The 112569-nt window shown below is 44.3% G+C and overlaps 1 protein-coding gene and 1 long non-coding RNA gene across 3 annotated transcripts; both read right to left on the bottom strand.

The window, feature by feature from the left end:
* Nucleotides 1-20810: 20810 nt before the first annotated feature.
* On the bottom strand, nt 20811-59015 carry adprs (ADP-ribosylserine hydrolase). Its single transcript, XM_070899104.1, has 6 exons — nt 58826-59015; nt 51157-51253; nt 39361-39568; nt 31054-31238; nt 24904-24998; nt 20811-23902 (listed from the first exon to the last, which is right to left on the bottom strand). Exons 1-6 carry the CDS (start codon nt 58998-59000, stop codon nt 23589-23591), a joined length of 1074 nt encoding a protein of 357 aa, XP_070755205.1. The 5' UTR covers nt 59001-59015; the 3' UTR covers nt 20811-23588.
* Nucleotides 59016-80070: 21055 nt separating this feature from the next.
* LOC139279843 (uncharacterized) lies at nt 80071-86042 on the bottom strand. 2 transcript variants are annotated; one of them, XR_011596534.1, is made up of 4 exons: nt 84851-86042; nt 84310-84466; nt 81083-81240; nt 80071-80802 (listed from the first exon to the last, which is right to left on the bottom strand). It is a non-coding gene; the product is annotated as an uncharacterized lncRNA (long non-coding RNA). The 2 variants fall into 2 exon arrangements; XR_011596533.1 differs by having other exon boundaries at nt 84310-86042.
* Between the last annotated feature and the right edge of the window lie 26527 nt (nt 86043-112569).

Below are 112569 nucleotides of genomic sequence, written 5' to 3' on the forward strand. Positions count from 1 at the left end.
GTACTTTAAAAAAATGTTAGAGAGAGTGAAAGAAAGATTGGGACATACACCGGGGGTTAAGGTAGAAGCTGAAATAGCATGAACAAACTTTACATTTTTTTTTTGCAATTGCAATTTTTAGCACAATGGAAAAGTTTGACACTCCACAAATATAAAAGAGTCTCTCATGGCCAATAGAGTTGTTTAACAGTCAATACGCTATTAAAACCCCAGTTACACTATTCCAACAAGGCTTAACATTTAATGGGGTGTTTACCAGTGATATTAGTGCGGAAAAATTTCATCAGTTCCACTGATTTCCGGCTATGTTGGGGGAAGGGGCTCCACAGCACAGCTGTGTTGGAGCAGTGAATGGATGACCGCAACTTCAGGATTTCCGCTTTTAGATGTTTAGATGCACGTGCATTAATTCCTGAAGTTGCAGTCAGTTTCAGAGGGGTAATGACGGCAAAGAGTTTGTTGTCATTAACCACTGCAATGTCCTGGGCACTGTTATTGATTCACTGCTATCTGGCTCACTAACTTGGAAGGTCAGGCCTGTCACCAGGGGCAGGAATTCTTCCGATTTGGCTTCAGGCCAAAGCTGGTTAAACTCCAAAAATCCTCCTGCACATATTGTGCATGCCTAAGCCCTGGATCTACTAACCTTAGATCAGTGAGAGATGTCCCTCCCACTGGGGAAAAGTGTGTGCACCCTGTAATGGGCAAACAGAAAACCTACGTGGGTGAAGATTTCTCAATGGCTTGAATTGTAGACTCTTAAACATGGTTTGTGGTATTTGCTCATTACAAACCATCAGCTGACCGAAAAAGATTAAACAGCCTGTCAGTATTCACTGTGTAAGCCAACATGTGAAGAATGGGTTCTTGGGCAAGGTGAGAGGGCAGTCAGTGCCCATGGAATCAAATCTTTCAACAGTTGAATCTTTCAGAAGCAGAAGGAATAATTCACACACTGAAAAATCTAATATCGCTCCCCTCGTGGGACACTCGGACCCAACTGATGGCACCTTATGTCAAAGCATCATTGGATTATCTACCTCCTGCTCCAGAATGATTACACATTTCTTTGACAATCAATTGTACAGTTATATATTCGGTGCCAGGAAACATTGGATCACATAAATGCCCTACTAATTGCAGTTACCTGCAGTTCAGTCACTGCCTTGCTGTATGCTATTTGGCACATTGAAATAACCATACTGAGAGTGTTTTTTCACCTCATTAAAAGCTGGCAGAACCTGTCCCACTGTTAGAATGAGTGTCCTCTGCTGGCTGAGCACTGATAGTGGCAATGGAGACCATGGGGTGGGAATTTTAACCCCCAAAAATGGGTGTATCCCGACCAGACCCCGCCTCCAACCCGCCCACTTGCGGTTTTAATTGAGGCTGGGCGGGTAGCTAACTGCCCCCAGGAGGCGGGTCGATCATTAACATATTATAATGAAGCTGGCATTGCTCAGATTTAACCTATATTTTAAATTTAACTATAGAGGGTCGGGTTTTACAGGCCTCGTGAAACCCGCTAGCTAAAGTAAGATGGGGACTGCTGGATCCAAGAGGTAAGTGCTTTTACAGTTACCTCCTGGATCCAGCATCCTTACCTAACCCACCCCCTGCAATCAAAGGCCCCCCCCCTCCCCTCCACAAGGCCCCCAGTACCCCCACATGCTGCTCTGGCCCTCCGATGTCACCTCACTGCCTAGCTCCTCCTCCCCCTCCAATGATGCTCCGAACTTCTGCTGCCCCCGCTCCTCCGACCCCCGATCTGCTGCTCCGGACTCACCCCTTCACCTACAGCCCCCGATGTTCTCTCCCGCCCCCGAAGCTCAATCCTCCTCCGGCCCCTAATGTCCTCTCCCCCGCTGCTCGAGTCCAGCCCTCGAAAGGGTTGTCTTATGAAGAACAGTTGAGCAGGTTGGGCCTATACTCATTAGAGTTTAGAAGAATAGAGGTGATCTTATTGAAACATATAAGATTCTGAGGCGGCTTGACAGGGTAGATGCAGAGAGGATGTTTCCCCTCGTGGGAGAATCTAGAACTAGGGGGCATAGTTTCCGAATAAGGGGTTGCCCATTTAAAATGGAAATGAAGAGGAATTTCTTCTCCCTGAATATTTGGACTTCTCTACCCCAGTGAGCTGTGGAGGCTGGGCCCTTGAATATATTTAAGGTGGTGATATACAGATTTTTGAATGATAATTGAGTCGAGGGTTATGGGGACTGGGCAGGGAAGTGGAATTGAGGCCAAGATCAGATCAGCCATGACCTTATTGAATGGAGGAGCAGGCTCAAGGGGCCAAATTTCTTATAATCTTATGTTCGATCACCTCCCAGCCCCCACCGGAACCCTCCCTCCCTCCCCTCTGCGGCCAACCTCTCCATCTGGCTGGCTGTGTGTGGGGAACAGAGGTTTTAAATGCAAATCAGGCCCTGCCGTTAAACTCAACATTGGCCTGTGGGGAACCCGTTCCCCAGGGTTTCGAGCCTCCTGGCTGCACCCCTCGCCCCCGCTCCCAACCCGCCTTCCGATTAAAATTCTGGCCAGAATATTTGTTCCCTCTCATGGACGCTAAGCTCAGTCAGGTCACAATAACCCAGATATCAATGTATTACAAAATGTTTAAACTGTTCCATTTGCCAATTAGTAACGTTTACAGCTCACACAGTGCTGAGTCACAATGACATTCAAGGACTCAAACATTTCATTTTTTCCTGAGTGTCCTTGTCACTAGCAGGAAATTAAAGATCCAATCTCTCTGTCTTGTACCCCCATCAGTGCGAAAGGCAAAAAGAGTCAATGCACGACAGTTGAGGCATATCCAATCCCGAGGTAATACAGTCAAATCTGTCATTCTGAGCTGCTTTATTGAGTGATTTAAAAAAAAATGTCACCAACGGTAAATATATAAATGGTGAAAATATTTTTAATATCCTTTTGTTTCATGTCCTGTCCATTTCTATTGATTTTTATAAATAGTTTAAACAGTGAATGCAGCTAACACTTCAAATATGAAGAAGTTCCTGATTTTGACAGCATGAGCTGAACTATCAATAAACACACAATAAACAGAGCAATTCATGTTCTTCCAATTTCAACTATTGAGTTCCTTCATATTATTCAGTTACAGCCTATTCTTCAGAATAAAAGGTGTTAAACATCTTATTTCATTAAACTCTGATATTTCAAAGAGCTACAGTGAAACGCTCTTTGACGAACAACAACAACTTGTCTTTATATAGCGCCTTTAACGTAGTAAAACGTCCCAAGGCACTTCACAGGAGTGTTATAAGACAGCAAATTTGACACCGAGCCACATAAGGAGAAATTAGGGCACGTGACCAAAAGCTTGGTCAAAGAGCTAGATTTTAAGGAGCATCTTAAAGGAAGAAAGAGAGGTAGAGAGGCGGAGAGGTTTAGGCAGGGAATCACAGAGCTTAGGGCCTAGGCAACAAAAGGCACGGCCACCAATGGTTGAGTGATTATAATCAGATAAAGTGCATCTATTTGTTGCCACCCTCAACGAGAAAAAGTTTAGCTTATCAACTGATTGGAACCTGCATCTTGACTTGTCATTTCTCTACAGTGATGATTAAGGTTGTAAAAAAAACACTGTTGTGGTCACGTATAGACAATAAATGTTTGTTTCTCTAATTGGACAATCAGATTTAATACTTCACTCATTTTTGATCCAATTTAATATTGGATTGGGAATTCTTACAGTTCTAGTGTGCTTGAGACTTTACACACTGCATTTATTTATTTTTGCCGTTCATAAAATGTTAAATAATTCTGTCATTATGTTGTGGAATTGTTGTTTACTAACCTCTAATGCTACGTATTCAGAAGCAAAACTAATGAAATAGGGAGACAGAAGAAGCTCTGAAGAAACTTCAAAATGTAACTTTTATGTTATACACAAAGTGAAATCATCTTGTAAGCAATAGACCAGAAAGAGCACATAAGCTACTGATAAATGTCACGGAATCTGTTCTTAAAATATATTTCAGTCGGAAACATATGGCATGTTTATGCCACTTGCAAACATTTCTAAAGCATTACTGTGCCCTTTTACTTGCTGGCCTGGGTTTAGATCTTTCCCCGCTTGCTGCCATTTATTGATTTGTTTTTGTCAAGGTAGCTTTGGAAAGTAAATTCCAATAATGCTTTTCCCCTAATTCACCACCGACTTAAAATAAAACACTTCCAGGTATCTGCAGCCTGCTTTCAGCCAGATGGCAGCAGGTGGATATTTTTGTTTCCTCATATAGTTTTGTCTCCTTCAATCTGCAGCCATTGTTAATTTTCTAATTAATTTTGCATGCAACATAGATTGATAACATTGAAAGAAAAACATCTGGTGCTTGCCAACAATTTGCTTACATCAAGAATGTTTCTTATCAGGATTGCACTAAAGGTGAATTAATTGTGTGTTTCAGTAGTTTACGGTCCCAATTAATTTGGCAAAAGTCTCATCTAAATTTAACAGATGGTCAAAAGGCTATAAAGTACTGATATAAATACCAAATGGTCCTCATAATGACAATGCGCTGGCTTTGGCCCAACAACATTCTCAGCCGAAACCAACAGCTGCTTTCAGAAACTGTGCCAATAACTGAAGTTCCGAGACTTGCAGGTCAGTGGCAGGCAGTTTTCAAACTTCAAGGGTTCAGCCACTTGAAGTCGAGCTGCCCATTTCCCCAATGGCTTTAGGAGCGCCTAATGTGACTGAATCATAGTATGAGTGATTCAGATCCCAAATCCCACCACTTGACTTAGCCGATGGATTAAAAGTGATGTTCAGCCGAGAGTTTGATCATACAATTGAAACTGCAATGATGGGTAGCAATCTTACTGCAGCTAGACGAGTTAAATATTATCAATATCCCAGTAGAAAGAGAAACAATAGTGTATGACATAGATATGCCCCAATAGGATTACTGGAATGCTTACCGTTAGCATTACCTGTGGCAGGTTGCGCTTCTTTATCTAGGTTATAATTTTCTATATAAAAATATAATTGATTGCAGTGCCATACACACAATGTAGAGCTTTTCCCCATTGAGAAGGATCACATCAGCATGGAAATCAGATAAATAGATGTGATCATTTCACTGCTCCCGTAAAACTAATTATGTTTTCTACTAGCTATACTTTCAGATTCTGCTGTTCTCTTCATTTAGAAACTGGAGTCACAGCACTGTCCACCAGTCATCAAGATCCACGGTGCGGCCCTGGACAACGTGGACCACTTCCCATATCTCAGGAGCCTCCTATCAACAAGAGCAGGCATCGACAACGAGTTCCAACAACGCCTTCAGTGCGCCAGTGCAGCCTTCGGCTGCCTGAGGAAAAGAATGTTGAAGACCAGGCCCTCAAAACTGCCACCAAGCTCATGGTCTTCAGGGCTGTAGTAATTCCTGCCCTCCTGTATGGCTCAGAAACATGGACCTTGTACAGTAGACACCTCAAGTCGCTGGAGAAACACCCCTAACGATTTCTCCGCAAGATCTTACAAATCCCCCTGGGAGTACAGACACGCCAACATTAGCATCCTCGACCAGGTCAACATCCCCAGCATCGAAGCACTGACCACACTTGATCAGCTCCGCTGGGCAGGCCACATTGTCCGCATGCCAGACACGAGACTCCAAAAGCAAGCGCTCTACTCGGAACTCCTTCACGGCAAATGAGCCAAAGGTGGGCGGCAAAAACGCCAAAGACCGCCCTAAGTGGAGGAAGCGCATCCGGGAGGGCGCTGAGCACCTCGAGTCTCGTCGCTGAGAGCATGCATAAATCAAGCGCAGGCGACGGAAAGAGCGTGCGACAAACCAGTGCCACCCACCCCTTCCTTCAACGACTATCTATCCCAACTGTGACAGAGACTGTGGTTCTCGTATTGGACTGTTCAGCCACCCAAGAACTCATGTTAAGAGTGGAAGCAAGTCTTCCTCGATTCCAAGGGACTGCCTATGATGATGGATGATAGGTAAAACTTCAGAGTGAAACCTTACTTCCAAGCCACTCAAAAAGCAATACTGTGGTGGTGACAGCAATCACCAGTGGGAACTCTAGTTTTTTCCCTCTCAAAACACTAAAGCCAAAAGTTGCGGTTCTAATAATGCTCTGGCTGAATGAGCAAGTTCAGCACACCTCAGGTATCAAATCCTGGGCCTTCCTGGTCTGTGTAAATGGTTCTTCAAAATACCATATGGTGCATTTAGCAACTAAGCCCAGCACCATTGTTTTCTCGCTAGAGAAAGGGTTGTAGAAGACATTTTACAATATATAAATGAGGGCTAAAACAATCACTGGCCTTACTTATCCTTCAATTTTTGGCTTGGAGCAAGCTGATGTCTCATTCCCGCATCATCTCGCAATATATTTTGCATTGGAAGACCTTGTCTGATTGTATCACGCAAGCATTGGTTGAAGAATAATTTGTCCTTGCATATTAAGAATTCATTCAACAAGGTTGAGTTGTGCTCCTGTTGAAAGATATTGTTGCAATGATGCAGCAAGAGCGTGCATTGCACATGGATATGAGTCAGAACACTTAGTGCTGTCTCGCTGTAAAATGAAAAAAAATGCCATTTGCCAACTTAGTTCTTCCTCATACTGTTTTTAAAATAAGTTTAATCTCAATCCCAAAACTAGCCTGCAAGCGGTTTTACTTTATAATACATCATATTTACCTTTCTCCTATCAGATATGATGCCACATCCATACTGCACTCTTAGCACCCGCAGGAGAGCACCAAGTAGAAACATCATGTTGATAAATAAACCGAGGATTAGTTCTAAAAGCAAATCTACATTAGCGTACCTGTGTTTAGTAGTATTCGGATTAATATTGGGATGTGTTCTTTGTACCTCAGCAAAATATTCATCCAAAGCAGAATGCTGTGACTGACGTATCACCCCCATAATGTACACATTACACGGGGAGAAAATATTCTCCAGTCGCTGTGTATTAGCCTCATCGTAAACAAAGGAAGATTTTTTTTTTAAATCTCAGATACAATGAAAAGAAATCTTCTCACAATGTCGCTCGGGTCTAAATTCTTTCAATTAATCTAGAATGGGACTTCAAATATTTGATTTTATAAAAACATTTCCAAAGGCTTCATTAATAAGACATGGTTTATATTAAAACAGCAACAGAGAGGGCTAGAAGTGAGCTGAGGTAACCTAGTGAGCCAAAGTTTCATTATTGTAAGACAATTGATAGCAGATAGTCAGTAGAAATTTAAACTTTGGTGTTGAGAGTAGCTGGAGTATTGGCCAGGATCATGTCTTGCTGTACTGCTGCATTACCTTTCCAGCTCTGGTGGGCTACAGCTAATCCCAGCATTCAAATTTCTGCCATCTTAAAAAGCACAATTTAAGCAGAATTTTTAAAACCCCCAGTCGCCTCATTGAGAGATTTTTTGCAAGCAAAGGTGTACATCATTCCATACAATTTTTCGAACTTGAACTGCAATTGCTCCATGATTTTTGAGCAAACTTTTTTTGATTAATTACTCACTTTAGGAGAGAGATGGATAGAAAGAAAGCAGGGAGAAAATGCTGAAGAAAAACATTGCTATTTAGAAGGAAAGTGGCGAGTACTATTATTGGAGGAAACGCCCATCAGTGGTAAAATGCAGAGAAAGATAAGCTGAAGGAATTAATCATTTGAGGCAAAATATTGCAAACACCAAGTACAGAAAAGTGCCTCAGGAATTAACAGCCTCGTAGGAAAAATACTGGTGAGCACATACCTGTGCATCATTCAAATCTGTTGAATCTATCTTTTGACTGCATTCTTCTGAGGCAGAAATTTGGCAAGGGGAAAATATAGGTAGTTTGGTTCGTGAGTAAGAAATGTTCAAAATAAAATGCAAAGTTGTGCTCGTCAAGGGTTAATTTTTGTTTTGTATCTTCTTCAAACACAAGGCTAGGAGAGCTGGCACCTACTCATTAAATAAGTCAAATGGAGTCCAAGGTCTTTTAAGAAAGGTTGTGAAGCTCCAGGAAGAGACATAATGAACATCATGTCCTCAGTGAAACAGATTCAAGCTGTTCCTAGCTACAGAGTAACAATTATGAATGGAGCCAGCCCCTCCACTTCGGAGATCATTTTTAACCACAAACTTATTTTGCAACAACTTTAAACTGAACTAGAAATGCAGTTCAGTGCTCTAATAACCTTCAATTAAAACCATTGTATTTAATGTTAATGACCTCAGATTACTGGATTAATTTTGTATTTTCTTGTTGACTGCCACAATTTTAGTTGCTTTTGCAATCCCATACAATCTCTCATTTTCTCACTACTCCCTTAGTAAGTTTACATTTTCAATTAACTATGACTCTAGGAAAGAACATTATCTCATCAAAATCAAATGAAGCTTGGATGGCCTGAAGGGTTTGAAAATACTTTGAGCCCTTAATATGATATTTTTCCCTGCAGATCTCCACTAATTGTACCACAGTATAACATGGCTAATCTGGTCATTATTACACAGGATTATATAGGATATACAGCACAGGAACGGGCCATTAGGCCCAACCATTCTCTGTCGGCGGTTATACTCCACTCGCAATTCCTTCCGCCTTTCCTCATCTAACCCTACAGCATAACCCTTTATTTCCCCCCTCCCTCATATGCTTGTCTAGTCTCCCCTTAATTGCATCTATAATATTCACTTCAACCACTCCCTATGGTAGTGAGTTCCACATTCTCACCACTCTCTGGGTAAAGAAGTTTCTTCTAAATTCCCTATTTGATTTCTTGGTGACAATCTTATATTGATGGCCTCTAGTTATGCTCTTCACCACAAGTGGAAACAATTTCTCTCTGTCTAGTCGATCAAAACCTTTCATAATTTTAAGAAAGGTTGTAAAGCTCCAGGAAGAGACATAATGAACATCATGTCCTCAGTGAAACAGATTCAAGCTGTTCCTAGCTACAGAGTAACAATTATGAATGGAGCCAGCCCCTCAGCCTTCTCTTTTCATGAGGAAAGAGACCCAGCCTGTTCATCCTTTCCTGATGCTATAACCTCGCATTTCTGGTATTATCCTTGCAAATCTTTTTTGCACCTTCTCCAGTGCCTCTATATCCTTTTTATAATATAGCAATCAGAATTGTGCATAGTACAGGTTGAACCTCTCTTATCCAGAACTACCCCTCGTCCAGAACCAATCCTGGCCACCGGGTGACGCATGCGCAGAACTCCGACATAAACAAATTGAAGTCCTTCCTCGCTGCTAACTCTCGCAAACGCCGCCTCCCCCCCCCCACCCCCCCCATGATATCTCTGCCACACTCCAAGCCCCAAGCTAGCCAGCCCCGCTAACCCCTTGCTCAGTATCTGTACTATCTAATTTAACATGACCACCCCTTGTCTGGAAAAATCCCTTATCCAGAACAGGCCAGGTCCCAAGGGTTCCGGTTAAGGGAGGGTCAACCTGTACTCCAAGTTTGGTCTAACCAAGATTCGATACATGTTTAGCATTGTGTACAGTTTTGGTCTCCTACTCTGAGGAAGGACATTCTTGCTATTGAGGGAGTGCAGCGAAGGTTCACCAGACTGATTCCTGGGATGACAGGACTGACATATGAAGAAAGACTGGATCGACTGGGCTTTTATTACTGGAATTTAGAAGAATGAGAGGGGATCTCATAGAAACATATAAAATTCTGAAGGGATTGGACAGGTTAACTGCAGGAAGAATGTTCCCGATGTTGGAGAAGTCCAAAACCAGGGGTCACAGTCCAACGATAAAGGGTAAGCCATTTAGGACCGAGATGAGGAGAAACTTCTTCACTCAGAGAATTGTGAACCTGTGGAATTCTCTACCACAGAATGTTGTTGAGGCCAGTTCATTAGAAATATTCAAAAGGGAGTTAGATGTGGCCCTTACGGCTAAAGGGATCAAGGGGTATGGAGAGAAAGCAGGAAAGCAGGGGTACTGAAGTTGCATGATCAGCCATGATCATATTGAATGGTGGTACAGGCTCGAAGGGCCGAATGGCCTACTCCTGCACCTATTTTCTATGTTTCTAACCTCTCTACTTTTCAATTCAATCCCTCTAGAAATAAATCCCAGTGCTTGGTTTTCTTTTTGTATGGCTTTATTAACCTGCGTTGCTATTTTGAGAGATTTGTGTATTTGCACTCAGAGATCCCTTTGCTCTTCTACCCCGTTTGGATTCTTATTTTCCAAAAAATGTGACCTTATTTTACTTTCCAAAATGTAATCCTTCACATTTATCTGTATTGAAATTCATTTGCCAATTATAAGCCCATTCTGCACATTTATGAATGCCTTGTAACTTGTTGCAGTCCTCCTCAGTATTGACTATATTGTGTCATCTGCAAATTTAGAAATTGGGTTTTTGTTTCCTCGAGTCTAAATCTTTAATATAAATTGTGAACAACGTTGGTCCCAGCACTGATCCTTGTGGGACCCCACGTTTCACTTTCTGCCACTCTGAATAGCTACCCTTTACCCTACTCTACTTGAAGCAAGCTAGCTGTCCATTTTGCTACTTGCATGGAAAATGGGCACTAAGGAGAGGCTCTCAGTACCCATGAAACTGTAACTCAGCCAGGAAGCAGCCACTTCAGAAGAGGACAAGGACGAAAAATTGAGAAAGATCATCACAATATATCACTCCCCACCCCATTCGTTAACATTTTTTGTGGTGGAGGGTCAGAGTGACCTCTCCATGTCGAGTACTGTTAGCAGAGCAATACAAGTACTCATAGGCCAAATGCAGCATGGGTTCGATACAGGGTCAAGGTCAGAGGCGTGAATGACATTGATCTGGGTTTCAAAATTGTAAATTCACTTTGTATGCATTTACACAACACACGCAGTCACATTGACTACTGTAGTTGTAAGTTACCTTCTGTTTTTTGAAAGCTGATGTAAAAAGCTTGCATTTATATAGCGCCTTTCATGACCACCGGACATCTCAAAGCGCTTTACAGCCACTGAAGTACTGTTGGAATGCAGTCACAGTTGTAATGTAGGAAATGCGGCAGCCAATTTGTGCAACGCAAGCTCCTCAAACAGCAATGTGATAATGACCAGATAATGTGTTTTTGTTATGTTGATTGAAGGGTAAATATTGGCCAGGACACCGAGGATAATGGCCAATATCTTCACCACAGTATGTTCACTCGAGAGAGCAGACGGAGCCTCGGTTTAATGTCTCATCTGAAAGACAGCACTTCCAACAGTGCAGCAGTCCCTCAGCACTGCACTGGAGCATCATCCTAGATTTATGTACTCAAGTCCCTGGAGTGGGATTTGAACCCACAACCTTCTAACTCCGAGGCGCGTGTGCTACGTACTGAGCCACAGCTAACATTTGTAGAAGTGGATAGTGATAGATCTGGGCCCAAGGACAAGGTTATCACTTGAGGCCGCTAGCAACAGTAGATAACAGTTTAGCTACTCACTTCCAAGCTACAAAAGAATCGTGAACACCTTCTGGAAGAGCAGTTCTTCCAACAACAGCTTTTGAAAAGCATAGACAGCAGAAGATAACAAAACTTCGTAGAAGTCTTGTGCCGGTGGTTTTTAAGTACCGCGGGGGGGAGGGGGGGGGGGTGCGGACCACCAGCATGCAAGACTCGAAATAGCACTTTCGCCTAAAATTTGGCTCGCAGCGCACCCATACATAGGACGGAAAAAAAAACCTGGGAAAAACCTGCGTTGCAGCCCTTGGAACAGCGGTAGGTATGAAGACCTGTAAAAGAGGGAAGTTAGTTTTAATTTTTTTAATTCTTTTGCAGCGATTCGATAGTTAAGTGTCTTGTGAATGTTTTGTGATTTTATGATGTTTTGTTCTTTGCTATTTTTTTTTGTGTTTCCCCCCTCCCTAGGCCCATCTCGCAGCAGTAATCGGCCTCGAAGAAAAGTTGCAGAAAATCCGCAGTTTGTGCCATAATTCCTTGTGCAACGGCAATTTTTACCGCTAGGCGCATTTTATCCCGACTGTTAGGCCTCGGAATCATAGCGGTATATTTCTGCCAAATACCGCTATGACCAAAAATGGTATTTCTAGTCTTTGTCTCTCCGCTAGCTGCTAAAGGTTCCAAGAAGCAAGTTTCGACAATCTTAATACAGGGTTCGAGTCTACAGCACAAAACGGCTCCCAAATAATCCGAAGAATTAGTTGGCAATTTTCTCTTGATTCCAATTGTTCACCTATCTGACAAAATTTATTGATTACATTTTTGAAATTGATAAATTAACCTTTGGAGACAGAGGACTGCAGTTTTCTATCGGTATAAACCACTATTTAATGCACACATTTAGCACATTGAAAAGCATTTTAATAATGAAATATATTTTTAGGATATGCTGAAATAAAAAAAAAGACTAGTGATTTGTACAAGGAAATATCAAGTTTCTTGACTGTACAGTGAAGCAGATGAGCTGGTCCAATGATGCAGCCCACAAGTGTACCAATACACTAGAGATAGATGGATAGATAGATAACCGACGTTGTGGAGCCTTTTTCATTTCTCGAATGATGGGCATCGTTCATAGATCATAGCAACTTGATATTTTTTCTATGGAAATCACATCCTGAAGCATGCCCCGAAACTTTGCCATAAGGTTGTGTGACTTTAAGCCCCTGCATTGTAAATCCTGCGCAGTAGCAGCAGTTCTACATTTGACTGGAACTAACTTCTGTTGAATTCATTATAATATCCATGACCAAATCAAACATTAACAAGCAAGACCCAAAGGGATTGATGGGAATATAAGAAATAGGAGCAAGAGTAGGCCATTTGGCCCCTCGAGCTTGCTCCGTCATTCAACAAGATCATGGCCTCAACTCCATTTCCCTACCTGCTCCCGATAACCCTCGACTCCCTTATCATTCAAAAATCTGTCTATCTCCATATTAAATATATTCAATGACCCAGCCTCCACAGTTCTCTGGGGTAGAAAATTCCAAAGATTCATGACCCTCAGAAGAAATTCCTCCTCATTTCCGTTTTAAATGGGCAACCCCTTATTCTGAAACTGTGCCCCCAGTTCTAGATTCCCCCATGAGGGGAAACATCCTCTCTGCATCTACCCTGTCAAGTCCCCTCGGTATCTTATATGTTTCAATATCATCTCTCATTCTTCTGTACTCCGAGTATAGGCCCAACTTGCTCAACCTTTCTTCATAAGGCAGCCCCTCCATCTCAGGCATCAACCTCATGAACCTTTTCTGAACTGCCTCCAATTCAAGTATATCCTTCCTTAAATAAGGAGACCAAAACTGTATGCAGTACTCCTGGTGCGGTCTCACCAACTCCCTGTACAGGACTTCCCTATACTCCATCCTCCTTGCAATAAAGGCCAACATTCCATTTGCCTTCCTAATTACTTACTGTACCTACATTCTAACTTTTTGTGTTTCATGTACAAGAATACCCAGATCCCTCTGTACTTCAGCATTTCGTAATATCTCCCCTGCTAAGAAAGCCCTCTTCAGCCAGCGCCTCACAACCAACCTGACGACTTCCAGTGATCCAGAAACAGTGTCCACAGTGCATGGTCTGCCCTCAACGCCTCCATAATTAGTGCCTGTGAAGAGACACCTGGTCACTCAACTAGGAAACATCAAGACTGGTTAGACGGGAACAACCAGGAGATCCAGGAGTTAATAAGCCGCAAGAGCAAGGCATTCTTGAACAGCAACACAACCAGAGAGCAAGAAAGCAGCTCTATCGACTTCTGAAGGCAGAGGTCCAACATAAAACTCGTGACCTAAAGAACAGATAGTGGGTGGAGAAAGCGCAGGAGATCCAGCAATTATCCGCCAACCACAAAGTGCATGGATTCTTTAGCACAGTTAAGACCACCTACGGCTCAAGCACCCAAGGTCCTATCGCACTGAGGGCCAAGAACGGAGAGGTACTCATCAAGGACAGAGAGGCAGTCAGTGCCCGCTGGAAAGAGTACTTCGAAGGTCTCCTTAACCGAGAGACTGTCTTTGACGTGAGCATCCTCGACTCCATCCCGCAGCATGCTACCCACCACCACCTCAGCATAAGCCCAGCCTGGCACAAAGTTGAAAAGGCCATCCAACAACTGAACAACAACAAGGTCACAGGAGTAGATGGAATACCTGCCGAAGCACTAAAACATGGCAGAAAAGCACTATTGGCATGAATCCATGATCGAATTTCTCATATTTGGAAGGAGGAGAGCATGCCAGGGGATCTCGGAGATGCTGTAATCATGAAAGATAGCAAGTCCGATTGCGGTAATTAGAGGAGTTTCCCTGTTGTCTGCCACAGGGAAAGTCATCACATGAATCCTCCACAATCGCCGTCTCCCAGTGGCTGAAGAGCTCCTCCCACAGTTGCAATGCGCATCCCGCCCACTTAGGGGCACAATGGACACTATCTTTATCGCGCATCAAATTCAAGAGAAATGCAGGGTGCAGCACCAACCTCTGTGCATGGCCGCCTTTGACCTCACAAAAGGCCTTCGACATTGTTAACCATGAGGGATTATGGCGAGTCTTCCTCAAATTCAGCTGCCCTCAAAAGCTTGTCACCATCCTCCGCCTGCTTCACGATGATACACAAGCAGTGATCCTGACCAACGGATCCACCAGACCCAATACACATTCGGACGGGATCAAGCAAGGCTGTCTCATCGCACCAACACTTTTCTCAATCTTCCTTGCTCCTTCTCACCCTCAATAAGCAACCCGCTGGAGTGGAGCTAATCTACAGAACAAATGGGAAATTGTTCAACCCGTCGCCTCCAGTGCAGATCCAAGATCGTCCCATCCTCCGTCATTGAATTACAGTATGCAGACGACGCTTGCGTTTGCGCACACTTGGGAGGTCGAACTCCAAAACCATCGTCAACACCTTCACAGAAGCGTACGAGAGTATGGGCCTTATACAAAATATCCGTAAGACAAAGATCCTTTACCAACCTGCCCCCGCCACACAGTACTGCCCCCACCGATTATCAAGATCCATGACGAGGCCTTGGAGAAGGTGGACCATTTTCCATACCTCAGGAGCCTACTGTCAACAAGGGCAGACGTCGATGACGGAAGTTCAACACCGCCTTCAGTGTGCTAGTGCAGCCTTCGGAAGAGTGTGTTTGAAGACCAGGACCTCAAACCTGGCACCAAGCTCATTGTCTACAGAGCAGTGGTGACACCCGCCCTCCTAAATGCTTCAGAGACATGATCTATGTACTGCAGGCACCTCAAAGCACTGGGGAAGTACCACTAACTCTGCCTCCGCAAGATCCTGCAAAGCCATTGGCAGGATAGGTACACCAACATCAGTATTCTCGCTCAAGACAACATCCTCAGCATTGAAGCATAGATCATGCTCGATCAGCTCCGATGGGCGGGCCACATCGTCCACATGCCCGATACTGGACTCCCAAAACAAGCGCTCTGCTCAGAGCTCTGACATGGCAAGCAAGTCCCAGGTGGGCAGAAGAAACACTTCAAGGACACTCTCAAAGCCTCCTTGAAAAAGTGCAACATTCCCACCGACACCTGGGAATCCCTGGCCCAAGATTGCTCAAAGTTGAGAAGCACCCGGGAAGGCGCCGAACAGAGTCTCTTCGCCAGGAGCAAGTGGAAGCTAAGTGTAAACAGTGGAAGGAGCACACAACAACCCAAGCACCCCACCCACCCATCCCTTCATTCACCATCTGCCCCACCTGGATACAGTAGGTCCCACATTGGACTCAGTCACCTGAGAACTCATTATTGTGGAAGCAAGTCATCCTTGACTCCAAGGGGCTACCTATGAAGATGAAGAATCACTCATTTAAATAATAACTTCTTTTTTTAAATTTTTCCTACTAAAGTGGATAACCTCACATTTTCCCACATTATAATCCATCTGCCAAATTTTTTCCCACTCAGTTTATCTATATCCTTTGTAGATTATTTGTATCCTCCTCACAACTTACAAAGATAGGTGAGAAAGTATCAGCAGCAAATTTGGCTACATTACACTCGGTCCCTTCATCCAAATCATTGATATAGATTGTAAAAATAGTTGAGGCCCCAGCACTGATACCTGTGGCATCCCTGTTCCAACCTGCAAATGATCCATTTATCCCGACTCTGTTTTCTGTTAGTTAGCCAATCCTTTGTCCATGCTAATATATTACCCCCAACCCCGTGAGCTCTTATCTTGTGCAGTAACCTTTTATGTTGTACCTTCTCGAATGCCTTCTGGAAATCCAAATACACCACATCTACTAATTCCCTTTTAGCCACCCTGCTTGTTACATCCTCAAATCCAGCAAATTTGTCAAACATGGTTTTCCCTTTCATGTTGACTCTGTTTGACTGCATTATGATTTTCTAAATGTCCTGCTACTACTTCCTTAATAATGGACTCCAGCATTTTCCCAATGAGATGTTAGGCTAACTGGTCTATAGTTTCCAGCTTTCGGTCCTCCTACCTTAAATAGGGGCATTACATTTGTGGTTTTCAATTCGCTGGGACCTCTCCAGAATCCAGGGAATTTTGGTAGATTACAACCAATGTGGAATCTATATGGGTAGAGCTGCAGAACACTAAAGGGCAAAAATCGTTAGTGGGAGTTGTGTACAGACCTCCAAACAGTAGTAGTGATGTTGGGGAGGGCATCAAACAGGAAATTAGGAGTGCATGCAATAAAGGTGCAGCAGTTATAATGGGTGACTTTAATATGCACATAGATTGGGCTAGCCAAACTGGAAGCAATACGGTGGAGGAGGATTTCCTGGAATGCATAAGGGATGGTTTTCTAGACCAATATGTCGAGGAACCAACTAGGGGGGAGGCCATCTTAGACTGGGTGTTGTGTAATGAGAGAGGATTAATTAGCAATCTCATTGTGCGAGGCCCCTTGGGGAAGAGTGACCATAATATGGTGGAATTCTGCATTAGGATGGAGAATGAAACAGTTAATTCAGAGACCATGGTCCAGAACTTAAAGAAGGGTAACTTTGAAGGTATGAGGCATGAATTGGCTAAGATAGATTGGCTAATGATACTTAAGGGGTTGACTGTGGATGGGCAATGGCAGACATTTACAGACCGCATGGATGAATTACAACAATTGTACATTCCTGTCTGGCGTAAAAATAAAAAAGGGAAGGTGGCTCAACCGTGGCTATCTAGGGAAATCAGCGATAGTATTAAAGCCAAGGAAATGGCATACAAATTGGCCAGAAATAGCAGCGAACCTGGGGACTGGGAGAAATTTAGAACTCAGCAGAGGAGTACAAAGGGTTTGATTAGGGCAGGGAAAATGGAGTACGAGAAGAAGCTTGCAGGGAACATTAAGGCGGATTGCAAAAGTTTCTATAGGTATGTAAAGAGAAAAAGGTTAGTAAAGACAAACGTAGGTCCCCTGCAGTCAGAATCAGGGGAAGTCATAACGGGGAACAAAGAAATGGCAGACCAATTGAACAAGTACTTTGGTTCGGTATTCACTAAGGAGGACACAAACAACCTTCCGGATATAAAAGTGGTCAGAGGGTCTATTAAGGAGGAGGAACTGAGGGAAATCTTTATTAGTCGGGAAATTGTGTTGGGGAAATTGATGGGATTGAAGGCCGATAAATCCCCAGGGCCTGATGGACTGCATCCCAGAGTACTTAAGGAGGTGGCCTTGGAAATAGCGGATGCATTGACAGTCATTTTCCAACATTCCATTGACTCTGGATCAGTTCCTATGGAGTGGAGGGTAGCCAATGTAACCCCACTTTTTAAAAAAGGAGGGAGAGAGAAAGCAGGGAATTATAGACCGGTCAGCCTGACCTCAGTAGTGGGTAAAATGATGGAATCAATTATTAAGGATGTCATAGCAGCGCATTTGGAAAATGGTGACATGATAGGTCCAAGTCAGCATGGATTTGTGAAAGGGAGATCATGCTTGACAAATCTTCTGGAATTTTTTGAGGATGTTTCCAATAAAGTGGACAAAGGAGTACCAGTTGATGTGGTATATTTGGACTTTCAGAAGGCTTTCGACAAGGTCCCACACAGGAGATTAATGTGCAAAGTTAAAGCACATGGGATTGGGGGTAGTGTGCTGACGTGGATTGAGAACTGGTTGTCAGACAGGAAGCAAAGAGTAGGAGTAAATGGGTACTTTTCGGAATGGCAGGCAGTGACTAGTGGGGTACCGCAGGGTTCTGTGCTGGGGCCCCAGCTGTTTACATTGTACATTAATGATTTAGACGAGGGGATTAAATGTAGTATCTCCAAATTTGCGGATGACACTAAGTTGGGTGGCAGTGTGAGCTGCGAGGAGGATGCTATGAGGCTACAGAGTGACTTGGATAGGTTAGGTGAGTGGGCAAATGCGTGGCAGATGAAGTATAATGTGGATAAATGTGAGGTTATCAACTTTGGTGGTAAAAACAGAGAGACAGACTATTATCTGAATGGTGACAGATTAGGAAAAGGGAAGGTGCAACGAGACCTGGGTGTCATGGTACATCAGTCATTGAAGGTTGGCATGCAGGTACAGCAGGCGGTTAAGAAAGCAAATGGCATGTTGGCCTTCATAGCGAGGGGATTTGAGTACAGGGGCAGGGAGGTGTTGCTACAGTTGTACAGGGCCTTGGTGAGGCCACACCTGGAGTATTGTGTACAGTTTTGGTCTCCTAACTTGAGGAAGGACATTCTTGCTATTGAGGGAGTGCAGCGAAGATTCACCAGACTGATTCCCGGGATGGTGGGACTGACCTATCAAGAAAGACTTGACCAACTGGGCTTGTATTCACTGGAGTTCAGAAGAGTGAGAGGGGACCTCATAGAAACGTTTAAAATTCTGACGGGTTTGGACAGGTTGGATGCAGGAAGAATGTTCCCAATGTTGGGGAAGTCCAGAACCAGGGGTCACAGTCTAAGGATAAGGGGTAAGCCATTTAGGACCGAGATAAGGAGAAACTTCTTCACCCAGAGAGTGGTGAACCTGTGGAATTCTCTACCACAGAAAGTAGTTGAGGCCAATTCACTAAATATATTCAAAAGGGAGTTAGATGAAGTCCTTACTACTTGGGGGATCAAGGGGTATGGCGTGAAAGCAGGAAGTGGGTACTGAAGTTTCATGTTCAGCCATGAACTCATTGAATGGCGGTGCAGGCTAGAAGGGCTGAATGGCCTGCTCCTGCACCTATTTTCTATGTTTCTAACCACTATCTCTGCAGCTACTTCTTTTAAGACCCTAGGATGCAGGCCAGCAGATCCAGGAGACTTGTCCACCTTTAGTCCCATTAATTTGCCTAGTACTTTTTCCCTTTAGTGATGTTGATTGTTTTAAGTTCCCCCCTCCCAATAGAATGGGAAGGATTGAGTTGTATGAAAAACACCAATCATTAAAATAATGAATGCCCTACAAGATGAGTGGAAATCAGCCCTCCCATCTAGTTGAACCAGATTAGTCAAGGGGAACTTGTTGGGGAACTGGCGGAGTAGATTTAACCGAAGGGCAGTCATGAACATCCAGACATTTGAAAAAAAAAATACATAATTACTACCATCAGTCCATGTAGCCATGAATAAGTCTGCAGCATGATACACTATCCCTGTATCATGGGAGATATTAAATATATGAAATCACTGAGAACTGTGAATGTGTCCAAGGGAAAGAAAACACTCTTCCAGACTGTGCAAAACTCTGCCCCCAGAAATACAAGGTTCTGTGTGAGATCATAATCGACTCCAAAAATCAATTGCTGGAAACTCTGACCAGTAGCTTAGCTATTGGTACATAATGATGGGACATTCGCACAAACATTGTTCACTGAACATCTGAACTTGCTGGAAGCCCAAGACAACCCAAACACATCCCCCAGAAATGGAGCTCGATAAACTTTCAATCGCACAAATACCTATAGGAACATGAGCATCTTGTGGCTATTAATCAACTCTGCAGCACACTGCATGAATGATGAGAAGGTGTGGGGGGGGGACATACTTGAACATTTTCTGCTTAAGAATTGGTTTAGCATTTGGACATTCAAAATGGGGCAGTTCTCAATTTCTTTTGGCACAAAAAAACAATAATTAAACATTAGAACAGCTAAGGCACTAAAAATCAGTAAGTCACAAACTATTGTTTCTTTAAAAATGCTGAAACTACAGGAAATTACATTGCTAGAAGCAGAGAGCTTCTTGGAAGCTGCTGAAAAAACTGGAGCTATTGCACAAGTTCAGGAGTCTTGTATAAACATAGAAATGTGGGTCATACAATTAAGTCATGACATACATTTTAGGGGAAAGCTTCAGCACATGATTTCCTTAAAACCATATAACCTTGGACAGTGGTGGGGGGGCAGGGAAGAGAGAATGCCAGAATGGAGGACGACAGTATCCAGCTCCTCTTCTAAGACTTTCCAGTTAAGTCAACTGCATATTTATTAGACGAGTAAAGGCAAGTTTAAATAAATCATACATCTTGTTACTCTATTAGCTTTGGTTACAGTTTTAGCTGATATTAAGGCTGAGTCTGTGAAGAACAATACTTTATTCAAAGCACTTAATTTTATCTGGGCTCATTTTTGTTCAACTGCTTATTCTTTTTGAAAATTCTCAAATCTCCTTTAAAAAAAACTCTTGTATCGTCAAAAATCCAAGTGTCAGTGGGCAGCGGGCACTAAGTAATTATAGGTAACTTTGTATCAGTGCTTCATTCAGTCAAAGCTGGGCGTGGTGGAAGAGTAAAGCTCATGAATACTAAATTTTGGTTTGAACGGCAACTCTTACAATACATGGGAGGAGCACATTTAAAAAAACACTTTTATTAGCTCGAAAGACTTCAAAGATAAACCAACATTCTCCTGGCATGGGGCTAATTATATACATTTACCATGAAATATATCTTCTAGACACTAGTAAATACAAATGATCTTCATATACATTATTAATGCATTGTTAATATGAAATGCATTTCCTGGTTTTCCAGTTAGTCGACTAGAGATGTGCTTTCCTACAATTGTTACATTTCTATTCCTCTCTAGAATTTAACACTAAGGTAGACAATGGCATACCCTACTATTCTTAACTTTACACAGAAACAATTTAAGACCATCAAGCCAGCTTCGGGCAAGCATCAAACTTTCTTTTGAAGTATTTACAATCAAGAAAAAAAATTTGCATTCTATAGCGCCTTTCATGACCCCAGGATGTCCCAAAGCACTTTACAGCCAATGAAGTACTTTTGAAGCATAGTCACTGTTGTAATGAAGGAAACGTGGCCGCCAAATTATACACGGCAAGATCCCACAAACACCAATGAGATAATGACCAGATTATCTGTTTTAGTGGTGCTGGTTGGGAGATAACTAATAGGCCAGGTCACCAGAAAGAACTCTTCAAATAGTGCAATGGGATCTTTTCCGTCCATCCGAGAGGGTAGACGGGGCCTCGGTTTAATGTCTCATCTGAAAGACAGCACCTCCAATAGTGTAGCATTCCCTCAATACTGCACTGGAGTGTCAGCCGAGATTTTGTGTTCAAGTTCAGTTCAATGGACAAAAATTAATGCTTACAATCATGAGCTCATTAGTCTAAAGCATACCTATACAGATATTGAATATTGGGAAATCACAATACTACCTCCCATTCTTTTAATAAATAAGTTTATTTTGTTCTATTAGTGTGAATAATTTCATTATATTTGTTATATAATGGGAAATAGGCTCAATGATCTAAATTATATTCTATATTTATATTCACCTAATGACAATAAATAGCTGAAATATTTTAATACGCAAGGTAAAGCCAGTGATGACCAAACACTTTAGAATTGAGGCCAAGCTGATAAAGATATTAAGAACATACGAGATCCTAGGGTTTATAAAAAAGGTGTTTAAAGAGTGCAAAAGCAAAGCGGTAATGCTAAATCTGTACAAATCTTGGTTAGGCTGCAGTTAAATATTTTGTTCAGCTTTGGGTATGCTATTTTGTGGTGACAGTATAAAAGCCATTTACTAAGATGATGACAAGGATGAGCGGCTTTAGTTACAAGGCAAGTCAAAAGAAACTGGGATTATTTTCACCAGGACAGAGAAAGTGAAGAGATGATCTGATATAATTTGGAACATGTCTTTCGGGTTTTTAATATGATAAATCAGGGAAAAATATTTCTGCTGGTTGGCGAGTGTCAGTAAGATTAATCAGAACAAAAGGGAGCGGTCAGGAGAATTGTTTTTTCATGCAGAAGGTTTAGGACATGAATGCCCCACCAGAAACAGCAATCAAAGCAGAATCTATAATGGTTTTAAAAAGGAAACTGAGAAAAGAGAGAAAATCGTTTAAAAGGTATGGTAAAATGGACAGCTCTGGAGAGCCAGAAAAGGCAAGAAAGGCCTTCTCTGGGCTGTGAAACGGATTCTCTGGCAATTTGTATAAAAAGTCACCTAAATGATAAAAATTAAGTCTCTGGTGATGTTAAACCTGATCTGTATTGTGGGATATTTGTGAATTTTGTTTAGATGAGAGCCAGAAAAAGATTACCAATTACACTACAGTTGTCCTCCACTCCAGGCAACCAGACAGAACTTCAACGAGATCTTAGATGGAGCCTCCAATAACCCTACACCTCATAACACTGCATTAGGATATACATATTAGATATGAGCTCAAGCAACATGGGCCTTTAAGCTACAACCTTCCACTCCAAAGACAATACCACTGCTTACGAGGATGGTCAATTTTTTTTTTTAAAAACCTTCACAGAAATGGCCAAGCACCAAATCCATACCGCAATACTTCTCATCGGATTTAGTAATACAATTTTTCAGACTGCAGATGTATTAACAAAAAAATAGCAAGCTCCAAATTTACCCTGTTGGTTGAAAAGAAAACCCGTTGTCATGCCATGTGGTATGGGTGGTGTGAAGCAATGCTACAAAATGCTGGCCTTGGGAATTACCTCACGTCAGCTAATTCAGCTGGAAGCAAATGCATCCCCCATCTTGGAAGTGTTCAGGTAACCCCTAGCCCCAGAATAGTGACATAAAACTGAAAAACAACCGGCAACATTTGGGCAAGGTAATACAATGTCCAGTCTCAGCAGTGGGGGGCCCATCATTGCCTTTGTTAAGCAACAAAACTGATGACAAGGACTTTAAACAGAACACTTAAGCAATGATGGATTCACAAATGTGCTATCCTGGCAAATGCAACAGCTGCATGACGAAAGACCAAATAAAGTCAAGCCACCAATATTCCAGCACATCCTTAATTTGGCAAAGCAGTATAACAAACTCCATTTAAATAAGAAAAAAAACTGTACTATTCATATAACGCCTTACTAGTGTTTGTGGTTGAATCCAGTAGGACATTAAACAATTACAATTGAGGCTTCTTTGAATCAGCTCATTTGTTAAATGATTTTAAGTTAGAAATAAAATTGATAATTTGAAACTGTCAAAGAATTTTGATTATTCAAATGAAATAAGAACAGAAAAGGAGAAAAGTAAGTTTAGACTGGATTCAGAAATGACCCGTTTTGTCATGACCACCATATTTTTCATGAGATTTCATTATTTATATTATCACTGACAACATTTCGGATCAGTTTATTTTATGCTGTTTTTAGAGAGGAGGCTAGGTGATTGGAGTACAGTTCACAGAGTTTCTCCCCAAAATAATCTGCATCTTTATAAGCTTCACAGCTCTTCTGCCAAGACTGTTGTACTTGATCTTTTCCATAATAAGCCCCAGCAATTGCTCCTGCCATGGTGGCAATGGTATCAGTGTCTCCACCCAGTGAAATGCTGTAGATTATTGTCCTTTCGAGCCCATTGTACTTTTCTGGAATTTCTGGATCAGGATCGATGCACCTCAGGAAGGAATAAATTGCAGTTGGCACAGATTCAAATGCTGCAATTCCATTCCCTAAAGAAAAGAAAAATCATACAACCTTTACGAGCTCAGAAGATACAGATGACATTTTTAAGACTACAAACACAAAGCACTGTACAGAGTATACCCAAGTGGAGCAGTGCCTTGAAATCTAGTGCACAAACAGACTGTGCTGAAATACTTGGTTATGTGCCTGTGCTTTCAGGCAAGGCAAAAAATGACCTCATATGGCATGAGGATGAATATCATTGTGTATGGACAGCAACATTCTTACATTTATTTATGCCAATTCATTTTGAAGATGCCAACAGAATTAGACAGAAAACGAAGAACTTTATGCCACAGCTTAAAGATTAAAGTGACATTTTTGTCTAAACACTATTCTTGTTAGAGCACGACCCTTGGGAGCAAAGTGAATGTCCCAGCACACATTACAATGTGGAAAAAGGTGGCAACCAGGGTCAATTAGCCTCATATAAAAGAAAATACATTGTAAATAATAGCCTTATGAAGAGGAGTGATATATTTATTGTATGGTTTGTACTTGCATGAATATTTCTGGCTCTGAAACTGAATATCAGAATATTGTAATATTCTTTGCTCTTTCCGATAATCATAAACCAATATAATTACTTTAGACTAGAGCAACTGTTGCTGTTCAGATAAGGATTTTGTAAACCTCAAACATGCTGTTGCCAGGAATGAACTGGATTGATTGCAAACTATGTCATGATATTTATTTTTTAAAAATAAATGCGTCTAACAGAATATAAAAATCTACAATAAAATGAGACATTAAGAAATAGGTAAAACAGTCAAATAGGGCGTTAAAACATTGCTGTTAAATGCAGAAAATGGAGATTGGCAGGAAACAGCTGCTATCTTGACCTCCTGCAACTAATTATTTTCCTTCCAGCTGGCACAATTCTCTTTCCTCTCCCTCAATTCTACTAAAGTTAATACACTGTTAAAAAGAAATAAAACTAGGGCTTAGTACATCACAGTTTCTAGGAAATCGAAGCAGCAACACTTACCCAATTCATTAACCACCTCTTCCTTTGCAACATCCGTTCGGGATAAAAATGCTTTCATTTTCTTCAGTCTATTGCAGTAGGGAAACTCATGAAAGCTGAAAAAGGAAGAGAATAAAGCAATTATTGAGGAATCCAAGTATGGAAGAGTCAATTGCTCAGTTGGAATTTGTCCAGCGTGACTATTGTGTACAAGTGCTGCACTGTACTTTGTACCCTTCACAAATATTTAGATTCTCCACAGAAGATGCCTCGAGTAAGTGAAGAAATAAAAAAAGAGTTAAATACACCAAAGCCAGCCCATTATAAAGGGGACCATTTTTTTTTTTAATTTAAAAAAAATGTGAATGATTACTATCCTACATTATGAAACCTCTCGGTTGTCTCTTCATTGTTACAACTTCATACCTTAAAATTCCAGCTAAATGGAATCAGTGATTGTTTGTAAAACTCCCCAATATTAATATCATGAAAGGGGGGCATCCTGCTTGTGACCAATACTCCCTATTCAGCACTATACTGGAACACACCTTTAATGTCAAAGCAAAGGAAGAAAGGTGCACTGCAAATTATAAAACAATTTAAAACACACAGTAGCAAGGGGACAAGAGGCCCCAGCAGCCATGCAGATATCACTCTTTATGGTAATTCAGCTGAACAGTACTGCTTTAAGCAAAATGCTTTAAAAAAAAGATGCGTCTATTTGTACTGCCAAAATGGCTGCCTTGTCTTGGATTAGCTCTCCAATTTTACTATTGCTGATTAGTCTTCTTTGGAGGATAAGACACACCCTGAATTTTCTGTGGAGTGTGTAATAGGAACCGCCCGGCCCAAGTTCTGACTGACTTCGCAAATTGTAACTCAATCCATTTTGATTTCAGAAGTGACAAAGGATAAATCTCCCAAAAAGCCACCAAGTGCCAGCCGAAATCCCTTGCCCCATTGTAAGCGCATCCCTCCCCCAGCCGACGTTCGTTGCTTTTCGAAAGCTAACCCATCAGCCCTAGTAGCTGCCAATAGCCACTGATCCACATGACATGGAATATTGACAATAAAAGACAAACAAGTTGCATTGCACAAAACTCTCCAAATAGGTCATAGGCTCAGAGGCTCAGTAGGTCGGATTCTCATTTATCCGGGAATGGTTCCGGAGGAGGTGTGGTGCCGGATAAGAGAGGTTCAACTTGTACTAGTATAATGTGAGGTGCTTTTTGGAGATAGGTTGCAACAATGTAGAGTGGTTTCACGTGGTATCTGCATATGATTTATTAGACCTGGGAGTACATGTGCAGAACACGACCCATCAAAATCCTACTCATCAATATAATCTTTCTCCTTGATCGGCTGCCTCCTCCTAGTCACCCTGCAGTCCCAGTCCTTTGGTCAGCCGCGCCTCCCAACAGCAGGGTAGGTTGGGCCGGCTCTTCGCAGCCGACGGACTGACGATCCAGCCAATCAGCGCACACACACACACTTACCCCAGCAACAGCACTTAAAGGCGCAGTCCACCCAAACACATGACCTCTCCTCATCCAGCAAAATCCCTCATTCGGGACAGGCCAGGTCCCAAGGGTGCCGGATAAGAGAGGGTTAACCTGTAGGACAGTTTCATTTCTTACACTTGCTTCTCCATGTGAAATTACAACTTCAGTATCAAATAGTGGATGATTTCTATACTGCCTAAAATTGCAGAATTGCTCGCACCCAATAGCAATTGGATCAATAACTGTTCAAACTCATTTTATTTATGACTAGTAATACCAATCAACAAATTAATTTGAAAAAAAGCACAGCCTCAACAGAAACAGTAAACTCCACTTTTAGGAGATAACGCTCGTTAATTCAATTAGTTGGGCTGCAATAATCTGATATCAACAAAAGCAGCTTGAGCTGATGCTTGCACCACAGCAAGAGCTCAGAAGGAGGGAAATGGTGGAAAAACAATCTCAATAGTACAAGAAACTGGAATCTGCCCAACAGCATTGCAATACAACCCAACCTTGAGCTTTTTGGTACTACATTTTATCATAAAACATTTTTTTTTCCATTGAAGGGGTTCCTAGGAAAATATTTTACTGGAAAAAGGAATTAGAATACAAAACAAATTGCTTATCATGCAATGATCAATGTTTAGGATCTTTCTCTGTAAACTGTTCATCCCTCTCCCCCCCCACCCCATCCACCACATGTTCAACAATAGCAATAAAGTTAAGCAAAAATAGTTGATTGTTTAAAAGCATTTTTAGGACGTCATGGAAAATTAATCATGAAACAGAAATTTTTACCAAACCATTTCTTCAAGGCTCTTTCAGAACCTCAACCCTGGAATCTTTGAAAACAGTACATGCTATTCCAAACATTGCTTGGTTCTTTCAAGGCTGACTCCTCACGATTCGTAGTTTGAACAGTTTTGTTTTAAATTCTTTAAAAGTTTTATCTTGCTTAAGAATTTCTGAAGACCTTTAACTGTTCAAAATAAATCTCAACAAATCAAGATTGAAAATGAACATGAATTCTGCATCCTGAGAAGAGTCATTTTCTCCTCTTCCAGGCCACACACCATCCCTGCTCGAGAGGAAGGGTTGGAGATTGTTGCTAACGTCACTGTATTCTGCAGTGAGTGTGTCCCCCCTCCTGCAGATGTAAATAGCATTACTGTATATTCAAGAAAGAACAGCTCGCTTTGGAACTAATCACTGATATAAATTCACGTCGTACCCCTCAAACATGCCAGTGTTTTTTTTTAAATGAAGGGACGCTGACCGCAGTGCACAGAAACTGATCTTCTCGCTGCAAAATAAATATTTGTGCACAAGAATCATCAGTACATACTGCGATTTTCTTTTGCGCTGATGATGAGGATGGTCCATGGTATTGATTGAAACTAAAATGTTGCATGCATTGCTCAAGGACCAAGTCAAAAACCCAGAATTGGATTAATCTCACACAGAATCAAGAACTCTCTTTCAGCATATTTGGGGATTTTTGGGCTTAATTTTGCACAAAATCATGCAGCTGAGGACACTACAGCAATGCTTAGGGTAGAAGCAAAATGAGCTTGCTCCATTTTCCAGGAAGTCAGACTAGAATTTCTTTTATTTAAAATTCAGACTCTCAGCTTATGCAATGGAAAAAAATAAAAGCAGGCTCATTATAAATTGTGACGTTTTTGAAAATACTTGAAGTTACGCACAGATTTTGAATTTGGGGACAAAAAAAAGGAAAGTGAATTAGAATATTTCTTAAACATTTATTTTTCACAATGTTCATTATTTGCATTTGATGACAAAGACAATGAAAAGAACTGTACGTGCAGCCAAATATAAAAATATATATTTTTGCAAGACTTGCTGAATTCAAGGACTTCTTTTTCCTTGTTGTCTCTCCATACTCATTCCCAATACTAGATTATATGAAAAGTTTTCACTCACTCAGTTTGCCTGGGCAACTTTCCAAATGAAAAAGTTATCGGGAGAAAAACAATACTATTCTCACTCAGTTCTTAGCAGATGGTCTTAAAAGAAATCACACGATTGTAAAAACCTCCTCAGATTTTGCAGCAAAATTCACAACACTAGAGATAGAGATAGAGAATGATAATCCCTAGGTTACATATTTAATGCTAAATCAGCAAAATTAATAGTGGCTGAATCCACTGAGTGCAAGAAAGCTGAGCAGTCAGATGCACTGCAGACAAGATTTAATCCAGCAAACTCAGCAAAATCAAGCACTCCATTCTGCGGCAGACACCAACCTAAAGAAGCAACCTCAAAACATACGTTCAGAAAAAAAAAAGTTACATTCTTTTAGCACTAGTCTGCCACGCGCAATCTTCTTTACACTGGATGAGCAGCAACTCAGTTGGTTTCAGCAGAAAAGTGGGAAAAGCAATTAAGATATGAAAAAGATTAAATTAGGTAACATTGTGGCTTATGAAGTTACCAAAAAGATCAGAACATTTTCCTTAAAATGTACCCCCTCCATCATCTAGAGAATCAGCAATACTGTACAGCCTTTTCAATCTGAGCAAAACAGCACTTATATCAGCAGACAACTAATTAAAAGTTACTGAAAGAGGAAGTTCAACAGTTGAACTTGAATTTACTGCATCAACAGCAATTCAAAAGTGTCTGAAGAACAGCCTCTTCGCAACAAAAATTATATTCTTGTTTTCACATTGGTATAATGGTGGTATATATTCATAATGTAGCATTTACATTGACATCATAATTGTATCTTTTGTACAGCAGTTCAACATGCTTCTGGACCAAGGGAGGGCGCCACAGCCAGGGTGCACAGGGACCACTCCAAATTTACTATGGAAGCTTATGGTTGCTCACTTCTATACAACTGGGGATGAATGGCGGTGCCTTCTCTTTAGTATTAACAAATCCTCCCCTCTGCAGGGATATGTCATGCAACTTGAGGAAATTTACCAGTCTCCAAGCAGGGGATCCAGAGTACTTGATACTTTCCCAGTTCTACGTATGTTTCCCAGTTCTACGTATGACCAGACAGGCATATATCCCACAGGCATTTAATCCACGTGCATAGTGGAGGAATTTTGACAAAGTGGAGATATTTCTTGCCACAAGCAGTTAAGTGTTCGGTTGGTCCATTCCTAACTAGGAGAAAGACTAAGGACAGTAGTGCACTGAAAGTCTCCAGAATCATTCAGTGCACTGCTGTCCTTGGTCCATTCCTAACTAGGAGAAAGGCTAACATTTGCTGTTGGATAAAGAGCATAGTTGTCACAGAAGTACCTAGCTGATTTGGGTATTATTTTTTTAAAATCCAATTGCACAGCCTTTGTTTTTGATCCAAAATTCGGGTCCAGGGATGCATGTGCATCGCATCAGTACTATCAGCATGGTACATCTAGCACGTAATGTATATGCTATTGTCCCGGATGCAATTTGTGCACATTTCCAGACCTAATGTTTCCTCTAATTCAAGAAGAAATTCCAATTGGAGTGCTTAATGTCAGCATAGTGACTGTCTTTAATTATAATCTCTTAAGAGCATGAGTGAGATCTAGTTCAACAAATAAAAAGTGGAAGAAAACATAACCTCACAATCACCACTTGCAGTAATTCGCTCTGGTGACTGCTCGGTCTAGGTATCTGCAAGATGCACAGACGAACCGAACACTTAACTGCTTGTGGCAAGACCGCAAGATTGCAACAGTTGGCCTACGCATAATCTCCAACAATTCTTAATATCACGCCCAAGTGGCATGTAACTGGCTTGAGCAACAATAAACACAAGTTTCTCAAATTTACTTTTAACTTAAAAAAAATCTATCGATTAAATGGGTCTGATAAGACCCATAAAAAGCAGTACCTGTGAACTGTCTAAATAAATGTGGGTTGTCATTTAGATTTTTATTGAAACCTATTGATTAAGTTTTAGCAATTTTTATTGACATTTTCTGAATTTACATGAATTTTTGGGGTCCAAATTTTCTCTACTGATTTTCTACCATTTTAACACTTTAAAAAAAAGGGGGGGGATAACACTGACTTTATAAAGTCCTCATCAGTATAGTGGAGTACATACATTAGCAGTCCCACGTTTAATTTCCAGTCCATGCAGAGTCAGGTGAACTCAGGCAGAGTGACAAGATGGACTGCTTCAATTGGCCTCAAGTTCTTCTGGGATAGAGGGCAAAAAATCAGTAAGATCTCCTGAACATTATATTAGTAAATTCTGTTGGGACACACACACACATGCTTCCCTCTGAATTCCAATAGCTTGACAACATTCACTGTCTGAGCTTATACATGGAAGAATTCTTCACTTGAGTGAGGTACAGGAATGGGAAGAAAGAAGCAGAGAGAATACACTTACTAAAAAATAATACTATCAGAGGTCAGATCTGCACTTGTGATTCTTTCTGAAGATCTAAATCTGTCAGTTGACAGAACACTGAAAATTAACTTTAGATTATAATATCCAATTTCAGCCACTTGATCTTACAGCCTTTAGTGGCAGAACACAGTATCTTAGATCTAAAATATTCAATGCTATTCAGCTATGATCTATTTCCAAGGTTAACCCTGGTCTGTTCACAAGACCACAAGAATTTCATGTCAATTTATCCAGAGAAATGACACTGTTAGCCACAAGAGGCCACCCTAGACCTATACTTACTCTTTCGCATCTGAGAGAGATTTTTCATCATTTTCAATCAACTGCATTTCCCCAATGAGGTGATCCAAGTACTTGTCCTTCTTCAACTCCCCCTGCAAAGCATGATGAACAGCGAGGGCTTGCAGGATTGCTCCGTTGTAACCCAGTGAGGAAGCATGCGTCACTTCAGCATTTTTCTTTGCAAACTGTCGCATAACAAAACAATCAAGTCAAAGTCAGCATCGGGAGATTCATATATATCTGATGAGGACTAAATCTTCAGAATTTTATTTTTAATGAAAAGATTGAGCTGGACTTGAGCCAGTTTGCCACTGGTTTAAAAAAAAAGTTGTAAGCTTCCCTTTCGATAGCTAAAAGCTGGTATTTGCTCCCAGCATTTTAACTTTCACCACCTCTTCAAGTGAGCAGCAAAAGGATGAAAAAAAATAATCTTCCACATCTACCATAACCTTTCGAACACCACATAGGTGACTTTTCAGAGTGCATTACTGCAGGCGGTGCCAATGAAGACTTGTGTTATAGCACTTTAAGTTTGGCACTTGAAAAACATTGCTACATCTATGACACAAATAAGTTAGTCTCTCACAAACATTAAGAGATTATTTTAGGTTAGGGTACATTATTCAAAAGTAGACTTCAAATAATGAAATGAATGACACTGAATATGCGAAGAAAAAACAAGACAGTGCGATTAGATTTTTAGCATTAAATTTAATAACATAGGAATATTAGTGTAACAAAATTACAAAGGAACATAAGAAATAGAAGCAGGAGTAGGCCACCTGGCCCCTCGAGCCTACTCCGCCATTTAATAAGATCATGGCTGATCTGATCATGGACTCAGCTCCACGTCCCTGCCCGCTCCCAATACCCTTTACTTCCTTATCGCTCAAAAATATGTCTATCTCCACCTTAAATATATTCAATGACCCAGCCTCCACAGCTCTCTGGGGCAGAGAATACCATAGATTTACAACCTTCAAAGAAGAAATTCTTCCTCATCTCAGTTTTAAACAGCCGGCCCTTTATTCTGAGATTATGTCCCCGAGTTTTAGTTTCCCCTATGAATGGAAATATCCCCTCTGCATCCACCTTGTCGAGCCCCCTCATTACCTTATATGTTTCGATAAGATCACCTCTCATTCTTCTGAACTCCAGTGAGTATAGGCCCAACCTATCTTCATAAGTCAACCCCCTCATCTCCGGAATCAACCTAGTGAACCTTCTCTGAACAGCCTCCAATGCAGCCTCCTTAAATACAGAGACCAAAACTGTACACAAACTGTATACTCTATCCCCCTTCAATAAAAGGCCAACATTCCATTCGCCTTCCTGATTACTTGCTGTACCTGCATACTAACTTTTTGTGTTTCATGCACAAGGATCCCCAGGTCCCTCTGTACTGCAGCACTTTGCAATTTTTCTCCATTTAAATTATAATTTGCTTTTCTATTTTTTCTGCCAAAGTGGATAACCTCATAGTTTCCCACATTATACTCCATCTGCCAAATTTTTGCCCACATAGCCTGTCTATATCTCTTTGCAGATTTTGTGTCCCCCTCCACACAATTTGCTTTCCCATCCATCTTTGTATCATCAGCAAACTTGGCTACATTACACTCGGTTCCTTCATCCAAGTCATTAATATAGATTGCAAATAGTTGAGGACCCAGCACCGAGCCCTGCGGCACCCTACTAGTCAATGTTTGCCAATTGGAAAATGACCCATTTACCCCAACTCTCTGTTTTCTGTTAGTCAATCCTCTATCCATGCTAATATATTACCCCCAACCCAGTGAGCTTTTATCTTGTGCAATAACCTTTTACGTGGCATCTTATCGAATGCCTTCTGGAAATCCAAATACACCACATCCACTGGTTCCCCCTTATCCACCCTGCTCGTTACATCCTCAAAAGAACTCCAGTAAATTTGTCAAACATGATTTCCCTTTCATAAAACCATGCTGACTCTGTTTGATTGAATTATGTTTTTCTAAATGAAGCTACTGCTTCTTTAATAATGGACTCCAGCATTTTCCCAACAACAGATGTTAGGTTAACTGGTCTATAGTTTCTTGCTTTTTGTCTGCCTCCTTTTTTTAAAATAGGGGCGCTGCATTTGTGATTTTCCAATCCGCTGGGACCGCTCCAGAATCCAGGGAATTTTGGTAGAGTACAACCAATGCATCCACTATCTATATAGCCACCTCTCTCAATACGGCAGGGGGATGGGAACCAATGCAGGGAGACAGAGGGAAACAAAAAGGAGACAAGCAAAAGACATAAAGGAGATGAGGAAAAGTGGAGGGCGAAGAAACCCAAGGCAAAGAACAAAAAGGGTCACTGTACAGCAAAATTCTAAAAGGACAAAGGGTGTTAAAAAAACAAGCCTGAAGGCTTTGTGTCTTAATGCAAGGAGTATCCGTAATAAGATGGATGAATTAACTGTGCAAATAGATGTTAACAAATATGATGTGATTGGGATTACAGAGATGTGGCTCCAGGATGATCAGGGCTGGGAACTCAACATCCAGGGGTATTCAACATTCAGGAAGGATAGAATAAAAGGAAAAGGAGGTGAGGTAGCATTGCTGGTTAAAGAGGAGATTAATGCAATAGTTAGGAAGGACATTAGCTTGGATGATGTGGAATCTATATGGGTAGAGCTGCAGAACATCAAAGGGCAAAAAACGTTAGTGGGAGTTGTGTACAGACCTCCAAACAGTAGTAGTGATGTTGGGGAGGGCATCAAACAGGAAATTAGGGGTGCATGCAATAAAGGTGCAGCAGTTATCATGGGTGACTTTAATATGCATATAGATTGGGCTAACCAAACTGGAAGCAATACAGTGGAGGAGGATTTCCTGGAGTGCATAAGGGATGGTTTTCTAGACCAATATGTCGAGGAACCAACTAGGGGGGAGACCATCTTAGACTGGGTGTTGTGTAATGTGAGAGGATTAATTAGCAATCTCATTGTGCGAGGCCCCTTGGTGAAGAATGACCATAATATGGTGGAATTCTGCATTAGGATGGAGAATGAAACAGTTAATTCAGAGACCATGGTCCAGAACTTAAAGAAGGGTAACTTTGAAGGTATGAGGCGTGAATTGGCTAGGATAGATTGGCGAATGATACTTAAGGGGTTGACTGTGGATGGGCAATGGCAGACATTTAGAGACTGCATGGATGAACTACAACAATTGTACATTTCTGTCTGGCGTAAAAATAAAAAAGGGAAGGTGGCTCAACCGTGGCTATCAAGGGAAATCAGGGATAGTATTAAAGCCAAGGAAGTGGCATACAAATTGGCCAGAAATAGCAGCGAACCCGGGGACTGGGAAAAATTTAGAACTCAGCAGAGGAGGACAAAGGGTTTGATTAGGGCAGGGAAAATGGAGTACGAGAAGAAGCTTGCAGGGAATATTAAGACGGAATATTCGATATGTAAAGAGAAAAAGATTAGTAAAGACAAACATAGGTCCCCTGCAGTCAGAATCAGGGGAAGTCATAACGGGGAACAAAGAAATGGCAGACCAATTGAACAAGTACTTTGGTTCGGTATTCACTAAGGAGGACACAATCTTCCGGATATAAAAGGGGTCAGAGGGTCGAGTAAGGAGGAGGAACTGAGGGAAATCCTTATTAGTCGGGAAATTGTGTTGGGGAAATTGATGGGATTGAAGGCTGATAAATCCCCAGGGCCTGATGGACTGCATCCCAGAGTACTTAAGGTGGTGGCCTTGGAAATAGCGGATGCATTGACAGTCATTTTCCAACATTCCATTGACTCTTGATCAGTTCCTATCGAGTGGAAGGTAGCCAATGTAACCCCATTTTTTAAAAAAGGAGGGAGAGAGAAAACAGGGAATTATAGACCGGTCAGCCTGACATCGGTAGTGGGTAAAATGATGGAATCAATTATTAAGGATGTCATAGCAGCGCATTTGGAAAGAGGTGACATGATAGGTCCAAGTCAGCATGGATTTGTGAAAAGGAAATCATGCTTGACAAATCTTCTGGAATTTTTTGAGGACGTTTCCAGTAGAGTGGACAAGGGAGAACCAGTTGATGTGGTATACTTGGACTTTCAGAAGACTTTCGACAAGGTCCCACACAAGAGATTAATGTGCAAAGTTAAAGCACATGGGATTGGGGGTAGTGTGCTGACATGGATTGAGAACTGATTGTCAGACAGGAAGCAAAGAGTAGGAGTAAATAGGTACTTTTCAGAATGGCAGGCAGTGACTAGTGGGGTATCGCAAGGTTCTGTGCTGGGGCCCCAGCTGTTTACACTGTACATTAATGATTTAGACAAGGGGATTAAATGTAGTATCTCCAAATTTGCAGATGACACTAAGTTGGGTGGCAGTGTGAGCTGCGAGGAGGATGCTATGAGGCTGCAGAGCGACTTGAATAGGTTAGGTGAGTGGGCAAATGCATGGCAGATGAAGTATAATGTGGATAAATGTGAGGTTATCCACTTTGGTGGTAAAAACAGAGAGACAGACTATTATCTGAATGGTGACAGATTAGGAAAAGGGGAGGTGCAACGAGACCTGGGTGTCATGGTACATCAGTCATTGAAGGTTGGCATGCAGGTACAGCAGACGGTTAAGAAAGCAAATGGCATGTTGGCCTTCATAGCGAGGGGATTTGAGTACAGGGGCCGGGAGGTGTTGCTACAGTTGTACAGGGCCTTGGTGAGGCCACACCTGGAGTATTGTGTACAGTTTTGGTCTCCTAACCTAAGGAAGGACAGTCTTGCTATTGAGGGAGTGCAGCGAAGGTTCACCAGACCGATTCCCGGGATGGCGGGACTGACCTGTCAAGAAAGACTGGATCAACTGGGCTTGTATTCACTGGAGTTCAGAAGAATGTGAGGGGACCTCATAGAAACGTTTAGAAAATTCTGATGGGTTTAGATAGGTTAGATGCAGGAAGAATGTTCCCAATGTTGGGGAAGTCTAGAACCAGGGGTCACAGTCTAAGGATAAGGGGTAAGCCATTTAGGATCGAGATGAGGAGAAACTTCTTCACCCAGTGAGTGGTGAACCTGTGGAATTCTCTACCACAGAAAGTTGTTGAGGCCAATTCACTAAATATATTCAAAAAGGAGTTAGATGAAGTCCTTACTACTCGGGGGATCAAGGGGTATGGCGAGAAAGCAGGAATGGGGTACTGAAGTTGCATGTTCAGCCATGAACTCATTGAATGGCGGTGCAGGCTAGAAGGGCCGAATGGCCTACTCCTGCACCTATTTTCTATGTTTCTATGTTTCTAATACTCTCAGATGTAAGCCATCAGGTCCAGGGGACTTGTCCACCTTTAGTCCCATTATTTTACCAAGTACTATTTCATAAGTGACATCTGAACAACATTAGGTATTGTTTCAGTGCCACTGCCCATGAACTGAAAGTACTAAAATAAAAGGGAGCCAATAACTCCTTGGAGCTGCAAAAACTACTATACTTGCAAACTCAAAACCAAAGTGAGATAACGTCTGGAAGAGTACTCATACCTTCTAACTTTAGCATGCTTGGTAATATTCTGCCGTCACTTTCGCATTTGCACACCCAAAATTGCCATGGAAAGGTGGCAATATAATTGCAACCCAAGGGTTAATCTCAAGGGAGTTACTTTTACCTGATCTATATGTTGAGACACTGCCAAACCCGTACCCTAATTTTAAAATCTTTTTCTAGGATTACCACTCCAATGATAATCCAGCAAAAAAAGTGTTAAAGTAAAGAACTAGTAGATCTTCCAGGGAGTTGTTTATGGCATGTCAGAGAACAGGAGTATTATACCATGTAATGCACATTATTCAACTGCTAAGAGTTATATTGCTTAAAGGCAGATCTAATTCATAAATTCAATTAGATTAATTGTTCAAAGATCATCAGGTCAATTAGGCAATTACACTTTCTGGGGAAGTTTCTTTGTAGTTTGGAAATGGCTAGCTTTCTCTTTCTAATGATTTTTAAGTGCAACACAAAGATTTGCATGTGTAATATAGTGGGTGTAGCACATGCATTGTGCGCACACACTGGGTCCATGCAGCAGAACTGGTCTCCAGTCGTCTTGGTTAATCCTTGCCACTGGACCAAGACCTCGCTCTGTCAAGCCTGTGGTGGCTGGTGTGCAACAGGCACCACACGTTAAAAAAAATTCCACGCACAGGCATCTTCCACCCTTCAAGATTTAGTTCGGGACCTGGAATATTAGGTCCTTCATTGACCACCTGTGAACTTTTTGGCATGGAAGCAAGTCATCCTCGATTCGAGGGACTGCCTATGATGATGATGATGATGATGATGATGAGCACATGCAGCTCAATACTTGTATATCTGATGGTATTATGGATGTCCAAGACACTGCCTGCAGGCAATATGTGGCCAATGAGCTTGCATTACTCAGCCCTTGAAGTTTTGACTTGCATGTTTTCTGTCTTACAAGTTTCTTCCAGCCATTAACATTGGGAGCTTAATAAGGGTGGCAAAGAGTAATTACCATTTTCGCATTTTTTTTTTAATAAGAATCTGTGCATTCACTTCTGACCAGTTGTGAATTTCAATCCTATTCAGTTGACTCCTGCGCTATAAACCTCTGCGAATTTCTGCCACCTACTGCAGGACCAGGGACAAGGCAGCATTGCAAGCTTTCCGGGGTGGGTTCTATTCTTTTACCTTGGTCATCTATGGCCAGATAGGTTGATCCTCATTATGGTTCCTACATTACAACAGTGACCACAGTATTTTTGAAAAAATGTAAAGTAATTCATTGACCTCAGGACACTTTGGGACACCCAAGTCTTTCTTCCCTTGGCTTGTGTCGGTAGCTCTGTTGGACTCTCATGAATCTTTCTTCCATTGTTTGGAGCCTACAGATGTGCAGATAGATTCAGCGGGTAAAACATGGGAGGTGATATGCTGCCTTTATTGTTCAGTTCTGAATGGTTTATAACTTATTAATCTGCAGCTGACTTGCTGCGCACCAAACTGGTGGCCAGATTCCAGGATTGGACAGATGTAGGCTTTGTACAGTCTGACAAAGGTTCATGGTCTGACTCCATGATTCTTCTGCAGAGAACTTCCAGTTATCCCAGCCTGGCTGATGCCCTAGCAGTGGTGTTGAAGTGTTTAAGGCATGTTGATGTGGAAACCCCCATTTTTTTAATAAAATAACTGATTTCTTTGTTTTATGAAACAAAGATGGGTTCAGCATCAACGCCAAATTTATTAGGTTAATTTTCTCGGAAAACAAACTAGATTATTATATACAAGAACTTCTTGCAACATGTTACGTGTGACAATTTCAAAGTAGAAACATGATATTTTATGTTGTATTTTATATTTTTGTAGTAGTTCCAGGTTATCGGTTTATATTGGTCAAAAACAATAACTAATTGAAGAAACCACTATTTTTATTTTGTTTTTTTAGGAACCAATGGCAGTGGGGAGATCTACAAACTTTCTGGACTCTTAACTGAAGGGGTTCTTCACCTCCCCACACCCTCTGCCCATGGGAACAGCGCAACTTCTAACTCACTATGAGCAATGACACAAAATCCGCTATTATATAATTAAAATATTGATTGGCTCACATCTGTCACATTAAGATGTCACAATTCGTTACAGATGCAAACCAGCTATCAATGTAAATAAAGCCATTGACTTGGAACATGAAAGTTCAAAATACCTTCCAATCTGCAATTAGGCGATTTGAAGAGGTTTCTCACTTTCAAGTTTTAGGGTAGTGTTTACTTAACAGCGATTAGACTTATGATCTGAAAGCTCCATCTTACATTAGTACTTTGGGCATCACATGAAATAATGTTCCTGTCCTCAAAAGAGAGTGCCATCTAACTTACCATAAGCAATGCCCCAGGAGATCCACTAGTATAGATCAACTCTGGCAGGTGAACAAAAACATAAATGTACAATTAGTACAAGATGAATTATAAAGGCCAGCCAAAGGAGCTTCATTCCTTTCTTGCATAACTTCCATAATTTTCTCATTCCCATTACATATTATGGGTTGATTGGTAAACTTCTAATCTAGTCAATGGTAAGCTAAGACAAAAGCATAGTGCTAAAGTAAGCACACACGGCTTCGTTTTCTGAGGGGTTGGGGAAGTGTGTCCATTGGCGATAGAGGAACAATGATCATAAAAAAGTTTCTACGATTAATTATTCTGCCCAAGGAGGATGGACAGAAGGAACAGAAGAGGAGAAAGAAAGCAAAAACAATAATAAAACCATATTCCTTGCACAAGAGTAAATTACACAATCTCCATAATCTGACCTTTTTAACATCCTGAATATCTGGATACGCCAGTGCAATAGGGGCGATTCTCATGGCACCTCCATTTCCATAGGAGCCCTTTCCCTTAAACTGTTCCCTTGCTGGTTTAAACACATCAGTACAGTTTGGGTTTAGAAGTTTCTTAAATACACGAATGACACCACTTCCATACCCACGGTTCGGATGTTCTTTGTATTCCTCAGCAAACCTAAGAAATTAAAAAAAAATCATACCATTTTTGTTCGTTCCGAAAACTTAGAGAGTCAGACACAGATTACTAAAATTATTACACTCAGCAGAAACAAAACAGGAGCTTTTTTTCCATCTCATCCAGCAGAGGGATATCAGCCCTGGGAATGGAACACTTTTCTCAGTTTCATCACCAGATCATCTTACCCTGTACCCAAATGAACAGTAATGCTCCCTCTAACGTTGTAGTCCGAAAGTGTCATTTATCTAATAAGGTTACCTCGGACAGTAGGAATGCCAAAGGTGGATTTTAACTAATTTGTCAGTAGAAACCAACTTTTCTTGGGGTAGTTTGCCCCAGGTACGGGATTGAACCACAATGAGACTGAACGGTTAATCCATCCACACAGACCAGAAAGTCACTTTTGTTATTTGCTGACTTATGTGGAATATACCCCACCACTGGGGAGGTTTGTAGCCATAATGACAAATTAGTATGTGATCTCCATACTAACTGTACATGTGCCAGAGTTACACACATGCAGCTACTCTGAAGTCATTCCTGGCTTCTGAGCAACTATTAGAACACAGAAACAGGAAGAAACAGCCAAGTCGGCATTTACCTGAGGAAATAGTTTGAATATTTACCTGCCTTGTTCCAAAATACCTTCATCCATCCACCTAATCTAATCTTGAAGAGTCAGTTTTTGCCTCAACTACTAACTCTGAAAAATGATTTCCACAGCATCCTTATGTAAATAAATTTATCTTGCTCTATCTTCCAAATCTCTTGCATTTAATCTTGTATTGTTCTAGAGCTGAGCAGAGCAATAGTTTTTTAGTTTTTTTCCCGTGTCTAACTGCATGCGCACTTTGGCTGCCGCTTCTGACCCGAGCCTTTAACCTCTTTTTATACTTCTTCCTCACGCTTTTTCTCTCTTTCCCTCAATGGTCAATATTTAACGTGTGGTAAAATTGTTGTGAAGCGCCTTGGGATGTTTTATTACATTAAAAGCATTATATAAATAAAAGTTATTATCTCTCAAGTATTGGAAACAGTGTGCTTCTATCTACCCTATCCCATTTTTTCATAACTTCAAACACTTTTATCATATCATCCTATAATCAGCATATTCTAACCAAAAAAGCCCCAATTTTTCAAATCTGTCTTCATATTTATATAACCTATAATCAAGTGAATCTGCACTGTACTATCTAACGCCTCGGTATCCTTCCTATAGTGTGGAGCCCAATATTGCACACTGCACTCTGACATCTTAAGGTTTTATACAAGCTTATCATTCATTGCCTCCTGGCTTTTATATTCTATATCTAGTGATAAAATCTAGATTTCCATTTGTATATATATATTTTTTTTTAAAAACAGTCATCAACCTGAATTTTAATCTGCTCTTCCACAATACCAAGCCTAATTCAATTCAGAGCATAACTGCTGCTGTTATTTTTCTTAACCAAAATATATCCACTCACATTTACTAACGCCAAATTCTATTTTAGTCCATTCCTCTATCTCATCAATAATCCTCTGCAGTTTCCTTTGATCTTCTTCTAAAGAATTAGCTAAACCTCCTATATTGCTATCAATTTTGACATCCCTCCCTCTAGGCCTCCATCCAAATCATGGATATACACAGTCCAGAGGTGGCCCCAGAACTGAACCCCGAAGGACACCACTATCAATTTCCAACCATTCTGAAAAATTGAATTTACCGGTAACTCTTACTCTGTTTTCTCCTTTCTAACCCATTTTTAATCCCACCCAATTCCATACCCCTTAACCTTCTCTCATAATCTATTGGGTCATACCTTATAAAAAGGCTTTCTTAAAGTCCATGTACAATACATTCACTGCATGTCCCCTATTTAAAACATCTATTACTTCCTCAAAATATTTCTGTGAGGTTTTCCAAGCAGGATTATCCCTTTTGACTCTTAACTATTTCTTCATCTATCTAGATGTATGCTAATTTCATCCTTAAATAGATACTCTAAAATCCTGCCCATCACTGATGTTAAAAACTAACTGGCTGGTAATTACCCAGATTAACTCGGTCTCCCTTTTCGAAAATGTGTGCTACATCGACCACACTTCAGCCCTCTGGCACACATCCACACGCACAGGCCCGAAATACAATTTCCTCCCTCATCTCCCTCAGAATCCTAGGATGTATCCTGCTGGGCCCTGGTGCCATATCTTCCTCTAGACTAACTAACTGATCTAAAAGTTTACTTTCGTCCACGATAATTTCATTCATCTCGCTCTGAACCACTTGAGGATTCAACTCCCCTCCAATATCTTTCTCTTTTAATGATTAATGCAAAGTATTAATATTTCTGATCTACAAATTGAAAATCTTCCCTTCAGGAGTCCCACCTCACTTGTGATAATTCTCTTTTTAATTATATACTCGCGGAATACTTTTCTGTTCCTTTTATTGTTTTCTGAATTTTTTCTCTTATTTTCACACATAGCTTTATTTATTTTCTTTCTATTTTCTGCTTTAGTTTTTTCATTATTGTTATAGTCCTTATAGACTCGCCTCTTCAATATTAATTGGTTTCTAACCATTGCATCGTAGTTTTCATTCTTTTAAAAGAGAATTTTAATTTTATTTTCAAATTCTGTACCTCTGCAATTAATTTTTTTAATTTAAATACCCCACTGTGGCTCTATAGTCCTGGTGCCAATTTTACCTTCCACCTCGACCGAGTTCACTCCTCATCTTTCGAACATCTGCCCCAATACAACTGCTGTTGGGAGTTTTTGTACTGATTTCTAGATAGACTTAAACATCATAACATGGTCACTCTCCAAAAGGTGCTCACCCAAATTTAGCTTGTCTTCCAAATCCATATCCCCATTTTTAAATCGTTTTCTGCATGAATCTGTTATAGATAATTATTATCAATATATTCTCGATAATCCTCATCTATTTCTCACTTCAGTCTTAACTGATGGTGGGTGTCCAGTTCCCCACCTTTCCTAGTTGAAACCCTCATCACTTTCCTATGTAACTGTGCTAGTGGTACATTAGCACCCTGCTCAGATGTAACCCAGAATAGCTCCCATCTGTCCCAGAACCAGTACCGTCACCCAAAGTGCAGTCCCATTTCCTGACACCAGACTATTAGCTATGCACAGAGTTCCTTAATCTTCCCAACCTTCCCTATCCTGGCTGGGTGAGAAATCCTGAGATTACCACCTGTGAAATCCTGCTCCTGAGCTACTTTCCCAGTCTCCTAAATTCATTTGGTAGGACTTATTTGATGGCCCTGCCTAGAATCATCATAGAAAGCAACAGCTTCAAATCTTTTGAGCGCCTCGGTTGCTCTAGGCATTCCTGTTCTAACTTTTCCTTCCTGTCTTTCCCTACCCCAAAATAGTCACCCATTTTCTCTCCCCCTCTCTCATGGTTGCGTCTACCCTCACAAACTCACATTCCAAAAACAGCTCTCCATGTCTGGTGTCAGACGTTCTCCATCTCCTTCTCAAATTCTAAGATTTTGAGCCTGAGCAACGAGAGTTAATGAAACTTCCTATGGACATGTTTGCCCAAGTCAACACCCAGCGTTAAAAACTCCCACACCTTGCAGGAAGGACACCAGTATCCCTTCCTGTACTGACAGTTTTAGGTTTAGTTTGTTCTACTTTAGCCTATAAGTTTACTTATCACATCCTTCCACCTCAAGACCCAATTTCTACTCCCCAATTTCCCATTCTGGAAGATCCTACTTTTAGTCTGTTCTCACCTCATCGCATTACCAGCTCACTCCATAACATGCTCTCAGTTCGAGCTCAGCAACAAGACAACCAGTTCAGATTATGGAAAGCAGTCCCATAATATAAATGGAGTACGTGTCTATTTGTGCCTAATTAAATAGCGTTGTTTTATATTGTAGAAACTGGGTTAACCCTGCAGAAATTAATTTCCCATGGGACCTTTATAGTTTTCAGAGATTTTCATCTCATCACTCCAGAAATCTCTGGACTCTATGGGCCCAAGTTTCCACCCTCTAAAAACGGCATACCTCCATAAGGTGCGCTGACTTTGAAATAAAAAGGGCGCCGAAAACTTATCTTGTGATTCTCCTGTCTCCTCAGGACGTCTTTGTGCCTGGCGTGGCGCAGCACAAGGATTCGGGGGCGGAGCCAGGTCCTGGCGCTGAAAACAGTGCTGGGACCTCTGCATGTGTGCTAGAGCGTGCGCGCATGTGCAGTAGCTCCTCGCCCCCCAGGCTGCGTGGGAGGGGCCTGAAGCACGCAGGCCTTAGCCCTGGCTGAATGGGCTCCCCGGGAGAAGATCGGGACTTGCTCCCGTTCAGCTCCCCCACCCCACTCCCTCACTCCTGTTCAGCCTCTCCCCCTCCGCCGCCCCCCCAGGTTCAGCCTCTTTCTTCTCTCTCCTCCTCCCCCCCTCCCCGGGTTCAGCCTCTTTCCCTTTCTTTCCCCCCCTACCCCTCCCTCCACGTCAGCGGCGGGGTCCGCCCGCTCGGCATCTCGCTGGGGGCGGGCCCCGCACGAAGTGTCGACGGCAGCCCGGTTTCTTCTTCGTTGTCGGGGCCCGTTCAGCAACCCCCACCCCCGCACTCCCTCCTCTCCCACCTCTCTACCCCCCCCTCCTCCTCCTCTCCCCAACCCCCCGCCTCTCCTCTCCCCCCTCCTCCTCTCCGCCCCCCTCCTCCCTCTCCTCTCCCCCCTCCCCTCCCAGTCAGAAACACAGAGAGAGAGAGAGAGGGGGAGTGTTTGCTAGTGCTGTTGGTGAGGAGTTAAACCAATATGGCAGGGGGATGGGAACCAATACAGGGAGACAGAGGGAAACAAAAAGGAGACAAAAACAAAAGACAGAAAAGAGATGAGTAAAAGTGGAGGGCAAAGAAACCAAAGGCAAGAAACAAAAAGGGCCACTGAATATAAAAGGGCTGCAGGAGGGGTAAAAACTAAAAATCATGGTTTAAAAACTAGGATGAAAACACTCTACCTAAATGCACGCAGCATTAGAAATAAAGTAAATGAGTTGACGGCACAAATCATTACAAATGGGTATGATTTGGTGGCCATTACAGAGACATGGTTGCAAGGTGGCCAGGACTGGGAATTAAACACAGGGGTATCTGACGATTTGGAAAGATAGGCAGGAAGGGAAGGGAGGTGGGGTAGCTCTGTTAATAAGGGATGATATCAGGGCAGTTGTGAGGGATGATATTGGCTCCAATGAACAAAATGTTGAATCATTGTGGGTGGAGATTAGAGATAGTAAGGGGAAAAAGTCACTGGTCGGCATAGTTTATAGGCCCCCAAATAATAACTTCATGGTGGGGCGGGCAATAATCAAGGGAATAATGGAGGCATGTGAAAAAGGAACGGCAGTAGTTATGGGGGATTTTAACCTACATATCGATTGGTCAAATCAAATCGCAGGGGGTAGCCTGGAGGAGGAATTCATAGAATGCATACGGGATTGTTTCTTAGAACAGTATGTAACAAAGCCTACAAGGGAGCAAGCCATTTTGGATCTGGTCCTGTGTAACGAGACAGGAAAAATAAACGATCTCCTCGTAAAAGATCCTCTCGGAATGAGTGATCACAATATGGTTGAATTTGTAATACAGATTGAGGATGAGGAATTTGTGTCAGAAACGAGCGTACTATGCTTAAACAAAGGGGACTACAGTGGGATGAGGCAGAGTTGGCTGAAGTAGACTGGAAACAAGGACTAAATGGTGGCACAATTGAGGAACAGTGGAGGACTTTTAAGGAGCTCTTTCAAAATGCACAACAAAAATATATTCCAGTGAAAAAGAAGGGCGGCAAAAGAGATAACCAGCCGTGGATAACCAAGGAAATAAAGGAAAGTATCAAATCAAAGACCAATGCGTATAAGGTGGCCAAGGTTAGTGGGAAACTAGAGGATTGGGAAGATTTTAAGCAACAGCAAAGAATGACTAAAAAAGCAATAAAGGGAAGATAGATTACGAAGGTAAACTTGCGTAAAACATAAAAACAGATAGTAAAAGCTTTTACAGATATATAAAACGGAAAAGAGTAACTAAAGTAAATGTTGGTCCCTTAGAAGATGAAAAGGGGGATTTAATAATGGGAAATGTGGAAATGGCTGAGACCTTAAACAATTATTTTGCTTCCGTCTTCACAGTGGAAGACACAAAAACCATGCCAGAAATTGCTGGTATAGGAATATGGGAAGGGAGGACCTTGAGATGATCACTATCACTGGGGAGGTAGTGCTGGACAAACTAATGGGATTGAAGGTAGACAAGTCCCCTGGTCCTGATGAAATGCATCCCAGGGTATTAAAAGAGATGGCGGAAGTTATAGCAGATGCATTTGTTATAATCTACCAAAATTCTCTGGACTCTGGGGAGGTACCAACGGATTGGAGAGCAGCTAATGTAACGCCTCTGTTTAAAAAAAGGGGGCAGGCAAAAGGCAGGTAACTATAGGCCGGTTAGTTTAACATCTGTAGTGGGGAAAATGCTTGAAACTATCATTAAGGAAGAAATAGCGGGACATCTGGATAGGAATAGTGCAATCAAGCAGACGCAGCATGGATTCATGAAAGAGAAATCATGTTTAACTAACTTACTGGAATTCTTTGAGGATATAACGAGCATGGTGGATAGAGGTGTACCGATGGATGTGGTGTATTTAGATTTCGAAAAGGCATTCGATAAGGTGCCACACAAAAGGTTACTGCAGAAGATAAAGGTACGCGGAGTCAGAGGAAATGTATTAGCATGGATAGAGAATTGGCTGGCGAACAGAAAGCAGAGAATCGGGATAAATGGGTCCTTTTCCGGTTGGAAATCAGTGGTTAGTGGTGTGCCACAGGGATCAGTGCTGGGGCCACAACTGTTTACAATATACATAGATGACCTAGAGAAGGGGACAGAGTGTAGTGCAACAAAATTTGCAGATGACACTAAGATTATTGGGAAAGCGGGTTGTGTAGAGGACTCAGAGAGGCTACAAGGAGATTTGGATAGGTTAAGCGAATGGGCTAAGGTTTGGCAGATGGAATACAATGTCGGAAAGTGTGAGGTCATCCACCTTGGGGAAAAAAAAAAACAGTAAAAGGGAATATTATTTGAATGGGGAGAAATTACAACATGCTGTGGTGCAGAGGGACCTGGGGGTCCTTGTGCATGAATCCCAAAAAGTTAGTTTGCAGGTGCAGCAGGTAATCAGGAAGGCAAATGGAATGTTGGCCTTCATTGCAAAAGGGATGGAGTACAAAAGCAGGGAGGTGTTGCTGCAACTGTATAATGCATTGGTAAGGCCGCACCTGGAGTACTGCGTGCAGTTTTGGTCACCTTACTTAAGGAAGGATATACTAGCTTTGGAAGGGGTACAGAGACGATTCACTAGGCGGATTCCAGAAATGAGGGGGTTACCTTATGATGATAGATTGAGTAGACTGGGTCTTTACTCCTTGGAGTTCAGAAGGATGAGGGGTGATCTTATAGAAACATTTAAAATCATGAAAGGGATAGACAAGATAGAGGCAGAGAGGTTGTTTCCATTGGTGGGGGAGACTAGAACTAGGGGGCACAGCCTCAAAATACGGAGGAGCCAATTTAAAACCAAGTTGAGAAAGAATTTCTTCTCCCAGAGGGTTGTGAATCTGTGGAATTCTCTGCCCAAGGAAGCAGTTGAGGCTAGCTCATTGAATGTTTTCAAGTCAAAGATAGATAGATTTTTAAGCAATAAGGGAATTAAGGGTTATGGGGAGAGGGCGGGTAAGTGGAGCTGAGTCCACGACCAGATCAGCCATGATCTTATTGAATGGCGGAGCAGGCTCGAGGGGCTAGATGGCCTACTCCTGTTCCTAATTCCTATGTTCCTATGACACTGACAGAGACAGAGAGAGACAGTGACAAAGACAGAGACACTGGTGGGGCCCCGTCCCAGCACGCTGTTGAAGGGCTCCCGGTGCTGCAGTCGGTGAGCAGAAACGTAATTTTTTATTTATTGCTTTATTATTTTTTTTATTTTTAATTTTTTAATTTTTTTTGATTGATTTATTGGTTGATTTATCTATCATTTATTATTGATGATGGCTCTTTATTTGTAAAAGTGAAGTGTTTAATGTTTGTAAACTCCCCCATCTCTTGTACAAAAATCTATACTTACTCCATTCTAAGTTAGTTTGGAGTTAGTTTTCGCTGCCTAAACTTGCAAAACAGGCATAAGTAGCTGGACACGCCCTCTTTTGAAAAAATATAACCTGTTCTAAAATGAAACTATTCTAACTCACTAGAACTGAATGCCGAGAATTGCAATTTCTAAGATGCTCCATTCTAAACTAGTTGCTCCAAAAAAAATAGGAGCAACTCAGGCTGAAACTTGAGCCCTATAATTTGCAGTTCCACGGAGTTCCCTATAAATAGTACTAACTAATTACCTCTCTCTAGGTAGCCTCACATCAGCTCTCTACTTTTGTCCAGGTTATTCACTCAAATGTGGTGACAATGCGAGATATACTGCTGTAATCAAACACTGCAGCTAACTACTCTATGTCAAAGCACATTTTAAAATAAGCAGTCCTTCTTCTCTGGCCCCATGAACGTGATTTAGTAGAAATCAGGCAGTGTGAATCAACCTCAATAAAAGTCACTCAAACTGCATAAGGGAGCAACTGACATCACCGAGCTCAAGGCAAATCTGAATCGGTAACAACCATAAAGAGGAAGCCAGCGGTAGTTGGAAAGGACAGATGGGTCCAGGGTAAGTTCTTTTGGAGCGGGGGTGGGGGGGGGGGGGGGTGATGGTGGCAGTTTTGATAGGGAGGTGGCCAGTGCCTGTGGAAAGGGAACAATTGAAGATGTCAGCCAACATAGGGACCAGGAATGGGTGTTGAGTGGGGTGGGAATTGAGGAAGCAAGAATTGGTCAAGAGCCTGGGGTTGTCTCTATTCTCCAAGATGATCCTGGAATAATCGGTAATTTTGGCCGAGAACAACAAACTCAGAAATGCTAGATTTAATGACTGCTTGAATAAGCTACATACTCAGACTTTAATGAATGACTATGGGAATTTTGCCAGGGGGCAGTGACTAACTGGGTCTTTAAGACAGAGACAAAAGGACCAGGTACAGCAGAGGTGGTTTGATGTGCAGAAAGGCCAAAAGTGTGGGAGTTGGGAATTTGAGAGTGAGTTGGTGAGGAAAAAAAAAAGACGCATTTATATAGCATCTTTCACAACTTCAAGAGGTCCCAAAGCGCTTTACAGCCAATGAAGTACCTTTGAAAAAGTGTAGTCACTGTTGTAATGTAATGTAGGAAAGTCGAGGGAGCGTTTTAACCACAGCTGTATGGTGAGAAAAGTGTGACTGCAGGAGGCCTGGATAATGTTGTGGCAATGGAGAAAAAGAAGTGAGCTGTAGTTCATTATCAGTGCTCAGACCTTAATGTTCATGAGAGGTATTAGTGAGGGAGTTTATGTGCAGAATGAGTTTAACTGAAGACAGGAAGGCAGTAAGATCAGAGAGTTCCTAGATGAGAAATCATAGTGCAGAGACTGAGGGAAGAGAGAAAGGAAGGCATTTCAGTGAAGAAGTCAACTTAGATCTTGGGGAGGAGGCAATAAACCATGAGTATTTCAACAGAAATAAGAGGGGAATGGAAGACTACATAAATCATTTCCGGGTGTTATTTCAGTAAAACTATAAGTAATATTTTTAAAAGATTGCTACCAAATGTAGTAGCAACAGAATACTGTACAGAAGACAGTTGATGGCTTTGCATTGCACTCATCAGAATGACCTGTATAAGTCAGTTACTAGGTTACCCTTGCTTATGTGGTATAAATCACCAACTGTCTCCCATACAATATGCTCCATGTACAGTACTTAATCATTGCCTAAAGAAGAACACTAGAACCTAGTTCTTAGTCATACAAAAAGTAGGCTATAGAGTGGGGTCTTTTATAGAAAGAGTATTTTATATGGTTTCTCTATGACAGGGAGCCAGACTCAAAATCCAGTTTTGTTTTTATATCCTGGTGGATTTGTATTCTAAATGCAAACGCAAATAAAGGGGAAAAAAAATCACTGAATCCACTCCCCAATTTGCCTCCAGGCAAAAGATTGAGAAATATTGTATTTAAAAATGTACTTATTCACTAAATGTTTTACAGGTTAACATTTAATACTTGTTTTACATTATTTTTAAATCTTTTTAAAAATTAGGGAAGGATTGAGAGAGAGATTACGAAGGATACAGCTGCAGCTCAGTGGGTAGCACTCTCGCCTGAGTCAGAAAGTCACGGGTTCAAGTCCCACTCCAAAGACTGGAGCACAAAAATCTAGGCCGACACTCTAATGCAGTACTGAATGGTTACAGTACTGAGGGAGTGCTGCACTTTTGGAAGTGCCGTCTTTCAGATGAGACATTAAACCAAGACCCCATCTGCTCTCAGGTGGATGGAAAAGACCCCACGGTACTATTTCGAAGAGCAGGGGAATTATCCCTGGTTTCATCCCAATATTTATTCCTGAATCAACATCACTAAGAAAAAACAGATTATCTGATTATCACATTGCTGTTTGTGGGAGCTTGCAGTGCACAAATTGGCTGCTGTGTTTCCGACATTACAACAGTGACTACACTTCAAAAAGAACTTCATTGGCTGTAAAGCGCTTTGGGACGTCCCGAGATTGTGAAAGGCACTAAATGCAAGTCTTTTTTTTTTTAAATATACTGGGAGATACAGTGACTGCTATCATACCTCAAGTCTGTGGGTGTTAACTAAAATGGCAACTTTCAATCAATACCTTCAGTGGGATGCTGTTTTATGTTTCCAAACCTCCAAATACTTAGCCATGCAAAATCCTTATTCTGTCATTCTTCCCTAACTAATACTGCTCAGCATCCTCTTCCCTTCCCTGTGCACTCCTCCCTCCTCCACTCTAAACTGCAAGTTATTGTGGCGTCGTAGTGTGCTTTGGGAAGAGAAAACTGAAGGAGCCAATCCAGACTGTTCATGCGCAGCTTACTGTGAAGTACTTTCAGAGCAGCTTTCAGAGATCTAGTTGCAGGTTGCCCATTCTTGTCCAGCAACTTAGGAAATCCAAGAAAGGATAAGACCAGAAAATGCCTCCGAGAGAGTCTCACCCTCCAAAAAGTGTAACAAAGTAACTTCAGTCTATTACAGGTATTGTAAAGTAAAAATATTAATATCTGCCTTTGACGGTGATAAAAGAAGAAAGGATCTGGTCATAGTACTAACTTTGTAACATCGACACAATATAGAGAATTGTACTTGACTGTACAACATGGAAGCACACTTAGAGCAAATAAAGACAAAAATTACTTTCCAAGACAAAATGTCTTTCCCTCAAGTCATTTTCAGCTCCATTCCCGATAAGAGAACATAAACTTCAAATATCACATTGTCACAGCAACTGCAACAGATCGATATGCAATACATTTCACAAAACACTGATAGGGACGTCAGCTAAGAGTTTATAATGACTTTTGGGCTTTAAGACAGAACACTGTGCCACAATACAACTTAACAAGATCTCCGCAGTACAGGATTTTATTCCTTTAGATGCAGTTGCACGTTACCTCCTAGCCATATCCACTTCGTCAAAGTCTTGTTTTGTTATCAGTGACTGTGCCACACATCTGGTCATTGCTGTATCATCCGAATACACTAATGAACCTGAAAAATAAATTCATTGTGTGAAGAAGGAACCAGCTGTGATAAACCAAAAGACACAGAAAATAACATGGATATAACACAGCGTACAGCAGCAGTTGATATATGGCTAGGAGCCAGAATGCCCACTACATCCATAAAACGGCATCCAAACAAATAGCAAGTAGGACCTGAAGCATCCATTCAAGTTAGAATTGTCTAACTACTGGTCAACATGGCTGCTAAGGTTACAAATCTAATGGCGAGAAGCCAACCCATTATTTACTATATTATATTATTCTCTCCTCCCCTACACACTAGTATTGAAGACAGAACATTGGAGATGAGGACACTTGCACAGAGCAAGCAGAAAGGTCATCGATATGAAACAGTAACTTTGCTTCTCTCTCCATAAATGCTGCCTGACCTGCCGAGTGTTTCCAGTATTTTCCGTTTTAATTTTAGAACTTGACGAGTCTGCTCTATACGTATAACAGGGATGCATGACGGTGACAGTCCACACAGTAGAAAAACACCAAAGCTGTCCGGATTGATTATTGGGGTCAACAACAGAAGGGAGCTAAGCAGCGGAGTCTGGATTGGGTGGAGGTGGGCCAATGGAAAGGAAATGGAAGACGCACCGAATAGCAGAGCAAAATGAAAAAAAACAGAAGAGGAGCAAAACAACTGCAGCCCAGGAGAGCAGAGGTCTGATCAATTGAATGTGACAAGGGATTTAAATAAATTAATCTGGCAAAGCTTTACAGGAATCAGGAGTTTGTGGATATGAACAAAGGAAGATGGGAGATCAGGAACCAAGTCAGAAGTCAGAGGGTCTACACCTGAAACATTAACTGTTCTGTTCTCTCCACAGATGCTGAGCATTTCCAACATTTCCTGTTTTTGAAACTCTCGCAATGCACAACTAATTTGCCTACAGCTCAAAGTTCTCAGCACTCAAGCCCAGGTGAAACACCCAACTCAGGTCCCTGAAAGAAGGGCAAACCTGTCCAAGAACAATTTTGGATATTAAATAACCAATGCCATGGGCAAATCTAATGATTGAATTGTGTAATTGTTTTTAGAAAGATATTTTATGTTATGTCTAAATCTATACACTTACCCAAGTGAAGAAAAATGGCAGAAAGTGTGAATTTTTAAAAATTCATTCTCGCGCTGAGGGGTGCCTGCAAGGTGGCCTCTTATTGTCCATCCCTAGTTGCTGAGGTGGTGGTGAGCTACCTTCTAGAGCTGCTGTAGTCCCTGTGGTGAGCATTTTGATACAACCGAGCGCCTCGCTAGGCCACTTCAAAGAGCAGTTAAGTATCAACTACGTTGGTGTGGGACTGAAGTCACATAAAGGCCAGATCGGGCAAGGACAGCAGGTTTTCTTCCATAAAAGGGACATCAGTGAACCAGTTGGGTTTTTACCGACAATCTGACAGCTTCATGGTCACTTTTACTGATACAAGCTTATTAAAATGATTTGATTAATCTGATTGCTTGATTTCTGATACATGTTAGCTAGTGAATCACAGTTTTGGAAAAGATTAAGGGATTTGAGTGTTCAATTTAGTATGGGTTACTCATTAATTAATACTTTTTGAATCATTTATTATTTAGTTATAAATTTGACTGTAGTAACTATTTTACCCACTCCTTTTTGTCCTTGGACATATGCAATCGAGGTATGAGGTGACTAAAGTATGTTAGGTACAAGACATTTAACTATATAGATATATGTGCTGTCTTTGTATAATGGTAAGACATGTCTCGAGAATTTTTTGTAACCCACAATACATAAATTAATTCAACCGTTCTGCAACATTATTCTGGTCATTTGGTCCTTGCCCTTCTGACTTCAATTATGATGTTTTTAAAAATGAATTAATTCTCAGGATGTGAGTGTCACAAGCAAGGCTAGCATTTATTGCCCTGGAGAAGGTGGTGGTGAGCTGCCTTATTGAACCGCTACAGTCCATGCGGTGAAGATACTCCCACAGTGCTGATTGGTAGCGAGTTCCAGGATTTTGAACAGCGACGATAAAGGAACAGCAATTTATTTCCAAATCAGTAGGATCTGTTACTTGGAAGGGAATTTGGAGCTGGTGTTCCCATGCGCCTGCAGCCCTTGTCCTTAGAGGTGGTGGAGGTCACAAGTTTGGGAAGTGCTGTCGAAGAAGCCTTGGAGAATTGCTGTAGTGCAGCTTGTACACACTGCAGCTACGGTGGTGGAGGGATTTCTGGGATGATTGGCCTCCAACAACCACCTTCCTTCTTAGGTATGACTCCAGCAAGTGGTGAATTTTCCCCCCCATCCCCATTGACTTCTATTTTACTCGGGTTCCTTGGTGCCACACTCTGTCAAATGCTGCCCTGATGCCAAAGGCAGTAATGCGTTCTGGAGCAGAGAGGTCCTGACAAGTCTTTAGCACTGCAGCATGGATGTTGTCAGGGCTCATAGCCTTTGCTGTAGCCAGTGCACTCAGTCGTTTCCTTATATCACATGGAATGAATTGAATTGACTGAAGACAGGCATCTGTGATGATGGGGAACACAAGAAATAGGAGCGAGAGTAGGCCATTTGACCCCTCGAGCCTGCTCCGCCATTTAGTAAGATCATGACTGATCTGATCATGGACTCAGTTCCACTTCCCTGCTCGCTCCCCATAACCCTTTATTCCCTTATCACTCAAAAATCTGTCTATCTCCGCCTTAAATATATTTAATGACCCAACCTCCACAGCTCTCTGGGGCGGAGAATTCCACAGACTTACAACCCTCTGAAGAAATTCCTCATCTCAGTTTTAAATGGGTGGCCCTTTATTGAGACTATGCCCCCTAGTTTTAGTTTCCCCTGAGTGGAAATATTCTCTCTGCATCCAACTTATCCAGTTATCAAGAGGGAGTTAGATATGGCCCTTATGACTAAAGGGATCAAGGGGTATGGAGAGAAAGCAGGAAAGGGATACTGAGGGAATGATCAGCCATGGTCTTATTGAATGGTGGTGCAGGCTCGAAGGGCCTATTTTCTATGTTTCGATAAGATCACCTCTCATTCTTCTGAACTCCAGTAAGTATAGACCCAACCTATCTTCGTAAGTCAACCCCCTCATCTCTAGAATCAACCTAGTGAACCTTCTCTGAACAGCCTCAAATGTCAGTATATCCTTCCTTAAATACAGAGACCAAAACTGCACGCAGTACTCTAGGTGTGGCCTCACCAATACCCTGCACAGTTGTAGCAGGACTTCTCTGCTTTTATACTCTATCCCCTTGCAATAAAGGGCAACATTCCATTTGCCTTCCTGATTACTTGCTGCACCTGTATACTAACTTTTTGTGTTTCATGCACAAGGACCCCCAGGTCCCTTTGTACTGAAGCCCTTTGCAATTTTTCTCCATTTAAATTATAATCTGCTTTTCTATTTTTTCTGCCAAAGTGGATAACCTCACATTTTCCCACATTATACTCCATCTGCCCACTCACTCAGCCTCAGAAGGAGGCTGAGAAAAATCATTCACTCAGCATTTCTGGTTGAAGATGGTTGCGAATGCTTGAGCCTTGCCTTTTGCACTCATGTGCTGAGCTCTGCCATCATTGAGGATGGGGATGTTCATGCAGCCTCCTCCTCCGGTTAGTTGTTTAATTGTTCATCATCATTCACAACTGATGTGACAGATCTGCAGAGCTTTCACCTGATCCTTTTTTTGTGGGCTCACTTACCTCTGTATAGAACATTCTGCTTTCGCTGTTTAGCATGCATGGAGTCCTCTGTTGGCACCTCATTTTTAGGTACACCTGGTACTGCTCCTGTCTGCTCTTCTACAGTCCTCATTGAGTCAGGGTTGGTCACCTGGCTTGATGGTAATGGTACAGTGAGGGATATGCCGGGCCAGGCGGTTAGATTGTGGTGGAATACAATTGCTGCTGCTAATGACCCACAGTGTCTCATGGATGCCCAGTTTTGAGCTACTATATCTGTTCTGAATCTATCCCATTTAGCACGTTAGTTGTGTCACATAATACAATGGAGGGTATCCTCAGTGTGAAGGAAGGACTTTGTCTCCACAAGGACTCCTACCAACACTGTCATGGACAGAAGCATCTGTAACAGGTACATTGGTGAGATGAAGTCAAGTTGTTTTTTTTCCTCATGTTGCTTCTCTCACCACCTGCTGCAAGACCAGCCAGCTAGGTCAGCAGTGGTGCTACCGAGCCAGTCTTGGTGATGGACATTGAAGTCCCCCACCCAGAGTACATTCTGTGCCCTGCTACCCTCAGTGCTTAAGTGACTAATGGAGTACCGCAGGCATTGGTGCTCGGTCCTCAACTATTTACAATCTATATTAATGACTTGGGTGAAGGGACCAAGTGTAATGCAGCCAAGTTTGCTGATGATACAAAGATGGGTGGGAAAGCAAATTGTAAGGAGGACACAAAAAATCTTCAAAGGAATATAGACAGGCTAAGTGAGTGGGCAAAAATTTGGCAGATGGAGCATAGGCCCCAAATTTCCCCAGCCGCTTAGAGCGGCGTATCTCGATGTGGTGCGCCGACTTTCTGGAGGGGAAAAAAGCGCCAAAAATCCACCTTGTAATTTGGCCGCTCCCTCGTCGTCGCGCACCAACTGACACCCCTGGAACAGAGGGCTGCTGCCTTGCTAACTCGCGCCGGCAGAAAAAGAATAAGCTCTGCACAAGCTGGACCCACACGCGAGGGGGAGGGCGAGTCATTAAAATGCATAGTGGCCCTTCAAAATCAACCTGCTGACTGGCCTGCTACACGTGAGACTATTCATGCCACCCATCCTGCTCCCTCCTGTGCTGCTAACCATTTGACTGTTGTGTTGCCTTTTGCAGAAGATGACACTCCTCAAGATCCTGAGGATCCAGATGTGTGTGCTCCAGACCAAGACGGGTAGGGGGAGGAGGGGTCCATGGAAATGTGTGCTCAGGAGAATGCTGACCGCGATATGGATCAGGACATATCACAGGGCATCACGCAGCCAGAACCCTCCATTAGCTTCTCGGCAATCTTCCATGGGTTCACACTTTCCGAGCTCGCGGGTCCGAGTGGCGGTCGGGAAATGCATCTTGGGACACCCAGTGCCCCACCGTCCCAGCCTGTGCCTCGCACTGGAGGGGTGCCACTAGGTAGACCCACAGCGAGGGGAAAGAGAAGCCGACCAGTCTCTCCTGAGAAGCAGCCCTCAGCAGAGGTAAATCAGTTTTTCATTGGGTGAGGAGACCAATGCCCTCACAAGATCACTCGTGGCGGCCGTCAGTGGGGTGCGTGATGAGGCCGCCACACTATCGGGTGAAATCTCTACACTAAGACGGGAAGTCAGGGCGGGCATTTCAGAGGGTGTGCAGACAATGACAGATATCATGAGGGAGCTGGCTTCTGCAATAAGGGCACAAAGGCCGGAGACTCAAATTTCACTTCCACTTCACTCCACGCACCAGCCACCGGTCAGACCCAAGCCGGGCCCCCAAAACCCCCCACCACCATCACCGATCCTATAAGGAAGGGCACTTTCCCCGAGATGTGGATGAGTGCAGACTTTCTTTCCTGCTGTGGCTGTTGTTGTTGTTTGTATCGTTGAAGTGCACTGCAAAATTCACAATAAAAGGGTTTTTTGCATCAAAACTGAATCATCTTCCATTAGGATTACGCAACATTTAGGGTTAACTGTAAAAAGTAAAAATCCCTCACTCCTACAGTCATGCGTGCCTGCCGCCCCTAGCCCTGGCAGGAGGGCTAGCTGGTGCGTTCTGCAGTCGGCAAGGTAGGACTGCTCTATTTTCTGTAGCTGATTTATCTTTCATTTATTTGTGGTGATGTTGTGCAGTTGGTGTGCTGAAGATGTTGTAATGTTGTGCTGATGTTGTGAAGGTCTTTAGTGCTTTGGAATCCTCTAACTCACCTCGCCCACCCCCCTACCCCCCCTTCATGAAGCAGTTTGTGCCCCACTAGCCAGTCTGGGTCAGCACACTGCACATTATCAAGCCTGAAATTAGATAAGTAGGGCCTCAAGCACATGTAACCTGACATCTTCAAATGAGCAATGATTTTGCCAAACAGTGCACCACAGGTAACTCTCGATTATCCGGGTCCCTAAGGGATTGGGCTACTCTGGAGAAACGATTTTGCTGCGAGGGCGAGTGCACATCTAGGAGCTGAAATTTGACGGTGATAGAACCTACCACGAAGACTTAGTTTGTGTTATCATAGCGTGAACGTAATAAAATTCATGACAAAGGATTCACCTGCTTCAATTTATGTGTGCTTGCTAGTTGGTGATCGAGATTTTCACATGTGACAGTTATTTATTTAATGCCTGTGTCAGTTGCGATGTGAGAAAGGAGTGCACGCCTGAGTCAATATGTGTGTGATTGACACTTGGTGACAGAGATATTCACATGTGCGACGTCTTTATAGTGGGTTCTCCATTCGATCCGTGTATGGATAATCGAAAGTTGCCTGTATTTGCTTTTGTTACACCTGTAATGTGGGAAAGCCATTAAAATGAGTTAATGCTGCCCCTTCATTAGAGATTATAAGCTATTGACATATATAATAACTGCACTTCTGTCAACATGCCAAAACATCAGATGCACAGAATATTCATTCACATTTACTCAGCTTAAGGCTGCTACATTTTCCAAGTCATAAAAAGAGAAAGAGCAGAATAGGTGCTGGGTAGAAAATGGACTATAGCTTGAATTCTAATTCTTACATTTCTGATGAAAATTCAGTTGATGCCATTTGTCACAGAAGTAAAACAGAAAAAAAGGATTTCCTAAAAGAGTTGTAACCAAGTTTCCGTTTTAAAAATTCTCCACGCACACCATTCAAAAATTGGACCGTTCAGTCCAAAACTAAAGACTGATAATCCAAATTAAACTTCACACAAAACCTTACATCTGCCAATCTCTGCACATTAAATGGAGTGACAGCCAATGAGAAAAACATTGGAGAAAAAAAGGGAAAAAACTTGCATTTATATAGCACCGTACATGACCACTGGACGTCCCAAAGCACTTTACAGCAAATGAAGAACTCTTTGAAGTGTGATCACTGTTGTAATGTTAGAAGCACGGCCGCCAATTTGCGCAAGCAAGTTCCCACAAACAACAATGTGATACTGACCCAGATAATCTGTTTTTGTGTGGTGGTGTTTGAGGGATAAATATTGGCCAGGACACTGGGGATAACTCCCCTGCTTTTCTCATAAATAGTGCCATGGGATCTGTTACATCCACCTGACAGCAGACATTTAACGTTTAACGTCTCATCTGTAAGACGGCACCTGTGGCAGTGCAGCATTGCCCTGGAGTGTCAGCCTAGATTTTTGTGCTCAAGAGTAGGACTTGAACCCACGAATGGAGTGACAAGCCAATGAGAAAAAACAGGGGGGGGGGGCGTAAATGAAGATCGCAATGAGCCAATTTTTCAAAAGTAGTACAGAGATTTTTTTTTAAAAGATTGGGTGTGCTTCGAAGGTGAGTTTTAGCATCAGGATCCTGTTACGTGCTGACGTGTGTCGGTGTCCCATCAATGCTCGGCGGTGCGGGCGCTCCCGGCATTACCTTCCTCTTGCCTCCCCTCCTCCAGGGCGCGAACCGCTTCCAACACGTCCTGCATCCTCACCAGCTCTTTCCCCTCGAACTCCCCGCCAATGCAGTCCCCCAGCAGCGCCCCGGCCATGGCCCCGCAAAACCGCGACCGGCTAGGCGGAATCAAGAGCTTGCTCGCCGCCGACATCTTGGCTCGAGAGTGAGCCGGCCGACGGAGGGGGGCGGGGCGGGGCGCTGATTGACGGCGGACCCGTCCAATCACAAAGCTGCTGCGTGCCGGAGCGACGGACCAGCAACCAATCGGAGGGTGAGTGGCGAGAGGAGCGGCAGGTAATCGAGATATTATCCAATCGGATCGATCCGAAAGGCGGAGAAGAAAACTGGCCAATTAGCGTCTGAGGCCTGGCGGAGGTGTGGAGCGAGACGTAAACGTTTGCAGCGATTTGAATAAAATTACGTCAAGTTCTCGAGGAGCAGCGAGATCATCTCCCTCATATTCAACAATGGGATGCCTGCCAAACCAACACTTTCGCCTGTGGGTCAGAAGGTTGTGGGTACACGGCCCACTCTAGAGACTTGAGCACAGAAATCTAGGCTGACACTCCAGTGCAGTGCTGAGGGAGTGCTGCACTGTCGAATATGCTGTCTTTCAGATGAGATGTTAAACCAAGGCACTAGTTTAAGACATAGTTTATGGGGTCAAAATTCAGTTGATAACACCGGTGTTAACTGGGAGATAGGCGTCTGGGAGTGGCGTCGGTGCTGTTCACGTCTGATGCAAAATTTGCGTGAAGTTTTTTTAGGGGCGTAAACATTTAACGTACCGGGGGATTTAATAATGGGAGATGTGGAAATGGCTGAGACCTTAAACAATTATTTTGCTTTGGTCTTCACAGTGGACGACACAAAACCATGCCAAAATTGCTGATCACAGGAATGTGGGAAGGGAGGACCTTGAGACAATCACTATCACTAGGGGGGTAGTGCTGGACAGGCTAATGGGACTCAAGGTCGACAAGTCCCCTGGTCCTGATGAAATGCATCCCAGTGTATTAAAAGAGATGGCGGAAGTTATAGCAGATGCATTTGTTATAATCTACCAAAATTCTCTCGACTCTGGGGAGGTACCAGCGGATTGGAAAGCAGCTAATGTAACGCCTCTGTTTAAAAAAGGGGGCAGACAAAAGGCAGATAACTATAGGCCGGTTAGTTTAACATCTGTAGTGGGGAAAATGCTTGAAACTATCATTAAGGAAGAAATAGCGGGACATCTAGATAGGAATAGTGCAATCAAGCAGACGCAGTATGGATTCGTGAAGGGGAAATCATGTTTAACTAATTTACTGGAATTCTTTGAGGATATAATGAGCATGGTGGATAGAGGTGTACCGATGGATGTGGTGTATTTAGATTTTCAAAAGGCATTCGATAAGGTACCACACAAAAGGTTACTGCAGAAGATAAATGTACGCGGAGTCAGAGGAAATGTATTAGCATGGATAGAGAATTGGCTGGCTAACAGAAAGCAGAGAGTCGGGATAAATGGGTCCTTTTCGGGTTGGAAATCGGTGGTTCGTGGTGTGCCACAGGGATCGGTGCTGGGACCACAACTGTTTACAATATAAATAGATGACCTGGAAGAGGGGACAGAGTGTAGTGCAACAAAATTTGCAGATGGCATAAAGATTAGTGGGAAAGCGGGTTGTGTAGAGGACACAGAGAGGCTACAAAGAGATTTAGATAGGTTAAGCGAATGGGCTAAGGTTTGGCAGATGGAAAGTGTGAGGTCATCCACCTTGGAAAAAAACACAGTAAAAGGGAATATTATTTGAATGAGGAGAAATTACAACATGCTGTGGTGCAGAGGGACGTGGGGGTCCGAATCCCAAGAGTTAGTTTGCAGGTGCAACAGGTAATCAGGAAGGCGAATGAAATGTTGGCCTTCATTGCGAGAGGGATGGAGTACAAAAGCAGGGAGGTCCTTCTGCAACTGTATAGGGTATTGGTGAGGCCGTACCTGGAGTACTGCGTGCAGTTTTGGTCATCTTACTTAAGGAAGGATATACTAGCTTTGGAGATGATTCACTAGGCTGATTCCGGAGATGAGGGGGTTACCTTATGATGATAGATTGAGTAGACTGGGTCTTTACTCGTTGGAGTTCAGAAGGATGAAGGGTGATCTTATAGAAACATTTAAAATAATGAAAGGGATAGAGAAGACAGAGGCAGAGAGGTTGTTTCCACTGGTCGGGGAGACTAGAACTAGGGGGCACAGCCTCAAAATACGGGGGAGCCAATTTAAAACCGAGTTGAGAAGGAATTTCTTCTCCCAGAGGGTTGTGAATCTGTGGAATTCTCTGCCCAAGGAAGCAGTTGAGGCTAGCTCATTGAATGTATTCAAGTCACAGATAGATAGATTTTTAACCAATAAGGGAATTAAGGGTTATAGGGAGCGGGCGGGTAAGTGGAGCTGAGTCCACGGCCAGATCAGCCATGATCTTGTTGAATGGCAGAGCAGGCTTGAGGGGCTAGATGGCCTACTCCTGTTCCTAATTCTTATGTTTTTATGTACAGCCAGCTAACGCCATGGAAATCATGACGTCAGTATGCGTGCAACGCCTCCATGGCGCCCTTCTTACCACATTCACTTTTGCCACCTCACGTAACGGCTGGCGTCCATGACGCCTGAAAAGTTAGACTGCACACGGCGGAGAAAATAATCCGGTGCGTTATTTAAAAGGAGTTGCAGCCGAGACTCAGAGGTTTCGGTCAGTGCTGCGTTTGATGCTCGCACAAATAGTAGGGTGCTGCCGCTGCACTGCTGTTAACTCGTCAGATTGATTATTAATATCTCATAGACACAGTTACACAAAAGCAAAATACTGCGGATGCTGGAATCTGGAATAACAACAGAAAATGCTGGAAATCTCAGCAGGTCAAGCAGCATCTGTGGAGAGAAAAACAAAGTTAACGTTTCGGGTCGACGACCCTTCGTCAGAACGGCCGAATGTTCGAAAAGAGCACATTCTTAAGAACTGAAGGGGGGGAGGGGAAGAAAGAACAAAAGGGAAGATCTGTGATAGGGTGGAAGGCAGGAGAGATTAGAGAGACAAAAGGGATGATGGGCCAAATTGAAATAGTAATGCCAGGATTTAGAAAAATATTAGTCAAGATAAGGTGGGAATGGTGGGATAATGACCAGCTGCCATTAGAGACAAGGTGAAAAAAAGAAACAGGCTCGGGGGTGGGGGCGGGAAGGGAGTCAAAGATTGGCAGCAATTACGCTCTGAAATTATTGAACTCGATGCTGAGTCCAGAAGGCTGTAAAGTGCCTAAACAAAAGATGAAGTGCTGTTCCTTAAGCTTGCGTTGAGCTTCGTTGGAACAATGTAGGAGACCGAGGATGGAGTGGGAGTGGAGTGGAGAATTAAAGTGACAGGCGACCAGAAGCTCAGAGTCACACTTGCGGACTGAATGGAGGTCCTCCGCAAAGCGGTCACCCGATCTATACTTGGTCTCCCCAATGTAGAGGAGGCCACATCGTGAGCAGCGAATACAGTATACTAAATTGAAAGAAGTACAAGTAAATCGCAGTTTCACCTGGAAGAAGTATTTGGGGCTCTGGATAGTGGGAAGGGAGGAGGTAAAAGGGCAGGTGTTGCATCTGCTGCGCTTGCACAGAAAGGTGCCGTGGGAGGGGGTGCTAGGGGTGACTGCAGAATGGACCAGGGTATCACGGAGGGAGCTGTGAGGGAAGGGGAAGATGTGATTGGTGGTAGGATCATGCTGGAGGTGGAGAAAATGGCGGAGGATGATCCGTTGAACATAGAGGTTGGCGGGGTGAAAGGTGAGAACAAAGGGAACCCTGTCATGGTTCTGAGAGGGAAGGGATGGGGTGAGAGCAGAGGTGGTGGAAATAGAACGGACACGGTCGATAGCCATGTTAACCACGGCGGAGGGGCATTCTCTGTTGAGGAAAAAGGAAGACATGTCAGAGGCACTAGTGTGAAAGATGGCGTCGTCAGAGCAGATGCGATGGAGATGGAGAACCTGGGAGAATGGAATGGAGTCCTTACAAGATGTGGTGTGGGAGGAAGTGTAGTCCAGGTGGGAGTCAGTGGGCTTATAGTGAATGCTGGTCGAAAGTCTATCCCCAGAGATGGAGATGGAGAAGTCGAGGAAGGGAAGGGAAAAGTCGGCAATGGACCATGTGAAAGTGAGGGAAGGGTGAAAATTGGATGCAAAGTGAATGAAATTTTCAAGTTCAGGGCGAGAGCAGGAAACAGCACCGATACTGTCATCAATGTACCGGAAAAAGATGTGAGAGAGGGGACCAGAGTACTGCGGATGCTGGAATCTGGAATAAAAACACAAAATGCTGGAAATCTCAGCGGGTCAGGCAGCATCTATGCAAAGTTAACGTTTCGGGTCAACGACCCTTCGTCAGAACTGGAGAGTGTACAGAAAGAACACATTCTTAACAAGCACTAAAAGGGGGAGGGGAAGAAAGAACAAAAGGAAAGGTCTGTGATAAGGTGGAAGGCAGGAGAGACTAGAGAGACAAAATGGATGATGGGCCGAATTGAAATGGTAATGCCAGGAGTTAGAAAAACATTAGTCAAGATAGGTGTTGAATGGCAGGATAATGACCAGCTGCCATTAGAAACAAGGAGATGTCTGTTCAGTCCACAAGTGTGACCCTATGCTTCCGGTCGCCTGTCACTTTAATTTTCTACTCCACTCCCACTCTGTCCTCTCCATCCTCAGTCTCCTACACTGTTCCAACGAAGCTCAACTCAAGCTCGAGGAACACCATCTCATCTTTCGTTTAGGCACTTTACAGCCTTCTGGATTCAACATCGAGTTCAACAATTTCAGAGTGTAACCGCTGCCAATCTTTGACTCCCTTTACCCCCTCTCCCGCCCCCACACCTGAGCCTGTTTCTTTTTTTCACCTTGTCCCTAATGGCAGCTGATCATTATCCCACCATTCACACCCTATCTTGACTAATGTTTTTCTAACCCTGGCATTACATTTCAATTTGGTCCATCATCCCTTTTGTCTCTCTAATCTCTCCTGCCTTCCACCCTATCACAGACCTTCCCTTTTGTTCTTTCTTCCCCTCCCCCTTTCAGTGCTTGTTAAGAAACTGTTCTTTCCGAACACTCTCCAGTTCTGATGAAGGGTTGTCAACCCGAAACTTTAACTCTGCTTTCTCTCCACAGATGCTGCCTGACTCGTTGAGATTTCCAGTATTTTCTGTTTTTATCTCAGACATATTGCTGGGTTCGATCTTGAAGAAAAGTGAATGTTGGATTTCGCTGTGACTTCTGCAAAGTTATGGGGGCAGTGATCGTACACCATGTCGTCCTATGGAGACGACTTGAAAGGCGACGGCTGCAGAGACAGCGTAGGACAAGTGTGAATCCTCCCTGGAGGAGACACCTCAGATGGCGGGGCAGGAGACTGTAGAGACGCAGGCTTTACCATGCGCATTACTCTTATCTTGAGATGTCCGAGGAGCACTGCTTAAGAAGGCTGAGGTCCCTCAAGGTGGCGGTCACAGAGCTTTTCAACCTTCTGCAGACATACCTGCCGGATGACATCGGCACCAGGACCTCGCTGTCAGTGGCAGTGAAAGTGATGGCAGCACTCAGCTCCTATGGTACCGTCTCCTTCCGGTCTTGTATGTGCAATATATGCAACATCTCGCAGTTTGCAGTACATTGCTGTATTTGCCAGGTTACCGACGCTCTCTACAGCAAACAAAAACACTAGATCAAGTTCAGCATGTCCAGGGAAGACATGGATGAGTGCATCCATGGCTTTGCCATGATAGCGGCCTTCCCCAGGGTTCAGGGAGCCATCGATTGCACTCATCTGGCATTGCGGGCCCAGCCTCACCTGGCCAGCCTCGTCATCTGGCCATCTGCTGAAGACATCGCGCCTCACCCTTGAGGCCTCCTTGCATACAAATGCAACACAAGATTGTGACAAATGGAACAAATTTTTATTGACACAAAACAACATACTGTGCTGTAAAGGACGCCATCATCCACAGTAAGCAATAAATGAAACTTGTCCCCTTGAAACATTATCACCCACATGCGCATGCAACTATTCACATTACTTCATCATGGAACAAGGAGAGCATCACTGGACAGCATCACACAATTCTTTATTGGATCATCCAAATTTGCTGATGACACTAAACTGGGTGGCGGTGTGAGCTGTGAGGAGGACGCTAAGAGGCTGCAGGGTGACTTGGACAGGTTAGGCGAGTGGGCAAATACATAGCAGATGCAGTATAATGTGGATAAATGTGAGGTTATCCACTTTGGGGGCAGATTAGGAAAAGGGGAGGTGCAACGAGACCTGGGTGTCATGGTTCATCAGTCATTGAAAGTGGGCATGCAGGTACAGCATGCGGTGAAGAAGGCAAATGGTATGTTGGCCTTCATAGCTAGGGGATTTGAATACAGGAGCAGGGAGGTCTTACTGCAGTTGTACAGGGCCTTAGTGAGGCCTCACCTGGAATATTGTGTTCAGTTTTGGTCTCCTAATCTGAGGAAGGACATTCTTGCTATTGAGGGAGTGCAGCGAAGGTTCACCAGACTGATTCCAGGCATGGCTGGACTGTCATATGAGGAGAAACTGGGTCAACTGGGCCTTTATACACTGGAGTTTAGAAGGATGAGAGGGGATCTCATAGAAACATATAGGATTCTGACGGGACTGGACAGGTTCGATGTGGGAAGAATATTCCCGATGTTGGGGAAGTCCAGAACCAGACGACATAGTCTTAGGTTAAGGGGTAAGCCATTTAGGACTGAGATGAGGAGAAACTTCTTCACTCAGAGGGTTGTTAACCTATGGAATTCCCTGCCGCAGAGAGTTGTTGATGCCAGTTCATTGGATATATTCAAGAGGGAGTTAGATATGGCCCTTACGGCTAAGGGGATCAAGGGGTATGGAGAGAAAGCATGAAAGGGGTACTGAGGGAATGATCAGCCATGATCTTATTGAATGGCGGTGCAGGCTTGAAGGGCCGAATAGCCTATTCCTGCACCTATTTTCTATGTTTCTATGTTTCTAAATCCAACTTTGACATTACTTCACATTAGAGCAAGGTGACCATTTCTGGCCACTAGCGCACACATCTTTACTGGCTCTTTCTCAGTGCTTTCCCATCTCTTCCTTCTCTCCCCTCCCAGGCCTACTGCTCCTCCTTAATGGGGTGTCAGTGCCTGCAGCAAGGCTCGTAGAAGGTCGCTGTGTTGGCGCCACTGCCATAGCTGATGGCCTAGCCGCACGTTTCGCACCACCTCGGTCCCTGGAAAGGCTGGCTGCGGACTGCAGCACTCTGTGGTGGATGGGTTGCAGAGAGCGGCAGGGGAAAGGGCGGAATGGTGTCGTCCTGAGAGAGGACATCACATTCCAACAGGCCCGCCACACTTCTACTCCCCCGGGGCAGAGCTGTAGCATCTGCAGCTTTCTCGCTGAGCACAGATTGCTGCTGTGCTTCACCAACATTAGTTCCCCGTGCAACTGATGGGGCCCCAGACACGATGGCAGCAGTCAGTGCCTGCATGGATTCAAGTTGGCTCTGCATCAGGGCAGACTGCGACTGCAGCACACCACGGAGCTGATTGATGCCACCACGCACTGACAACATGACAGTCTGCAGGTCTAACATAGCGTCGGCCTGGTGCTCAATGGCTACTGCCACATCAGCCAGAGCCCGTGGCACCATGTCTGGGACCCCATGGTCAGTTGAAGCATCCAACATCCATTGATATCTATCAAGGATCGGTTCGATGAGACACAAATGCAATAGTTGAGGGCGGCCTCCATCACACTCAAAGCAAGTGCATCGACACTCTCGGGGACGCTTGACAAAACACCCAGCAGATCACTGCATCTGCATTGACTGGCAAGATCTTCGAAGTGGGCCTCATCATCAGAGTGTTGCTGAGCATCACTCAGGCACGGACTCACTCTCCAGGGAGCTGTCACCCTGATCTCCCCTCCCCCGTGGCATTGCTGCAGGTCACTGGGTCCCAGAGCATCAACCACCTGCATCTCCCCGACCACGCCTTCCGACAAAAAGCTGCTGGCCCTACTCCGTGAGGACGCTAGATCCTCTGTCATGTCCAGAGAGGTGTCCTCCGCCTCTTCGTCCTCTCCACCGTCACCCGCAGTGGAAGGCTGACATGCAGGACCTGGCCGTCTGAGGCATTATCTGAAAGCACAAAGCCAGAGAAGAGTGGTTAGCTGCAGGGGAGGGTGCCAGGAACTGTAAACACATTTGAGAATGCCAGTCTCATGGAAAGAGCTGAAGGATTGTGGTGTCAGGCTTAAGTGTCCTGGCGGAGGCTGCAAAGGAACTCAACATACCGTCACTGTCCCCAGAGGGGGGAAGCCTCACCCACTGCCATGGCACCAACTTGAACGGCCATCAGGGCCGAGACGCGTTCCTCGAACAGAGTCAGGTCCTGCGGGTCAGAGTCCACTCCTCCGGTCCGTATCTGCACCCTGCGGTTGTGGTCGAGCTTGTTCTGTGAGATTAAAGAGAACGTCGGAGTTGGAGCCCTTCTATCATTGTGTCCCAAGTGCCTTACATAGCTTAGTACATGTAACTGTATGAGAGTCTTCACAGTTCGATGTAACTTCCATGTGCTGCGTGGCAATGCTTGACTTCAGGAGCCAGGACCTAACAGTAACATGGAGACTACCGTCTTTGAGACGCATATAAAGACTGAGGAGTCACCAATATCAGGGATGGATCTGCAGAACCGAGTAGCAAGGTTAACAGCACAGTTCAAGCTTTACAGTGGGTGAGGCTTCAAATGGGAACCTTCTGTTATGTCTTCAGATGCTCTAATAATGATTCCACGAGACAGTGCTGTGCTTGAACTGTAGTGACCTTAATCCATTTAATGTAACTCACGAGTGAGGATCACACATGGTGGCCTGCCTTTTATACTAGGCCTGGCACACCTGTACAGATAATCTACAAGTTGCGGTGCCCTCTTGTAGCACACCTTATAATAGTACAAGCAGTAACCATGTAGGATACATGACATCACTCTCCCCCAAGTCTTTAGTGCAAATCGCCTTTGCATTGACTGTGCTCTGGGCTTAGCTCTATCTGGTTGACCCTTGGAGGATCGTTTCCATCTTGGATGAGTAGGTGGTGTTTCGTTGGCAGTAGGGTTGCTGGTGGTTTCTGTTTGTGTGTCCATGACCGCTCCATTCTCTCCCCACCCTCCCCCTGCCCCTCCCACCACATACAGATTGTTCCATTGGCTCATTACATTCATATACATTCAAGTCCAAACAAAAATTAGCACTTACAGTATTGCATTCGTGGTACCGTGGTGAGGTAAGTACATTTGAATGGTGAGGTACATGCTTGGAATATACTCGGAATTGGTGCTGGGGTCAGCACCGGTGCGTGAGGACAAATTATTGCCAGAACTGCTGGATGGTGTCTAGGCAGTCTGGTGGCGGCGCGATGCCCAGTGCTGGCAGTGGGAACCCGGTTGGCTCAAGTTGCCTGCTCTCGGGGTTTTTGCCATTGCTTCTAACATCAGGCAGGTTCACAGATGCCTGTGACCTCCCTGTCCTCTCCTTGCGCCCCAGGTCACTGCTGCTCCCTGAGGGGCAGTCGTCTAGCAGTGCACAGGGAACTGCTGACTCGCTTGCCTGTGCGTTATTTGGTTTGGGATCCTGACTGGTCCCAGTCCCATTTGGGAGACCCGTTGCGGGTGCCCCTTTGTTCCCAGGTGTAGCCTTGGTGGCGATAGGGTCTGGTGCCTGCACCTTAGCGCAGTTTGCTCTTTCAGGCTCGTGGCGGTTGGTGCCATCAGGTGCCTGAAAGGTGGAGCCGATCGGGGGCAGGGTATCAATACCGTTGCCATTGCCCTCCTGAGATCGCTTGCTCTGCAGCTTGTATATATTCGCTGCTTGTGGCCACACTCAGTAGTGCATCATTCTGGTCCCAGGGATGCAGGCTACAGCATTGGGTAGCTCGCTGGACCTGTGTGCTCCCGATGGATGTTTGCCCGCTGCATTGACTGTATGCAGTTGAAATTCTACATCGCACGTTTCATTACTTATTGTACATAACCTGTAGCTCCGATCGCAATCGCGCGACTTTATCTTGCTTAATGCATGTACACAACTCCGATCATCAATTACACATTTTACATGATCGCAATCGTGTGGCTTTTCCTTGCTTATTGCATGTATACAACTCTGATCATCAATTATACATTTTACATCTAACTCACAGTTGCTGTTACATTGATTGAGAGTGTGGAACTGTCCCTTTAAGCGTGGTGAGTTGCAGGCCTCCTTTAAGAGAGTCATGCTATCTTTACCCCAATCCTCTTCTTTGCTTGGTGCCACGTGTTGCTCCATCAGCGCTGCACCTCATGGTCCAGCCGCCGCCACATTTTTCTTCAGTGCCTCACCTCGTGGTTTGGGAGCCATCTTTTTTTTATCCACGATGTTGACTGCTGTGATCCCCTTCTCCCTGGATTCCTCCACCGAAGCTGGGAAGTCACCTCTGGGTCCGATTCTTCCTCCGGAGTTCTGCCACTGGAGCCTGGAAGGTGTGTTCAGGTCATCTCAGCTGGATCATCTTCACGCAGTCGTGCTGAGTGGTCTGTGCCTCGGGTGCTGTGCTGGTCTGCTCTCTGGTGCCGGATCCAACCTCAGGTGGAGGTTTGCTTTGCCTCTGAGCGCGGGGGACGTCGATCGCTGGAAGGATGAAATCTTCCCAGCTCCAATGGATCTTCTCCATCCACCTTCTTCCGAGTAGCGTTGGTCCATCACCTGCAACAATCCATAGGGGTAACTTATGCACCGTGCGATCATGGAGTACCTTTACATCCGCACTACCAACAACTGGGATAAGTTCATTGGTGTAGGTGCGCAGCTTTGCCTGAACCGGGACCAACTTGGCTCATTCAGCCTGATTGAGAGGCGATGGGACAAAGACTTCTTGATTCATTACTGACTGGCTCACCCCCGTGGCTACTTCCATGAAGACTGGCACGCCATTTATCTCGACTTCCATCCTCAACGGAGAACATTCGGTGGTGCAGGTAAACATGCTATATACCTCATCATGGGGCTGAGCTGCCTCTCTGCCTATCACTTCATAATTCACGCTGCATTCATGGCCATCTGCAGACTCTTCATCAACACAGTGAGTCATATTTCTCTTACACATTCGCTGGAGGTGGCCCATTGTGCTACAGCCTTTGCATAAATAGTCTTTAAAATGGCACTGGTGAGTCCTGTGATTCCCTCCGCAATGCCAGCATGGTGCTACTCGATTAGCCCCCCTCGGCGAACTCTGAGTCAAGGGACTCGGGGGCCTGTTCTCTCTCCCCTGAGAAGATTCATGTTCTACAGTCCAGCCTCTAAAAGGCGCCGCTCTGTGCACAGTACTTGCCGGGTTTGATCCTGAGGGTGAGTCATCCGCCTAGAGCTACAGGTCAAGGTCATGAATGCATGGCTCACGGAGATGGCCTTCTGCAGTGTGACTGTGGTATCCGCAGATAGTCGTTTATGAAGAAGGCCTTCATTCTGATTCCGACGACAATGATATCCCGCAGCGCTTCGTTGAGGTGGTTGCTGAAATCACATGGTGCCGCCAACCTCCTGAGGTCTGCAGCATATTTCGCGATCTCCTGGCCTTCGCGCTGTCGGTGTGTATAAAACCAGTGTCTGCTTGTGAGGATGTTCTCTTTGGGCTCGAGTTGTTCTTGGATCAGCGTTACAAGCTCCTCTTATGTCTTGGTCATTGTCTTCGTTAGTGCCAGCAAGTCCCTGACGAGGGCATAGATGGTGGGCCCACAACTGGTTAGCAGAATAGCTCTGCGCTTATCAGCCAGTGTGGCCGGATTGTCACCTGCCAGGTTGTTTGCTGTGAAGAAATGGTCGAGCCTCTTCATAAAGGCTTACAAATCATCACCATCGGCGAACTGCTGCAACGTACCAAAGTTAGCCACTATCGCGTGAAGGTCCGTAATCTCGTCGCCAATTGCTCTAATAATGACTCTACGAGACAGTGTTGTGCTTGAACTGTAGTGATCTTAGTCCATTTAATGTAACTCCAGAGTGAGGATCATACATAGTGGCCTGCCTTTTATATTAGGCCTGGCACACCTGTACAGGTAACCTACATGTCTCCCACTGCGGTGCCCTCGGGTGGCACATCTTGTAATACTACAAGCAATAACCATGTAGGATACATGACACCTTCCATCTGGCCTCACCCGATAGAGCATGGATTCCCAAATACTACATTGAGAGAGTGCACAGTGAGATCAGAGCTTAGCATCTTGACTGTTCAAATGTAAGAAACTCACCCTCACCAGCCGAATCATGTCCTTCCACTTTTGTCATCATCATAGGCAGTCCCTCGGAATTGAGGAAGACTTGCTTCCACTCTAAAAATGAGTTCTTAGGTAGATGAACAGTCCAATACGAGAGTCACAGTCCCTGTCACAGGTGGGACAGATAGTCATTGTGGGAAAGGGTGGGTGGGACTGGTTTGCTGCACGCTCTTTCCGCTGCCTGCGCTTGATTTCTGCAAGCTCTTGGCGCATTCATTGGCTGCCGTGACCACCGTGTCAATCGCAGAAACCTCTTGTGCAATTTGCCTTCATAGACCTCCATAGGTAGCTGGCGCCTCTCCATGGCATCAAGGAGTGTATCCAGGGCAGTGTCCAAGAACCGATGGGCACGCTGAGGAGCTGCTGCTGCTGGGTCTGCAATGCTCACTTCTGAGTGAGTGCATAGTTAAGTGTTGAGCCGGACAATTAAACCAGGTGGCACCACTATCTCTGCGGCTCAGCTCCAAATGATGCCTAACTCCTGGATGTTGAGCCCATGCTTAACGGTCCACTTAGCGCAGTGTAGCGCATCCAGGTAAGTGTGCTATGCAATGATTTTACACTGCTATCAATTCTTTAGACGTCAACGCTGAATTTCGCATTTGGGGAGTGCGCCTGAAGCGAGGCATTAAAATTTTCTCTCATGCTGTGACACCGCATCAAAAATGGCGGTACCAAATTTCGACCCCTATGTCTTTCTTTCAATTCCCTACGTTTGAACAGGGCTTGGACCATAGCTTGAATTACACTGCTTTTCTGATTAAATTTGCTGCCCCCGAAATTCAGTGGGGCCATTTATACCAGTGTTGCCGCTCTTGCGACTGCTGGTGCTGTACCTTGCCACAATTTGCATGCCCAACTCATTTGGGAACGTCTTCTGGTGCTTCATTAGAGCAAATTCTGTGTAACCTGGGAGTACTGTATTGTGCTGGAGGAGTTTGGAAGCAAAGTGACTATTGGAACCACAGACGTGTATTGCAAGGAAGCACCCCGAGGATGAGAGGGCTGTCCTATGAGGAGAGATTGAGTAAATTGGGCTAATACTCTTTGGAGTTTAGAAGAATGAGAGGTGATCTCATTGAAAAATATAAGATTGTGAGAGAGATTGATGGGGTAGATGCTGAGAGGTTGTTTCCCCTGGCTGGGGAGTCTAGAACTAGGGGACATAGTCCCAGGATAAAGGTTGGCCATTTAAGACTGAGATGAGGAGGAATTTCTTCACTCAGAGGGTTGTGAATCTATGGAATTTTCTACCTGAAAGGGCTGCGGATGCTGAGTCGCTGAGTATATTCAAGGCTGAGATAAATAGATTTTGGACTTCAGGTAGATCAAACAATTGTGGAAATCGGGCAGGAAAGCGGAGTTGAGGTCGAAGATCAGCCATGATCTTATTGAATGGCGGAGCAAGCTCCTGCTCCTAATTCTTATGTTCATATGTAACAAGAAGGGATCGACATTTTTCAAGGGCAGCCAACAAACCCTCCTGAATGAGATTCAGCTTAGGAGATAAAGATTGCTGAGTGGCAAGCTGGTATGACAACCAGATATAATTGATATACAGTGTTCATTTAGTGCATATGCATGTTATCAGGGGAAAAGGCACATCTAAAATAATTCAGAAGAACTCCAAGAATGCAAGCGGTAATTAGGTAATAAATAGAAATACATACAAATAGAGTAAATTCAGAATCTATATATGGTAAAAAGCCAAGAATCCACTTTAATAATTCAAAGGCATATGCAACATGTAGCTGTAAATAATTAATCTAATAAAAAGTTAATTGATTGAGTATTTAATTAGTTGGATTGATTCCTGATTATTTTGGTAGTGAAGGGATGCTGACTCAGGAAGGAAAATGATGAAAACAGGAGCGACTGGGTCCCAAAATAGGATCTGAGTCACACGGTGAGTTGTTGGCATTTTTGAACCAGTCTAAAACATTTACTTCACTGTTTCTGAGTATATCTTTCATAAACTTTACAATTCTTTCAGCAGCCAAGAAATTGCTGCTTTTAGGAGAAAATTATGATTAAAAAATGTAAAGTTAACGGGCCCAAAATTGAAGAACTTACCGCCGACTGCCGCCGACATTCCTCTGCTCGAAACGGCCAGTGCCTCTTTTGATGTGATCTGAAGCGGGCGGGAGGGGAGAGCCGCCGGGAAGCGCCCGCCGACGTCAGCGGACGGCCGATGCGAGTAAGTAGATTCCCGCCCGCCGAAATACCATATTCATGCAGGCAGGAGTCGGCTGGATTGCTGCGTGGAGGCTGTTCTGTCCTCAATGGTATGTGTGAAGATGGGGGACATTTTTAAAATGTATTTCTTTACAGGGACTTACCTGGATGGGGTCCCCTGAAAGTCGTCAGATGTTTTTTTTAAATGCGTTTTATTTTTAGGTATTCGACCCTCTATGAGCCCGACTCCATCCTCGGCGGCACTTGGGCGGCAAGCGCATTTGCCGCCGAGATTGGGAGCTCCTGCCGACTCCCGCCCAGAATGGCAGCACAAGTCGCTGCTTTGCCACTCGCCGCCCTTCGAGGGACCTGGGTGATGAAAACCACGCCCAAAGAACCGTCAGGGTCCTCAGCGGCCATCGCCGGTCCTTTGGACGGCACGTGGGTGGGTGGGGGCCTTCACCAAATTCGGGCCCATGGTTTTGTAGTTAGCTGTAGAGTTACAGGAGGCGAATTTAACCTAATCCGCCCATCGGGACACTAACTAAATCACGTGCAATGCTAGTTTTACACTGAATGAGGTCACTGGAGAGTAATATTGGGCAGGGTGTAAGACTGGTGATCCACCTGATCCTGTGGGCGCCTGCCCGACAAGCTAAGTTAAAATTATCTTCAAAAGATCACTAAGTTTCTTAGCAATACGCAATATTATCAAATCTACTGTCAATGATGTGAAACAAAGGCATTTTATTCCTTTGAAATAAGCTTACTCTTTAGAAGCTTATAGCAAAAGCTTTATTGTAAAAACAAAATCACCTACACTTGTTTACATGCCGTTGCTGTACTAACCCGTGGTAATATAGCCACTAGTTTCCTAAACACAGATAAAGGGGAGACATATTCCCACCTGGAATCTTAGATATCAGACATGTTAAATAATTACTGGTTGTTGCTCCTCTCCCCAAGGAAATATCCTCCACCCCACAAGCTCTGGCCCTGGTTTTATACAGTTGCCATATTAATCCTCCTCCTCACACTCACGGAAGATGTCAAATGATAATATATCTGATAGATTAATTCCGTCACATAATTTGTGTTGAAAGTTGCCATATCACAGGAGTTGTACTAAAATAGGTAGTAGGATATTATTAGCCATGATTTATTGTGTAAACTTACAGTGATGGACATAAATTCACAAAGAAGCTATGAATATAAATATAAATCCTATCCCATTTTATGATCCATCTGTTCATGCTGTGAGTGAAACAGATAACTGGCACATAGCTCTCCTACAAGGTGTTTGCACACTACAGTATTCCAATACTAACTCAACATTATATTTGTGACAGGCTGGTGACAGGAACATGGACAAAGTTTTTTCTTAAAATGCTGTATTGAACTGCGTTTGACAATGCATAAATAAAATCTTGCAAGCATGGTGTATCCAATGTAGGAGTTGTTGTGAAGTCCATCATTATTTTCCCAAGAATTTATGTTGCAGAATAATTAAAAAAATGTGATCGAAGTAGGATGGGTTGGTGCGCTGTCCCTTTTCCTCTGGGACACGAGTTTCTTTCCAGCCCAGAATCGTGGGATGAAAATATTGTCTCTGTCAAATACAAAGCTCCTATATGAAATTAGTTCAACTATTCTGCAACTCAGTTCCAAATGGAGATAGGTCTACTCAATTGGTAACCTCAGCTTTGTGACTGAAATTTAAAGTTGAAAAAATAACTCTGTTATGATACACAGTGCACTCCTTAAGTTGGGGCTAAGACATGTTGTTGATCAGATCAGATAAGGTTGCATCTGACTATACCCTGCTTAATGCTGCCTCTGGGTGAAAATGTGCCATTCCTTAGCAAATGATATCCTTCACATTGAGTATAACAAATCCACCAAAAAGTACTTTTTTTTTTAAGTTGCCCTATATGACACCTAGCAAGCTGTTCGAAAAATTATTACAAAAATACAGCCATGTTGGATGTCACAAATGTGACCAGACAGACTTTGGCTTAAAATTCCTTTCCAAGACAATACAACCTCTTTCGGCATACAGAGCATGCAAATACTCCAACACAGTTTCTAAAAGAAATTATACACAGTTGATCCAGTTTTTCCACGAACAATTGCATCCTGTCAGCTGTTTTAAAATCAACCATTTCCTGAAGGAGCCTGACTGGGATGCTATTGACCTCACAATGGGCTAGATTTTCCATTGTTTTGGCATGCCCATTTAACGTCCATTTTAATGCTGAAATGAGGTGTAACGCCCATATATTGCCCATTTAGCCACAAAATGGAAAAACACTTATCGCAGAGCATTACTTTTGGCATGTACGTAACGCCGGGAAAAAATAATACCGCCCGCCCACTTTCTTTGGGCGGAATCATCAGAGTGGACAAAACCAACACCCATAATATCGCCCAGCGTTACTTTCGGTACGTAATTAACGCCAAGATTCAATAATATCGACCGCCCACTTTTTTTTGTCATAAAGATCACATTTGCCGAAACTAACGGCCAGTATATCGCCAAGCGTCACTTTCACCACCTCGCACACATCTCGCCCACAATATCATTCGCCCAAAATACTGCTCTGAAAAAGTTGAACTGTTCTGAACTAATCACAGCGCTGTGGACACCATTTTTCAAATCGCCGGTCGCTTCATTGAAAAGGCTGAGGGGGAGTTTGGATTGACTCTGGAGTTCTTCTCAGGTGAAGTGACCATCTGAACAGACAATTTTTCAGACTGTGGATGATTGGGTTTTACTGTAGGTGTCTTTTAGTGCTGAAATTTATTGCTTGTGAACAATTGGCATTATACTTTTATTGGAATGGGGCCAGCCATTTCTCAGCCTGTATCGATTACAACGCAGAGGGTAACTAAAGAAAGGGTAGGGCCTATTAGGGACCATGAGGGTATCTTTTTGTGTGGAGGCAGAAGATGTTTGTAGGGTGCTTAACAAATACTTTGCATCTATTTTCGAAAGGAAAGGGGTAATGCAGATACTGCTATCGAGGAGGAGTGTGATATTCTGGATGAAATAAATATAGTGAGAGAGGAAGTATTAAGGGGTTTAGCAGCTTTGAAAGTAGATAAGTCCCCAGGCCTGGATGAAATTCATCCCAGGCTGTAGAGCCAAGTAAAAGAGGAAATAGCAGAGGCCTTGACCATCATTTTTCAGTCCTCTTTGGAACTGGGCATGGTGCTGGAGGATAGAAGACTGTTAATGTAGTACGTTTGTTTAAGAAGGGAAAGAGAGATAGGCCGAGTAATTACAGGCCTGTCAGCCTAACCTCAGTAGTGGGAAAATTATTGGAAAAAATCCTGAAAGACAGGATAAATCTGCATTTGGAAAGGCAAGGATTAATTAGGGACAGTCAGCACGGATTTGTTAAGGGAAGATCATGTTTGACTAACCTGATTGAATTTTTTGAGGAGGTAACCAAGAGGGTTGATGAGGGTAGTGCGTACGATGTAGTATATATGGACTTTAGCAAGGCTTTTGATAAGGTCTCACATGGTAGACTGGTCATGAAGATTAAAGCCCATGGGATACAGGGCAAAGTGGCAAGTTGGATCCAAAATTGGCTTGGAGGTAGGAAGCAAAGGGTAATGATTGATGGATGTTTTTGTGACTGGAAGGATGTTTCCAGTAGGGTTCCGCAGGGCTCAGTATTGGGTCCCTTGCTTTTTGTGGTATAAATCAACGATTTAGATTTGAATATAGGGAGTATAATTAAGAAGATTGCAAACAACACTAAAATTGGCTGTATGGTTGATAATGAAGAGGAAAGTCATGGGCTGCAGCAGGATATCAATCTACTGGTCAGGTGGGCAGAGCAATGGCAAATGGAATTTAATTCAGAGAAGTGTGAGGTGATACATTTTGGAAGGGCTAATAAGGAAAGGGTATACACATTAAGCGGTAGGCCACTTAATAGTGTAGATGAACAAAAGGATCTTGGAGTGCGTGTCCACAGATCCATGAAAGTAGCAGACCAGGTAGATAAGGTCGTTAAGCAGGCATACGGAATGCTTGCCTTTATTGGCTGAGGCATAGAATATAAGAGCAGGGAGGTTATGCTTAAATTGTATAATACTTTGGTTAGGCCACACCTGGAGTACTGCGTGCAGTTCTGGTCGCCGTATTATAGAAGGACGTGATTGCACTAGAGAGGGTACAGAGGAGATTTACTAGGCTGCTGCCTGGAATGGAGAATCTTAGTTATGAGGACAGATTGGATAGGCTGGGTTTGTTCTCATTGGAACAGAGGAGGTTGAGAGGAGACCTCATCGAGGTGTACAAAATATTGAGGGACCTGACCTTAGTGGATAGTAAAGGTCTATTTCCATTGGTGGAGGGGTCTATTACAAGGGGGCATAGTTTTAAGGTGGTTAGTGGAAGGTTTAGAGGGAATTTGAGGGGGGGGCTTCTTTACGCAGAGGGTTGTGGGAATCTGGAACTCGCTGCCTGGAAGAGTGGTGGATGCAGAAACCCTCACCACTTTTAAGAGATGGTTGGATGGGCACTTAAAGTGCAGTAACCTGCAAGGTTACAGATTAGATTGGTAATTGGGATTAGATTGGATGACCCTTTTGTTGGACGGCACAGATATAATGGTAAGTACTGCAGGGAATAGAATACGGCCAGGGTGATCTCCTGGACTAATCTCAATCGCCTTGATGGGTCGGAGAGGAATTTTCCCAGATTTTTTTTCCCTAAATTGGCCTGGGTTTTTATCTGGTTTTTGCCTCTCCCAGGAGATCACATGGCTCCGGTTGGGGTGGTGTGTAGAATGTTTTCAGTATAAGGGGTGTCGCAGTTGTGTGAGGCAGACTGGTTGGGCTGGGTGCTCTTTGCCTTTCTGTCATTGTTCATAGGTTTATATGTAACCTTTAGGGCTTCTAACCAAGGGCCGTGCGGCTCTTTATCGGCCGGTGCGGACACGATGGGCCGAAATGGCCTCCTTCTGCGCTGTAAATTTCTATGTTTCTATATCTATGTTTCTAGATGTTGCAGAGTGCAAATGGCACAACGTCTAATGCACAGCATTATGTGCCCAATCTAAGATGTGCCAGATTGAGGAGGAGGTCCAGACCATACACACCCCGCACTTAAAGAGAAGCGGTCTAACCTCGACTTATCCGAGAACACCTGCCTTCGGAGACTGCGCTTCCACAAAGTGGTGATCAGTGAAATATGCCAGCTCATCAGAGCAGATCTTCAGCCTGCCAGCATCTTCAGGACATCAATGTCCATCGAGGTCAAGGTCACCGCGGCACTATCATTCTACCCGTCCGGTTCCTTTCGGGCCTCCGCGGTCGACATTTCCCCTCTGTCTCACCATGCCACACATTGCTGCATTAGACAGGTCATGGAGGTGCTGTGTGCGCGTAGGATGGACTTTATCAGCTTCCCTATGACCACGGAGGCTTAGACTGACAGGGCTGGAGCATTCTACCGCATTGCTAAGTTCCCCAAGGTGCAGGGAGCTATATAGTGTACTCACATCGCCATGCGGGCACCTTCTCAGGACCTAGAGGTTTTTCGCAACAGAAAAGGATTTCACTCCCTGAAGGTCCAACTAGTTGTCAACCACAACCAGATAATTATGGCACTGAATGCCAAATGTCCGACAGCTTCGATGAGGCTCACATCCTGCGTGAGAGCGCTGTCTCTGACATCTTTACCAGTCAGCCACAAGGACAATGCTGGATGCTTGGTGACAAACGATATGGCCTAGCCACCTGGTTGATGACCCCCCCTGCGTGACACCCACATCGAGGCCGAGAAGCGATACAACGAGAGCCAAAGAGCCACACGCAATGTGGTCCAGAAAACATTTAGTGTGCTTAAGCAGCGCTTTAGATGCCTGGAGCACTCAGGAGGGAAGCTACAATACAACCCTGAGCAAGTAGCTCAATTCGTGGTCATGTGCTCCAATCTGCACAACCTGGCTATCAGAAGGGAACAAAATTGCCAGAAGGGACTGATGGTCCACCTCAGGAGAGAGAGGAAGAGGAGGAGGGGTTGGACGCTGACCTCGGGCCAGACAATCAGGCTGACTATGCAACCATGCCACGCCCCCCCTCCAGACCGCAGGAAAGGCCCCGTGGTGGCTACATAGCTGCAAGACTCTTACGTCAGGAGCTCATAAATGAGCAATTTGCCTGAAAGAATGTTGCTGTTATTGACAAAGCTGACACACTGCTGTGTGTGTGCAGCTCAGACATCAATGGTGGGCATCACCTTGGTGCCAGTTAAAGTTCAAGTTGATTCAAATTAAGTGTAATTATACCCTATCATGTTAAGGAATCATCAGTGTGTAACGGTCCAGCTATCTGAGACAATGCGCAACAACATTATGTTGAATAAAAAACATTTAATATGACCATTGGTCTGAAATCGTAAGTATCACAGGCAAAAACACCCCACCCCCACTCCACTTTTTCGACCATTGACATCAATCAAATGGTCAACATGTCCAGCAACATAGAACACAAATGCAAACCAGGAGGGTGGCCCCCTCCCCCCATACATTACAACAAATTTCATACACCTAGATGGAGATATAACAAAGCTATCACCTGCGGACATGCACCTCACTTTCCTTCCCCCCTCCCCTTGTTCTCCCCATCTCTACCCCTTCCCCTCCTCGCTCCATGCCGCCTGACCGAGGAGCTCCTCAGGCGGTGCCTCATTGGGGCGGATGAAGGCAGAGCCGGTGGTTGCACGGGTTCGGGAGCGAAGGGTACCGAGGTGGGAACATTCTCGGATCCCGAAGCAGGATCTTGCTCCTGCCTCTCATCTATCGTTGGCACTGGGGGTGCGGAACCTAGGGGTGGAGAGCCACGCTCCGGGACCACTGGGAGACCTGTGACATGAGTGTTCCTGGCTATCGCCTTCAGGGCCTCCACCATCCGCGGAACGTACTCCATCATGGTGCCGGAGATGCTGGCCAGCTGTCGGGATATGCCCCCCAATGCATTGAGGATCTGGTCACCTATGTCTACAGTTCTCCTGGACAACTTTACCATCTCTCCACTCTCATCTGGCGCTCGTGGACCAGACCTGCCGTGTCCATGAAACCTCCGCGGGGTCGATGCCGTCCTGGGGACAAATGGGGTGCATTGTGGTGAGGTGCTTGGGCTCGGTACCTCCAGAGTGGAGGCGGGAATGGCCGGAGGAGCACAAGATGGCCTTGGGGTGGAATGCCTTCTGGCGCCTGGCGATGCAGACTCCTCAAAGTCCGTGCTCTCGTCCATGGAGCACAGCCCAGCTGATTGACGGGCGAGAATCGGATCTCCTCAGCACTAGATGTAGTAGGATCGCCCCGCGCCCTCACCTTCTGGCCTCTGTGGTCTTGCCTTGGGACACGCTGCTGGCTGAGCTGCAAAACACAAATGTGGTTATTAGAGGAGAAGGGGATGCTAGGGTCAAAAGGTGAGTCCAGCACTACACACAGCATATGCACGACAAAAGTACCACTGCTATCAAAATCATCAAAGACATCACATTTCATGATTATCAACACATTCTGCATTGCAATGATTCTCATGAGGCCAGCATTATTTATAGGACAATTTTAGAAACCATATATGATTGGTCGGATATGAGTGGGTATGGCATCAATTGACTTTAGATCATGCAATGGTGTATTCTTTACTCACGTGGCATCTCTTCAGGTTCTGCAGCTGCCTGCGTGGCCATCTAGGGGTTGCCTCTCCACTAGAGCGAGCACCCGCTCCTCCATGTCAGTGATGTCGCTGGTGACTGGTGGCCCCGCACCTGTTCGCCTCTGCTCGGACCTATTCGTCGAGCCCTTCTTCTGTAAAAGATAACAGGACAACATGGCATGAGATCATTGCATGATATCATTGCTGGGTACTGTCACAGACACTGATACAACACATAACCGACAGATGTAATCATGATTATTATGATAATTATCATTCTTTACCTAAAAACTTACACCGTGACCGCAGGCTTTGAGTACAACATTCCCGGTAAAAGTGAAAGACCTCGCATCTGATGATAGTCATGACTCTTACAAATCAAATTATATAAATACATAAGTACATGTAAATAAATGTAATACTTACTCTTGCTGATCCGACAAGGTCGTTCCATCGTTTGCGGCATTGGTTGAACTCACGCACCTCATTGGTCACCGACAAGACCACCTCTGCCATCTTGGCCCATATCTTCTGGTAGGCCTTTGGGGTGAGCTTCCCACGTCCTCCCTGTGTCAACTCACCCCAGCATGACTCGACCTCCTGCAGGAGGGAGACATTTGCCTCGTCCGGGAACCTCCTCGCTCTTTTGCGTCCTCCAATGTGTTCCTCTTCCAGCTCACTGTTGTCGCCAGCGTCAGTCTCCACAGTATGCTGTGTTGCCTCCTCCTCTCGCCATTATAAGCATCAAATTCGGGAAAATATCTGGCTGGTAACAGCTAAGTTTTTTTGCACAATTTGCTCTAAAGCTCGAAACTCTCCTCCTTCCTCCCAACGCAGCCACACCACACCCACACACGCTTTCACTCCCTCTCGGTTCCTTCTCTCTCTGTCTCCTCTTATGCGCACGTAATGATGATACTTGACCTCCTTGAATCGCGGGAATTGAGTGTTGCCATGCCATTGCTAAGGACAGCGACACTACGGCAGAAGGTCAGAGAGATTTAACGCGAATGCCCATTTCATATCACTCGCGGTAACACCCAATTTTTAAAATGCAGACTAAGGGATTTGAAAATGGGTGACAAGCCGGCGATCTGAAAACCCATTTTTACCGCCCACGCCGGAAATAATGCCCATTTTTGGGCAATCTGCACAAAAGTGTAAAATCTAGCCCATAGGGCTAGAGCCTTCACATTTTTTGCATGCTTAACGCCCACTTAACGCCCATTTTACCGCTGAAATGATGTACCATGCTCATATATCGGCCATTTTAGCACCAAATGGAAACAGACGGGCATTTTTAGGAAACTTATCGCCGAGCGTTACTTTCCCAATGTGCTTAAAGCCGCGAAAAAATATTATCGCCTGCCCACTTTTTTGGGGCAGAATCATCAGAATGGGCGAAATCAACGCCCATAATATCGCCCAGCGTTACTTTCTGCACGGAATTAATGCCAAGATTCAATATTAACACCCGTCCACTGTTTGTGGTCGTAAAGAAGATATTTACCCAAACTAGCAGCCATGGAGATTGCCCATCGTCATTTCACCACCTCGCACATATATCGCCCACAATATCGCTTGCACAAAAAAGCGGTGTGGCTGGCATTTGTTAAATCCCACTCTTACATGAGGAGCTGATATCTAAAAGGTTTGCCTGAAAGAGTGCTGATGTGAGTGACAACTACATGAGGAACTGATATCTGAAAGATTTGCCTGAAAGAGTGCTGATGTGAGTGACAACATTGACACACTGCTGTGTGTGTGCAGCTCAGACATCAATGGTGCCCATCACCTTGGTGCCAGTTAACATTTACTTTGATTGATGTTAAGTTGTATTTAACCCTTTCATGATAAGGAATCACCAGTGTGTAATGGTCCAGCTATCTGAGACAATGCGCTACAAGGTTATGTTCAATAACAAAAATTTTATACCAACATTGGTCTGAAATCATAAGTATCACAGCCAATAACACCCAACCCCCGCCCACATCCCACTTTTTCCAGCATTGACATAAATCACATGTTCAACATGTCAAGCAACATAGAATACAAAGGCAAAACAGGAGCGTGGTCCCCAGCCCCCATACATTGCAACAAATTGGATACACCCTGATGGAGATATAACACAGCCATCACCTGCGGACATGCACCTCATTTTCCTTCCCCCCTCCCCTTCTTCTCCCCACCTCTACCCCTTCCCTTCCTCGCTCCACGTCGCCTGACCGAGGAGCTCCTCGGGCGGTGCCTCATTAGGGGGGGATGAAGGCAGATGCGGTCATTGCACAGGTACGGGAGCGGAGGGTGCTGAGGGGGCAACATTCTCTGATGCAGAAGCAGGATCTTGGTCTTTGCTCTCATCTGTCATTTGCAGTGGTTGTGCGGAACTTAGGGGTGGAGTGCCGCGCTCGGGGACCACTGGGAGGCCTGTGGCAGCAGTGTTCTTGGCTATCGCATCCAGGGACTCCGCCATGCGCGGAATGTACTTGGTCATGGTGGCCAGGGATATGCCCCCCAATGCTTCGATGAGCTGGTCACTAATGTCTACAGTCCTCCTGGACAACTATACCATCACTCTGTTGTCATGTTGCACTCGTGGAACAGACCTTCCGTGTCCACGAGGCCTCCGCAGGGTCGGCGCCGTCCTGGGGACAAATGAGATGCCCTGTGAATAGGTGCTTGGGGCCGGTACCTCCAGAGTGGAGGCGGGAATGACCGGAGGACCACTAGATGGCCTTGGGGTGGAATGGCTTCTGGAGCATGGTGATGCAGGTTCTTCGAAGTTCGCGCTCTCATCCGTGGAGAACAGACCCAGCGGATTGACGGGCAAGAATCGGAGCTCCTCAGCACCAGATGTAGGATCGCCCAGTGAGTCTGGCCCCGCGGCCCCACCTTCTGGCCTCTGTGGTCTTGCCTGGGGCCACACTGCTGGCTGAGCTGCAAAACACAAATGAGGTTATTAGAGGAGAAGGAGGTGCTAGGGTGACAGTGAGTCCAGCGCTACACACAGCATATGCACAACAAAAGCACCACCGCTCTCAAAATCATCACAGACATCATATTTCATGACCATCAACACACTGTGCATTGCAATGATTTTCATTAGGCCAGCATTATTTCTATGGCACTTTTAGAAATCATCTATCATATATGATTGTTCGGGTATGAGTGGGTGTGGCACCTATAGACTTTACACGACGCAATGGTGTAATTTTACTCACGTGGCATCACTTCAGGGTCTGCAGATGCATCCGTGGCTGTCTGGGGGTGCTTCCCCATGAGTGCGAGCACTCGCGCCTTCATCTCTGTGATGTCACTGGGGACTGCTGGCCCTCCACCCGTTCGCCTCTGTATGGACCTCATCGTCGATAGCTTCTTCTGTAGAAGGTGACAGGACGACATGGCATGAGATAATTGCGTGATATCCTTGATAGGTACTGAGGTGAATGATCAGCCATGATCTTATTGAATGGTGGTGCAGGCTCGAAGGGTCGAATGGCCTACTCCTGCACCTATTTTCTATGTTTCTATGTTTCTATGGTACTGTCATAGACACTGATACAACACATAACCGACAGATGTAATCATGATTATTATGATTATTATCATTCTTTACCTAATGACGTACACCGTGACCGCATGCTTTGAGTTAAACATTCCCGGTAAAAGTGCAAGACCTCACATCTGTTGATAGTCACTCATGACTGTTATAAATCAAATTATATAAATACATAAGCACATGTAAATAAATGTAATACTTACTCTTGCGGATCCCATAAGGTCGTTCCATCGTTTGAGGCATTGGTTGCCCTCATGTGCCTCATTGGTCGCCGACGAGACCACCTTTGCTATCTTGGTCCATATCCTCTGGTAGGCCTTTGGGGTGGGCTTCCCACGCCCTCCCTGTGTCAAATCACCCCAGCATAACTCGACCTCCTACAGGAGGGAGGCATTTGCCTCATCCAAGAACCTCCTGGCTCTTTTGCGACCTCCAATGTGTTCCTCTCCCAGCTCACTGCTCTCTCCAGCGTCAGTCTCCACAGCGTGTTGTGATGCCTCCTCCTCTCTCTGCACTACAGGCCAAATTCTGTCAAATATGTGGCTAGTAGCACCTACTTTTTGTTTGCCTACTTGCTGTGAAGCTCTAAAGTCTCCCTCCTTCCTCCCAAAGCAGCCACACCACACCCAGTCACGTCTTCATTCCCTCTGAGCTCCCCCTCTCTCTGTCTCCTCTTCTGGTGACCCTTGACCTCCAGAATCGAGCGTTGCCATGCCATTGCTAAGGACGGCTACACTTTACGGCAGAAGGTCAAAAAAATTTAACGCTACTGCCCATTTTATATCGCTCATGGTAACGCCCATTTTCAAAAGTGCCGACTAGGTGGTTTGAGAATGGACGAGAAGCCGGCGATTCGAAAACCCTTTTTTACTGTCCACGCCAGAAATAACGCCCATTTCTGGGCGATAACCACAAAAGTGGAGGTTCTAGCCCATAGTCCCTAAAGAAAAAAAACAATGGCAGAATATATTGTTTGGGATTCCTTAGGTTTATGATTTAAGAATACGTGATACACAGAGGAAATCTTTGCCTTGCATCTATGAAAAATTTCTAACAACATGAAATGCTATGCAGTGTCATAGACTGTTTAGTCTTATATCAACTTAATAACCAGTTGGACAGCTGCACAGCAAAGATGCTGCATTGAACTGTGATATACGGAATTAATTCCTCATAGAGGACCCCAAAGTACAACCTGACAGATGAAACCTTCCTCGCAAACAGTGGACAACATCAGCCACCAGTGAACCGATCATGGTAAATGCTGCCACCTTCTCCATAGATGGAAGATTAAAGCATCCCCCATCATGCAACTGCGGAGCTCCTCATCAGACCCCGGAGCACATCATTGAGCACTGCACTCAGAGAAACGTCGCAGCCAACCTACACGATATCCACGCTGTTCCAGCGGAAGCTTTGGCCTGGATATCTGATTCACATATTGACGTTTGATTTGCTTTGCTGCTACCATACGAAAGAGGGACGTGAAGTGTATTGCTACAATGGCCTCAGATGTTGCGAACAGACCTTACATTTTGCCAAGTTTCTGCAGAAGTTGATTAGATGGCAGCAAATTAAGAAAATTAAAAAAGTGTGTGTTTTAATTTGCTGATTGCACTCTGAGTAATGACCAGTCAAATAATGCTGAGTCACATTCTGATATTCGGGCATCCTATGATTCATTCTATTGTTGCATTCACATTACATAAATAATACTTAGATTCTGACATCAGGCAAGCAGTTTGAAATGTGATTCAAAGTGTTATTGAAGATGTTAGAAAAAAAGCAGTAAATCTAGCCAAGGTCACAGCCTTCCAAAGTTCTTCAATAAAGATGCGCAAACATTTAATATATAATGTGAACAGGAGGTGTTGGGGACAAGGATTAGTTCAACCTAGTACAAGACATGCTATACAGATGTGATCTTGACACAGATGCACTGGGACCACTGTTCTTCAGCTAATGTGCATGGCTGTAGTGTGTCCTGTGACCTTGCACTATAATGTGAGGCAAGTACATTATAATAACTATTTACTACTCCCAGTAATCAGAGCATGATAGGCTTGGATTGCTGTGGGGTCAAGAGACAGATTATAGAATACCGATAGCTTTTAAAGGGCTGCTGTTATCCTTTCTTTCTTAAAACTGTTTTTGCAATGAAGGGAGAAAATGGCTTGAGGTAGAAAAGAGGGAGAACTACCCCATTGAATGCCACAGCTTTAGAATTCATGCAGAGAAGCCTGGCTGTTTTTTGAGGATAGTGCTATCCCTTTTTTTATTCACAGGATGTGGGCATCACTGACAAGGCTAGCATTTATTGCCAATTCCTAATTGCCCTTGCGAAGGTGGTGATGAGCCGTTTTCTTGAACCGCTGCAATCCATGTGGTGCGTGATACTCCCACAGAACCATGAGGGAGGGGAGTTCGAGGAGTTTGGCCCAGCGACAATGAAGCAATGGTGATATACTTCCAAGTCAGGATGGTGTATGACTTGGAAGAGAACTTGGAGGTGGTGGTGTTCTCATCTGCCTGATGCCCTTGTCCTTCTAGTGGCAGAGCTCATGGGTTTGGGAGGTGCTGTTGAAAAAGCCTTGTAAAGTCGCTGCAATGTATCTTGTAGATGATACACACTGTAGACACGGTAATTTGACCAAAATCAACGAATGTAAGCAAGACCAATGGGGGAAGATCAACGTGAACTGGTGAGAACCAATGGGCTCAAGTTTCAGATGTCCTTCCAGAACGACGCACTCCAAGAGGCCCGCCTATTTTTTCGAATTAAAAAAGTGCCTAAAACTTACCTCACGATTCTCCGAGTCCAGCAGGCCTGTTTCACAGGCAACGCAGCGCAACACAAGCAGCTGGGGGTGGAGCTACACCCCTGTGCCAAAAAGAGTGCAGATAGCTGCGTGCGTGCACAGTAGCTCCTGGCCCTCCCAGCACGTCCTGTCTCCGGGCGACCCTATCCCTGGCCGAAGGGACGTCGCCCCTATCCCGGGCCGAGTGGCCTGCCTGCCCTTACCTCCTCGGCAGCGGGGCTCGGGTTGGCCCTGCCGCTGAAGAGGTGTTTGGGCGGGCCCGACCAGCAGCTCTTCGGTGGCGGGCCCCACCCAAACTTCTCCTCGGTGGCGGGCCCTGCCCGAACACCTCTTCAGCAGCAGGGCCCGCCCGAGCAGCACCTCGTCGGCAGCAAGGCCAACCCGAGCACCTCGTCGGCAGCAAGGCCAACCCGAGCACCTTGTCGGCAGCAGGCCCCGCCCGAGCAGTACCTTGTCGGCAACAGGGCCTGTCCGACCAGCTCTTCAGCAGGCTGTTGGAGGGCTCCCAGTACTGCAGTAGGTGAGTAGAAACTTTTAATTTTTTATTTATTGATTGATTTTTTAATGTTTTTAATTTTTTTAAATTTTTTTGATTTATTGATTGATTTATTGATTTATTTATCATTTATTATTGATGATGGCTCTTTATTGGTAAAAGTGAAGTGTTTAATGCTTTGTAAAATCCCCTAACTTCCCTCTAACTTCCCTTCCCCCCCCATCTCTCGCCCCCTGCGCCTAATTTATAAAGTGTAGGCAAGGTTTTTCTGAGTGTACAAAAATCGACAATTACCCCGTTCTAAGTTAGTTTGGAGTAACTTTTCGCTGCCTAAACTTGCAATACAGGCGTAAGTGGCTGGTAACTGCCCCTTTTGAGAAAAAAAACTCTACTAAAACGAAACTATTCTAACTGACTAGAACTGGAGCAAACTAAATGCTGAGAATTGCGATTTCTAAGATATTCCATACTAAACTAGTTGCTCCAAAAAAATAGGAGCAACTCGAGCCGAAACTTGGGCCCAATATGTCTACATGCTGCGAGTATGTCTCGCCCCATTGGGGCAATCGTTGGAAAGAGATGAATTGGAATTAATGCTGGGAAAAGAAGTGGCCTTAAAAGCACATTTGATGCTTTTGGAATTATGGCTGGGAGCATCATATAGAAGATAAACGAGAAAACAGACCAGTAATATTAGCAATTCAGGTTGAAAAGAATTAAAAATTGCTCTGCAGAAAAATCCTTACTTTTACCCTTCCCTAAGTACAGCAGTGATGAAGCACATTGCTAAATATGAATGAGATATGAAAACGAGGGGGAAAGCAAGTTGGATGCGCAGAAGCTTCTGATTATATAAATAAAAAAGTTTAAGCAATGGTTTGTGGCAGAAGCACTTAAGGAAGTTGAAGAAGAATATGAGAAAATTATGGAATAGATATGAAACAGACTAGGCTGATGTGCTGGTGGGTTGGAAGAGTTGAGTGGAGTTTACAGATATGGATGGGTGTAATGAAAGTGTTACAATTATATTTTGTATTTGTAAGTTATTTACTTATTGAAAATCTCATAAAATATTATTTTAAGAAAAGCAATGAGAAAACCAACAAACATCCAGGAAGAGAATCAATAAACTATAATAAATGTTCAAATGGTTATTTTTCCCATTGGGGAATAACTTTGTTCATTTCAGTTTATGTTTCTCACAATACGATTAATTTTTGGGGGGTAAATTATATTTTTCTCCCCTTTGACCACTTTAGAATATTTTTTTGCCATGACCATGAATTGGCTGAGGGGACAGGAAGGCATCTTTAACGCCAGCCGCTGCCACTACTGCTGGTAATCACTCCGAGTACAGGTTGGTAGCACCATCCCCCGATGGACTGACTAAGATTGTGAATTCACCCAGTATGGAATCACAATTGCAAATCTGCATCCTAACACCCTGTGGCAAATGGCAGGTAAGCATCCTCATTTAATCACATGATTGCAGTCATGGGGATGGATTTTCGGTTCTGGTCATTTCGGAGCGATAATGGTGGTGGGGTGGTAAAGTTTGCGCCGGGAAATGGTTTCCATCTGTGCCCTGAGTGTGGAGCGGGGTGCTAAGGGAGGTGTTGCACAGCTCTTTTAGGGCACTAGGCCAGCTGACCAACTGAAAATCCCGAGCTAAAGAGCTGGCCTCTGATCGCCCTAAGAGAGGCTTGCTTGAAAAAAAACCGGCACAAGACACACAAAAAACATTTATAATACCTTGACCACCCCACATTAGGATAAATCGCAAAAATAAAAACAGACAAAAGAATCACACTTACCTCATTCATACCTCTTATTTCACTCACCGCCGCTGGGACAGCTCTGACCGCCTGGTTTTCCAGGCGCTCCCACTAGGGGGCGCTACGGGGCGCTAGAGGCTCGGCGTCAATTCAAATTTGAAATGCAGTGGAAACCCATGGTGTTCCACGCCGGCTCGACGCTCCCGGGTGGTGCTGCTCAGCGCCTCCACAAAGCCGGCAACTAATTTCCCGGCGGGGCGCTACAAGGTGGCCGGAAACCATTCCTCGCACCATTGCCGCCCCTCCGAGGCGCCAGAAGACCGAAAATCCAACTCCATGCAGCCCATTTATAACCCGTTTATTTTAGGAAGTTTATATTAGCTGACAAAGTAATCAATAGAAACAGTATAATCTAAATATCAGTATGCGCTTCGATGCACAATGTATTGGACTGGTTAATAGGCCAGATGACTAAAGCTACAACTAAGACATATTCTCCCTACATAAATTGAGAAAATCTTACTTTAGCCATTGGGAGTTATTAGACCTGAGTAGTTACAATGGTCTTACATTAAGCATATTTCTGGAACTCACTGTCTCCAGAGATATTGTTCTGTAGGCCTGAATGATCCTTGCATCCTACAGAGGCTGTTAAATTAATTCTAGAAAGCTGCAGGCAACTGCCATCTGTTAAGTGATTACTCACATGTATATATATTATCAGTTTTATTTTCACTTGTGTGAATTGACATTCTACTGGGCATTGTAAATATCACGCAGCCCTGCAGAATTAACTGTTTCTTCCCAATATCTCTGATTTATTCAATAATGGACAGTTACAACAGGGATCAAATGAATCATGTTCCCGAGAGAGAGCATTTTTATGGTGCTTACATCTCACAGCATTTTACACCAACAGGGAAGTCATTTATAGAGTCAGTTCTTGCAATAACTTTTAACCTTGAAAACAATAAATACGTTTTAGAGTGCAGGTACCTGGTACGAAGGAACAGCTGAGTTCTAGCTGGTAAAGCAGCAAAGTAAAGACATATATTAAAAACAGCTGAAAATATGAAATAAATATCGAAAATTATAGAAATATCAACCGTCAGCATCTGTAAAGAGAAAAGACAGGTTACTAATGTCTTGAGTGTGAAACCCTTCATTAGCACCCATTACCAAACATGAAGAAGGGTTGCATTCAGTGGAGTAATAGCAAAGAGAGTGTTTAGATTATTTCCTTCCAGTAGAGGAACTTACAACAACAACAACAACTTGTATTTATATAGCGCCTTTAACGTAGTGGAACGTCCCAAGGCGCTTCACAGGACTTTATGCAATAAAAATTTGACACCGAGCCGCATAAGTAGAAATTAGCGCAGAGGTATGTTTGAATGAGGAAAGAGAAGTAGAGAGGCAGAGAGGTTTAAGCTGGGAGATCCAGAGCTTGGGGCCGAAGCAACAAAAGGCACAGCCACCAATGGTTGAGCGATTATAATCAGGGCTGCTCAGGAGGGCAGAATTAGAGGAGCGCAGACATCTCAGGGGGTTGTGGGGCTGGAGGAAATTACAGAGATAGGGAAGGGGCGAGGCCATGGAGGGATTTGAAAATAAGGATGAGAATTTTGAAATCGAGGTGTTGCTTAGCTGGGAGCCAATGTAGGTCAGCGAGTACATTGTGGATGGGTACTGGTGCGAGTTAGGACACGGGCAGCCGTGTTTTAGATCAGCTCTAGTTTACGTAGGGTAGAATGTTTGAGGCCAGCCAGGAATGCATTGGAATAGTCAAGTCAAGAGGTGCTTCAGCAGCAGATGAACTGAGGCAAGGGCGGAGATGGGTGATGTTATGGAGGTGGAAATAGGTGGTCTTAGTTATGCTGCAGATATGTGGACGAAAGCTCATTTCAGGGTCAAATATGACATCAAGGTTGTGAACAGTCTGGTTCACTCAGACAGAAGTTGGAGAGAGGGTTGGAGTCAATGGCGAGGGAACGGAGTTTGTGGCAGAGACCGAAACAATGGCTTCAGTTTTCCCAATATTCAATTGGAGAAAATTTCTGCTCATCCAGAACTGGTGTCGGACAAACAGTCTGACAATATAGAGACTGTGGAAGGGTCGAGAGAAGTGGTATTGACGTAGAGCTGGGTATCATCAGCATACATGTGGAATCTGATGCTGTGTTTTCAGATGATGTCGCCAAGAGGCAACATGTAGATGAGAAATAGGAGGGGATCAAGGATAGATCTTTGGGGGACACCAGAGGTAATGATGCGGGGATGGAAGAGAAACCGTTGCAGTTAATTCTCTGGCTACGATTAGATAGATAAGAATGGAACCAGGCGAGTGCAGTCCCACCCAGCTGGACGTCGGTGGAGAGGTGATGGAGAAGTATAGAATGGTCAACCATGTCAAAGGCTGCAGACAAGTCAAGAAGGATGAGGAGGGATAGTTTTCCTTTGTCACAGTCACAAAGGATGTCATTTGTGACTTTGATGAGAGCCGTTTCGGTACTGTGGCCGGGGCGGAAACCGGATTGGAGGGACTCAAACATGGAATTGCGGAAAAGATGGGCACAGATTTGCGAGGTGACAACACATTCAAGGACTTTGGAGAGGAAAGGGAGGTTGGAGATGGGGTGGTAGTTTGCAAGGATGGAGGGATCGAGGGTTGGTTTTTTGAGGAGAGGGATGAAGACGGCAGATGAGGGAGAGGGGAACAGTATCTGAAGAGTGAGAACCATCAAGAATGTCGGCTCACATGGGAGCCAGAAAATGAAGTTGGGTGGTCAGCATTTTGGTGGGAATAGGGTCAAGGGAGCAGGAAGTGGGTCTCATGGACAGGATGAGCTCGGAAAGGCTATGTGGTGGGATCAGAGAGAAATTGGCGAAAAATGTAAAAGGAAGGTGCTCCCCTAATAAATCATGTTACAGGGTGCTTTGCCAGCTTTGTAAACAGACCAGTACACCATGATGGGACCAGAATGTGATGAGTAGTCATTAGTACACATACATCTTGTGCTGTAGCTCAATATGGATTCAGCCTGGGACCTTGAATTTGGCATTGATCTTACTGAGATGTGTTAAGAGTGTGTTATTCCTACTTTCTCAGCTCGTTAAGGGACAATTGCAAAAAACACTTTATCGCTATCTTTCAGTAGTCTTGTGACAGGCCATTCTCTGACCTACAGAATGGGCAGTTTTTGACTCTGCCATTGTTGCTCTTGAGCTGCCCGCTAGGAGATAAAGGTGAATGGCCTGGGGGTGACTCATTCTCTTATCTTTTTTCCCTTTTTTGTGGGTAAAGCCTAAGCTCCACTTGCCAGCTCCCTCCAGTAATCCAGATAAGATCAGAAACTCAGCGCAAAGGGAATGACAGTTTATTGGTAGCAGAAAGCTGTTGTCCTCAACCCCCAGGCTAACTAAAGATCTGAACGTTAATGCAATCGGTTAGAACAGTTCATTAATATAAAAAGACACAAAAAAGGAAATGAACTAAAATTTGAAGTGCATTTCTGCTGGATTAAAACACACTTTTTTGATAAATTTGTGGTTCAGCAAGTTCTCAGAAACGAGCATCGATCTGTCACTGTCAGCCTGAGGTTAATCAGCAATAAAAAAAATGTTTTATTAGTTCCGGGATGTAGGCGTCGCCAGAAAGGCCAGCATTTATTGCCCATCCCTAATTGCCCTTGAGAAGGTGGTGGTGAGCCGCCTTCTTGAACCGCTGCAGTCTGTGTGGTGAAGGTACTCCCACAGTGCTGTTAAGGAGGGAGTTCCAGGATTTTGACCCACCAATGATGAAGGAATGGAAATATATTTCTAAGTCAGGATGGTGTGTGACTTGGAGGGGAACTTGCAGGTGATGGTGCTCCCATGCGCCTGCTGCCCTTGCCCTTCTAGGTGATAGAGGTCACGGAGGTATATTAGGGTCAGCAGCAGTCAGCCTTGTGATTAAAGCAAAGTATCAGTGCGTGGAAGGGGATACTCAGCCCTATCCAATTAGATTAGATAAAGTTCAGTATCATCTTGTATCCCACATGTTCTCATTATTCTTTTCCAGTTCTAATATAAATGGAGGATAATAAATAATGAAACGAGATGTTGATGTAATAATCTTTTCCAAAGAAATAGTCAACATCAAAAACTTGCATTTATATAGTGGCTTTAACAGAGAAAAACATCCTAAGGTGTTTCACAGAAATGTAATCAGACAAAAAACACTGAGCCAAAGGAGAAGATGTTAGGAGGAAGTGACTGAAAGATTGGTCAAAGGGGGAGGTTTTAAGGAGGTTCTTAAAGGTGGGGAGGAGGGGCAGAAGTTCGGAGAGGGAATTCCAGAGCTTTAAGCCTAGGTGGCTGAAGGCATGACCACCAGTGGTGGGACGAAGCGAGTGGTCGATTCACAAGAGGCTAGAGCTGGAGGAATGCAGGGTTCATGGAGGGTTGTTGGGCTTTAGAAGTTACAGGGATAGGAAGGGGCGAGGGCATGAAGTGATACTTGCAAAAACCCCATCTTCTGTTTGTTTTTTTCTCCAACCTTTCACTTTTAATTGAGGGTATCGTAATATGATTGTGTTATTTCGCATATGCTATCACTATGACTCTTCCTAATCCATGATGACACTATCAGTATTTGAAATCTTGCGGAGGCAGCGATGGTGGTACTTCTCCAGCGCTTTGAGGTGTCTACGATGACAAGGTCCAACCACGCCTCCAGTGTGCCAGCGCAGCCTTCGGTCGACTGAGGAAGAGAGTGTTTGAAGACCAGGACCCCAAATCTGGCACCAAGCTAATGGTCTACAGGGCAGTAGTGATACCCGCCCTCCTATATGGCTCAAAGATGTGGACCATATACAACAGACATCTCAAAGCGCTGGAGAAGTACCATCAACGCTGCCTCCGCAAGATCCTGCAAATCCACTGGGAGGATAGATGCACCAACGTCAGTGTTCTCACTCAGGCCAACATCCCCAGCACTGACTACACTCAACCAGCTCTGTTGGGCGGGCCACATCATCCGCATGCCCAACACGAGACTCCCAAAGCAAGTGCACTACTCGGAACTCCTAAACGGCAAGCGAGCTCCAGGTGGGTAGAGGAAACATTTCAAGGATACCCTCAAAGCCTCCTTGATAAAGTGCAACATCCCCACTGGCACCTGGGAATCGCTAGGCGAAGACCGTCCTAAGTGGAAGAAGAGTATCCGGGAGGGCGTTGAGCACCTCGAGTCTCGCCACCGAGAGCCTGCAGAAACCAAGTGCAGACAGCGGAAGGAGCGTGCAGCAAACCAGGCTCCCTACCCACCCTTTCCTTCAACCACTGTCTGTCCCACCTGTGACAGAGACTGTAATTCCCGTATTGGACTGTACAGTCATCTGAGAACTCACTTTTAGAGTGGAAGCAAGTCTTCCTCGATTTCGAGGGACTGCCTATGATGATATTTGAAATGTACAAGCATATTTGGCTTCCTCACTGAAAGTCATTGGCTTAATATTTTGATAATATGAGCAAATAATACCATATGTCTGTATGCTAAAATGAAGATAAACTGATAGACGAGGATGACTATACGTCCCAATTTTCCAGGGACAGCCCCCGGAAGAGGGACTGTGTCCCGAGCAAACAATGTCGCTGGTTCAGAAAAATCGTCCCCGAATATGCACGGGTTCAAATCAGGAGCCACGTGACCCCAAACTGCCCTGAAATCGGGCAATAAGTTGGGTGGGGCTATGCAGCAGAGTGGATTCCGAGTGGTGGGAGGGATGTCAATCTCCAGTTTTCAACTAGGAGAAGGGATGGGCTCACTGAGGGACTTTAATTTATGCTCTGTGGCCGCAGTACACATGCTCCATGCCCCCATTCCCAACCCGCAACCCCAACATCCCCATCCCCCTCACCCTCCCCACCGAAACCTCAGATAGTCCTGAGAAATTAGTTTGATGCTACAGAGCCAAAATGTCCGATTAACGGGGGCCGCCGGTCACCGGACTAATGAGCGGCGGCTGGAGCCGGGCCATGTGGAAGTCCCGGGAACCGGATTAGAGCACGTTCTGTGGCTTCGGATGGTGTGGATGAGTGTCGGGCTGTGAGGAGCAGGAGGAGCCAGTGATTGTGGCCGGCCGATGCTGTGAACAGCAGCCGCATTATAAAGACAGAACGTTCTGACCTCTTGCAGATTCAGTTTGCATCAAAACAACAAAAAATGATGCTTCGTTACTGTCATGTATGTAGTTTACGAGCCATCAAGTGGCGCCACTGTCGGAGGTCATTGGGCTGAATGCACATGTGTGTGGCCCAGGTATAAAAGGCAAGCCATCATGTAATGTAATCACTTTGGGCCCTAATAAAGCAGAGCCAGGTTTGTACCTGTGTTAGTTTACAGTATTCAGTCTATCAAGTTAATACATACATAACATTTGTCGACAAGGTAACTTAAGAACCTTCGCATGCAAAAATGAGCACAATTGGAATTCTGGAGAGATTCGTGGAGGGAGAGGACTGGGCAGATTTTGTAGCTCACCTGGACCAATATTTCGTGACCAACAAAATGGAGGAACCCACTGATGCAGTTAGGCGCAGGGCGGTCTTCCTCACGGTTTGCAGTCCGAAAATCTATGGACTCAAAGAATCTTCTCTCACCTGCAAGTCCAACAGACAAGGACTATGAGGAATTGTGTGCTCTGGTACGTGACCATCTCATACCAGAAGGCGGCATCACCATCTCACGATATCGATTCTACAAGCACGTTCATTCTGAGGGCCAGGATGTGTCAGAATTCGTTGCCAACCTAAGACGTCTAGCTGGATCGTGTGAGTTCGAAAACATGTTGGGAGACATGCTGCGGGACTTCTTTGTAATCAGCATCAACCATGAGGTGATCCTGCATAAGCTACTGGCGGTGGAGACGCTGGATTTGAGCAAGGCCATCATGATTGCCAGGCATGCATGACGACGGACAAAAACTTAAAGCAGATATCATCGAAAAATCGGAACTTGGCAAGTACTGTAAACAAGATTGTATCGTCGTTTGGCAGAGCTGCATATAGCAGGGCCTACTTGACGGCGTATGCAAAACCTGTGGCTGCCCAAAGTCCGCCAACGGGAATGAATCCGATTTCACCGTGTTGGCATTGTGGAGGCAATCATCGGCATCATCAGTGTCGGTTTAAACAGTACATTTGTAAAGGCTGTTCGAGACTGGGGCATCTCCAGTGCATGTGTCCACAACTGAGCAAGCATGCTGTGAAAAACCACGTGGAGGATGATGACCAGTATAGCACGGATCCGGATATGCAATCCGAGATACCAGAGAAGGAAGTGTATGGAATGTATTCGTTCTTAACAAAGAGCCAACTGATAATGATTAATGTGAAACTTAACGGTGTGCTGGTACCGATGGAATTGGAAACGGGTGCGAATCAATCAATAATGAGCCAGAGGACATTCGACAAGCTGTGGGATACTAAGGCTGTGAGGCCTAAGCTGAGTCCAGTCAATGCCAAGTTGCGTACGTACACTAAAGAACTCCTAACGGTGACTGGCAGTGCAGTAGTCAAGGTGCTGTATGATGGTGCGGTTCATGATTTACCGTTTATGGATTGTTCCAGGCATTGGTCCAATGCTCTTTGGCAGGAATTGGCTAGAAAATATCAAATGGAATTGGAACGATATCAAAGCATTGTCGTCGGAGGATGATATTCCATGTGCTCAAGTGCTGAGCAAATTCCCCTCGCTGTTTGAACCAGGCATCGTCAATTTCATGGGAGCCGAGGTGCAGATCCACGTGGACTCGGATGCAAGACCCATCCATCATGAAGCTCAGGCGGTTCCGTTCATGATCAGGGAAAAGGTCGAAATCGAGCTGGACAGATTCCAGCGTGAAGGGATCATATCACCGGTCGAATTTAATGAACGGGCCAGCCCCATTGTTCCTATGTTGAAGAGTGATGGCACTGTCAGGATTTGTGGAGACTACAAGGTTACGATCAACCGAGTTTTGAAACAGGATCAATACCTGTTACCGAAGGCTGATGACCTGTTTGCAACGCTAGCTGGGGGGAAGTCATTCACTAAACTGGATCTGACTTGGCCTACATGACACAGGAGTTGGTCGAGATGTCGAAGAAACTTACACTCATAAAGGACTGTTTATCTACAACAGGTGTACTTTCGGAATTCGCTCGGCTGCAGCCTTATTTCAGAGGAACATGGACAGTCTACTGAAGTCCATCCCTAGAACTATCATGTTCCAAGATGACATCCTGGTCACAGGTCATGACACCGTCGAACATCTGAACAACCTGGAAGAGGTTCTACATTGTCTGGACAAAGTGGCATTCAGACTGAAACTTTCGAAGTGCGTCTTCATGGCACTGGGAATCTGATGACGGCATCAGAAATGCACCCAACCCTCAGAATGTGATGGAGCTGCATTCGTTCCTTGATCTACTCAACTGCTTCAATAATTTCCTAACTAGATTGAGCACTTCATTAGAGCCATTGCACATGCTGCTAAGGAAAGGCGACAACTGGGTTTGGGGTGCATCTCAAGATAGCGCTTTTGAGAAAGCTACTAATCTGCTTTGCGCTAACAAGCTGCTGGTAGATTATGATCCATGTAAGTGTCTAGTATTGGCCTGTGATGCTTCATCATATGGAGTTGGTTGCGTGCTCCAACAAGCTAATGAGTCGGGTAAACTACAACCTGTTGTGTATGCTTCTAAAAGTTTGTCAAAGGTGGAAAGAGCCTACAGCATGATAGAAAAAGAAGCATTAGCCTGTGTGTATGGGGTTAAAAAGATGCATTAGTACCTGTTTGGTCTTTGAACTGGAAACAGATCACAAACCACTCATTTCATTGTTTTCAGAAAACAAAGGTATAAATACTAATGCATCGTCCCGCATCCAGAGGTGGGTGCTGACATTATCTGCTTATGATTATGTCATTCGCCATAGAACTGGCATCGAGAATTGTGCCGATGCACTGAGCCGTCTGCCGTTGCCCACACCGGAGGTGGAGATGCCACAACCTGCAGATCTACTGTTAGTTATGGATGCTTTTGAAAATGAAGAAACCCCTGTCACGGTTCAACAAGTTAAAACCTGGACCAGCCAGGACCCGATATTATTGGTTGTGTAATGTTGTGTCCTTAGTGGTGATTGGTCTGCCATACCCAAGAAAATGGGTGATGAAACCAAACCTTACAACTGTCGCAAAGACGAACTATCCATTCAGTCAGATTGTTTACTGTGGGGTAATCGTGTTGTTATGCCTAAGAAAGGCAGAGACATTTGTACATCATCAACATAGCACTCATCCCAGTATTGTCATGATGAAAGCCATTGCCAGGTCTCATGTATGGTGGCCTGGAATTGACTCTGATCTGAAATCATGTGTGCATCAGTGCAACACTTGCATGAAGCTAATTAAAGCACCAGCGGAATCGCCGCTGAGTCTGTGGTCATGGCCATCTAAACCATGGTCCAGGATCCACATCGACTTTGCAAGTTCCTTCCTGGAAAAGATGAATTTAGTTGTGGTGGTGGATGTATATTCCAAGTGGATAGAGTGTATAATCATGTCATCTAGCACATCCACAGCTACCATTGAGAGCCTTCGTGTCATGTTTGCCACTCGTGGTCTGCCCGACATCGTTGTAAGCGACAACGGACCTTGCTTCACTAGTCTGGAGTTTCAAGAGTTCATGAAACTCAATGGTATCAAACATGTGAGGTCAGCACCATTCAAACCCACATCTAATGGTCAAGCAGAGTGTGCTGTCCAAACCATCAAGGAGAATATGAAACGTGTAACTCAAGGTTCACTGCAGATTCGCTTGTCATGCATATTGCTTAGTTACAGGCTTACCGGGGCTCTCCTGCTGAACTATTGATGAAGAGAGGTCTCAATACCAAGCTCTCTCTTGTCTACCCTGACTTGAACGATCATGTTGAATACAGATGTCAAAGTCAGCAGTGGTATCATGATCGTGCTGCTGTGTCAAGCGACATTTCTGTTAACGATCCTGTGTATGCATTAAATTATGGTCATGGTCCCAAGTGGATCGCCGATACTGTTACAGCCAAGGAGGGTAACAGAGTGTTTATCCTCAAGCTCAAGAATGGGCAAGCATGCAGGAAACAAGTTGATCAGATAAAGCTACGGCACACGAATGAACCGGAACAATCTGAGGAAGACACAATCAGTGACCAACCAACCTACCCTCAGTCATCAGAAGACTCCGCTGTCATCAATGAATCTGGACTCTCAATCCCTGACATGGTCATTGCCACTCCCATCAGATCGGCTACCCAGCCCCCAGTCATAACAGACTCAGAACGCTTGCACAAGGCTGGAGTTGAACTGAGACGATCAACTCGGGAGCAGAAAGCCCCAGACCATCCCAATTTGTAAAAAAACTGTTACTAATATCTTAAAGGAGGATATTGTCATGTACGTATGCTTGGGTTTACTAGCCACCAGGTGGCGCCACTGTCGGAGGTCATTGGGCTGTACGCACATGTGTGTGGCCCAGGTATAAAAGGCAAGCCATCATGTAATCACTTTGGGCCCTAATAAAGCAAAGCCAGGTTTGTACCTGTTATATATGTAAACCTGTATATACCTTGTATAGCCACCAGAGGGCTCATCCCCTGGAGTCTCAAGGGATCCCACAGGGATGGCGAGGTACCGGTTCTACGTCTACAAAAGGTCTGAAGGCCAGGAAATGGCGAGTTATGTCGCCAAGCTAAGATGCCTTGCAGGACATTATGAATTTGAAGGACATTTGGAGCACATGCTCAGAGACCTTTTCATACTTGGCATTGGCCACGAAACCATACTTCGCAAACTTTTGACTGTAGAGACCCCAACCTTGAGTAAGGCCATAGCGATAGCCCAGGAGTTCATTCCCATCAGTGACAATACTAAGCAAATCTCTCAGCACACGAGTGCTGCTACAAGTACGGTGAACAAAGTGATGTTGTTTTCAAATCGCAACATTCAGGGCAGGCCCCACATGCCTGCAGCTGCACGCCCACAGATGACTCAGAGTCCACCATCAAGGGTGATGAATGCAAAGCCATTAACACCTTGTTGGCACTGCGGGGGTGATCATCATTTCCATTCATGCCGCTTCAAAGGGTACAGTTGCAAGGGCTGTGGAACAATGGGACACCTCCAACGTATGCGCAGGCGAGCTGCAAACCCTGTTAATCCTGCAAACCACCATGTTGCAGAGGAGGACAGATCCATGGTGGATCACGACGAACCAGAGCCTCAGACCGAGGAGGCAGAGGTATATGGGGTGCACACATTTACCACAAAGTGTCCCCCGATAATGCTGAAGGTTGAATTAAATGGAGACCTAGTGTCAATGGAGCTGGACACGGGTGCGAGCCAGTCCATTATGAGCAAAAAGACTTTCAAAAAATTGTGGTGCAGCAAGGCCTCAAGGCTAGTCTTGACTCCTAATTGCACGAAACTGAGAACTTACACAAAGGAACTGATTCCCGTAATCGGCAGTGCTACTGTAAACGTCTCCTATGATGGAGTGGCGCAAAAGCTACCACTCTGGGTGGCACCGGGCGATGGTCCCACGCTGCTTGGCAGGAGATGGCTGGGAAAGATACGCTGGAATTGGGACGACGTCCGCTGACGACACTTCGTATGCCCAGTGTGGTGTATGTAGCACACAAATCACTGACTCCACCCGGTCTGGTGTTGTAATAACTGCAGTGACCTTGGTCCTTTATTGTTCAGCTCCAGAGTGCCTCTCAGGTGTGGTGGGCAGCCTTTTACACTGCCTCTTGCAGGTACTTTCAGGTCTCCCACCACAGCGCCCTCTGTGGTGCACCATTGTACTTATATTATACAATTAATGTACCTGGACAATACACAACACCCAGGTCTTAAACAAGTTCCCTTCGCTGTTCGAACCAGGCATCGGGAAGTTACAAGGAGCAAAAGTGCAGATCCACCTAATTCCGGGGGCATGACCCATCCATCACAAGGCGAGAGCAGTACCATGCATGATGAGAGAAAGGGTAAAGATCGAGCTAGACTGGCTGCAATGAGAGGGCATCATTTCACCGATCGAATTCAGCGACTAGGCCAGTCCGATTGTTCCAGTCCTCAAGGGAGATGGCACTGTCAGAATCTGTGGTGATTACAAAGTAACTATCAATCGTTTCTCCCTGCAGGACCAATACCCACTACCAAAGGCCGACGACCTTTTTGTGATACTGGCGGGAGGAAAGACGATCAAGAAGTTGGACTTGACCTCAGCCTACATGACGCAGGAGCTGGAGGAATCATCGAAGCGCCTCACCTGCATCATCACACACAAAGGTCTCTTCTTTTATAACAGATGCCCGTTTGGAATTCGATCAGCTGTGGTGATAGTCCAGAGAAACAAGGAAAGCTTGCTGAAGTCGGTCCCGCACACCGTGGTCTTCCAGGAAGACATCTTGGTTACAGGTCGGGACACAGTCGGCATCTGCAGAACCTGGAGGAGGTTCTTAGTCGACTCAACTGACTTCTTAGTGGGGCTCAGGTTAAAACGCTTGAAGTGCATTTTCCTGGTGCCTGAAGTGGAGTTCCTGGGGAGAAGGATCGCGGCGGACGGCATCAGGCCCACCGATTCGAAGACGGAGGCAATCGAGAATGCACCGAGGCCACAGAACGTGACGGAGTTGCAGTCGTTTCTAGGACTCCTGAATTATTTTGCTAACTTCTTACCGGGTCTCAGCACACTGTTAGAACCACTGCATGTCTTACTACGTAAAGGGGACGAATGGGTATGGGGCAAAAGCCAAAAAAATGCCTTTGTAAAAGCTAGAAAATTGTTATGCTCAAACAAATTGCTTGTGTTGTATGATCCATGTAAGCGTTTGGTACTAGCATGTGATGCGTCGGTTGCAACATATTGTACGACGTATTGCAACAAGCTAATAAATCTGGGAAATTGCAACTGGTTGCTTATGCATCCAGAAGTCTGTCTAAGGCTGAGAGAGCCCACAGATTGAAAAGAAGCGTTAGCGTGTGTTTATGGGGTGAAGAAAATGCATTAATATCTGTTTGGGCTCAAATTTGAATTGGAAACTGACCATAAGCCACTAATATTCCTGTTTTCCGAAAGTAAGGGGATAAATACGAATGCATCAACCCACATCCAGAGATGGGCGCTCATGTTGTCCGCATACAACTACGCCATCCGCCACAGAAAACTGTGCCAATGGTCTCAGTAGGCTGCCATTGCCCACCACGGAGGTGGAAATGACACAGCTCGCAGATTTAGTCATGGTTATGGAAGCATTCGAGAGTGAGCAATCACCCGTCACAGCCCGACAGATTAGAACCTGGACGAGCCAGGACCCCTTACTGTCCCTAGTAAATAAATTGTGTGCTTCTTGGGAGCTGGTCCAGTGTCCCAGTGGAAATGCAGGAAATGATAAAGCCGTACCAGCGGCGCAAAGATGAAATGTCTATACAGGCAGACTGCCTTCTGTGGGGTAATCGGGTAGTGGTCCCCAAGAAGGGCAGGGACACTCATCAGTGACCTCCACAGTACTCACCCAGGCATTGTAATGATGAAAGTGATAGCCAGATCCCACTTGTGGTGGCCCAGTATCGATGCGGACTTAGAGTCCTGTATGCACAGATGTAATACATGCTCGCAGTTAAGCAATGCACCCAGGGAGGCGCCACTAAGTTTATGGTCTTGGCCTTCCAATCCGTGGTCCAGAGTACATGTCGACTATGCAGGCCCGTTTTTGGGTAAAATTTTCCTTGTGGTTGTAGATGCGTACTCCAAATGGATTGAATGTGAGATAATGTCGGCAAGCACGTCCGCTGCCACCACTGAAAGCCTGCGGGCCATGTTTGCCACGCACGGACTGCCTGATATCCTTGTGAGCGACAACGGGCCATGTTTTACCAGTGCCAAGTTCAAAGAGTTCATGACCCATAACAGGATCAAACATGTGACATCTGCCCCATTCAAACCAGCATCCAATGGTCAGGCAGAGAGAACCGTGCAAACTATCAAGCAGGGCTTGAAGAGGGTAACTGAAGGCTCACTGCAGACTCGCCTATCCCGAGTCCTGCTTAGCTACCGCACAATTCCACCTGCTGAACTGCTCATGAAAAGGGCAGTTAAGACAAAGCTCTCGAACAGGTAGAGAGCAGGCGGCTTCAACAAAGTACATATCATGATAACGCAAATGTGTTACGCGAAATTGAAATCAATGATCCCATATTTGTGTTGAACTATGGACAAGGTCCCAAGTGGCTTCCAGGCACTGTTGTGGCCAAAGAGGGGAACAGGGTGTTTCGGGTCAAACTTTCAAATGGACTCATTCACTGGAAACACTTGGACCAAATCAAACTCAGATTCACGGACTATCCTGAGCAACCCACTTTGGACCCTACCTTCTTTGACCCCCCAACATACACACCAGTGGCTACCGACACCGTGGTTGGCCACGAAGCAGAACCCATCACCCACAGCAGCCCAGCAGGACTCACCACACCAGGCAGCCCAGCAAGGCCAACTGCACAGCTGCCTAGCGAGAACCCAACAAACGATTTACCAAAACCAGCATTTGCACCGAGACGATCAACCAGGGGAAGAAAGGCCGCAGATCGACTCATCTTGTAATAGTTACACTGTTGACTTTGGTGGGGGGGGGGCGGTGGCGGAGTGTTGTTAAACCTGTATATACCTTGTATAACCACCGGAGGGCTCATCCCCTGGAGTCCCAAGAGACCCCACAATCCCTTGGGAGCACAGGTACTTAAAGAGGCCTCACAGGCTGGAGAGGCACTCTGGAGACCTGCAATAAAAGACCAAGGTCACACTTTACTTTGAGCTCACAGTATCCAGTCAGACTCTTTATTCATACATAACAGTACCTGTGTTAGTTTACAGTATTCAGGATATCGAGTTAATACATACACAACAGTTACAATGTGCAACCTACCTTTTCCGTCCTGGCTACTTTGCTGTGCTTCAACCCTGTGTGTCCCCGGATTCAGTTTAGAAAATATGGTCACCCTAAAGTAGACCAAAGGCCTGGACCTGCACCTCACTATTTAATCTTTTAGCCTATCGTCAGTTGTGAAGAGCAGACTCATGCTATTGCTTATAAACACATTTTTAGTACTGAAATCAATAAAGCGATAGTGGCATATTAGAGCTCAGTAGAGAAACCCAAGGGCATGAAATAACTCACCTCATTGAGAATGCTCTGAATGAGAGTTAAAATTTTCTTTTTTTAGCACACTCTGTGCGCTTTCTGCAAAGTGGAATGCGTTAAAAGTAACGCTCAGCTGAAGAGTCAATTAGAATGTATCTGCAATAATCTGTTTGCCATGCACCGAGTGAGCTGAAATCTGCAACCTATGATCACGCTGATACTGTTGTGCAGTCCATTCGTATTCCATCCTTTTCATTCTGCTTGTTAGGATGAAAATGTGGTAAACTCAAATTGCCCATAATATGCCATATTTGTTTGAATCCTTCAGACGCAACCCTTCTGCTATTTGTAAATTAAAAATTGTAGTTGGTTTTGAAATGATTCTTTGTCAGGTTTCTCCTTGCTGTCTATTTGACAAGACATATTATCAGCTCCATTTCATCTACTTTGGGAACAGGTTAGTAATTGCTTCGACCTGTGAAAAGCAATCACATCTCTTGTCTCAAGAAGCATCGGGCCCGCAATTCAATACCGCTGGAAATCTGATGCACCCCCACCTTTTTGTGGCCATTAGCGCCGAAATTGTTTTGTGGCTGGACCACCCCATATTCAGCTCCAAAAGTGAGCAAATGGGTTCCAGCACTAATGAACCCTTCCAAAGTGGATTTTTCAGCGGGGTGGCTGTTTTAATTTGAGCGTTATCACCACTGAGAAATTCAGCATGCAGGTAAGGGTTTCTAACAAGCCAGCTGCTCCCTGGCCTTTAGCCACCTAAATCATACTTTCTGGAATTCTCCCTAAAACCCTCTGCCTCTCCACCTCTCTTTCTTTGAAAAACCTTCTCAAAGTCCATCTCTTCGACGAAGCTTTCAGCCACCCGTTCTAAATCTCCCTTCCTGACTGTCCATTTTTCTATCACCCTTTTGTGAAGTACCTTGGGAGGTATTTTCTGTTAATGGCACTAAGATGTTGTTAACAGTGCAGTGCTGAACAATTCTGCAACTCTGTACTATTACAGTTCTGCTACAATGTCTGATAGCTGGGGATCCTTTTGGGGGACCATAATTTGATTGCTTGTATTCTTTTGAAAATTAAAATGCTTAATAATGAGGTTGTAGAGTAGAAGGTTTCAACAGTAAATTTCAGCAATCCATTAGTAACATGCTCAGAAAAGTTAATTGGCATTATCTCTTGTCAGATGCTGATGGACCTGCTGTGTATTTAAGCATATTACGTTTTTACTTTAAATTTCCAGCATTTGTAGACTTTTTAAAAATTTGTGTACATCATTTACAGTACAATGTTGACATGCGTATGGAATTGTTCAATGCTACTCTTCAGCTGTTTTCTCAGGAAGATCTGCTGCATCATAGAAGTATAATAGATGTCTATGATGTCAATGGTAACACATGCCGTAGCCACCCATACCTGGTGTTTATGGTATGTGGACCACTTTTCCATTAGGACAGGCCATGGGTTTCTGTTCCTTCTTCACCGTTCCTTGCATTTGCCTCAGCTTCCGACTGTTCCTACATGCTAGTTTGGTCTGTTTTGTCACAGAAAGCATTTTTCCATTCCTTTCATTGCTCTAATGCCAGGTTTGAACAGGTGTGATATATGATTTTCTGTTAAAAGAATAGCCTTGGGAATTTTGAAAGAATAGCCTTTAGTTGCTCTAAGAGCCTTTGGGCTGGATTTTAGGCTTTGATGTTTTTGGGGCAATATATATGGTGGCAGGGTATAGTTTGCACCTGAGTAGGTAAGTTTGTGTCAGGGGGTGCAGCAGTAAGGGAGGCGTGTACACCTCTCCTGGCATTAGAATGGGAAACTCCCGAGCTAAAGAGCCGGCTGGGGAGCGCTCCAAGAGACGCCTGCGGGGAGGAACCTAAAGAAATCCCACAAAAACATTCCCAAAACGTTGGCCATGCCAACACAGCACAAATTGCAAAAAAAAATGAAAAGATAAAACAATCACACTTACTTTAGGAGTCCACTGCTCACCTCTTCGCTGACGGGATGGGTGGACTGCCCTGATTTCCCGGGCAGTCATTGCGAGGCGCGCTTCCGGCCGGTGTCGTAACCAATGACGATGCACACCGGGCGCAGCTCTTCCGGGCATTGCTACTCCATGCTGCCGCAAAACCGGACCCGAGGATCGCTGCAGGGCGCTGGAGGCTGACCGCCTGTCCAGAACACCTCACCGCTGCCATTGTCGCCGCTCCGGAGCGAAAAACAGAGCGCAGAGGTCCCGAAAATCCAGCCCCTTAGCAGGTAAAATACTGTTAACACACAGTCATTGTATTAATACACATTTTACTTGATTACTTTCAGAAGAAACGTTAGGACTTCCAGCAACAATTTGTTGCACAAAGTTGCTTCACATTAAAGCACATTTTCATCTTGCATCATCTATAATGCATAGGGTGATTTTTCATGCTAAGTGTCATCAAACCATTTGCTTGCACTCTTGCAAAATATGAATTGATATTTTTGTAAGTGACAATCTCAATAATGTTACACTCTTGTAAATGTATTTGATCTCAAAATCACTGTTTTAGTGCCCATGTAATTAAACTAAAGGCTACAGTAGCATTTCTGCAGTGATCAGCAGATAAACATGTACATTAGCAAAGAAAAATGATCTGGTACAAGCATTGAAATTAACTCTCATAAGATACTTTGCAGCTACACCAATTACTTAAAATGTCTGATCTGTTTCTCATCTATATGCTGCCACTTAGCGACACCATCCAAAAACATAGTGCCAGTTTCCGCATGTTCGCAGATGACACCCAGCTCTCACTCACCACCACTTCTCTAGACTTTTCCATTGTCTCTAAATTGTCAGCCTGCTTGTCCGACATCCAGTATTGGATGATCAGAAATTTCTTTCAACTAAATATTGGGAAGACTGAAGCCATTGGGCCTGAATTTGTGGTTGGAGGCTTCCCACAGGCAGATGCCTCCAAACCGCAATAGAAGTATGCACCTACCCGATGGTCCTGGATCCATGGAGAATCGCGCTCCTGTGCCTCAGCACGTAGGCCTGCGTAAAGGCTCATGTAGCCCAGGAGCGCATCCCAAATTCGCAAGAGCCCCTGGGATCACGTGGGCCAGCCCAACCAATCAGAAAGGGGATTTCCATTATGCTTATGTGGATTCCATTTATGTACGGAATCCCCATAAGCTTAATAGGAATCACCCCAAAAATGCATTTTTACAGTACTGAATTAAAAAAAGAATTAAAATACAATTTAGTTAAACATAGAAACATAGAAACATAGAAAATAGGTGCAGGAGTAGGCCATTCGGCCCTTCTAGCCTGCACCGCCATTCAATGAGTTCATGGCTGAACATTCAACTTCAGTACCCCATTCCTGCTTTCTCGCCATACCCCTTGATCCCCCTAGCAGTAAGGACCTCAACATTTAAAACAAAAATGTTATTTTTTGAAAAATAAATGTAAACATTTTTCAAAGGGACAAAAATAACACAAGCTTATTTTACAGGTTGTTGACTGTTAAAATGATTTTTTAAATGTTATTTTAATATTTTTTTTCACCCATATGCTGGTAAAAGGTCTTTCGCCTGCTTTTAACAGGCTTAAGAATTTCAAGGGCATTCTCTGGGTAAGAGTTGGGCAAATAGCCCAATTCTCCATCAGCGGATGTCCATTTCCCGGGGATGCGGAGGATCGGTGAAGAGGATTCTTGATAGATCGCAAGTTCTGGGTTTTCTATGATTTTGCACATGCGCAGCACATGCGGAAACCCGGAACTTGCAGGACACTTACGGCTGCACAGTCATTGGCCCCGGAAAATCCGGGCCATAGCCTTCGGCTCCATCCCTCTCCCTGGCAACTGTCTGAGGCTGAACCACCCTGTTCGCAGTCGTGTGATATTTGACCCTAAAATAAGCTTCTGAGCACATATCCGTGCCATCACTAGGACTGGTATTTCCCACTCTGGAAAATCGCCTAACTCTGCCCCTGCCTCAACTCATCTGCTGAAACCCTCATCTATGACTTTGTTACCTCTAGACTTGACTATTCCAATGCCACTCCTGGCTGGCCTCCTACAATCTACCCTCTGTTAGCTTGAGGTCAACTAAACTCCTGTGTTCCTGCTGTAAGTAATTGGCCGCTGCTCACTGTGACCAATATTCTTGCGAGATCAGGAATTCCTACCAACATTGTGCAGTGCCATCAGCAGCGGAGTTGGAGGTCGGAGTTCAGGAGTGGAAATTGGGGTGAAGAGAGAATCGAGGAGCAAGAAGCAAGAAAGCACTTGTATTTACATGGTGCTTTTCACATTCTCAGGATGTCCCAAAGCACTTCACATTTGATGAATCCCTTTTCGGAAATGTAGTCACTTGCTTTTGTACAACAATCAATCTTTACAGCAGGAGCACCAAGAAGTAAGGGCTCAAAAGCTGCACCTGGAGAAAGGAGAGAATCCAAGAACAGTGCTTTTGAGGAGAAGCTGGAAGCATCACTTTCGGAGGCAGCACAGTGAAGCTGAGAGCAACACTTTATAGGGATGGGGACAGTTAAATTAAGGGGGAGCCAGGAGCAGCACTTTGGAGAGGGAGGTCAGATTGCAGAAGATGGGAGCAGTACTTTAGGAACAGAAAAAGGTTAGAAGATCATAGAATCGTATAGCACCAAAGGAGGCCAATCGGCACATCATTCCTCGGCTGACTCTATGAAAAAGCTGTCCCACACCCCTGCTTTTTCTACATAACCCTGAAAATTAGTTCTCTTCAAGTACATGTCCAATTGCCTTTTGAAAGTTCCTATGGAATCTGGTTCCAACATCCTTTCGGGTAGTGCGTTACAGATCTTAACAACCCTCCTAATTTCCCCTCTAGTTCTTTTGCCAATTATTTTAATTTATAATTTTAATCTGGTTGCTGGCCCACTTGCCAGAAGAAATAGTTTCTCCTTATTTGCTTCAACAAAACCCCTCATAATTTTGAATACTTCTATAAGGTCTTCCCTGAACCTTCTCCAATCTCTCTTACGTAACTGAAGTCTCTCATCCCTGGTATCTGTAATGTGTGTATGTCTGGGTTTACCTGCCACCAGGGGGAACGACCATTGGAGGTCATTGGGCTGTAGATACACACGTGCAACCCTTGTATATAAGGAAAGCCTCCATGTTCAATCTGACTTTGAGAGCTAATAAAGTAGAGTCAGGTCGCACCTGATTGAGTTCACGGTACTAAGCCTTTTGAGTTACTGCATATGAAACAGTATCATCCTGGTAAACCTCCTCTGTGCCCTCTCCAAGGCCTTGACATCCTTCCAAAAATGTGGTGCACAGAATGTACACAACACTCCAGCCGAGGCCAAAGTAATGTGTGAGGAGGACACAAAAATTCTGCAAAAGGACATAGACAGGCTAAGTGAGTGGATAAACATTTGGCAGATGGAATATAATGTTGGAAAGTGTGAGGTCATGCACTTTGGCAGAAAAAATCAAAGAGCAAGTTATTATTTAAATGGAGAAAGACTACAAAGTGCTGCAGTACAGTGGGACCTGGGGGTACTTGTGCATGAAACACAAAAGTATAGTATGCAGGTACAGCAAGTGATCAGGAAGGCCAATGGAATCTTGGCCTTTATTGCAAAGGGATGGAGTATAAAAGCAGAGAAGTTTTGCTACAGCTATACAGGGTATTGGTGAGGCCACACCTGGAATACCGCATGCAGTTTTGGTTTCCATATTTACGAAACGATATTCTTGCTTTGGAGGCAGTTCAGAGAAGGTTCATAGGTTGATTCCGGAGATGAGGGTGTTGACTTATGAGGAAAGGTTGAGTAGGCTGGGCCTCTACTCATTGAAATTCAGAAGAATGAGAAGTGTTCTTATCAAAACTTGTAAGATTATGAGGGGGCTTGACAAGGTGGATGCAGAGAGGATGTTTCCACTGATGGGGGAGACTAGAACTAGAGGGCATGATCTTAGAATAAGGGGCCGCCCATTTAAAACAGAGATGAGGAGAAATTTCTTCTCTCAGAGAGTTGTAAATCTGTGGAATTCGCTGCCTCAGAGAGCTATGGAAGCTAGGACATTGAATAAATATAAGACAGAAATAGACAGTTTCTTAAATGATAAGGGGATAAGGGGTTATGGGGAGCGGGCAGGGAAGTGGAGCTGAATCTATGATCAGATCAGCCATAATCTTATTGAATGGCGGAGCAGCTCGAGGGGCCGTATGGCCTCCTCCTGTTCCTATTTCTTATGTTCTTATGTTCTAACGTGATTTGTAAGGTGTAGCATGACTCCCTTGTTTTTGTATTGAATGTCCCTATTTACAAAGTCAAGTATCCCATGCGCTTTCTTAGCTGTCTTTTCACCTTCCCTGCCACCGTCAAAGATTTATAAACATGCACCCCCAGGTCCCTCTGTTCTTGCATCTCCTTTAAAATAGTACCATTTATATTATACTTTCTCTCCATGTTGTTCCTCCCAAAATGCATAACTTTACACTTATCCGCATTATATTGCATCTGTCATGCATCTGCCCATTTCACCAGTCTGTCTATGTCCTCCTGTCTGCTACTATCCTCCTATTTACTATGTTGCCAAGTTTTGTATCATCCACAAACTTCAAAATTGTGCTTCCTATACCCAAGTCCAAGTCATTTCTGTATAACAAGAAAAGCAATGATCCTAATATCGACTCCTGGGGACCCCACTGCATACTTCTCTCCAGTCAGAAAAACATCCATCCACCACTACTCTTTGCCTCCTATCCTTTAGCCAGTTACATACCCAAGTTACCACTGTCCCTTTAGTCCCATGTGTTACTATTTTCCGAATAAGTCTGTTATGTGGTACTTTATCAAATGCCTTTTGACATTCCATATATACAACATCTACTGCACTGCCTTCATCAACCCGCTCTGATACTTCATCAAAGAACTCAATCAGGTTAATCAGACACAATTTACCTTTAACAGATCCGTGCTGACTGTTTCTTATTAAATCATGCTTCTACAAGAATTAATTCTGTCCTTGACAATGGGCTCTCGTAGTTTTTCCACCATTGACATTAGACTGATTTGCCTGTAGTTACCAAGTGTATCCCTCTCCCCTTTTTTGAACAGTGATGTAACATTTGCAATCCTCCAGTCCCCCAGAACCACTCCCATATCCAGGGAGGATTGAAAGATTGTGGTCAGAGCTCCTGCTATCTCCACCCTAGCTTCCCTCAGCAACTTAGGATGCATCCTATCTGGACTGGGTGACTTGTTAACTTTGAGTGATGCCAACCTATTTAGCACCTCCTTTCTATCTATTTTTATCCTATCCAATAGCTCTACTCCCTCCTCTTCTACTGCGACATTAACTTCATCCTCTTCTTTTGTGAAGATAGATACAAAGTACTCATTCAGTACCTCGGTCATTACCTCTGCCTCCATAAGAAGATTTCCTTTTTTGACCCTAATCATCCCACCATTCCTTTAACTATCCTTTTACTTTGTATTTGTTTACAAAAGATTTTTGGGTCCCTTTTATGTTACCCGCTAATCTTTTCTCATACTCTCTATTTGCCCTTCTTATATCCTGGTTTCGATTTCTCCCTGCACTATTCTGCCTGGTTTTCGACTGTATTCTATAATTGA

Source organism: Pristiophorus japonicus, chromosome 14 (genome assembly GCF_044704955.1).
Source record: "Pristiophorus japonicus isolate sPriJap1 chromosome 14, sPriJap1.hap1, whole genome shotgun sequence".
Classification (NCBI taxonomy): domain Eukaryota; kingdom Metazoa; phylum Chordata; class Chondrichthyes; family Pristiophoridae; genus Pristiophorus; species Pristiophorus japonicus.

Excerpts from the sequence above, each read along its gene's own strand:
- adprs (XM_070899104.1), bottom strand. The coding sequence starts at position 59,000 with ATGTCGGCGGCGAGCAAGCTCTTGATTCCGCCTAGCCGGTCGCGGTTT. Across the intron at positions 24,999-31,053 it reads TCTCTCTCAGATGCGAAAGA|CTTTCATGAGTTTCCCTACT; the intron begins GTAAGTATAGGT and ends TTCCTTTTTCAG. Across the intron at positions 23,903-24,903 it reads AGAGGTGGTTAATGAATTGG|GGAATGGAATTGCAGCATTT; the intron begins GTAAGTGTTGCT and ends TCTTTTCTTTAG.